Here is a 144,179-nt window from a genome sequence, read left to right on the forward strand (position 1 = left end):
TAAACCTCTCCAACGCATCATCAGTGATCTACAACCCATCCTGGACAATGATCCCTCACTTTCACAGACCTTGGGAGGCAGGCCAGTCCTCGCACACAGACAACCCGCCAACCTTAAGCATATTCTCACCAGCAACCATGCACCGCACCATAACAACTCTAACTCAGGAACCAACCCATGCAACAAACCTCGATGCCAACTCTGCCCACATATCTACACCAGCAGCACTATCACAGGACCTAATCAGATCAGCTACAACATCACCGGCTCATTCACCTGCACGTCCACCAATGTTATATATGCCATCATGTGCCAGCAATGCCCCTCTGCTATGTACATTGGCCAAACTGGACAGTCACTACGCAAGAGGATAAATGGACACAAGTCAGATATCAGGAATGGCAATATACAAAAACCTGTAGGAGAACACTTCAACCTCCCTGGCCACACAATAGCAGATGTTAAGGTAGCCATCTTACAGCAAAAAAACTTCAGGACCAGACTCCAAAGAGAAACTGCTGAGCTCCAGTTCATTTGCAAATTTGACACCATCAGATCAGGATTAAACAAAGACTGTGAATGGCTATCCAACTACAGAAGCAGTTTCTCCTCCCTTGGTGTTCACACCTCTACTGCTAGCAGAGCACCTCACCCTCCCTGATTGAACTAACCTCGTTATCTCCATACTGATTTATACCTGCCTCTGGAGATTTCATTACTTGCATCTGAAGAAGTGAGGTTCTTACCCACGAAAGCTTATGCTCCCAATACTTCTGTTAGTCTTAAAGGTGCCACAGGACCCTCTGTTGCTTCTAACTGAAGAAGACTCCCAGTTGCCTGACATGCTGTGTGATATGGATAGGAGCAACTTTAGATTGCTTTTGGCATTCACAGAACAGCTGCAGACAGTGGACCATTGCTTTTGGGCTCAGGAAACAAGCACTGAATGGTGGGAGCATATCATCATGCAGGTGTGAGATGATGAGCAGTGGCTATAGAACTTTCAGATGTGGAAAACCACCTTCCTGGAACTGTGTGCAAAGCTTGCCCCAGCACTACGGTGGAAGGACACTAGAATGAGAGCTGCCCTATCGGTAGAGAAGCACATGGCAATCGCTGTGTGGAAGCTGGTGACTCCAGATTGCTACCGGTCAATCACGAATCAATTTGGAGTCAGGAAGTTGACCATTGGGGCTGCATTAATGCAAATGTGCAGAGCAATTAATCGCATCCTGCTACGAAGTACCATGACTTTGGGAAATGTGCGTGAAATCATGGACGGCTTTGCAGAAATGGGTTTCCGTAACTGTGGAGGGGTGATAGGTGGCACACACATTCCAATTTTGGCACCAGACCACCTTGCGATGGAGTACATAAATAGGAAGGGGGTACTTCTCCATGGTGTTGCAGGTGCTTGTGGATCACTATGGGCATTTCACTGATGGGGTGGTTTGGGAAGGTGCATGACGCACACATCTTCAGGAACACCAGCCTGTATAGAAAGCTACAAGTGGGAACTTTCTTTCCAAACCAGAAGATTACAGTGGGGGATGTTGAAATGCCCATAGTGATCTTGGGAGACCTGGCATACCCCTTACAGCCATGGCTCATGAAACCTTACATGGGAAACCTGGACAGCAGCAAGAAGTGGTTCGACAACAGGCTGAGTAGGTGACGGATGACAGTGGAATGTGCCTTTGGCAGATTAAAGGCGTGCTGGTGATGCCTTTATGGCAGGCTAGACCTCAATGAGGATAATATTCCCATGGTCATAGCCACGTGTTCCATGTTGCATAATCTTTGTGAAGCTAAGGGTGAAAGGTTTGCTTTGAAAATGAGAACCAGTAATGTATATCTCTGTGGCCGGTGCTGCAATGTTACACTACATGTAGTTTTCCTAGGAAGCAATGCTGAAGTTTGGGGCCTTACATTCCAGTAAACAAATGATTAAACTGCCTGTGCATGTATTGGTAGTGCCTGCTATCTCAATTTGTAGGAAACAAATAAAGATGAGTTACCGTTCAAAAACTTTGCTTTTATTGCACAAGAAACTACACACACACACAAACAAACACACACACATGCTTGGTGGGAAAGGAGGTACCAGGGAAGGGCAGACTTTCAGAGCTGTGTGTAGGTCCAGCTATCATTTTGAAAGTTGTCCAAGGGGGTGGGGTGAAGGGGAAATCGAGAAGTTCCAGAAAGCAGAAAGGACTGCAGGCTGAATTTTTTGGCGGGGGAGAGGGGCATGGAAAAGAGTTCTGAATGTGCTACTGGGGAGAGCAGGCATGCATCTGCTCAGTCTGCAACATTATTAAGGACTTCAGCATCTGCGTTTGCTCCTCCAGGACATTAACATCTGCCCAGTAGCATCCTTAACAAACTCCTGATTTTCTTTTCTGTCCTACCTTTCAGCATCCCTCCACTCCTTGTGTTCCCTTTTCTCTGCATTGGAGAAGTGCAGTATCGCCGGGACCATGTCTTCTTTGCTCTGTCTTGGGCACTTTCTTATCTGGCAGAGACGCTCAGCTGGTGTATTTGGCGTGTTCCTCAAGGCCACATCTGCCAAAGCACAAGGAACAATACATAGAAACATGATTGTTAAATTCACGCACAGTATTGAAACATTTCAGTATGTTACCTTTGGTAACATAACAATCACTTTCTCACTGATCCTTGGCAAGCAAACATCTTGGTGAACACCCAAAACGTGGTGAGTGGTGGCTGGGAGGGGAGGGGTGCTTTACATGGAGAAAAGAGCACTCTACAAGGGTTGCAGTGCAGCCGACTAGGGAAAAAATGCTAAAATTCTCCCACACTTTTCCACAGGTGGGGTCATTGTAGCAGATATCTGAGTCACTGCTGAGGGTAAGCAGGGAAGCGAGGGTACATCTACTACACGCTTGTGGCTTCTGCCCTGGTCCCTATGCTGCTCGCCGATGTGCCGCTTTGGTCCCTGCACAAGTGATTGCTGAATGGCACAGGAAAGTTTCCTACAATGGGGGAAGGAACAAAGCAGCTCTGCCAAGGAACTTTCAGCAGAGGATTGTCGAGTACCTCCAGGAAACTTTCCTGGAGATCTCTCTAGAGGATTCCCGTGAGATCTCGGCGTGCATCAACACCCTTTGCCACCGTACTGATTAGTTGCACAGGGAAATGTCCAGCACACAGAAACACAGCCAGCCTTGTACATTTCTATACCCTGAACCCACCTCCACATGACACGAACCACAGCCACTTACCAGGCTTCTCCTCTCCTGCTTCTTGCTCGCTGGAGAGCAACTGCTGAGACTGGCTAGACACCTCCAGAGTGGTGAACAGTGCCTGGCTGCCTGCCCCACTGGGCGACCCCGCCGGGAGCTCCACATCATCGTCTAACTCCACCTCTTCATCAATGACTTCATCCTCCAGGTTAGGTCCTTTTTCCGCCATCTCCAGGCCCACCGAAGTATCCACAGGGCTCTTGCCGGTGGAGGTGGGGTCGCCAGCAAGGATAGTGTCCAGCTCCTGATAGAACTGGCAGGTCTCAGGTGCTGCACCGGAGCAGCAGTTTGCCTCCGTTGCCTTATGGTACGCCTGCCTCAGCTCCTTTATCTTCACTCTGCACTGCAGCGTGTCTCGATCATAGCCCTCATCACACAAGCCTCGAGAAATCTGCCCATAGGTATCAAAATTCCTACGGCTCAAGCACAGCTGGGACTGCACAGCCTCCTCTCCCCATATTCTGAGCAGATCCAGCAGCTCCGCAGTGGTCCAAGCGGGAGAACGTTTGCTGTGATAAGATGCCATGGTCACCTGGGAAAATGCAATGAGACCTCTCCATGGGGAGCCAACAGGAAATGGAATTTCAAACATTCCCAGGGTTTCTAAGGGAGAGGAGTGGATGGTTGTTTACCCTGACTGCAGGGCAGTGGAGCTCAAACTGCTGACCAGAGCAGTCAGGATGGGCATTGTGGGACACCTCCTGGAGGCCAATTAAAGCGATACAATCAAGCGTGGCATCTACACTGGCACTTTGTCGACAAAAATTTTGCGCAAAAAACCTTATGTCTCTCATCAGAGTGGTTTTATTTTGTCACCAAAAAAGGGCGTTTTTGCTGGCAAAAGTCACATCGCAGCATGTACGCATTCACTGTTTTGTCAACAAAAGCTGCCTTTTGTTGACAAAACACTGTAGTGTAGATAAGGCCTATGTCTAGACTACCACTTTTGTCAGTATAACTTCTGTTGCTCGGGGTGTGAAAAAAACATCCCCCCTGAGTGACATAAGTTACATGGACATAAGAACCATGGTAGATAGCGTCTCCTGTTGACATAGCTACTGCCGCTCATTGGGGGTCATTTAATTATGTGAAAGGGAGCGCTCTCTCCCATCAGCATAGAGCGGCTACCCAAGAGATCTTACAGCAGCACAACTGCATAGGTACAGCTGTGCCATTGTAAGCTCTCTAGTATATACACAGGCCTATGTCCCTTTATCATTCTACTGTCATTCCTTCTGACCATCTGTAGCAGATCAACAGTGAATAAATCAGGAAAGGACAAACATTTTCCAAGCAGTTTTCTGTGGGGATTAAATCTAATTTTGTTATTTGGATTTTAGAAGTTACATATATTTTCAGGATTAACCATAAAAATAAAGTCACTATCTAAGATGCATGTGATGTGCACCCTGTAAATCTGTACAGTTCTATGATAAATAACTATACCGGTTTTCTGAGTTTTAATTTTCTGCACATTCTGTTTTGCATGCAATTTTTCCTAAAGAAGCTTTCTGTACAAGAAGATTCCTTCCCTGTGCATGGAATTCATTGGAATATTGAAAGACTTATTGTACCAGTTATGTTTATCAAAACCCATTAGAAGTGAGAGGCTATCCTTTTGGCTGGCTCACACTTCACATATCTTCAAAAGATATCTTTTGAAGTGTCAGAAAGACATTTGGAATGATGAAATATGCAGAAGAAAGTAAAAATAAAGTATATGGCATGGGATACTGAAATCAACTAAGTGTTTGGTAGATATGACTATACAACTATGACTAGATACTATAAGCTGAGGAATGACAATGCATAAGAATGCTAATGAGGACTGTAATATCTCTAGACAAAGCCTCCAGGTCCAGCAAGCTAGCAAAGGTATAACAAGTTCCAGAAGCTGGAAGCTGAAGCTAGATACATTCAGACTGGAAATAAGGTGCAATTTTTTAACAGTGGGGTAGTTAACCTCTGTAACAACTTACCAAGTGTTGTGGTGGATTCTCCATCTCTGGCAATTTTTAAATCAAGAGTGGATGTTCTTCTAAAAGATATGCTCTAGTTCAGGGGTCGGCAACGTTCGGCACGCGGCTCGCCGGGGTAAGCACCCTAGCGGGCCGGGCCAGTTTATTTACCTGCTGACGCGGCAGGTTCGGCCGATCGTGGCCCCCACTGGCCGCGGTTCGCCATCCTGGGCCAATGGGGGCGGCGGGAAGCGGCGCGGGCCGAGGGATGTGCTGGCCGCGGCTTCCCGCCGCCCCCATTGGCCCGAGACGGCGAACCGCGGCCAGTGGGGGCCGCGATCGGCCGAACCTGCCGCGTCAGCAGGTAAATAAACTGGCCCGGCCCGCTAGGGTGCTTACCCTGGCGAGCCGCGTGCCGAACGTTGCCGACCCCTGCTCTAGTTCAACAACAATTCAGGAAAGTCCTGTGATCTACGTTATACAGGAGATCAGATGAATCCCAGTTTAGTGTTTCATAGAACAAAAGGACACTTACGAATCCAGTTGATCTGGGCGTGAAGGTTTTTTTTCTTTATGTTGAGAACACAGGAGATATCTATATTATTTTTTATGAATATTTGTACCTTAGTTTATCTGCTTGATATTATTCTGAGTATATGGAGTTAGACCAAAAGGGGCTGTTAGGAAGAGCAAGCAGGAAATGAAACAATGGTCATAGAAAGGACACATAAAAGAAAACAGTTTCAAGGGAGTAAGGGAACAATGGCTGGACTATTCAGTGGCAAGATGCTATTCCCAGGCTCCAACTCCCAGCCATTTTACCAAGGCCACATCCTATAGATCAAGTGGACTAAGAACAGTTAAAGGGACCCTCCTGGAGAAAGAAAGGGGAGGTGAATTGCCAACAGCTACTTGAGGGGTGATGCTGATAGAGAGACACAGAGAGACATAGAGAGAGGCAGAGAATGCCTTTTTTGGTGGTGCCCAGAACAGGTCCAAGCAGAGCGATCCCATCCATAGGACGGACCGGGGCAACCGCTCCGGGCCCTGCACTTTGGTGGACTACGGGCACCACGGGCCCCTATAACTTGCCTATGCAGATATCTGGCTTAAGCAGAACCTTCCTAAACTTGCAAGGAAAAGATAAAGTTTATGCAAGACCAGATGAGTATAGACTTTTATTGTGTTAACCTTTTTTTCAAAATGATACATACCTCTGGATGAACAAAAATGTGTTTTAAAGCAGCTGGTTTGATTCACTTTAATCAGCCACTGGTCACATACTTCTGGAGGGAAATTTCTTGCAGGCGTCAAACACTGTTAGGCCTGTTGATTTAGCATGATTGCTAAACAAGGGGCTGTTTAAGAGTGGTAGGATCACATGTTTCTATCCAGGGAGGGGTGAAGGTAGTGAATCTTGTCACATGAGCAGTGCAGTTGAGACAGCAAAGGGGTTTAAGGCACAGCTCACCTTGTACCTATCACACCTTGTGTCCTGTGTGCCCTCTAAGCTGCACGGTTGCGCGGCCGCTCAAGAGTCAATCAAGTGCCATGCACTCAATTAGCAGAGCCATGCACATCTGGTGACGTGTGTTCAGGTGCCCCTCTCTCTGCTGCTCTGCAGCAGTTGCTCCTGCCCTCTGCCTTGGAGCTCCTGGCCAGCTGCTTCCGGGAGCCTCCTGCTTGCTGTGCAGAGCGGGATGGGGGAAAGTGGGGGTGCTGATGTCAGGGTGTTCTTCTCCTCCCCCCATCCATGTACCCCATCTCCACAGAGCGGGGATTAGGGAACAGGGCTCAGGAGCAGGAGGGCTGCTGGCAGCTGCTGCGGTCTGAACAATTTGCTTTCTGGTGAGTGCCGCTGTGCTTAAAGAGACAGCGCACGGTCGCTCATAGACTTCCCAACAGCTAGCACACACACGCTCTGTCTCTCTCTCACAATACACACACTATCTCTGTCTCTCACACACTGTCTCTGTGTGTCTCTCTCTCACACAGTCTCTGTGTGTCTCTCTCATACACAGTCTGTCTCACACACATACACACAGTCTGTCTTGCACACTTACACACACACACTCTGTCTCTTTCACAATCACCTCCCAACACATATTTGTGTTATTGTTGTTGTTTTTGTTACTTCTGGTACTTCCTGCAATGCACATATATTCGCTGTAATTTAATTTTTTCGAAGTGCTATTTTAATTTTTTGACTGGTCTATGCATTTCATAATTTGATTTCTCTCTTATGCTTTATTTTTTGAGTAGTGAGTTCTAAAATGCCTAACCTGTCCTGGACAGAGTAATTATCCCTATGGTAACTTTTTAAAAATATTTATTATATCTAGGTTTTTTGTTTCTACTGATGGTGCACATCACCTCGATATTGGTGCACATAAAATTCACTCTGCACATGGATGGAAAAATTAGAGGGAATGTTGCTTGTATCCTCTTAAGAACATAAGAACAGCCATACTGGATCAGACCAATGGTCTATCCAGCCCAGAATCCCATCTTCCGACAGTGGCCAGTTCCAGGTGCCCCAGAGGGAATGACCAGAACAGTCAATCATTAAGTGATCCATCTGTTGTCCACTCCCAGCTTCCGGCAGTGAAGTTAGGGACACTTAGAGAAAGGTGTTGCATCCCTGACCATCCTGGCTAATAGCCAGTTGGATCCTTCATGAACTTATCTAGTTCTTTTTTGAACCCTCTTATAGTTTTGACATTCACAACATCCCCTGGCAATGAGTTCCACAGGTTTACTGTGCATTGTGTGAAGAAGTACTTCCTTTTGTTTTAAACCTGCTGCCTATTAATTTCATTGGGTGACCCCTAGTTCTTTTGTTGTGAAGGAGTAAATAACATTTCCTTATTCACTTTCTCCACACCAGTCAAGATTTTATAGACCTCTATATCTCCTTAGTCATCTCTTTTCCAAGCTGAAAAGTCTGTCTTTTTAACCTCTCCATACGGAAGCTGCTCCAGATCCCTAATCATTTTTGTTGCTCTTCTCTGTACCTTCTACAATTCTAATATATCTTTTTTGAGATAGGGCGACCAGATCTCCATGCAGTAATCAAGATATGGGTGTACCATGGATTTATACAGAGGTATTATGATATTTTCTGTCTTACTCTGTATCCCTTTTTTGACCGCTGCTGCCCATTGATGTTTTCAGAGAACTATCCACGATGACTCCAAGATCTCTTTATTGGGTGGTAACAGCTAACTTAGACCCCATCATTTTGTATGTATAGCTGGGATTATGTTTTCCAATGTACATTATTCTGCATTTATCAACATTGAATTTCATCTGCCATTTTGTTGCCCAGTCACCCAGTTTTGTGAGATTCCTTTGTAACTCTTCACAGTCTGCTTTGGACTTGACTATCTTGAGTAGTTTTGTATCATCTGCAAATTTTGCCACCTTACTGTTTACCCCTTTTTCCAGATCATTTATGAATATGTTGAACATCACTGGTCCCAGTACAGAAAACTGAGGAGACACCTCTATTTACCTCTCTCCATTCTGAAAATTGACCATTTATTCCTACCCTTTGTTTCCTATCTTTTAACCAGTTACTGATCCATGAGAGAACCTTTCTTCTTATCCCATGACAGCTTACTTTGCTTAAGAATCTTTGGTGCGGGACCTTATCAAAGGCTTTCTAAAAATCTATAAAAAGAACAGGAGTACTTGTGGCACCTTAGAGACTAACAAATTTATTTGAGCATAAGCTTTCATGGGCTAAAGCCCACTTCTTCGGATGCATAGAATGGAACATATATTGAGGAGATATATATACACATACAGAGAGCATGAAAAGGTGGGAGTTGTCTTACCAACTCTGAGAGGCCAGTTAAGTAAGAGGAAAAAAAACTTTTGAAGTGATAATAAAGAAAGCCCAGTACAGACAGTTTGATAAGAAATGAGAGAGTACTTATATGGGGAGATAGATTCAATGTTTGTAAGGCTCAGCCATTCCCAGTCTCTATTTAAGCCTAAATTGATTGTATCTAATTTGCATATCAATTCAAGCTCAGCAGTTGGTACAATATGTATATGTACAATATATCCACTGGATCACCCTTGTCCATATTTGTTAACCCCTTCAAAGAATTCTAAAAGATTGGTGAGCCGTGATTTCTTCTTCTACATATGAACAGGAGACTGAGATTAAGAAAGCTACTGGAGAATTATTATTATTTATTATTTGTATTACCATAAGATCTAGTAGTCCTAATCAAGGACCCGGATCCCATTGTGTGAAGTGTTGTACAAATACAGAACAAAAAGACAGTCCCTACCCCAAAGAGTTTATAATCTAAGTATAAAACAAGAAACAACAGATAGATGAGACACTAGAACCACTTAGTTTGGAAGCCCACCGACTGTGCAGATCAAAAGGAGCACCAGCCATGATCTGTAGTTACTAACCAGGGGGCCCAGAATCAGCATCCTAGAGGACAGCAGCAATGGGAAAAACAGATATAAGAACAGAATCCTGTTTCCATTATTGAGAACTCTGTGCTACCCAGAGATATTCTGCTCAGACAGTAAGTGTCCATACTGGGGATTTTCACTGCAGATGGCTCCAGAACAGAGACTCAAACTTTAAAGTCAGAAAGGACCATCATGATCATCTAGTCTGACCACCTGCACACTGCAGGCCACAGAACCTCACCTAATAACATGTAGCTAATCTGCAACTGCTAGCAGCAAATATCTCCAATGGCTGGTGATGGGACACTAGATGGGGAATTCTTTCCCAGGGGTCTGGCTGGCAGATCTTGCCCACATGCTCAGCATCTAATTTGTCACCATATTTGGGGTTGGAAAAGAATTTTCCCCTAGGTCAGATTGGCAAAGACTCCCCTCACCCCCCTTTTTTTTGGCCTTCCTCTACAGCATGGGGGACGGGTCACTCACACATTTAAACATGCTTAATATTAGGGAAAGCAACTAAAAATAGAAAGGTTTACTGTTTATACTAGATGATTGTTTATTGTTAAAAACATTCAATGATTTTTAAAATGTGTTTGCTTCATTCTCACATTTCCTTGCCAAAAGCTGTCTCCTTTCTGGAAATGACAAGGAGAACATGTGACACAGGGATGCAGCAAGGCACTGTGGTAAGGCTCCCGTAAAACACCACATTTTGGCCTCTCATTGCAATATTGCTAAGTTAACTAGTTCCATTTTTGGGCAGGTGGCTATTTCATCAGCATCACTGCAGCTGGGATTCATGGTAATTAATTCTGCACCTGCACATGTATCTGACAGGCCTTTCCTGTGCGGTGGCGGGCGCCTGCTCAGCGTTTCATCAGATTGACTTCTGGGCATTAGCTAACCCATGATCAGTGCCACAGTGACCAACTGCAGGGCAGAGCAGATCACTGGGCACGGGGCCGGCCACCCCCGCCTGTGAGGATTCGCGGCTTGCTGGGGGCCGCCACAACCCTGCTAGAAAGGCCAAAACTCTGCAGTGTAAACCGGCCCCGGGAGCTGCTCAAGGGGCCCCTGGCGCGCGGATGCCGCTGCAGGCCCCAGGAACAGATCGCGCCTGCGCAGCACTGGGGGGGTCCCTGCCCAGGCGAGTCCATGGGGGGTGCCGGCCGGCAGGGGGGCCCTGGAGCGACACACCCAGCGCGCGGCACCGAGTCCCGGCTCCCCGCACGCCAGGGCAGCGCGGCCGCGCTCCCGCCCAGCTTTACGCGCCCAGGAACCCCTGTCCCGCCTGCGCCTCGCACAGGCAGCGATTTTTTTGACGGCGCCTCGGGGCTGAGCGCGCGAGGCGGGGGGAGGGGCCAGGCCCGGCAGCGACCCCGCCCGACGGGCTCTTTCTCCCTCCCGCGGGGGAGGCCGGAACGTTTGTGCCGCGGCTGCTGTTTCCGCCCGGACCCTGCGCCGCGCTGTCACACCGGAAGGAAAGTCGGCGGCGCTGGACCGGTCGCGGCGGGGTGCGCGCGCGCCTCTCTCGGGGATGTCGAGGCGCCGGCGGTTCCTGGAAGGGGCGGCTCGGGCGCTGATGGGCACGTGCCCGGCTCAGGCCCGATTCCTGATGTAAGAGCCTGGCGCGCGGTCCCCCTTTCCGGGGGTGGGGGTGGGGAGAAGACCTACGGCATTCTGATTTGTGACGTAATGAGTCAAGGCCCCGCACCCTCGTGTTCAACCACCACGTGGCCCCGGTTTCTCGACGCCTCCAGGGGCCCGGGCTGTGCGGTGGCTGGGTGAGCCCCGCACGTTTGGGCCGAGCTGCTGTGGCTGCCCTGCACCAGGCTGACATCTGTCCACCCCCGCAGCCAGCTGTCCGTCTGTCCTGTTGCCCCCCTCCTGGCTTTCCACCTTCTCTCCACAACACTTCCTTGTAGGGGACAGCCTATACCTAGGGTAGGATCCCATACATGGGGTGGCTTGGTCTCGAACCAGTGCCTCCTGCTGCCCGAGTTTCAGTGACTTGTGTGCAGTGACTTGTCACTTGGTCAGTAACCCTGTTCTTTTTCCTCCCCCAGGTGGACGCTTCATTCCAAAAAAGGCAAGTTTAAACAATTCAGTGGTTTTGGTTCTTTAAATCGGAGCCAGACAGGCAAGCTCAATTCACAGCTTTTGAACTGCTCAGAACACATGATGTGACTTTTAGAACATGATCACTTCTTCTCCTCCACCCTCAAAAACAGGGTAACAGAGGGAAATTTTTTATCAGAGGGAATTAGGAAATATTTTCCCTTTGGTAGAATCTTCTGTGGCTACCACTTATGTCTGATTTAATGTTATCCGGAATGGGATGCAGTGAGGCAGATGTGGGACCATCTCTCCATATTGCATCCATTCACATCAAGCCTGAATTTGGCCTTTCATCAGCCTGTTTTGATTCTAACACTATTATATTTTTAACTAAATTTCAGTCTTGGAAGAAGCTTAGCAAGGGCAGACCACCTTTGACTTCAGTAGGGTTTTATGTTGACACAGGAGTGTGCCTCATGGAGTTTCTTGCAGGAATGTGGTTCTCAGAATGTAAGATTTTGAAGAAAGATGGAATGTATTTTTCTGGTACAATTACCCATTGGACAGTGCCTTATTATGTGTAACTGTACACACAATACTATAGGATTATTTTTTAACATTTTAGCATTTGGCTTCCTCTTGAGTTTTTGCTAAGTATGAAATGCAAAATCAAATTAATCATGTTTTTCGTGCTGACCTAGGAACACTTCTAACAGAACAGTTTGAACAAAGTACTTGTACCTGAATAATATTTTTAAAATGCTAGAAAAAAGGTTGCCGTGCCCTTATCAATGCGCAATTTACAGTATGCTGTAAATTAGTGGTTTAATAGCTGTAATATATGTTCACCTCTAAAACATACAGAGAGATGTTCATTTAGGGTTTTACTGTGTTACCTTTATTCGTCTGTAGATAACAAAACCAACAGAGAAAGGATATGCCCCTACTGTTTCCAGTTTCTGGTTCCTGATAACCACAGAGTACGTCTCAAACCCAAGATGAAACTGACTCCACGGATACAGAAACTTCTTAATCGGGAGGCAAAGAACCATAAACTCAATTTGAAACAGACAAAGCTTTTGAAAAAGTACAAGGACTCAAGAAGTGTTCTGGTAAGATTGCTATTCCAATTAACACGATAACTGGGTTTGTTCATTCTCTGGAGCATTTATTTCCCTCGAGAGAGGGAATAAAAGAAGATAGGAAGCTTTTCTGTTTAGAAATTGAGCTTGCAAGCCATAAGATTATTTCATCAGAACATAACAACTTTCTCTATGTAACTTTCCTGTTGGGGTAACTTCTATTCAGATACACACACACACACACACACACACACACACACACAAGGAATTTTAAAACAAAAAAACTGACTCTAACAACAAGGAGATGAGAAAACGGCAGGTGGAAAAATCCCCAAACCTCAAACACATGGCTGCAAAAATGTATAGAAGCCACAATCTGCATATTCTAAAATTTAAACTAAAGAACAAACCACCTGTGAAGATCACTTTTTGTTGAGAACGTTCCTGGTGTAAAGTGTACTGCTAGTCCATTTGTGCGGTTTTGCAGAAGTGTCTCCAGCTAAACTAGCAGCAGCAAAGATGCTTGTCTTTTTCCACCCTCTTCACTCAAGAGTGTTATGACCTGCAGAGCCTAATTGGGGCCAGATAAATCCTAACATCATTAAGTAGAGGTTGATTTCCTCTTTTTTTAAGAAAAGGGGGAAAACCTAAGCTGAAAAGCCTGTTAAAAGTTAAGATTCCAGCAGTTACACTAATTTGGCTGTGATGGACTTTTTTTTAAGTGTATAAGCTAAATGTTACTGTTTGTCATAAAATGTCTATGATAAAGCATACAGCATGTGTAACATAATCCCAGTTAAGGTTGCCGTTGGAACATTAACTCTTATTGCCTGACTTCTTGTTTTCTTCTTTATCCATTTGAGATATGTCTGCCCAGTGTTTTGGAGCCCATGGGAGCGAGCCTCTCAGGCCAGGTTGATAGACTTAGGTAGTGGGGCTCGTGCTAGTGCTCTGAAAATAGCTGTATAGACAGGGCTTTGAAGCTGTGGCTCAGGCGCTGAAACCCAGGGAGTGCAGGGTGTTTCATACTCTGAGTCACACTTCAAATCTCTGTCTAGACAGCTGTTTTTTGAGTACTAGTGAAAGCTCTGCTAGACCAAGTCTGTCAACCCGGGCTGGGATGCTCGCTCACGTGGGCTGCAAAATGCTGTGTAGACATACTCATGGAGGCCTGAAGATTTCAAGGACAGCTATGCCTGGAGGAAACACTTGTCACCAGTCTCCCGTTTAGAAGTCTGTTGTGAAGCTGTGTACCTAAATGAGAGTAAATTATTTCTGGAAGAGATCAAAAGTTCATACACACACACACAAAGTGCTTAGTAGCACATTAATACTGTCCTAGTTGCTTCTATTTTGAGGGCGAGGATATCCATAGTGACATGTAGTCGCACATGTCAGACAATGAGACAATTTTGTTGGTTTGGTTTGTTTCTTTGTCAGCGTTTTTCAAATTGAGTGTGAACTGCCTGAGAAGCTTCTGATGTCTCCAAGAGGAAGCTCAAACAATCTTGGGTTGGGTGGTCATTTTGTGTGAGACTTCCCTGACCAGTGTTTAATATTCAGTAATGAATAGCCAATCAATGAGTTCTTGTTTGCTGAGTAGAAAGTGGAAACGATCCAGTAAGAAGGAAAAATGAATAACTGGCTTCCCCTGTCTACTGGGTTAAAATATACATTTCTACCCCAGAGCACAGTGCTTTATCACCAATAAAAGGCACTTTACCCAGTGCTGCAAACCAGTGTGCATTAGGGGAGGTCTCAGAATGCTTTCTGGGCTCGATTTTTGCTCTCATTTACACCAATGTGTAAATCCAAAGTAACTTCATTAAAATAATGAAAATAGTCATTAAGGGGCAAGGGAAGACACTTGTTAACACAAAATATAGTAAACAATGCTAACATGTTTCACTTTACTGCATGATCGTCATTATATTCCAGAACGATTAAAATGGAGAAGTGTTCAAGTTCTGAAGCTGTCATGCAGAGAATAACTATATATACCTTTAATGTAGTGCTATAGAGACATACAAATCTATTAAAACAATTATATAGTCAGATGTCTTAATAAATGAAGACGACACTCCACTGGGCACAACATTGAGTCTTTAGAGTATGTCCTGCGGTCAGATTGGACAGCTTTCTAAGAAATGGGGAAACTACTGATTATAATTTCCTGTGCCAGAATTTGCAACAATAGAAATCTGAAGCACCAACAACAAGATTGGGTTGAGGAAGTATCATAATCATTAACTAGTATCACTTATATGTCAAAGCTATAGGCACTTCAGATAGACACAGTACAAAACTAACAAAATGAAGCAAATTCCCTCCCCTCAAAATTTTAGTTTCCATTTGAAGGGCTCACGGACCACTGTGAACTTGGAAATTTTGCTTTTATTATTCACTGGTGTGATATTACAAACATTTAGGATAGATTTGAGGAACTGTCATTTTAGACAGCTGATATTCAGTGTGTCTCTTCCTTTTCCAATAATGTGGGTGGTCTTGCCCAAACAAACTTAAGTAATGATACTAAGGAGTAGTTGGCAAGGTGTGTATGTACCGCTATGGGTACCTCTCCCCCCCCCCCCCCCCCCAAAAAAAAGAACCAAATATTGATGTACACTGTGACCTGCTGCAGAGCTGTAACAGGTTTTTAAACAAAAATATACATTTGTTTGTTAGCTGGACAGATTCTCAGAATGTAGCAGGCATCCATATAAATGTGAGTTTATAGTTTGTGGTCCATTCTAATCTCCATGCAATGTCCTTGAATTGGGATTTAAACATAGTAATAATACCATCTGCTCTGTTTCAGACAGACTGACAATCTCATTAAGATCTGTCCAAGTTAAGATCAAGATTGACTTACATACTTACTGTTATTTGGTTGCAATTTGCTACTTGGATTGTGCTTGAAATGTTTCTGGTATTGTATACTTAAAATACTATCAGGAACTGACAGCTCCCAAAATTACCATTGTAGAGCCATATAAGCTCCTACTGTAGAAAATGACACATTAGGAGCAAGGTTGACTGAGACTTAAACCAACAAGCTGACAGGCTATGTTTACAAGACCTTTCTTAGCCATTAGCGATATTTTATATCTTGGTTTAAGCATTCTGCTAACTTTGCAATTTGCATAAAATTACCTTATTCTATTTTGCAGTGTTCTAAAACTCCTAGAGGTATCATCTGTACATTTTTTTTGTAGATATGTTTCATCAGTTAATGGAAGATCAGCTGTTAACAAGATTTTTGCCTAAGTCATTGGTTCCCAAACTTTGGGTTGTGGACCACTGGTGGTCTTCTGTGGAGAGCTGGCAGATCACATTGTTTTGATTCTCCTTGTTTCTAGCTGAATCCATTAAAAAGAGCTAAAATAAATTTAAAAGCTTTCCTATTATTTTCTGTGAAAGCAGTTGGTGTACTTGTAAGAGATGTTATGTGATGGGAGCAGTGGACAATCTCTCTATTAATATATGGTTTTGCCCACTCAGCTGCTTCCCCTTTTGACCCCACGGAACTTTAGTAGATACCCTCTAGTCCCACTCTTCCTGTGTGGTTCTCCTTCTCTCCATACCAATGGGTTACCTTGTTTCTTTTTATCAGTAGTGCATTTTTTTTATTTTTGAAGATTTTGGATTTTTAATATCATTTTCTCTGAAGACTCACCAAAAAAGTGTTCCGGAGGGGTAGCCGTGTTAGTCTGTATCAGCAAAAACAACGAGGAGTCCTTGTGGCACCTTAGAGACTAACAAATTTATTTGGGCATAAGCTTTCGTGGGCTATAACCCACTTCATCGGTGCCACAAGGACGCTTCGTTTTTTGCAAAAAAGTGTTGTATATTTAAATAGAGGTGTAAATTTAAAAAATTAATTTTAAAATACATTTTGATCATTTTCCGGTTTCTTGTATGTTTGTGGTGAAACATGAATCCCACTGAGGTACGTTCAGAGTATTGTACAGTCAGAGCCACTTTTAATGTTGTCTAGTCTTTTTGTTGTGACATTGTTTTTCATGTTTCACTCCATGTGTTTGCAATTCAGTATTAAAAGTCCCCTGAAATTAGTTTCCAGGGGATTGGAGTCATTTCTAGTCAGACCCTGGGGGATTTGATGGCTTAAGTGGTTTAAAGGAGAAAGCTAGAGGTAGATTTGATGTTGCTTTTTATGTCTCTCTGCTTCACACAAGTAAGTATTTAAGCAGCTTGATTCACTCTGTAATTTTGAAGAGCAGTTTGGATCAGTCTAAAAGTGTTAGTCACCAATGCCTTCTACATTTAAAATGGGGAAAGACTGACAGAAGAGCAAACATTTCCTTTCCTCTCTTCATAGCTGGTTACTTGCAACACATGCAACAAAACAACAAGACATCATGGTAAAAGCAGAGATTTTCTGGCAACAGCAACAAGCCGTTCTGGTACTCCGAAGAGTAAACCAGACCCAAAGACTCCGATATCTGCAAACAAAATGACACCCTTAAACCACAGTAAATCTGGATCTACAAGCAAGAGTCCAGCATCAACTTCCAGGTGCCTATTTCCATTTTACCTAAAGAGGCAACAGTACTAGAAGTCAGGAAAAGGGAGTTCAGACAAGTCATTTAGTAATCTCTCTGATAATAAATATTTTATCTATCAGGGATCTGAAATGGAAGATCAGTTGTTTTTTTAAATTGCAGAAGTCCAAAGGGTCTAATAAAAAGAGTGACTAGGGGTAAAAAGTATCACTTCTGGGTGTTTTTAAAAAAAATAAACTTCAGCCTTAGTGTGAGATACCATTTAGGGTTTTATTTTCTAAGCATGTATGTAATTGTGTGCACAAACTCAGTACTTTCAAACATATTTGGGTAGTTGTGCTTCTCACAGCTCACTTTCACACACAATGCATAAGTTATGTTTGCAGTTAAGTAATTGTGCACCTGAATTTTATGTACACAACCATTTTCAAAATCAGACCATAAAATTACATTATTCCTCCAGCCTCACTTTTTAATAAGAGATTTATCTGATTTTTGTTTTGTTTTGCTTTTCAGAACATGCATGTCTGGACAGTCACCATCCAGTTCTTTCCCCAAGACTCCCAAAAACACTAAATTTCATTTTACTCAGCTAAAATGGTTGCTTAATCTTGAAGAAAAACAAAAGAGCCAGAAGAAGATGGACCTGAAAAACTTCTTGTCTTCACTTTGAAATACTGAATAATTACAATAGTCATGATAATGGTTACAGTAGAAGTGGCTAAAATTGGGCCAGTAAATGAACTAAATTAATGGCTGCTTTATTAATTGTTTTATAAACTTAAACAATTTTTGTTAATACTGGTTTAATTTCTGGCTGTGGTAAGGCCTTAAGCATGTAGGGGAGATTTAAATACATTGTTTGGAAACAGTCTCTGTACTTTTATATAGATTCCCTACCAGAGGATATTGCTGGAATAATAAGGTAATAAGCCAAGTCTTGGAAGCCTGTACTTGTTTCACAGTCTTTAATGGCTCTGGAATTAAAAGCCAAAATCTGTTCTTGGACCAGATTGGCTTGTGCTGTAGCAATCAGTGTAATGATTTTTAAAATAGGATCCTGTACCACAGTAGAACTTGCAGAGGATCTGCTTATCTCTAATTCTTTCCAGATCTGTGCTGTGAATGGTGTGGGTTTGCTTGTGAGTTTTACTCAGGACTTTCTCTGTGACTGTGCAGATCTGCACATAAACCTGATTTCCAAAGGAAATCTGTGCGCTCATCTTAATGAACTGACAAAGTAATTCTGAAACATTCCTGCTTACCGCTATTCAGCGGAAGTAAGTCTTATTCTGCAATTTCTGAAGTTGATGGCTCCAGTTTTACATTTGGAAAGAATATTAATTATTGTTTTTACATACAAATAGCTTTAAAACCAAAAAATTTGTCTCTTTCTGTAAGTTATATAAAGTTGCTTCCTTTCTGTTCCAGTCCTCATTCTTGTTTTGGCACCACTAAAGCAACAAATAAAATGATTCCACTTGTCCCTTGAAGTGCATCTGGCTTTTTTAAAAATCCAATTAAAGACCACTTTCCAACAAATACAAGTTGGTATATTTAAAAAAAACATTTCAGGGAGGGCAGAGCTTGTTGCAAATCTTAGTTTTAATCTCATAAGGGCTGATAAGTATGTAATATTCATATGAATCTTCTGGAAATGGGTAATGTGGCTGAAATACATAATAAAAGTGATTTAGAAAGCCCTTCCTTCACTTTAGATGTAACTAAAATATATGTAGGGTCAATTTTTAACAATTTTTCTGGTAACTATGCTTTGACAATGCATTGTGCTGTTTTTCCTCTCTGTAGAGCTCTGTATTTATTTACATGGGTCACTTTATGGCTTGTCCTCTGATGCCTTTACTAATTCTTCAGTTTTGTTGGGAAGAAAAATGTATATTTTAAAGCAGTATTTTAAAAGGGTCTGTGTTGTAAAATCTTTATGAATTTTTTTAAAAAATTTTTTACAGTAAGGTGTGTGCCACTTTTGGATGCTGTGACGCTGGGTGATTGAAACATATTATTGCCACTGTTAGACAGTTGCAACACATTTTATACAAAGTATGTCATGTAAGGTATCAATGGAAAAGTTACAATCTATCCAATATGATTTATCCTATTTGTATGCACGTATCATCTTTGTATCTAATGTTAAATCCCTTTATATCCTATTTATCACCCATAACAATTTTACATTCAACACAAACACTTTGTCCAAACTATGGGAATGGACATGAGTACTAGGATGACTCCCAAATACGCCAACCTCTTCATGGGCTACATTAAGGAAGCATTTCTGGACAAATACACCCTGAAACCAATGAAATACCTGAGACACATCAACGATATTTTCTCTGGACAAATGACCTAAACTTCATCATAGATTTCCACCATAATTTCAACAACCACTCCCCATTCTTTAAACTCTCTCTAGAACACTCCCACATTAGCATCAACTTCCTGAATACACTATCAGCTTCAACCATGGAACCTTACAGACAACTATATACAAAAAACCCATAGTTCATCACACCTACCTTCACAGATCCAGCAACCACCCCAAACACACCAAGAAATTTATCTACAGCCAGACACTCTGATACCACAGAATATGCTCTGAGGAGAAAGTCTGGGCTATACACTTTAACACACTTAAAACTGCCTACACCAAACAAGGACACTCCACTAGAGAAGGAGATCATGTCATGAAATGGGCCACTCAAATACCTCAAGAGAACCTGCTTCAACACAGAAATAACTCCCCCCTGTGACAATTACAACCCATACTTGATGAGGACCTCATCCTAAAGAAATCTTTCCTGAACCCCCTCTGTTGGCCTTCAAATAACCCTCCCAACCTTTCCAAGCTCATCATCAGAAGTAGCTTCACCCAGACCAGGATACACCAACTGAAAACCACCCGATCCTTCCAGAACAACAGATGCAAAACCTGCACACATCTCAACCGCTACAATGATCAATAATCCCCACAACACACCTTTCAAGATCGATGGGTCCTACACGTGCCTATCACCATATATGGTGTACCTCTTCCCGTGCACTAAATGCCCCAATAACAACTTTGTGGGTGAAATGAGACAATCAGTATGCTCCAAATGAACTCACACAGAAAAATTATGCAAGACAAAAACACCCTATCACCTGTGTGTGAACACTTTTCACAGAGTGATCACTCTATATCTGAACTCTCAATCCTCATCCTCAAAGGAAGCCTGCACAACACCTTCAAAAGACAAGCCTGGGAGTTTAAACTCAACTTTCCTAGACACTAAAAATCATTGACTGAATATGGACACTGGATTTATGGTTTATTACAACAATTTGTAACCCACTAACCCCCTCCCACCTATTTTTTCTCCCCCTCCCATCCTCTTATGACTGGAGAGGTGGTAATTGGCCACTTCACCTTGAATGGTCCTTTGAAATATCTGTTAACTACATGTGCTAAACAATCTGTTCCACCGTGTACATTTCTCAGACCTAAAGAAAAGCTCATCCTAAGCTTGATAGCTTGTATCTTAAACCAATAGAAGTTAGTCCTGGCTACGACAACACTGCATATAAGAAAACAAAATGGTAATAGTAATCAGTTTGGTACAGCAATCATGCTTAAACTTTCTTCCATTTTGAGATATTCCCAGTTTCAGCAATTATTCCCCATTTTAAGTATGGGGAATCTCTCAAACTGGTAAATCTTTCAAAATAGAAGACACTAAGTGTAATCATTGTCATGGATTTTTCTTTTTATAATGGAGTCTCCTGTCGCTTCAATTGATAACTTCTTTAGTTTTAAACAGTTTTTAGAGACACTCACCACAAAACTATATGTTTTTCCTTTAGAACAAATTCCACTCTCATTTAAAAGTGCCATTTCACGCAACTGAGAGAGTAATGTAATCATTAAAATTATTATAAACTAGCCGCAGTCAAAATGGTGGCATGGTTTTGGGTTACTCAGAACAATATATGGAGGCTATATATAGACATTTCAGAGAACATAGGTTGGGCATATAAGCATTAAATAATGTTGATTTACGATGTTTTTACAACATTTTATTCTTTTAAATATGAAAACATTATACATTGAGGTGTTATTTAGAGGACAAATTACACAAGAATTACACATTCTGTGAGCAGTGCACAATAATGAAACACATTTTTACATTTCAAACATCTTTCTTGTCAGCTTTCAACAAATGAGTAAATTTCTGTTGCAAACAAGTTACAAAGTGCTGTTATTGCATTTTTGCAAATTCCCACAAAAAAGGATCATGCTTACTAGGATACTTTTTAATGTAGTAAAGATTAAATCAGAATTTGACTTCTAAATAGTAAGATGGAGAAGTTGACCTATTAAGATAATTTAACACAGTGAGACAGGTTCAAAGACAGAATGGTCATCCATTTTAAAAAAAGATAATCAATATTCCCATTAAGATTTTTAAGTTGATTCTAGAGTGTGTTGCTGACAGCCAGATCCTAACTGCTTTATTCACACAAATAGTGGGAATATCGGCATGAGAAAAGTAAGCAAGAATTAATCCCAAGTGTTTGTATTAATAGAAAACCAGCCCATCAAAAATAGTGCCATTGCAGCTGATTCACTAATCTTTCAACAATAACTCTATAACTTTCTATTACCATATGTACTACAGGTTTAATTTTACCCCCAGGCAGAGGGCCAGAAAAAGGCCTATGCACAAGTTACATGCATTTAAGTTCTCCAGGTAGTGCATAGGCTTTTTGATGGCCCTCTATGGAAGGGTGAATTTTGGTGATCACTAGAGGACACATTTGCAGACACTGAAATTCATGGGTGTTTTGCCACTGACTTCTAGATTTTAAAGCATGTAGCTTTCATTGTGTTGGGTGGGAGGGGGAATCATGGAAGGTTGACTGGTTTAATATATGAAAGGTTGAAGCTGAATGTAAAACAGAGAAGCTAATGTTACTGAAATCTATAAATTAACTTTCTACAGAGGAGGCAATTTATCTTTTTCAACAGTTACAATTCTTTTGTAACCAAGAATCTTAAATTTGTTTGTAAGATCACAAAAATATGGAGAATAGGCATTTTTAGAGATTTTTTATAAAGTTTTACAACTATATGGCTTTATCTTCAAAGTCGTTACTTCATTAGAGTAATCCCGCTGACAGCAGCAGAATTACCTGCAAGTAGGTATTATTCATATGATTAAGGGCTGCGGGATTATGTTCATGCTTTTTCACTAAAAACTCCTGAACTATATAATATAACTGAGTAAATAAATGTGTATCTCTCACCTGAAGGATCTAATTTTTTATTATTAGAAAACGCTTCAAGGTGTAACATTTGTTGAGCTAAAAAAAATTTGCATCTAGTATCCACCTTTGGGCAGGTGATTTGGATTTCAGTGCAATTGTGTCACATTACCAAAATACAACTTTATCCAGATTAGGCGACTACACCTCATTTTATCTACCTGGGAACAATCCTGTGCACAGGTATATATGCTACATTTTGGTACCTGAGAACTTAAGGATACCTGCCAACCATATGGGGTTGCTGTTGTGTCTTACTGAATAGTATGTCTCCTCCAGTGAATCTGGGAATGGTGTTACAGTATTAAAACATCAAATTCATTGATATTGTGCTGTCACTACCATAGAAATCAGACAGTTGGAGCACCATTCATCCACTACCATGAGATACTTTTAGTGACAAACAAGGAGCATTTTATCTCCCCGAAATTGTTTGTTTTCAAACTAAATTTGAGTGGCTGTTAAAAAAACCCAAACAAAGCACACTGCAGAATTAAAAGTTCCGTGAGGTAAAAACATTAACAGTGAGATACAGCAAATTTTATCCAAAGAAAAGTATAGTTCTCAAACTTTCACTTAAAATTATATCAAAATTCATGTTCATCTCAAGGAAAAGTTTGATTTTTTTCAATATATTTTTCCTAAATCTTGTCTTTAACCACTTCTAAATATACATCTATAGATACACAACAATATTACTAAAACTTAAGAAGAGAATAAGAGTGAAGTCAGTGTCTACCTTTCTCTCTGTCCTTGAGGAGCTGAATGCCGATTTTCCTTGACTTTTACACATTGATTTCTGCCCTTTTTCTGAATAAGGCAGGTGGAGAAGGAATGGATGTTTAAACTTTTTACAACAAAATATTTTAAAAATCCAGGCTCTGATCTTACAAAGAACTCTACATCAGCAGACCTCTACACCTAGTGACTTCAATGGCGGCAGCTGTCCACCTGCTTTGGAACGGATTGAGATTACTGATTCGTTCTGTGCATTTATGATTCATGAAATAACTGATCTGATTTTTGGTTTTAATTTATAAGAAATTTTGTACTATGTTTTACAAAAGGAGAGTTCTTCTTTGCAGCAATAATGTGTGTGCATATACATTTATACAGCTACATTTTTAATGGATTAGAACACATTTAAACCATGAAAGTCTTAATCTAGGTCTAAGTTTTCAAATAGTCTTCAACTTTTGAAAAGATGACTATGGATATTTTTTACATACCTGACTCTGCTTAAGAAAACATAGCTAATTTCCTTTGTTCTAATTATTGTCCATATCCTTTCCACTCTGGTTTTCACTGTGGAATGATAAAATGAGTAGAAAGCCCACTCAAATGGCTATAAATCTGTTGAAGGCTGGTCAGCTCAGACCATCAAGCATCTTCCCACCCCTTAATCAGGTTTTTGGGTGGGAAACTCCCAATGAAAACAACTCTACATAATATCATCTCCTTGCAAATTACAGGGTAAAGTGTGCAAAAATGAATGTTGATCCTGTCAGATTTAATTCCCGGAGGTTCCTCCTTCATGCATGTAAACCTGAGAGGGACTTGGAGTGTTTTGGGACCAGGTGTGGGTTGAGAGGCCACGCCAGCAGCAGTCTAGATGGTATATTGTTAGGGAGGATAGGAAGAGTCCCAGGAAATATCATGTAGAGTCTGGCCCTCTTTGTAAATACCCAATTTCTCTGTTACCTTCAAATGTACAGAGAAATTCATGGGTGAAGGTCCAAACTCTCTGAGACCCCTCTGTTGGCCACCAAACCCTATTCTGAAGTAATGATGCTGTGCAGAAACCCTGTAATTTCACTCCATAGATTTTTCCATCTAACTACAGCCCATTTGTGGTACTTTTTGCAGAAGAGGAAAATCTGACTGTATGTGCTTGTGTCCACATATGAATATTTTTTTTAAAAAAGGCTGTTATATCCTGCTGATAGTTAACAAGTATTCCAGGGCCTGGACATACTGAAGTAAATGGCAAAACTTTCACTGACTTCAGTAGGGCCAGGATTTGACTCCAGGACTATACTGAGTCATCTCAGTCTATTTTACTTTAAAAACTGCTGTTTTTAAGTATGTAATATGGGATGGGGAGGTACAGTGTTAATTGGCTGTAAACTTTATTTATGCTTACACTGATGTAAAAAGTTTTAGTTTACATGACAAGTATGAGTAAAGGTGGATATTTGTTAATATTGCTATGAATGTTTACAATGAAAGAGCTTCTCTAGGCAAATCTCTCGCTAGAACACTTAATAAAGTCTCACACGGTAAAACAAACTCAAACACTTGGGGTCAGATGTTCAAGGGTATTTGAGGGCCTATGGATGCAGCTAGGAGCCTAGTGGGATTTTCAAAAGCACCTAGGTGCTTAACTCCTATTAATGGTGAGTAAGGCACTTTTGAAAATTCCACTAGGCATCTAGCTGCATCTTGAGGTTCCTAAATACCGTTAAACATCTGTCTCTTAGTGTTTTTAAAAGGCAAGGGGTAAACAACTTTATTTTCATAAGTTTAGTTACTCATATACAAATACCACATTTATACGGTGATAGAGTTTGTTTTTAAACACACATCCAGCAACATTTTTCTACAGTTTAATACACACAGCGGCCTAGATTTTCTGGGAGAAAGTCCCCTCCTTGTAAGAAAAGGAGACCAAGATCTAGAAGATGTTTACTGGGAGGCTTAGAGACAGGAGACCTGTGGTGCTCATTTGCCTCTTTAGACAGGTTTCTCCATGGGAGAGGATGCTTTGACCCAAAGTTTCCACAGACAACAAAATTCTACTTGTAGTATCATCATGCTGTATAAGTAAAATGGTACTTGAGTACTTTCAAATTTTAATAATGGCCATTCAAAAATAGGTATGGTCCTGAGTAACCACTGCATACTATAGTTAAAGCTGTGGAATGACTTCCCATTTCTGGGATCAGGTTTGTTAATGGAGACAGATGTGGCAGAAAGGGGTTATTGTACAAAGAAGTGGTCCTTCAATTTACAAAGCAAGTTGTCAGGAAAAAAAGCATTTCTATTGTACTAATTAATATGTGTAGTTTTTACTCAGTATTTTTAATGTTTACTTTTAAATATTAAAATTATGCACAATTTTGAGTCACTTGAGGTGTTCAATTTAACATGATTTATATTTTCCACTTTCAAAGCTGGTTAACAACATTTACTTTAAAATAAAGCAGTAGTTTTATTTGGGGATGAGTAAATTAACTTAATAAATAACCAGTAACATCACTCTCCACATAAAAATAAATTGCAGTAGTCTTCTTATAAACATAAGATTGTGATTTCCATAATGTTCCATTGCCTCACTAGCCATTGAAATGTGGCAACTTAAATGTATACTTTGATTATATAGTGAACTACACTGAGTAGAGGGTGCATAAAAAAAATAAAGTGAAAACTTATCAGTTTCATACAGGGCACCTGATCAAAATCTGTACAAAAGATAAGAATATTTTAAGATAATTACCCATTCTTTAACGTAATAATATACAGATGCCACCTTTTATAAATGTACCTATATGTTCACTTGCCAATAAAACAGTAAACAAACCAATATTTTAAACAATTCTTATAAATTATTTTGAGCTATTTTTTTTTTACCGCCACTCTCCAACAATGTACAAAAGTAATACTACAGGACTATCAATCAGTCTGACCTACCCCTCACTCCACAGAAGAGCAGAGGCTATAGAAATAGAGGTTCTTATAATCAATCATCACTGTAGATGTCTCCAGCAAATGGTAGGTGCACATGACTGCCTGTGACATTGGGAAGTCGAGACAGATCAGGAAGGTTCTGGATGCGTGACCTGAGTTCTTTTCGCACCTGGGATACTCTGGCTAACTTGCGCTTGTATTCCTGTAATGCAAAAGTAGTTGACGTTAGATTATTTTTCAGTCACTGTTGCTTTCATGGTGGGATTTTCAAAATCTCATCCATAGTGTTTAACTGACATTTTGTTGATACAGACTCCCTTAAGCAAGTGAGGTAATTAAATATGTTTTTATAGGTGAGGAGTTGGACAACCAGATATTTTCCAAGTAGTTTATCACCTGCTGGAACCAGTGTTTGATTCCCAGATAGCTCAGGAATCACAACACTGCTCAAGAGATTGATTTAGGTCACTGTACATTTTGTTTTGGGGTTTTTTTCTTTGTCCTGTGACTATACAAAAGCTAAACAAGGAGGATGCCAGTCTTAGATAATACAGTTGTAGAAATGTCTACATGTGACTAATAGCATGGGATTATTCTGAGACATGGTATTAAAGCTACTTGTGACTGATTTTCTTCTCACTTGCCCCATAACTCTACTGACATCCAGAAAGTTACTTGTCATTTACACTAGCAAGAGAGCTGCAGCCGGTCAATTCCTCTCAATTAAAGCACTAGAAATGCCAAGCGGGATTGGCCAAATGTCAAAAATGGTTAGACTGAGGTACAGGGAAGTTGAATGATTTGTCCAACATGCCACTGGGAATTAGAGCAGAGCAAGAAGTAGACCCTATCTTTCCTGCTCCCTGCTGTGCTCTAAACACTATACAGCTCTTATATTAAAACATTGGAAACTGCAGCTAATGACTGCTGCATAATCCTAGATTATCATTTTGATAACACTTTTTACAGCAGGTAGTAAAATGTTTAGAATTCAGTGTTTTGAACTATAACCAAATGTATACATTAAAAGCGTCTGTACTGCATAAATATTAAGTACATATAATTGTCCAATTACTAAAAAATGACATCCTACTTCTGTACAGATAGGCATAATGATTTATGAGACATTTCTATAATCACTATATTACAAGGATTACTTTCAAAGTAATTTGTAATACTGTAAGTGTATCTTCCATTATTATATTAAGCACATATCCACAAGATAAAGAGTTGTTAACAACAATAAAGGCCAAATGGTACTCACCTTATATATCAATAAATAATTGTGTAGGTATTTATAACAGCACCCATCACTGAGGTATCTGAATGCCTCAGAATGTCTTGAATAAAGTAATTAGATTTTGACTCTGTATCTGAATATAGGTTAACCATTTGTAATTCATACAATTATTTACTGATTTGTGAGGCCTCTTCACATGAAGCAAGATGCTATATAAGGCATATATTTAACGCTTTAAACCAGCACACAGTAATATACCATTTCTAAAATATATAGGGGGGTGGGGAACATTTGCAGATAAGCTTTAAAAGTGCCATGAGTCACTAGTGCAGAGACTGTAGTTGCAATTGCCAGCTAGGAGCCAAGTTTATATACACCATATACATGTCCACACAGGACACTGCTCATGACATTTACAAGGTATGGAAAATAAATTTAAACACATCTCTGTATTTTGAATAGTACCTAAACAGAAGATGGACGAAAAAAGAAGTCTGATCCAAAGACCATTACATTAGTCCAGTCACACGGACCTAGATTTTCGCTGCTGACCAAATCCAAGATCTCCAGATTTTAGAGAGTTTAAACCACTGGTAGTAACATGACCTTGTTAATACACAAATATGGGTGGCAAGTAAACTGGCGTCAAAGAGAAATCCCAAATTCCTAATTAGAAGTTAAACACATAGGTGCAAGGAGTTAATCTCAATATAATGAGACACGAAGATGAAATACAGGCCCTCAGCCCCAATCAACAAATCCTTTGTTTTGTTTATATTAATTGACACAGAGTCACAGACCATCCAAAATGACATCTCAGGCAATGTGAGGTTCATGTAACCCAAGAGGGTCAGAAAACAAACATAGTTCTTAATGTCATCAAAGCAAAAGTGATCATTAGCAGTTCAATCAGAGTCCCATGAGGTACTAAATGCAGTACAAATAATACGTGATCTATAGTTAGGAAACAGAGCTTCAAACATTTGCTGACTCTATACAGAACAAAGATGTAGTCACATTACTATGTTTCTATTATATGAATTATAAGAAAGCTCTATAGAATTGCATATCATTTACTGAAAGGGGGGGGGGGGGGAGAAAGATAGTGGTCATATTTGTCCAGATCACCTTCGTTGGGAAGAGGCTCTGGAGGTGGAAAATGTAATCCTGATTGGGTCCTTTGGACACTACAGCAATACAATGTACTGTTTAATATTTTATGTTACAGTAGTATCCATAGGTCCCAATTGGATTGACTTTGTACACACACAGATACAAAGACATGGTCCTTTGCCACAAAGATCTTAAAATCTAAAAGTCTGATGATAATCTTATGCTTTCATCTCCATTTGTTTCTAGTCCAGTATGCATGAACACACACTTGAGAACTCTTTGGTGATGTAGGTGGCAGAGATGTCCAATTAAAGGAAAGAATAAGGATTATGGTTCACAAAGGCAAATAATTTGGCAATATGTATAGCATTTCATTGCATTAGGTTCACTAGTTTCAGAACACAAATGGCTAGAGGTTCAACACTAAGGTACCAGATTCTAAGGAGCTGACAGACAGCTTGAAGCCAGTAGATTTGGCTTCAGTAATGATATAAAAATGATATAAAACAATGCAGGAGAGGTTCAATGGAATCCTATGCAAAACCAAACTGTCCAAAGGAGCTAAAAATTGGCAAAAAGCCTAACACCACCTAGCCTAACTATAAAATAATATTAATGGTAACCTTTCCTTAAAGAGAACTAATGGGCTTAGCATTATATAAAGCCTAATTCCAAATGGCTCCCGAAAGCAGGAAAGAATTGCTTGACACAACACTAAAATTCCCTTCCACTTGTAACACAGCATTCCCACATTAACATCCATCTCAGGAATATTTAACAAAAGCTTTTTCCATTATAAACCTCATGTAGGACTAGAATTTCCATTTCAATTTCCATAGAACAGATTTTATGAAGCAATAAATATTGTGGAATCCAATGACCTAATTTTTCATGTACTTCCCTAACACAGTCAACTAAAATTCTGAATTTGTCCAAATGTTCATAGTGATTTTGGGTGCCCAACTTGGGGTGGAGGCCAATTTTCAGAGCATACATGCTCAGCAGTTTCTAGAAAAACAACCCCCATGAAGGTGTTTCCAGTTGGTGGAATCAAAATTGAGATATTCAAAATCAATAATCACTTCTGAAAATCTTGGCCTCTGTACTTTGAATGTTTCTACACAACTGCAGTCATCTAAGCATCCCTGGAGTGCTGTAAGATTGATAATAAACATGCAAAATAAACTATTACTAAACATATATACAATGATTTGCTATTTTATCATAGTACATATTACGTAATGGTGCGTACATATCCCTGGAGTGCTATCAGAGTGATATTCATAGATTCAAAGACCAGAAGGAACCATTGTGATCATCTAGTCTGACCTCCTGTATAACACAGGCCACAGAACTTCCTCAGAATTAACTCCTAGGGCATATTAAACCTGCAGAATAAACTACTACTACTACTACTACATGTACACAATCATTTGCTATTTTATCATAGAACCTAATGTTATGTACACTTACATATACAACGTTATATTTATGTCAGGATATGCATTTATAGTGTTGTCTAATGGATAAAGCAAGACTAGGTGAGTCAGGACTTCTGGGCTTTATTCCTGACACTGTCACTGAGCTTAGAAACTCTGCACAAATCACATAACCCTGAGTGCCTCTGTTTACCCATACTTAAAAAAAATCCTTAACTTTTACCTAAAAGACACATTTAGGAAGTATTTCAACTTATACACCACTAATTACACAGTCCAAGATAGATATCCATTAGTGATGTCAATATTGAAAGGGCTTGTATCCCTTCTCGGTTTCAAAGATTCTTATGAAGGCCAACAAGGGTTGGACACTACTGTATAGCCTTCTACATTCAGAAAGGAAACAGAACATTTATTTATGGATTGCATCCCAACTGAAGCAGAACTCTTCACCCTCTCCTACTGCAATTTTATTAGAAAGGGGAGACTTAAGGGTTAGAAGAGTGAGATTACCCTAATCAGCCATTAGAAAGATCAATGTGCCTTAAATTTGACAAGACTCAAGATCAGCCTGCTTTCCAGCACTTAAAATAAATAAATTCCTGAAGTACCCTAGAATTTAGGGCATTAAACTGAGTTTTGGTATTTTTAGAAAGTTGTATACAAACAACTACAGACGAAAAAAGTACAGTAGAACCTCAGAGTAACAAACAACACCGAACGGACCAGTGAACCACACACCTCATTTGGAACCAGAAGTTCTCAATCAGGCAGCAGCAGAGACAAAAAAAAAAAAAAAGCAAATACAGTACAGTACTGTGTTAAACATAAACTACTAATAAAAAGGGAAAGCAGCATTCTTCTTCTGCATAGTAGTTTCAAAGCTGTATTAAATCAATGTTCAGTTGCAAACATTTGAAAGAACAACCATAACGTTTTGTTCACTTACAAACATTTCAGAGTTACAAACAACCTCTCTGAGGTTCTCTATTGGTAGTGTATTGCTGCTGCTGATGATTTTGATGTTCTACTGTATGTTAAAAGAATCTTATTAAGCTTGAAAAGTCCAGAACTAAAAAGTTAGGAAATGCCAGGAAAAACACAGAGAGAGACAGGGATCCAGTGGAAAAATATATGTGATCATGTAATTAATGACTATATTATAATGCACATGAACAAGTATGGGGGCAAATTAAGGTTGCATAGGCAACCTTAATTCTGACATTTCCTAACTTTTGAGTGTTTGACTTTGCAACCTTAATTAGGTTCTTTTAAAGTAGGGTTTATATGTGCAATTTCCTAGGTTTTTTAAAAAGCAAAGTGAAAGAAAAAATAAAACGTAACAAACCAACCCCAAAATACCATCCTGTGGCATCATATTTACACCCACATGGACTATAAGCAGGCTTGAACGAAACTTTAGATCCAGTACACAGACCTCTGCCACTGGAGCTAAAAGAGTAACTGATAGCAATAGTAGGTTGCCATCCACTGTGTGGAGCAGCACTAGAGGGAGATAAGACACTTTACCAGTAGGCTTCACAGATATTTGCTGACAGCAGAGGAATAGTGAGACTCAGGAACTGGGGGTTCCATTCCAGGCTTTGGAGAGGACTGTCCCTAATGGGAACAGACTCTTCTGCCCATTTCCTCCAAATGTAGCCCCTTCTGCCCTATCCCCTCCAATCCATCCTTGTCTCACTCCTGTCTCTTTCATACACTTCGTTCCTGGTCCCAGACCCATTTTCTTTACCTAGCCAGCCCAATTTTCCACACCTCATGCTTACTCATCCCAAACCCAGTCCTCTTACCCAGCAAGTCCTGGTCTCATCCCTCCAAACCCCACATTGTCCCAGTCTCCTTGTCCCGTCATTTCCACTTTCCCCTACCGCCAGCTCCTTGTCCTCAGTCTCTTTGTCCAACCAGTCCCAGTTCCCCATTTCCCATCTCCTCATCCAATTTTTCCTTTTCTCTTACCCTAGCCTCCAGTCATTCCCTTCTCCACTGTCTCCCAGTTCCAACCTCACTCCCAGGCTCCTTGTCCAATTTCAGTGGCTCCCTCCCTCAGCTCTTTGTCCCACTCTTTGCCCAACTAGACCCAGTTCTCCTCCCCTCCCAGATAACAGTTCCTTCTCAGATCTGTCTCCCCTGCCCACTGGCACAGTCATGTGACCAGTGGCACTAAAATAGGTCATAAGTAATCTCCTGGTTGTGACTGAGTTTGTCTCTTTTCCTATAGTTCTGTTATAGGTATTTTGAAGAGGTTATGCAAGTTAAGAATTTGGCCATAAATATAATCCCATACCCCAGAATGACAGGTTCCCAACAGATGCTTTTAATTTCACTAAATATTCGTCTTGATCCCCTGTCAAAACCATCAGGAAGTTCTGAAACATCATAGTTAACACAGTCATGGAAGAACAGTACTGAGTAAATGGGCTGGAACAGAGTATTAACGCCGATGCACTGTACAGTAAGAGACAGGTACAACAACCAATAAAGGTCAGCAAGCTTTGGAATTGAGAGCAATGAAAAGGAAATTGCCTGCAGCATAGAGACAGCTTCCCAAATTTGTGACCTACTGACAATGGAGCCATTTAAAGAAAATGAATTTCTGAAAGCTAAAGTGGGCCAGCTTAAAAATAGATTTGATATTAAAAATGATGAATTTGTTCTTCTCCTTTAGAAAAGCAAGTTTTCACAAACTTGTTTACGAACAGTTGTGTGAAATACAGGCACAAATATTTACTGTATCTATTAGCTGAACTCTAAAATCGCACCTGTCAGACATATATACTTCATTTCAAAAGCCGTTTCCTGCAGGTTCTCATGAAGCACTGATTTTACCCTGAGATCCATGCACATAACTCTGACTTAAGCAAAGTTATGCTTGTGTGTCCAAGTGCAAAAATTATCTCCAGGACTTAAATTGAGCATTTAGCAGAGACAACTGTAGTACATTTGAAAGTAAGAAATTATATATTGCTCAAACGACATTCACTATTGCAGGGGTCGGCAACCTACGGCACGCGTGCCAAACACAGCACGCGAGCCGATTCTGAGTGGCACGCTGCTGCCCACTGAGAGGAGGAGGAGGAGGGGCTGGAAAGCGCCACGCTGGGGGAATTAGCGGGGGAGGAGGGCCCCACTCAGCCCCCCTGCCCACCGCTCTCCCCTGCTGGGGCAGGAGGCAGAAGCTTGGTCCTGCAGCAGCCAAGCTTCCCTCCTCCCCTGCTTCTTCCCACAGCATGGTGCATTCCGGCCCCTCTGCCCCTCCTCCTCCCCCCTCTCCCTGCCCGCGATGGCCCTTGCGAGGGGGAGGGGGAACAGAGCAGAGCCGAGCAGCAGCCTGCACACAGTTCCGTAGAGTGGGCAGAGAGAGGTAGGGACGGGCCTGGGGGAAGGGGATGGAACAGGGCATATCCCTCCCAGCCCCCTGCCATGAGCCGCTCAGGGCAGGGGGCTGGGAGCACCCCCACGAGCCGAGCACCCCAGCCTTCTGCTCTGCACCTCCCCACCCCAACAGACACCCATCCCTCTGCCCTGCACCCCCACAGCCCCATTCCTCTGCCCTGCACCCCCACCTCCCCCAGCCCTCTGCCCTGACCTCCCCCAACACCCAGCCTTCTGCCCTGCACCCCCACACACCCCTAGCCCTCTGCCCTGACCTCGAGTCGCCTCCAACACCCAGCCTTCTGCCCTGCACCCCCCCCACACCCTCCAGCCTTCTGCCCTGACCTCGAGTCGCCTACAACACCCAGCCTTCTGCCCTGAACCCTCCCCACACCCAGCCTTCTGCCCTGCACCTCCACACACCCCCAGCCGTCTGCCCTGAACTCCCCCCCACACCCAGCCTTTTGCCCTGCACCTCCACACACCCCCAGCCCTCTGCCCTGACCTCCCCACAACACCCAGCCTTCTGCCCTGCACCCCCACACCCCTCTGCCCTGACCTCCCCCCAACACCCAGCCCTCTGCCCTGCACCCCCACACCCCTCCCAGCCCTCTGCCCTGTCCTCCCCCCAACACCCAGCCTTCTGCCCTGCACCTCCACACCCCCCCCAGCCCTCTGCCCTGACCTCGAGTCGCCCTGCTCAGCCCACTGCAGGCCTAGGTGAACAGAACCCCAGGCTGGAAGCGGGCTGAGAAGGCTGGCGGCGTAAGATCAGCATTTTAATTTAATTTTAAATGAAGCTTCTTAAACATTTTGAAAACCTTGTTTACTTTACATACAACAATAGTTTAGTTATATAATATAGACTTATAGAGAGAGACCTTCTAAAAAACGTTAACATGTATTACCGGCATGCAAAACCTTAAATTAAAGAGAATAAATGAAGACTTGGCACACCACTTCTGAAAGGTTGCCTACCCCTGCACTATTGTGAAGAAAGAAAAAAAAAAAAAAAAGAACTGAAGAAGCAATTAAGGTCACTAGTAAGGGAATGATCCCTTAGTACCCAAGAAGCCTGATTTATGAAGTAACAATTTATATTTTCTCCCATTTAAATTAACCTGTGGACAACAGAGGAAGAGCTGAAGCAAGGAGGTGGACTGTCTGATTCAACAATATCCTTTTGACTCAAGAGTGGGATATTTTAGGTTGAAATAAATGTAACTGATTAAACTACCTCCTAAAGGGGTATGAATTTGTCTCTAGCTCTCTGCTATGGAGATGCACAATCCTGTTTGCCTACAGGTAGCCATGCTGATGTCAATGCAGAGCTGGTTTTATCAGTTTTGGGCAGGCCTCTCAAAACAAATGTTTGCTCCCGCCCACTCCCCTTTCTCTAAATCATAAATAATTCCTATCCACCATGAACTACTGTGCACAATGACAGCCACAGGATTCTGGGAAGGTCAGTGAGAGAGTCTCTTAGGACTTCCTCCAATTAAACCAATTCATTGTATGTACAAAAGGCTGTGTGGGAAATCTTTGTGTCATCACTAACCCTTTACTCCAGGTAAAACAGAGCCAGCTGTTTGTGCTGATGTCTATGCAAAATTACCAATATATCAAAAAAAAGTTTCAAGAAAAAATTCTCAAAATAGACCAGGGCCTGGGACCCACCAGACCCTCAGCTACTAAAGGATTGTGTGTGTGCATTCTGGTAAATGTTACCACTTACAGTACTCCAGAAGACTGGAAAAGGGCAAATGTAGTGCCAATCTATAAAAAGGTAAATAAGGACAACCCAGGGAATTACAGACCGGTCAGCTTAACTTCTGTACCCAGAAAGATAATGGAGCAAATAATTAAGCAATCAATTTGCAAACATCTAGAAGAGGATAAGGTGATAAGTAATAGTCAGCATGGATTTGTCAAGAACAAATTGTGTCAAACCAACCTGATAGCTTTCTCTGACAGGGTACCAAACCTTGTGGACAGGGGGAAAGTGGTAGACATGGTATATCTTGACTTTAGTAAAGCTTTTGATACTGTCTCGCATGACCTTCTCATAAACAAACTAGGGAAATGCAACCTAGATGGAGCTACTATAAGGTGAGTGCAAAACTGGTTGGAAAACCGTTTCCAGAGAGCAGTTAACAGTGGTTCTCAGTCATGCTGGAAGGATATAATGAATGGGGTCCCACAGGGATCAGTTCTGGGTCCGGTTCTGTTCAATATCTTCATCAATGATTTAGATAATGGCATAGAGAGTACACTTATAAAGTTTGCGGACAATACCAAGCTGGGAGGGGTTGCAAGTGCTTTGGAGGACAGGATTAAAATTCAAAATGATCTGGAAAAACTGGAGAAATGGTCTGAAGTAAATAGGATGAAATTCAATAAGAAAAAATCCAAAGTACTCCATTTAAGAAGGAACAATCAGTTGCACACATACAAAATGGGAAATGACTGCCTAGGAAGGAGTACTGCAGAAAGGGATCTGGGGGTCATAGGGTACGTCTTCACTACCCGCTGGATCGGCGGGTAGTAATCGATCTATCGGGGATCGATTTATTGCGTCTCATCTAGACGCGATAAATCGATCCCCAAATGCGCTCCCCGTTGACTCTGGAACTCCACCAGAGCGAGAGGCGGAAGCGGAGTCGATGGGGGAGCCACAGCCATCGATCCCGCGCCGTGAGGACCCGAGGTAAATCGATCTAAGATACGTCGACTTCAGCTAAGCTATTCTCGTAGCTGAAGTTGCGTATCTTAGATTGATCCTCCCCCCCACCCCCCAGTGTAGACCAGCCCACAGTGGACCACAAGCTAAATATGAGTCAACAGTGTAACGCTGTTGCAAAAAAAGCGAACATCATTCTGTGATGTATTAGCAGGAGTGCTGTAAGCAAGACACGAGAAGTAATTCTTCTGCTCTACTCTATGCTGATTAGGCCTCAACTGGAGTATTGTGTCCAGTTCTGGGTGCCACATTTCAGGAAGGATGTGGACAAATTGGAGAGAGTCCAGAGAAGAGCAACAAAAATGATTAAAGGTCTAGAAAACATGACCTATGAGGGAAGATTAAACAAACCCAATTTTTTCCATCTGGAAAAGAGAAGACTGAGGGGGGAGACATGATAACAGTTTTCAAGTATGTAAAATGTTGTTACAAGGAGGAGGGAGGACAATTGTTTTTCTTAACCTCTGAGGATAGGACAAGAAGCAATGGGCTTAAATTGCAGGAAGGGAGATTTAGGTTGGACATTAGGAAAAAATTCCTAACTGTCAGGGTGGTTAAGCACTGGAATAAATTGCCAAGGGAGATTGTGGAATCCCCATCATTGGAGATTTTTAAGAGCAGGTTAGACAAACACCGGTCAGGAATGGTCTAGATAATATTTAGTCCTGCCATGAGTGCAGGAGACTCGACTAGATGACCTCTTGAGGTCCCTTCCAGTCCTATGATTCTATGATTACACACATTACCTAACAATAATGACCTCATTGATGGGTAGGTTGATATATCTCCATTTTAGCAAGGCAGAAGAGTTCATTACACCTTGGTTTTCAACTATGATGAGCATCCACAATCCCGTTTACTTCAGTGGTAGATATGGGTGCTGAACATCTCTAAAAATCAGGCTACAAATAGGGCCCTACCAAATGCACAGCCATGAAAAACGCATCCCAGACTGTGAAATCTAGTCTTTTGGGTGCTTATACCCTATGTTATACAGATTTAATGGGGGAGACCAGTGTTTCTCAAATTGGGGGTGCTGACCCAAAAGGGAGTTGCAGGGGGGTTGCAAGGTTATTTTAGGGGGGTTGCGGTATTGCCACCCTTACTTCTGTGCTGCCTTCAGAGCTGGGCGGCTGGAGGGTGGCTGCTGTTGGCTGGGTGCCTAGCTATGAAGGCAGCACCTCGCCAGCAGCAGCGCAGAAGTAAGGGTGGCAATACCATACCATGCCACCCGTACTTCTGCGCTGCTGCCTTCTGAGCTGGGCGGCCGGAACAATCAGTCAGAACTGCTGACTGAGGGCCCAGCTCTGCAGGCAGCAGCTCTGGGCTCCCGGCCAGCAGCCGCTGCTCTCCAGCTGCCCAGCTCTGAAGGCAGCACACAAGGGTAACAGTACCTCAACCCCCCACCCTACAATAATCTTGTGACACCCCTCTCCACACAACTCCTTTTTAGGTCAGGACCCCTACAATTACACCACCATGAAATTTCAGATTTAAATAGCTGAAATCATGAAATTTATTATTTTTAAAATCCTGTGACCAAGCAATTGACCAAAATGGACCGTGAATTTGGTAGGGCCCAAGCTATAAATGATTTAACTAATTAATCTATTTCTGTGTGCAAAGCAAATAGGGTTTGACCTATGTTAAATCGGATTATTGCTATCCTATTTCCCCTTTCAGGAGCACAAATAAGTGCCCTTAGGGACTCTGATGTAACTGATTCTTCAGCTTTTTAAAACTTAAATTAGAGTTTGGCTAGGGGCACTGTCCAAAGCCATATTCTGATTAGCTAGATGAACCATTTTGATGACATCTCACACATGCATCGAGGGACAAATCCAGTTGTCTAAGGGGAGGGAAGGGAGCCTTTCATCAGGCCACACAGCAGCTGCAGAGCTCTTCCAAAGAGGCTGCCCTAGCCCACTGACTGAAGTAGGCTCTGTGCTGGGAGTATGAGAGAAAGGTGGAAAGGAAGGGAGGTACTACACAACAGCGACAGATCTCCTGGCTCAACCAGACCTTGAGTCTGCTCCCTTCTCCACCCCCCCTCATCCCCTGAGCTATGCTCCATGCATGGGATACATGTCTCTCATATGTACCTCTGCAGTCACTGCACCAGTTTCACAGCTATCAAGGCAGAGGCAGGATTTGTGCCTAACTCCCAACTGTGCATTGTTCCCCTCCTTGAAAAATAAAAATACTATCCTTAATGTTAAAATCAAATATAAGAGTGCTGTAGCTGGTAAGGGTAAAGACAGGCAGCTAGAGGGAATGGGGAGGGCAGGGCACAGGAGGATCACATCACAATTTTACACTCTCCTGGCCTTGGCCCGAAGTGTCAAGCTGACCTTACAGAAGCAGTTTGCGCATATCCGGCCACTTTAAACTCACTTCCTGTTGGAAGCACTGAACTGGGAGCTGTTCAATAGACTGAATTTTGTTTTTACAGTATAAGATGGGATAAAAGTGGCTGCTGAACCATAACCTACTGATGGAAGGGCAGCTGAACCTTTAGGGATATAAAGGAGGAAAGGTCCAAACAGTATAGGGAACTTTAAAAAGAGAAAGGAAGGTAGAAAAAAAAAATGAAAATATATTCAAAATAGCAGGGAAAGTGGGTTTATAACTTTTTCCCCAACTATTTTCTCTCATTCTTGTACTATTAACTATTTTCCCCAAAACACACCTGAACGAGGCAATAATGGCCTGCTCGGGCACATCCTGTTGTGGCTTCCAGCTCTATTAAAGCGGGTACAGTGATCATTTTAAAACCAGGGCTACTTTTCATGATTGGAATGTTTAAATCTTTCATCTACAAAAATGTGGTTGGACAAAGTTTGGTGCAAGAGAGCAGAGGACTGTCACTACAGAGCGCACAACAGATACACAAACACACTGGTTATAAATATGCCAAATTCGCTGCAGATGTAAGCGGGTGCAGTTCCAATGAATTCAAAAATTGCCAGCAGTGAATATAGCCCAATGCTTGTAGAACTGTCTACATGACATGAAGGATATCTTTGGAAATGTGAGTAGTTCAATATACAATGGCTTTGCTGCTATGGAGTTCTAATTTAATGTTTCTCTATCAATAATAGATGACCAGCTACTTTTGGCTTGTTAACAGGTCTTTACAATAACTTTGACCTTCCCAGTTTATTAGAGGCTTTGGAATCTCCTGTGGTTGAACTTGGTTGTTTCTTTGTTTGTAGGTTTTGATTTACACTCATCCTTAGGGATGATCTGGCCTTTGAAGAACAGGCTATTCTGGCAATACAACAAATTAGATATTGTTCAGTGTTTTTATTGTTATGATTCTTCACAGTTGTTCATAAAAGTGTACTTCAATAGATATTTCAAAGACCAAAAAATAGGCCCACGGTAAGGGAAAATTATTTAGTCCTTTTGAAAGCCATGTATCTGAATGTTAACAAAAAAAGTGACTATATAGTAGAGGGAAACAAAATATATATATATCTGTTTGTGAAATGTAGTATTACAAAAATGTTCTTGATAAGCAGATCTCATAGATTCATAAAATAATTAAGTGATCATTCTGAAACATCATCCAGAAACAAAAAACTTGGACTCTGTCATTCTATCAGTTCCTTACCTAAGTTTCCTTATATAGGTGTTTTGTTCTTATGATATACTGAAAAATAAAATTACAGAAGACTCTGGATGGTTAAATTGATTGATAATCCATTACCAATTCCCTTCTCTGCCATGTGCTTCCTGTGTGACCTTGTGCAACTCACTTAGGGTACGTCCTCACTGAAGAGTTAGCCCAGGCTCTTACTCAGATGTTATCCTTAACTCCCCACCCATCCTCACACAAAATTCCTTACCCACATTAACTGGTGCTTTAAACCCAAGCTAACTGGGAAGGCTGGGTGGGGGTTAGAGCTTGAGTTCCACTTTCACTCAGGCTCATAACCCACCCACTATGCTGTGAGGATTCAGACTAAATCACTGGAGTGCTGACAGTCTTCCAATGCCTTCCTACAACTCCCCCAACTACCCAGAAAGACAGACAAGTTCTCCCACACTTCACTTGGAAAGAATCATAGAACAGATCAGCTTACCGCAGCTCTAAAGAACCATGGAATATGCCCCCAGAAGTCTTAGCAACATACACAGGGGTGCATAGTATTTGTGAGGACACAGCAACTTGGGCAGGGCTTTACCGTGTGGTTGCTCGCATCCAGATTAGGCCAGCCTCGATGTTGATCACCCAGGCTAACTCTCCAGTGAAGACATATCCTTAATCTCGCTGACCCTCAGTTCCCTCTCTGAAAAATGGGGATGATAGCACTCCCCTACTTCACAGGGATGTTGCAAGGATACATTAAAAAGACTGTAGGGCACTCAGATACCATGGTGATGGGGACCATGTAAATACCCAACATGGATAATACGGTAAAGAGCCATATCCATCTAAATACTTGTTTCATATTCAATCCATGATACCAGTAGCTGAAAGTTATTACCAAACAATAGCTTTAAGGTGGCCTCTATTTAAATTAAGTTGATGATCTCTGACCAGTTTCACTACTTGGAAATCTCAGGGGAGAAACCAGCAACTGAACAGGTATGGGGACTCAGTTATTCGCTGATACTTAGAGGTGAGCTCACCAGATTAGACACACATTTGTGGGGCAACCTAGGAAATTTTGAAGTTGTCTTCTTTTCCTGTTCTGTGGTGAGGTAAGGTTGGTCAATCTATAGGCTCTCAATACCACATCTTTTGTGCACATGAAAAGAATTTAAAATTGAAAAAGAAAAAAAATAATTTAGTCTCCTCCTGGTCTGTCTGTGGTGCCAGAAGCCTCTTCATCCATCTCTGTCAAAAGCAGCAAGGCAGAACCCTGTACTTGGTGTTCAAGAAAGTTCTAACCGGGAGGCCTGGCTTCTACACCAGCAGATGCTTCAAAAGGACATGTCCAGGCTCAAGGATATGACAAGAAATCCGCAACATACAGGACATACTAGGTGGGGGGGAAAGTATGCTGCTGCTTTTCAAGGGAACAATAAAATGTGCTCAGCAGTGCATCCTTCTGAGCCTACCTGAGGTAATGTACCCTGTGCCAGGGCTCTAATATTATATATGTGACTTGCCACTTTCCTTTCACCCCTCTGTGCAACTGCATCAGGGAAAGGTAAGATTTCACCTGCAATAGGGAGCATAAATATATCATGAAGCATTTGACACAAAATTAAGTAATTCTACTATGATTTATATAAAAGTCTACCTCAAGTAGAACGTGTAGTTTTATTCTTAAAAAGTGCTGTAAAAATGACCTCATAGGGTCTCTCAACATTTCCAATTTCACAAGTGCTCAGTTTACAAGTTCAAAGATTACTTTTCTAACTGGTAGCCCTGCAAACTCAAACTGGGATTTGAAAGTCAAGCCAGGTTCTTTCCTCCTCACACACAATCCTCAGTTATAAATGTTTGGCAGGCCAAATTAGGCCCTCAGTGACACCTGTGCTACCCCAGGGCTACAAAACTGTACAACTTTAGTATACTGTGAGATTGCACAGGTATAACTGACTAGCCCTGTAATTGAAACTTAGCAATTCTGTTGATGGTACACAAGAAGGAACCTCTGCCCTAATAACAGAAATCAAAAGTAAAAACTTGCTTGGTCACTAAAGTTAGCCTATATGACTGAATACCCGCACGGTGCAGATCTGCGAGTGAAAAATGGAGCTTACTTACTGTAACAGAGGATATTTGAGATGTGTGGTCCCTACTGTATTCTCACATAGGTACACATGCACGCCATGCACCCAAGTTTGGAATTCTTCAGAGCAGCATCCGTTGATCCATACATGCACAGTAGTTCCCCTCATGCTCCTCACCAAGGGCATGAAAGGCAGTGCGGGTTAACTCCTTTCCAGTTCCTTCTCTTACTGCAATCCAATAGGATATGAAGCAGAGGGGATGGAGGGCGGGTAGTTGAATACAGATAGGGCCCACACATCTTAAAGAACCTCCAATTACAGTACGTAATCTCCATTTCTTCTTCGAGTGATGGTCCCTATGTGTATTCCACACATGGGTGACTGGAGGAGGGTGCGAGGAAGGTGGAAGCAGAGTTGCTTATAGTACTGCCATTCCTACAGCTGTATCTGCAGTCACTGCTTGCAGGGATAGTCAACAGGTGGACCGCAGACCAAATCCAGACCACCAGACACTTTTGAACGAATCTCAAACTCTTTTTATTTACTTATTGCTACTATTTTTTAAAAAATATTTTCTCTGGAGTTTGAACCTTGACTATACCTTGACCAAGAAATTTGGACCTTGACAAGAAATAATTGACTTCTCCTGGACTAGAGCGTAGTGTCTCACCCATGTGGACAGAATTCCAAGTTGCTGCCCTGCAGCAGCACACCTGATAGGGATGAGGAAAGGCAGCCTGTGCTTGCGTGAAGTGAGCTGTAATACCCCCAGGAAGGGGAATTTTTTGGTATTTTGTAACATTCTAAGATCCCCCTGAAACCCACTTAGAAATCCTCTGGGAGGATATGGCTTGCCCATGCGATCTTTCTGCTATGGCAATGAAGAGGAGGAACTGGAGACGCATCGACCCACCCTGCGTTTTATGCCTTTGGTCAGGAACATGAGAGGTGTTACAACTGTGATTTTGCGGGTCAATGGACACTTCTTTGAAGAATTTCCAGACTCAGGCGCATGGTGCACACGCATACCCACATGTGGAAAATACATAGGAGCCATCACTCAAAGAAGAAGGTGCTATTTTTACATAGTTACTTTTCAGAGTAAACCGTAATTTAAATAAATATGTGTGTAGTTTTGAGGGAGCAATGGAAGACGTTGCAATGAGCAACAACAGTGGCATGGGGAATATTACAAAAACCAGACTGTTCACTGAAATATTAAAGGACAGAGAAAACATATTATTGAACTAGAAAAGCGCATTATGCAAAGATGGACAGACTACTTCAATAAACAAATAAAACATTTTGCAACAGATTATTAGGGGTAGTTTTGTCATGACAGATTTAGAGGAATACTATGAATTTGTCTTGTGGGTAAATTATTTAAAAGTTGTAGATCCAGGCCTGAGCTTCCTTTTACTGGCAATATTTTAAGGGTAACTTACATCCAACGAGTATTCAGATTGTTCCTCAGAAAAGTCCATCTCAGCTGTTGTAATTATTTTTCAGTGATGACTTGCTTTTTACCAAGGTCTAATTGAGCTTCAGTGGCTTTCTCTTACTCAGATTTAGACAGTGCTTCAAGCCCAGGTAAGGAACCTTTTGATCTAACCATTAAACCATTTAACAGTTAGCAATTTTTAAAACAACTATATTAGATTTAAATGCTACTTTTTACATTAATTTAAATTGTCAATTATCAGATTTTCTGTCCTGCCTTTGTGCTCCAGCATTTTATAATTGAAAATAATCCAGATTTGAACTAAGTAAAAGATTTTGCTAATCTCAGCATAGTCCCTAATCCATATTTGCTTATATTAATGATAGATGTTTTAATTTTTATATACTGGTACTTTTTGGCTAGTAGTGCCTGCAACACACATTTTAAAATACAATACATGATTATCCTGTCAAAAGGACAAATAAATTTGGACAATTCAGGTTTTAAATAACAGGGAATTTTTAATTTGATTCAAGGATATGACTTGTTCCATTCTATAATGTTCTATGTAACTGAAGTTCAAATAATCAAAGTTGTTCTGTAACTCAATGTGAACGATTTCTCAGGAGTTGGAGAGAGAGCTACGTCTCTGCTGGTGAATGGGGACATGTAGGTTAAAAACTCCAACAGCCGCTGAATGTGTTCAGTTACTCTGGATCCTACTCACTGACTGGAAAGAGAACCCAATCAGCGCCAGTATTTTGGCGGCAGTTTTTTTTTTCAGCATGACTTTAAAGGGTTCTGACTAGAATATGTGCCAAACCACCACCACCCTCTTTCCCCTCCCTCCAGCCCCACGAGGCAGACTCTGTCCACGAATGAAATAGCTGAGATGCTTCCTGTCATCAGAGGTGCATGGTAGAGCTTTGTGGTGCAATTTACTCCACACCTGCCTATATTCTGCTTCCAACACATTCACATACCTTCTGTGAGTGTCATTAGGAGTGATGCACATGCATCAAGAGAACATTTTCTAGCCCTCTGGCTGGAACACACTTTCCTGGAGTTTTTGGAGGACATTCCAGTTGGCCCTGAATAGTCAAGTTACAGAAGCATTCTTCCAGGACCAGCACTGTCTGAACAATGAAGATCCCACCGGATTCACAGTTCAGCTAGAGAGCTGTGACTACTAGCGTAAGGTGGCAGTGGATAGAGAGGAAGATCTCTTCTGCTCCTCACACAACATGTTCACTTCTCCTTCACTATAAGGTACAAGACACTGATCAGCCCAAGGAAGCACCAACCCTGCTTGCAGCACACCAGCATACTATGTTGCTTTCTTCTGGACAAGTTGAGAAAAGATGGCTAAAGAACTGACTGCAAAAGTTAATTGTTCTGTTTCCCTCCCCTACTGTGCTATGGTTTTCTCTCCTCTACCTGCAGCTTTGTGCGAGTTGAGCACATGCCAAAACTGTTAGTCTCACATCAAGGGCCTTATGCACTACAATAAGTCAGAAAGCCATACGGATCCTGAAGACTGCACCACACGTTAAGGTGGACACTCACACCTACATCATACAGGGTTAAGGCAAAATGCCGTACCTTGCCAGCCCATATAAATTACTTACAGGAAGTTAGCAAGAATGACAATGAGGAGAGGTTATAGTGATGGATTATCTGGACAGCCCAAAAGCAGATAGGACACAGACAGAAGCAAGAAGTTGGGGGTGACACTGCTACATTCAAACAATACACAGGGAGAAAGGAGGGCACAGGCTAGGTGGCTCCAGGGAAGTACTCTGTTAGAGGCCTGGATTCACATAAGGCAGACAAAACTGAAGTTCTGTTGAGGAAAACCCTACCCACATTGGCAGAATACTCAGGAATGACCAAGGTTTACCAGAGACAGACCCTCATATCCCCAGGAAACAGAACACTTGGGCACAGTGTCTATTTTGGGGTGATACAACCCTTATTAGTCTGCCTCTCCTCCATTCCATGGGCCCTCTGCCTTGGAGGACAGAGGGTCGATGATGATCCCATTCAGGAGATACCTGGTTTCATCCAAAAAAGAAATGTGTACCACAACTAGGGTCTTACCTACTGCTATGGTATCAGACAATGCTGGAGTCCCCACAGCAAAGGGGAAAACTCAAATAGCTGATTAGTAGGATTAGATGCAGAGAGGGAGTTATTTTCAGCCCTGGAAGCTGAGTCGAACTTTCCCCAGGTCTTGGGTTCTTCAGTGAATGCCTGGCCTTTGGGGCTCTCTCTCAGAAGTGACACCCAATGAATATTGCTTAATCTATTATCTATCCTTTGAGAGACAGAGTACAGGGACTGACCTGACTTGAAGGATGGCATGGTGAATTATCAACTGTTTGACCACACTGTCAGCCTAGACATGGTGTGTGAAGGTGGGGCCCCATATGGCAACTAACAGTGTAAACACCAACTGCACACCCTCCAGGGTGAACTTGTGTTTGTTGGAAAACCACTTTTATTTTTACAAAGTCCTGGGCTGTTCAGTCTCCTGCAGTCTAAACATTCAGTACTTTCCTAGTGGGTGATCAGGGAGACTGGTTTACTGTCAATTGCACAATACCTACATGTCTGGGTTGGGGAAGGTGGAGGCATAAGGACTCAAGGGACTAAGATGGTCTGTTGGATGTATTCCAGCAAATAAAACTAAATTGGATTTCTGATGTTTCAGGGTTTTGAACTGGTTACTATCACCAGAGAGGCTCTATGCTCCAGTATAAAGTAGGCATGAAGAAGGTGATTGATATGTGAAAGAAAGTCACTCAGTCATCTAGCAGTGTTACCAACTTTTGCCTTTAAGGCAGTGGCTTGTTCAAACTTTCTGTTAGTGTCTCACTCCAGCAATGGTTGAAGCCTATTATCTTCACCACATGCACCAGATAACTTTTCAAATAATGGACAGCGTAGTTTTCTGGCATGACTCCCCAGTATTCTAAAGGTTAACAAGGTTTCACCCTACTGCCCTGAATAGCGCTTTTACTCAGTCATGCTGCTATACTCAGGCATCAGCAATTATTTTGGAGTGACTTGATTCAGATGTTGGTGTCCACCAACTGGGTTTGGAGGAGGAGTTTCCTAAGGACATAATCTTAGCATTTTTTCTTCTCCATTATTTGCTATCTTATGTCTATTGTCCTTTCAAGAATGAACAAGGCTGTGAGCCATTCACCCCATTTTCAAATAGAAAGGTATTAGCAAATTGGTCTGAAGCAAGCAGAGCCTTAACATATGTTTGAAACATTTTAGAGGATGTGATATCTGGGAGTTATGGAGAGTTCTTCTGTGGGGTTTATTGCCCATCAGGCTACACGCCGAGCAGCAGACTGAAAGCTTCATTGTTGCAGGTCCTCACACACTCCACTACTGCAGTATCTTTTTAGTCAGAATGCATTTGTGACCCAAACCCTGGCAATAATTGTATCATCTCCATGATGGGAGAGCTGGGCTACAGTTAGTTATCCTCTACCTCATGAGGGACTTGGTGGCAAAAATACCTGGTCTGATGCAGATAGGACCCTATCAGTCCCCTCGAGGCTTAGAGAAATTAAGGCTGAGTAGAGGGTTTGTTTGTTTTATAAGTGGAGAAGGGCTGGGGAAGAGAGGCAGTTTCCTCCACATGTAGCTAGAGTTAGGTCTTTATCCACTGACCCTCTTTACAATACAAGGATAATATTTTCAGAGGTGCCTACATCCCATTTACAAAAAAGGCTTAAGACTGGATCTAAAGAGCTATTTATGCACCACTGATATTCTCAGACCCACTGCTCAGCTGCTGCCTAACCATGTAGGCACCCTAAATTTCTACCAGTAGACATATGCATTAGCCACCTAAATCCTGATGCCACCTCACAGCTGAATAGCTGCTCAGAGCCCTAGCACAAGGCAAAGCAACATCATTTTAAAACCAGGCATTCCACTGCCTCTGTCAGCAGATGTCATAGGCCTTGTCTATACTACCAAGTTTTGTTGCCAAAAACTGCCTTTTGGCAACAAAACAGCAAGAGCGTACACACTACAATGAGACTTGTCGCAAAAACCGCCCAGTTTTGACGACAAAAAACTTCCACCCCTATGAGAGATTTGTGTCTTTTACCCTCCCTTTATTCTTGACAAAGAGCCAGTGTAGACACTGCGGATTGTTCTGTCGACAGAACTGGCTTCCGCCAGCATCCCACAATGGCTGCCTTGAGTGCTCTACTCACAGTTTTGATCTCTGCTGCCATGCAGGCACATGCCCCTCCCTTTTCAAAGCTCCGGAAAAGTATCTGTGTGCTGCTCCGTTTGGGGAACAAATGGAGAGCAAATCATTGGAATGCTCCTGTTCTGCCCTGCACTAGGAACACAGCAGCAGGCAGACTGTTGCTGCAGGGGGAGGGGAACAGACTTGTGCTGCTTTGCCATTCCTCAACATGGAGAGCTCACAGAACTACTCATGATGCTGCTCTAAGCAGCTGAGGGGGCTGTGGGAGAATCCCGAGAGAATCCCAAGATGCGCAGCGATCAGCTCTTCCTTCCCACAACACTGCACTGTGGGATACATACCCACGGTGCATTGCTCACCCTGTCAATGATGGTGTCCCCAGTGTGGACAAGATCTGTGGACAGAGGGAGCAAGCGTGAACGCTCTTTGGCAATTTTTGTTTTGTCAACTTTTGGGTGTTGACATAAGTTTTGTCAACAAAACTTGGTAGTGTGGACAAACCCATAGATGCTCTTACAGTACAACTACTGGATGATACCTTGCACAAGAGGGAATGGCCCAGAATATCCAGTAGCCCAACAGTTTTGACCTTCCTTTGAACTGTGGGAGACTCAGAGTTGAATTCCCACTTTGGAGCAGGGACTTGAAGCCAGGTTTCCCACTTCCTGGATGAGTGCCCTAAGCATTGGACTATTGCAGGGGGTGGGCAAACTACGGCCCGCGGGCCACATTCGGCCTGCAGGATTGCCACCCCTGTGGCCCCATGGGCCCCATGCTGCTCCCGGAAGTGGCCAGCACCACGTCCCTGTGGCCCCTGGGGGAGGAAGGGAGAAGGGGACAGAGGGCTCTGTGTGCTGCACTCGTCTGGCCAGGAACGGGGAACCGCAGCCAATGGGTGCTTCGGGGGAAGTACCCACAGGCGAGGGCAGCATGCGGAGCCCTCTGCCCCCAGGGGCCGCAGGGATGTGGTGCCAGCCACTTCCAGGAGCGGTGCGGGGCCAGGGCAGGCAGGTAGGGAGGGAGCCTGCCCTGGCCCCGGCGCGTGTCACTGCCACCCCGGAGCCGCTCCACGTAAGCAGCACTGGGCTGGAGCCTGCACCTGGAACCCTTCCTGCACCCCAACCCTCTTCCCTGAGCCCTCTTGTACACCCCACACTCCTCCTCCACCCCAACCCCTTGCCCTGAGCCCCTTCCTGCACACCACACCCCCTCCCGCACTCCAACCCCCTGCCTACAATTTTCCCACCCAGATGTGGCCCTTGGGCCAATAAGTTTGCCCACCCCTGGGCTAGTGCATAGCCTGGGGTGGGTCTCAATCTCTCCTGTTGAAGCTGTTCTATTTTGTATAAATAATTAAATATTCATGGCTCGGAGAGACCGTCACACTGCAGCCCAGTGCTCAGTTAGGGCATTTACTTCATCTGTGACAGACTTGGGTTCAAATTGGGAATCAAACCTGGGTCTCCCACATGCCATGTGAATGCCCTAGCCACCAAGCCAGAAAAGTGCCTAAAGTAAGTCAGATCTAACTCCAAGAGAGGGTTTACAGCTGAGAGTCCCAAGCAGGAGAGACACTTAAGGCCTAGATCAATGGGAGTTAGGGACCTAAATACCTTTGAGGGTCTAGGTCATAAGCCCTGCCCTTTTCCCTACATTTTGTTCCTGGTTAACTTAGGTGGCTTCCCATTCAGCTTGCTGGCTTCTGAGGATCTCGGAGGTGTCTAATGCTTTCCAGACATCATATGGGGAGCCTGGGTCCGTAACTCAGGGCCAAGAATCCAACTAGGTGGCAGGGCCCTAGAAGTTAGCAGTTGCAACGCCTAAGATCTAGCCCTTAGGAACCAAAGTTTTACTAAAAGTCAATGGAACTTAGGTGCTCTTGAGGATTCTACCCTCTCTCCTGCACTGTATCTGCAACCTACAGCAGCTAGTGCCCCATTTAACTTCCACTACCCACACCAAGCCTTGGGGCATCAAAGCCCTCAAGCCATGGTTTAGCTATCAGCCTGGAACCAAGCAGCCCAAAATCCATGTACATTTCACTGGATAGTCACAGGAAAACAATTGTTGATGGTGTTTAGGGTGACTGAAGCTTACAATGAATTTTGTGTATTAGGCATTTAGGCCTAAATCTAATCTCGGTCTCACTGGAGTCACTTCAAATAGTTTGGGCCTTTTTCTAAATATAAAAGAGGTTTTCTGCTCTCCTAACAGCAGTTACCACCACTCCAAATTCAGCTACAGATTTAAAAGGAAAGTGGCATTTTCTCATCTCTCCACCCTCAAATTAACTTCAGCAAAGCAACAGACAAGCCCAAATGGGTGGGGACTTGCCCCCAACATTCAATTTCTCAACACAAAAATTGATGATGTTGCTGAGAGCAGTAATCTTTGATTAAGGATAGTGGCTTGGGGCCAAATGTGGCAACTATTTAGGGACAATAGGGCTTGTGAAGGTGGGCTATTCTGGTCCACAGGAAGCACCCAAGCAGTGTATCTGGCCAGGGACTGATGTTATGCTAAGTTTACCACTTAAGAAAAGCTGCAGCTTGTTTTTCTTCCCAGTCATTCATTCTCATAAAAAGAAAGAATAGCACTAGTCTGTTGCTGGGACCTAGCCTACAAATCCTTCACTTCCAGCAATTATATTTTTTTAAATTGAATATAAATCAGGAAAAATTAAGCCATTAAGATTTTCTTTGCCACATAGGCAAGCTAAAAACAGTTTAGCAAATGACCAATTTCACACACACACAGGCAGCAAATCTAAGCTAGCAAACAATGGAATTTGATATTGCTGAAGAAACTGCACAAGAGGAGCTTGTTGATCAGAAAAGGAGGACACTATTTCTGCCTGTAATAGGAACGAAACCTAGAAAGATTAACAAAAGCTCCCATTGGTGTGAAACAGCTTATGGCCTGTAACTGTGCTTCCATTTTTTCATTAGAATTAGTACTAGAAAGGAGCTGTGTGTATAAAGTATTTTATGCCTCAGACATCTCAGGTGATTACATTACAAAGGGAAAAAAGGTATAGTTACTTTTGTATTAATATCACATACCGTTAGATTCCAAATACTGTTCAACTTTTAGGAGTTTGTTTTCACAGTGAGCATTAAGAGCTCCCCTGTCACAGGGAAGATGCAAGGAGGTGGTAAAGCTGAACAAAAAACGCAAACAGCTAGGAGAGAGAAGCTCAACACGTTAAGGTCTCTGGGCTAGCAATTTTAGGGGTCTCTCCAGTAGCTACAGTTCTAGAGGTGCTACCAATGGTGGGAGTATAGCACCATGATTTCACCACCATGTTATCTAGACCATCTGTGAGCAAAATTAGATGGCACAATTGTACAAATGCCTGCAGGTATTGTACACTAACATTCCCTCTCTCCACCCTCACATTGCTAGCACCAGTGAAGAGTAAAATGGCTACTGCAAATATAGCCTTAGGGTTCAGTTATCATGCTTTGATCTTCTAGAGCAAGAGCTCTAAAGGGATCTAGATTTTAAATATTTTTTTAAATTAGGGAAAAGAGTACCAAAGATTCTTCTCAAGGGGACGGCTTAACTGGTGGATATATGTCTAATTATCTTTGATAGATACACCCCATAAAGGAATATACCAGTGGTTCTCAAACTGTGGGTCGCAACCCCCTTTGAATGGGGTTGCCAGGGCTGGCTGACTTAGACTTTCTGGGGCCCACGGCTGAAGCCTGAGCCTCACTGCACAGGGCTGAAGCCAAAGCCCGAGGGCTTCAGCCCCAGGCAGCAGGCCCCCTGCTCAGAATGGTGAGGCTTGGGCTTTGGCCCCCCGACCCATGAAGTGGGGTGTGATGCAATGAAGTTTGAGAACCCCTGGAATATACAGACAAATTCCCAAATGGAGTGTGGTTGAGGATATCCACTTAGTGCGCAAGTCCCAGTAGATTGTACACAGGCCCCCCCCCCCTTTGTGATTTTCTTTTCATGACTGAGATCCCCAAGCTCATCTGCCATAATGGTAGAGTTCCCTAGATGATGATGTGGGAAACTGTCTTCCACACAGACAACCATACAATGTAGACTAACTCAGGATTTAACTGCTATCAGAATTAGGGGAGTGCCCTATGAGGTTCTTGGCTGAACACATGCAGATGTACATACTCTGGTTCTTACTTTTGGACTGCAATTGAAGATTTTGGAGTGCGGGAGAGTGAAGATAAGACCACACTCTTGTCTTGGCTAGCACATTAACTCCTCCAGAGAGAGGCCAGTGCTATTCTTTATGGCCAAAGAACTTCTTCCATTGGTTCACCCCCAATCAGTAGGCAACTTGACTGAGTCTAAGGGAATATCACAGCATATGTGAAGGTCTTGTAAGGGATAGCCATCCTTTCTCCTCACTTGTCACTACACTAGCTCCTTACATTCTCTCTCTCTTTCCACTATTTTCTTAGGTCATGTAGATACACACAACCTGCAAGAGAATGCAGGAGGCTAAAGCACCAGGGATACAGTTCAATTAGCCATAGGAAAGAATTTCAGATGTCAAGGTGTTTTTACATCCCTCAGCCACATTTTCTTTGATTTCATCAGAATTTCCAGTCTCAACCAACAGAACTATCTGGGGGAAAGGACACAGTATTTGAAATGAACTCCATTTCTGTGGTAGATTTATATACCGAACAACAGAAAGTCTTCTGTGACTGTTTCAGCTGAGTTGATCTCACTGAGGGTCTAGATCTGTTGGGAAGTTATTTTGGAAGTCTTCTTGTTGGGAACACTTCAGTTTGGAAAGACAAGGTGCCAGCCCAACATAGGATTTTTAGAAATAGGCCTAAGCAATAATCTGACTTTTAATTGGGGGGGAGGGGCGGGGGGGGGGAGGAGAGGAAGCATAAGGTTGCTCTAAGGCAGCTGTGGCACCATCTGAAAGCTTTGGGATTTCAACTCCTTTCGATCTGGATATAGTTGTAGATCCTGAATACAGTCTGCACAGAGTCTCTTCTAGGACAATAGTCAGGTGTCCATGGTTACTGCTGGATAGGCCAACAGTCTTTTTCATATCACTGACCATGAGGTATTGATGACTCAGCTATAGATCATGGCAGCAATAGTGAAGAGTTAAACTCAAGTAGCTCATTCTCCCTTTCAAATCCTACAGTGCACCCAACTGCTAGTATTAGATAGCCGTTCATCTGCACCAAGCACACACACAGGCTTAGGATTCCATTGTTTCTAATTTGTCACTGGTCCTTTGGATGCATTTCAAGGTGTAGAGGCAATGGACCACATTGCAACCCGTTCCAATATTTAGATTGCCCATTCTTCTAAATTTGCTTTTCCTTGCAGCTAGAGGATGCCATGTGTTCTGGTGACCTAGATCTTAAGATCAGTCCTGCTAAAACAGAGTTCATAGTGGTGAGCTGGAGAGAGACATCCTTCAGCTATGACAGGTTACATCAGCTCCCTCAAGTGTGGATATAAGGTCAGTTTTTTGGGTAGGCTCCTCATGACACCAGGACATCCAGGAGAAAGGAGTTTCTATCTTCCTTACTGGTAGCTGGGAAAGGGATTATATCTTCTCGCCACTGGAGTTCTTGTGCCACTGCTCCATGAATTTGTCACTTTGATTAGATTATTGCAATGCTCTTTCTCTTATCTTTCTCTCACACAACTTCAACTAGTGCTGACAGCATCTTCCTGCTTAGTTTGTGGCATGTCCTGTGTGAAGGACATGACATGTCATGGCCTGTATTAGGTAACGGTTTGAATGTGATTCGAAGTGGTGTTTTTTTATTTACAAAATCCTGCATAGATTTGGTCCTAGTTATATTGGAGACAGCTGTCCCTGTATGCACCAGCCTGAATTGAGAACCTATGGAAGACTTCTGTGAATAATCCCAGTATTTTAACTATTTGGCAGGGACTTCCTTAGCTCCAGAATTTGCTTTTAACGATAATTCAAGGTTAAATGTGTTACTTTTTGATAATACTAATAATCACATTTCCTCTCATGATACAACTTAATTACTTCCCCCCACCTACATGGTAATGTGGGGAAAGAGGAATTGGTTTTTAAAACATGACTATAAGCAGAAAATGTAATTTGATTTTTTCACTGGATTCCAGAGATTATGTCATCACCTAAATTAAACTAGTTTTTGCATTCAGGTTAACAAATCTTAAAATTGAAATTTTAAACACATGGAGACAATGTTCACATTAATATTTATGCAGACAAATTGCACATGTAACATGCTATTAAATATTCCTTACTGTATATGCTATGCAACATACCTAACATTTATATACAGTAACTCCTCACTTAACGTTGTAGTTATGTTCCTGAAAAATGCGACTTAGAGAAACGATGTTTTTAAGCCTTTTTAAGTAGATCATTAAGTTGAGACAGCAGCTGCTGCTAGCAAGCTCCCTTCATCCTGAGTCCTGTCATGTCCTTCCCCCCCCCACTCTATGGCGATGGGGTAAGTGGGGGGCAGGAGCAGGGGGGAGGAGGACATTAGCACCCCTCCCCAGCCCCCGCACAGCAAACAGGAGGCTCCTGGGAGCAGCTCCAAGGCAGAGGGCAGGAGCAGGAGGGACAGCTGAACTGCTGGCAATTGATAGCCTTCTGGGCGGCTGCCGCACAGGGAACTTAGGGGAGTGGGGAGCTGATAGGGGGGCTGCCGGTCCACCCTGGTTCCAAGCCCCCACCAGCCAGCTGCAACAGGCTGCTCTTTCTGCAAGTGGTGGACAAAGAAGGCGGTTAAGGGAGCATTGCGCAACTTTAAACGAGCATGTTCTCTAATTGATCAGCAACGTAACAACGAAATAATATTAACCGGGACGACTAAGTGAGGAGTTACTGTATTAGCTTTTTCTTTTTCCTTATGCATGTGCATTTAAGTTGTCAATCTTAACAAGTTTGCATCCAGTCTCTTAAAAGACAAGAAAAAGTGTCTGCTGAAGCATGAGTATGACAACTGTCAAAATGACTAAATATGCATTACAAATACAACTTCCTCCAGGAACTGGTGGACACTGGAAGAGGGAATGAGAGAGGGCTGTCAAGCCTGATAGAAGGGAAAGGGCTTAGCAAGGCTTTGGTAGTCCTGCATCACTGTATAAATGTATTGGTGCAGTTAACTGATTATGCACATATCTAGCTTCTATGTGAAAATCATATTTTGTATGCCATTAACACTACAAGTGTACACTACATTTGAATGGGATGGCTGAGGCAGAGAAATGTTATCAAACCTGCCTGATATCTTTCATTGACACAAAGGCTAAAGAGGGTAAAGCAAAAGCAAAAAGTTCTAGCATCTCCTTTTCCCATCAAGTTTCAACTGACACTGGAAGGGCCAGTAGATTTATCAGGCTCTCTGCTGAGCCCTTCCAAGCATCCAGTTCACACATGACATATGCAGTGTTTTCTGGTGCAATACAATTCCTGTGTGTCCAAAATAACATTAATAGTCTAATTACATGCATGGGTCAGACTGAGCTGTCACAGATTCATTACCTTTTTGGTGGTCCTATAAAACTTCTGCATGAATCTGAGGTTCTACTTAAAGTGTTTCTAAATCGTATGGTTGCAGGAAAAACAACAACTTTTAAGTGTAATCTTTTGAGTTTCAGCCCAAGAAAAGGCAATAATTGGAGAGAGGTGTTTAAAACAGTCTCTCTCCCCACCAAAAAACATGTACTAATATTCCTATTGTAACAGAAGCATCACAAACCACTAAAGCAGCAGAAATTCCCATTTCATTCCCTTTTCACTTCTCATACGGCAACTTTCAATTCTTGGACTGAAGTTTTCCAGGTTTGATCTCTTCCCAAAAGTTTTTAGAACATTTGAAATAAAATAGTTCAATTTCTGCTCCTGTGAAATAAGCTTATCAACAAAAGTTGTGTTCTTTCCAGCTCATATAATATCATTAAGGTAGGGCAGCACATGACTACCAATAATTATATTTTGCAACTGATTCTCAAATTAAGCCATCTGTTATACCTATGAAATTCTATGGCCTTTCCAGCCACACAGGTGTAACGAAATACACAGCACAAATTTTAATTGGGAGAGAAAGTGAAGGGAAGTTGTCATTTAATGTCAGGTTGCACAAGTGACTGCAATTGGACCTTGATTAACAATTCTATTGTTGTAAGTACCAGAAAAAATTCCAGTTTACTCAACAGGAGCAGTATTATTTCTGCATAGGCAAAAAGACTTACAGAAATGTGTGGCCTCATTTTAAGGTAGTAATCACAGATGGCTCCCACTGACATCAGTCACTGCAGGTTCTCGGTACCTCTAAAACGAGGCCACTATTTCTTTTTTTATTAGTTAGCAGATATGACCAAAACAGATCAGATCTGCTGAAGCACTATTTTCAACAAAAATTAGATTCTAGATGCAGAATCTAAAGTAAGCACTCATGTGTGATGTTTTCTTTATGAATGAGCGAAATGTTTACTCAAAGTGATAGTGATCTTAACAGCATGTAACAGAATCATTTTATATAGTTAAAACTATGCTCTTTAGATTGTAATTAGAACATTAAATTGAAGTTTCCCATTGTCTCTCAACCCAGTTTATATGCTTATTGCAATGTATTTTGACTAACCAGTGCATCTGAGTAATGCCAGCAAAAAGGAAGTCCTCATATATCAACTCCCTCCAAGAAAAAAAAAAAATGCTGTCACTGAAGTTTTCAATGTGCCTCACTTCAGTTTTCAAAGTATATACAAAAATAATCCATTACATTACATACCTGAAAATGTTGTTCGTCTGAAGATGTACGAGACAGATCCACTCACTTTGGTTTAGGGATCTCAAGCTTTTGGCTTACAGCAGCCAGGAATAATCTGTTTAAAAGCCTCACCACACAGCAGTAGCAGGTCTCAGATATATGTAACAGACCACTGCCCTCACTTAGTTTCGTAGTGCTGAGGCACCTTTATATAGATTAATACAAGCATCCCAATCTAGTGCAGATAGTGGAATAATGTGAACACATTTAAAATACACTATGGGACTTTTCCTAAAGGCTATAGTCAAGCCACAATGTAAAAGTTCAGATGTGACTCTAAATTTGATCCTACCATTGTCTGTAAACAGCTAAAGAAGGTTTCTTTAAAAATGTGAACTGCAAAGAAATAAAATTGTGTGGGTGGGTGGGAGGGGGGTTACCCTATACCACTCCTTTCTGGTCATACTTTTGACTTTCAACCTAAGAATTCTAATACTTTACCAATGATAGATAATTACGGTAGAGCTGTATCCTTGTTTTAGAGAGAAGAATGAGGTGTTTATGTCATGTCTGTATTGCAATTATGGGTGTGACTACAGCTCGAATGGACATACCTGCGCTAGGTTTAATCCAGCTAATTCAGGTACTGGAGCAGTGAAGCCACAGCAGCACATGTGATGCAAATCCATCCAGAACCTGGAGCAATTACTCAGGCAGCTAGCATTGTCATGGTTTCACTGCTCCAATACCCATGCCAGCCTGTTATTAAAGCGAGCTTAAGTCTTGTCTACTCAGCTTCAAATCATGCCCCTTGACTGCAGTATAGACATACCCTCAGACAGCACAATGACTTGCCAGAGCTCTCAATGCATGACTGTATTAAAGCCAGGATTTAAACCCATGTCTCTGCATATTCAAGTCCTGTGTTTTAGGCCCCAGCCCATCCTTCCATTCTAAAGCTGGCTTCATTTTTACCACTTAAATATTAGAAATATCAGATCCTATTTTTGCTGAAGATCTAATCTAATGCGTTTTCAATTGAGGGTTTTATATACTGATGGCCCAATTATCATAGTATCTGAGGAATTCAGTCATTTTAATATGCTTATTGATTATACTTCATACCTGGGCCAAGGTTCAATTTGTAAGTTGTTTATAAAGAATAAACAAATGATTAAATAGATTTTATAAGCATATTACTGACATGAGGCGAAAGTGGTATAGATGGTTATAAGTCATGGTAAGAAACCTATTGCTGTTGGATTCTAACAACTGATTAACCCTTTATGAGCTGTAAATGGAAGCGTAATATATAACCTACTTATCCTCAACAACCCAGTGAGACAGAGAAGCACTATTATCCCCATGTTACACATGGGGAACTGAGGCAGAGAACTTAAGTTGTTTGCCCAAGGTCACACAAGAAGACTGTAGCAGAGCACAGAATTAAACCTGGGTCTCCTGTGTCCCAGGCCAATGCTCTAACCACTGGACCATCCTTCTCTAGGGTTTGGAGAACTGAAAGTCTAGTTTCAATCTAGTCCATCAAAAAAAATACTGAAGTCTTCCAAGGAAGAGGTTTAAATTAAAGACCTGATCTTGCCAGTGAAAAAGGTAGAATTAATTTAAGATAATTAAATGCAGCCATTACTGTAAAGGAGCGCAAGAAAGGGAACAATTCACTTTTAAAGAACTAAAAGACTCCCTGTAGTGGAAAAAAGGAAGGCATATATTCTCTTTTTAGCTCAGCAGATAGGTCTCTCTGCATTATAGAATTTCTTCACAAATTTCATATCCAGACGCAGGTAGAGAAGATTTCAATAGTTCAGGCTGGAGGCCCTGAACACATGAATCCCTGGCCTATTTCAAGTGTACAGATGGTCAGACAAGTGATAAAATGACTGAGCTATGTCTGTGCCCAGTGTATCTTCCAGGTCTTTTAGTTTACCAACCAAAAAAAAATTCTGTCCTATCGACAAGGAAGAGGCACTAGCCGTGTAGCTACTATTGTTGCTCACACAACAGAAATGAAATATAAGGTTTGATCCCAGAACCGCTACAGCTGATAGAAACACCGGACAAGTATTATACTGAGTTCACATTTACAAAAAAAATCTGCACTTAAGTGAGTTCTGTAGAGAAGGGAATTATTCTGTATATAGAGGCAAGTACTCCTTGCCACCTTAATAAGAATGAGAAGATTTTTAGTGTCACTTTTATTATAATCTTATTTCAAACCCACACAAATTGGATCTAGGAAAGTTCTGCACCAGAAATGGTCTGACTAGTGATATGCTAGTGCAGATTGCTTATTGATGCCTCTCTTTCAAAAGGTGGCACAATTTCATTGATTTTACAAATTCTGAAGTGCCTTTAGATGTTTTGCTGCTTCCCCATAACATCCAAATGAATGAGGCAGTGAAGAACATCCTTTTGGGAAGAGAAGTCTTGTTTACAAACAAGCTGATCTTATTTACTAAGAGCTTCTAGAAGGCATAGAAGTCAAGGAAATAAGACATACCTGTCCATGAGACAGATCAGGATTAAAAACGGGAGTGCCTGTGCAGAGGTATTTTATGAATATAATCAGGACAAATATATAAAATGAGGAATACTCAGCTGGCCCTGAACATAAAATCTTGTCTAATGCAAGAGAAGAGCAACTTGAATAGAAGCCTCAACTAGATGGAAGTGGTTAAAAATCAGGAGCCTCCCCAAAAGTCATGCTTCTCAAATAGAAGGGAAAAAAAACTTTAAATTTAGTGATTTGAGTCTTGATTTGAAATAACATCTTTAAAAACAGTAGACTATTCAAAATTCACTTTCCTACTAAAGCAGTTCAAGGATTACAGAGCTAATCACTGTCAATTAGCGAGGGAGGAACGGATGATCAAGTCATACATTACGCCTCTTCATGGGCCCCATACAACTGCCATTTTTTATAAGAAAGTTCTTTTTAAACCAAACACTAAAGAAAACTCAAAGGCTACCATAAACTAGAAGCTTGAGATCCATAAACAAGATGTGGAGAACTATTCAAAATACTTATTTTAGAGAAGGAAATGCCTATTTACACAACAGTCCCCATTGTTGGTAATTTGTTTAATCTATGATCTATAACTATTTGAGCATGAATATGTTAAAAAAGAACTACACAAAAATTGCTATTATGTATTCACTAACTACCTAGAACTTTCACATTTAATTCTCTTGATTTCTCTTTAATCCCCCAATATTTTCTACTAGGATCTCAATTTTGCCAATCTTATTTTGTAGTCTGTGGGAACAGACAAAAAAGGAAAACCTTCCCTGGCCCTGTATCACACACCTCAACTCCAGGCAACCAAGCAATACTATGCTAGCTTGTAAAGATTCATATGTGGAGGTGAGAAAAGTCATGGCATTCCTGAATCAGTAAAAACACCTGGAAAAAAAAGACCTTATAATGAAAGAAAAAGTGTCTTCTCAAACAACTGATTTGCTAGTGACATTACAGTGCAGTAGTTCAACCTTCTATGGGTCACACTTAAGGTTCAATTTGCAAATCAATCCTAACCACATGCTATAGTTTTAGATTTATCCGTTTATACACAAATTTGCCCATGTGAAAGAAAACAGTTGAGTGCAGAGGCTTACACAACTGCACACACATCTAATAGCACAACAACTCTGTCTACACTACAGGATAGGCAGTGTCTTGGAAGTAGTTTGTGACCGGTTCTTGAAAAATGTATCAGCTAATATTCAAAAACAATTGTTGAAACTAGGTTTTTCAACAAGTGTTTTCAGAAGAGTTATGCACCATTCATGCCATATGGCACAACTAAATAATCTGAAGCAGTATAAAAATTACTATGAACTGTTTCATGACTGGCAATTTTGTAGTGTACACAGGACTGTCTATATAGGGCATAATGTTCCAAGCTACTCATATGCTTAAGGGTAATCACTTTAGACATCTTCCTTACACAAGGCCCCCTGATAAAACAAATGTGCACCTCTTACAAGCCATTATTCTCATGGAGCAAGGCAATGACAGAATACTAAACTAATCTTAAGGTTAAGGTGAGTGATTTTTTTTTTTTTTTTTTTTTTTTTAAAGAGGTACAAGCTAAAAAGAGCTGCTACAGGATTTATGAAAAAGCTGGTCAAAGGCCAGTTTAACTTTTTTGTTTATTTATTCCTCAATTATTAGAAAGTGGGAACATTCTGCTAGCCTTCCCAAATTCAAGGAGGTAGCACTGATACTATAAGTTAATGAAACTGGAGCATTTAGTACGCAATGACTACTAGCAATATCAGGGTTTCTCATTAACATATTACCATACCAAACTAAAAGATATTCGGAGCAGTCCTGAAGTAAAATTGAGGAGAGAGATTTACTCCACAAACAACGGAATGCAGTGGTTTGTAAGTTTGGGCAATGAAGATTGTTATTTTTTTTTTTGTCAAGCCTTCTCATTTCTGTCATCCACAGCCTTCACCACGGATTTGTTTGCAGCAACCCCATCTGATAAACACTGTTTTACAGATTTTCTAGAAACAGACCACACTTCTAAAAAGTTATATACAACCAGAAAATATGATTCAGCTCAAGCTGCACTGACTGAGTCAGCAGATTAACCGGTATCTCATCCTGTGTTTAGTTCTTTATAGGAAGATAAAAGTTTCTTGGGGAAAAATAAATAGCAGTAGTCACTAGTTTTCTGAATGTTCTGCAAAATGACTTCTTGCAGAAGAGGAAGGGAAAGAAAGAGTGTGTGTTTGTTTTAAGGGGAATACAGAATAGGGCCTTGAAATACATGATGTCTATGCTATCAAAACACCAAGTGTAAAAGACAGATGGAGAAGACAAGGGAGAAAATTCGCTATTGTACATGTGAAGGACACATGCTGCAAGTTGTATCACATCCCATTGGGATGTAACCTAACACGCCCACCAAGTTACTGGCAGTAAAAAATAATAATGGCATTAGTTGCACAGCTTTTTTGTTAAAATTACAACTTCACTATAATTCAAACTGTTGACTTCTCTGGTTAAGGGTTCCACATTCTAAGTGTTTTTAACAAGACCAAGGGCTTTAAGACGTTGAATTTATTGAAAATGAATGCTAGCTTCGCAGCTGCTGCATATTTCATTCTAGCAAATTAAAATTTGCAGCTTCTAATCTCCAGGGAGAACAAACACTTATTTTCTGCTTCAGGTATAAAAGACAGGTTGTGGTTTGTATGGAAACAAACAATGGAAAGTATCAGTGAAAAGGCAAAGAGCACATTTTGATATAAGCAGTTACTAAAGTAATATCTTTTCAATTTTCAAAAACGAGAGACAATACAGGATTTTGATTTTGATATTTATTTTTAGCAGGATGTGTGTACTAATGGATGGTGACATCATTAGGAGATACGTCCATGTCCACCACCTGCAACAGAAGCTAGATAGATGTTAAAGAAATCATACTTAAAGCTATAAACAGCACTACTTACCTATAGTGGGGTTATGACAGTCACCTTAATAAACAACTGGGTTAGCTTTTGATACAAATACACACGACCAATATAAACTTACCAGTTGTCAAAATTCATTTATCAAGTTTTAATTTTAATGCATACTGTACCTTGATTTTAACAAGCTGTTAATTTAGAGAAATACCCATTATAAATCCCCTGTTATTTAGAAAAGGTAGATATACTCATGCAAAACAAGGCTACATTGTTCTTAAGTGAAAGAAACTTACCTGTAATTCTCTTCAAAAGATAAGAGATCCATACATTTAAACCTATCCTCCAGTTTATGGCTAGCAGGAATTCCCCAGACTTTCAAATTCTAATGCTATCAAACCACTTCAGCAGCAGATGGCATGCATCCATTGTTCCTGCTGAGAATATAGCCCCTTACTCTTTTTACATGTCCGCAAATAACCAGGTAGAAATTATATAAAACAACACCCCAAAACTCTGCAAGAAAGGTGATGTTATAAATGTACTTTCTGTAAGCAAGAGGTAAGTTTTCACTTTTGTAAAATATAATCATCATCTCCTTCTAAAGACTATAAGCTTCAGGATTTTTATCAAAAGACTGTGCAGTAGCAATAACTGGCTACAAAAAGCAAAATACAGCTGTCGAATTTCAAAGCCTCACAATGGTGACAATACAAAAAAAACTGAAGTTTGAAGAGTAAAATCCAAACAAACCCAGTTCTAGAAACATCTCAAACATACATACTTACCTGAGAATCTATAAGCTTGGAAACAAGTCCTTTTAGACAGTTATGACAAATCCAAACTCAAGACGCAAAGCTGAGTCCAAGCAACAGTGATTTATATGCACAGGCAGAAACTCTGTGCAGCTGCATTACGAAGCTCTTTGACAGGAACTGATTGGAAGCGGACTACAGATAACGTGCATATTCTAACTACACCTTGGCATTTGAGAAACAACAAGAATACAGTCAGCTAGCCATACGTACAAGTTCTCTTGAAAACATCTTGATCTATCATGTAAATGTATACTCAGGCACTTAAATATGTTGCTTGATTATTTTAAGGATTGCTTAGCATCCAGCAGCTCCACTGAAATCAACAGATGTTGGGTGTTGATGCTTTTTGAAACTCAGGCCTCTTCTTCAAGTGTTTGAATGAGGATATAGGAGTAACTTTAGACTGCTATTTAAAAAAAAAAAATCTTGGTCCATAATTTTTTCCGTAAGAAGGAGTTTATATATAGTCAGTGGCTCAAAAAAAGTCTTTAGAAACTGAACATCTTGTGAAACCAGGGATTTTTAATAGCAATTTATAGAGAAACAGATTACTATAGCAACTGAACAAAAAGTGGGCTACATTTTACGAGTGTAAAGAAAAACAGAACAGCGTATAAACTTGCAAACTCGGTCTATAATTAAAGAAGATATTTTGCATGAGACCAGGCAGAAGATCCTGGCAAACTTGTTCACACCAGACCAAATATCATTGGCATTTAAAGTTAAAGGCTCAGACAGACTCATGAGCAATTACAAGGACTTAACACAGCCACCGAAGCTTTACTTTGTCAGGAGCCATAACAGAATGAGACCTTAGATTGGGATGCAGAAATTCCCTGGTTCTGTGAGATGAAATGTGGCAATATGTACAATCTATTGAGTTTGGTCAAGACCTTTGTATGCTTCTTCCCATTCCTTTTGATAGCCAAGATATTTCCCAACAAAACAAAGATATCTATTCACAACTGTAGTCCCAATGTATTTTCTGGTGCAACAAACCACTGACTATTTAAAGCGTGTGGTGAGTCTTTCTGGGGTGTCCACACGAAAACTTCTCATGACTCTCTGGTGAATGGCTCCATCACTACAGTCTATTATATAGTAGCATGGCCTAATTGCAGTAGTGCTCTTCCACGTCAGATAAAGTAGTCACGTGGGAAATGTGTCTTAGGACCCCACCAAATCAACAGCAACATGATGGGTGTTTGTCCTCAGATTAGGATGAAGAGGGGTTTTTTGTTCACTGATCCTTCAACGTATACTGAGGTTCTCAGGTGAAAGTGTGCCATGGATACCATGAATACTATTGGCGCCATAAGAGCTGAGATTTCCAGCTTGGTTCTTGATAACTAAAGTCTTTTGTTAAATCCTTCCCATGTCATACAAGTCCAAAACACTGCAAACTAATACAAGCTGTGTCAAACAGGGTCCCTTTGCTCCCAATGGTCCCTTAAAAGCTGGGACTTGCAGCCAAATTCTTTCATTTCTTCCACGAGACATACTTCATAAGTCAATCATCCAAACAGGCGAAAATATTTACTCTCATCTTCTTGGATATATTGTTGCAATGGTTAGGTATTTTTATAAATTCATGCTGGTGTGACAGCAGCCTAGAAGACAGCAGTGAATTGGAAGCACTGTCCAGTATAAAAAAATTGGACACATACAATACTATATGCATGTCTTGCTATATGCACATAAACATTCATCAGATGCAGAGTGACCACTTCTAGCTGAGACAGAATCATTCCAAGACAGCAAGAACATCAAGTGTCTTAATATATCGGGTACAGATACCAAGGTACCAACTGCTGCTAGAGCACTGGAACTTTCAAGTAGGCTAGCCTTTGAGACAAAGTTTTAGATGGCTAGAAATTATGGGTCATACATCACTAATAAAACCAAAGTCAAATCCCAAGAGATTCATCAAGTCAAGTTGTGGACAGGACCCATGGGTCGGACTCATCCACCCCCATTTTTAAGGGACTGAGTAACAGAAGGTCTAAGTCAGTCACATACAAGTCACAGACAAGTCAAAGGCAGAAGTCTAGGACAGACACAGTTAACTTTTGGAGTTGAGTGGCCTCTCCAGATGCAGACCTTGACCTGCATTGAGAGAAAGCATGGAGCACTTTTAAGGATGTATGCAGATCCTTTATGTCAAAACCTCAACTCACTCTGGATACTAAGATGGGTACTTGGCCTCATGGGTGGTGCTGAAGAAAAACTGTATGGCCAATCTTATTGGACCTTGTGTCAAAGTAGGTAACATTGGAAGTTATGACAGCTGCGCTAGATTCTGAAGCACTTTAAGACTTGTGCATTGTAATCTTTCATGTTAACTTGCTGGACTGAATGCAAGCTTCTGGTCAGTCCAACAAAGGTAACTCTGGGACGAGAGCGCTTGCAGCAACACTTGGATGTAGATCACACAATCAGCTAACTCACAATCCATCTTAAAAACATCTTAGACAGCAGGGGCACCTCAAAGCAGTTAGACAACTCTGGACATTTTTCCCCAAAACATTATGCACTTCTGAGGGATGGGAGGAAAACATGGCTCTTTATATGAAATTATGATACATCATTAAATTATGTAATGTAGTAATTCAGTACTACAGTGATTGACACCTTAAAAATTCAAGCAATAATGAAATCTTATTTCAGAACAGAAAAATCAAGCAAGACCTTAGCTGGGTGAAGAGTTAAGCTCCCAGATCCCATGTAGCAAATTATTTTGTTTGAACAATGCAGATAAGAAAGCTCTGTTAAACTTAGATAAGCCCCCCCACAAAAAAGAAAGCTGTGAACAGAGCTTAGAAAAAGCAACCACTGAAGGCTACAACAGTAGAACCACCTGTTGACATAGCTGTGTTTACACCAGGGCTTTTGTTGGCATAGCTATGCCAGTCAACAATGTGTTTTTGTTTTGTTTTTTTAAAACACCCCAACCAAAATAACTACACCAATATAGCTTTTCAGTGAAGACCAAGCGTAAAACAATAATCAAAAGAACTTTTTCAATATCAGAGGTAAAAAAAAAGGAAGTGAGCTAGATATAGAGGGAGAACTTTCCCTCAACATACCACCTAATGTGGAAGTGGCTTAATGGTTTTAGAATTTTGAAGCTAGGAAATTCCTGCTAGTCATGTGCTAGAAGCGGGCACCTAATATTTACCTTTGAGAGAAAGTTTAAACCAACTAAACATTTATAAGATAACCATTAATTTCATGAAGAACATGGACTAACTGAACAAAATATTACGCACTTCCAACTTATGCTCTTTTTCTGCAAGGACTTCTTTTTGACATCGCAGAAAGTCTGATAACATTCGAGTTAATTGTTTTCTATCATCTATTTCAGCCGCCAACCTGCCATTGTAATCCGCCAGTACCATACAAGCATCATCTACCATCTTGGAAAGCTGTTCTCCAGATTCCTTATCTAAAAGACAAGTAAAGAAAAAAAAATAGCAATACATTACAAAATCTTGTCAGGCTCTCTCATGCTCACATTTCAGTTACTGCATCCCCATCTCTCACCTGTTATTCTGTCTAGTAAGGACACATCTTGGACCTCTACAGGCAATGAAGCTATCCTCTGATGAACTGCTGCATCCCCAGAGGCTGCATTTTCTAGTTCTTGTAATGCTCTAATGAGATCTGTAGTCTGAAAAAGCACACGGCCTTAGAACTGGTTTAGTCATCAAATCCTGATACAGAATAATGTCAGCATCATTTCACAATGAGTTTATGGGATGCGATTTGACAGTATCCATCTAAAAACTACTTTGCCAAAGTCAGCATTACCAACGTCTTCCCTCCCTGACCCAAAAGAGGTAAAATGTCAACATAACAGCTTTAATTAATTCCCCATGGAGCAGCACTGCAATGTTCCAAATGTTAAGAATGATCCTCCTGCTAAAAAAGGTATCATTTTCCTTTAAATTCTTGCAGTAGGACAACTTTTAAATATGAAGTACAAGGTTTATTGGTAATGACTACCTGGGGGTATTCTTCATTTTTACTCTGTACTTTTAAATTGTTTAAATTAAGTGCAACATATTAAATTACTTTTTTCTTAACTTTTCCTGGTAGGCACATCATACCATAAAAGCATAGCAGTAATTTCAATGGTAGCATATTCATGAAGTTGAGCTTAAATCAAAGTAGTAAAAAGAAATTATTTGCTGCAATAGGGTGTACTAAATTTTGATTATCTCCAAAGCCCTGTTCTTAACAAAAAAACCACACACACACTTTACTGTTCTGGCATCCCCAGTTATAACTATAAAAACCCTCTGGGAAGAGAAAGTGACATAACAAAAAGCCATAAGCACAACATAGTGACAAGTATGTAAATTATGAAAGTCCTTGCATATAGAGTAAAATAAACTGTGTTACATATTATATTGTTATGGATAATAATTTGATATAATTGTATAATCAATATTTTACATTTACAATAGTCCTATCTTATGTTTATTTCTTCACTATTAACTTTGAAAGCCAAACATTTTTGGTATTTTAAAAATATATGTAAAAACACTACAATTTAAAAATGTTTAAAAAGTGTCAAGTTTGCTAAAATTATAAAATGCTAAGATACTGATATAGTTTGTAGCCAAGATATAGAAGTATTGTAACTAAGAAAGATATTTCAGTACCCCTAAAAGTGAGAAGTACACAACAGATTGTTGTAATGAGTATTGTAAAATACAAATTAAAGGAATCGTAAATCTTCAATTAATCCTCCACCTCCCCCCAAAATTTAGAGATTTACTTATAACAATGCTTTAAGGGCCAGTACCTCTGCCCCAGAGAGGTTCCTTTACACCACTGGAGAACCACAAAGACCATAAACCAGTTCCAAAGAGGGCAATAAAGATTCCATCAGCATGGCGGAAGCCTCTGGAAGCATAAATCTGGTATAACCCACTTGATACCTATGAACCACTCTAATATAAGGAAGTGCCTGAAGTAGAGTTGGAGTGCACAGCAGTCCTTCCCTAGGGGAGGCCTCTGCAGCCAGCATAGTTGAGAGCAGCACTGGGGCTTCCCCGAGTTACACCAGGGGCTGTTTTGCTCATGATAATCCAAGGATTGGGGAAGAATAAAGGTTGCATAAAGCCATCTTTAATCAGCTTTCTAGCTTTGAGTGTTAATTTGGCCCCTTAAAATGGGACTCAATGCCAAGTTGGTTCTGTATTACTCAGTGACTGAAGGGTTTATTTTTAAACATATCCCAAACCTTATGAAATGATAAAAGTTTATGAACACAAGAGACTTCTACCTGTGGAGGGTCACTTGGAGAACTTTGTGCTGAACAGTTATTTTCATCAACTTTTATCTGTTCAAATGTGCGCTTCCTGGCCTTTCTGTCACCATCTAAAAGTCAAAGTAGAGACCTAAAAATCAGTTCAGGAAACAATACATTTATTTAAAGAGACTGAAACACACATACACACAGAATACTTACACAAAGCTTGCCTAAGTTGTTCCAATACATCATTTTCATAAACAGCCCTTTCTTCCCAAATAGAGAGCACTCGGCCAAGGTGCTTCTTACAACTCTCATCAGACTCACTGTGGGGGAAATAGTAAAATCACCAATAAAAATGGTAGAGGTACAACCCAGTAATAAACAATTCAGCCTGTATAATCTTGCATCCAAGGATCTGAAGTATTTTACAAATATCAAAGAATTAAAGCTCCCAACACCTCTGAGAGATAAAGATCCTCATTTGCAGAAAGGGTAAAGGAGGTTTTGACTTGTTCAAAGTCACCTCACAATACGTCACATTGAAATAAAGGCCATGTCTACTAGCCCACCAGCCTACTTCAATCACTGAATGCTTCACAGTGCCTTTAAATCTAGTGAAACATGATAGATCAGTTTCGCCCTTATTCTATTAGCATTTCATCTTTTTTTACAATGAAGTCCTATTACATAAGATGATGCGAAAGATTCATCTACAGATACGCTTTCTAGTTTAAGTGTTAAATAGCTGGATTGCATTCAGAGAAATCATATGCTAGACCTGTATCATTAAGGAATAAGGAATTATTGTAACATACAATAACTTGAATGAATGAAAAAAACATTTACCCTCAACCCAACACAAAAGACAAACACAACCGACAGTCTTCCAATGTGAAAAGATGATTATCAGGCTAATAAACTTTATTCTGATTGAGGTGCATGCATAGGCACAGGAACTATGGTGTGGGGGGTGCTGCAGCACCCCTAGGCTATATGCGGGGTCCCAGCTGCCGGCCCTCCTGCGCCCAGGCTCCAAGCCCCAGCCTCAGGCCACTTACCCCTTCCGGGTCCCTTCATCCCAGAGACACGGCCCTGCTCCCGGTCCGAGCTCGGGGGGTAGGGGAAGGGCCACAAATAGGGGTAAGGGGGCTGGCTTTCAGCACCCGCACTATTAACAGTGTTCCAGCACCACTGGGCATATGCTAAAGAAGATTGACATGTATGCAAGATCAAAGGAGCTTTTAAACTAAGAGGTGCAGGGAAGAAATTGAAAAAAAAAAATTGATTTCAGATCTAGGATAGGGTGTTTCCTTTAATCAGGATGCATGAAAGCTGCTGAGCCAGACAGAACAAATGAAGTGTTCTGGAAGGAAAATGCCTCACACAGGCTTAATAATAGTTAAGACAATAATGCCCACATTACAGTTTACTGTACCTTGAAACATGCTTAAAGGCCTCAACTATAACTGGTGCAAAGTCTTTTGTAAATTCTGGTCCTTTCCTTTTGCTGTTCTGAATGACATCGTTGGCCAGGTATAGGAATGTCAACTTCCTATTTGGTTTTGCTAATAAAAGAAAAAAAAGAGAAAAAAAAGAGAGATGCAACAATCCAAAGTAGTTAGTAGTATAAAACTAATTTTGCAGGTTAACATTCAGTTGAGTTTCTTCGTACATCTCTTATGTAGAGGATAAAAACAGATATAAATGTTATTTAAAAATACAAAGTTCACTATTTCTATTAGCACCTCATGCTATTAATACAAAATAATCAAAGCAACTTTTTATAAAAAATTTGTCTTCATAAATTTCAGCCCTTAAAACCCAGAGACAGCAAGTCATAGCAGTCCGCCATCCCCCGCTGCCATTTTAAGTACAGGCCCAGCAACAACTAATTTGAAGTTTGGACATTCACATTTTGCCAATCCACAATTTACTCTGACCTCTTTCTGCCCCCTCTCACACTACCACATTCATCTTCTACTTCAGCACACACACTGTCCCTACCCACCACACTCATCAACCCAGTCTCTCCTCCACAACGCAACACTTAGTCCCCCAAATTCTTCTTTCCACACAGACTCTTACATATTTTAATTTCAAATTTAAAAGTGCAATGTGTATTTTAAAAAAGACATTATGAATCACCAAAGCAACCTTAATATGATCTTGTAGCTATAATCTTAGGGTAACATTTTCAGAAGTGCTTCAGGGTACGTCTACGCTGCAATATAAGCCCAGGGTTAATGGGACTCCAATCAGCAGACCCTGGGTTACAGAACCCAGGGCTTGAGTGTTTACAATTGTTACCCGGACATTAAGGTTTTTCTAACCCAGGCTTGAACCTGGGGCTCTGATGTCAACACTGCAGCACATAGACCCAGGTGAAATCAGCCATATACCAGACTCTCAAACACCCTTCTGAAATGTGGCTGGTCTAGCCCTGACATTGGCATACTGTGAGAAAATCTGACTGTCTACACTGCATGTTATAGGAAGTTTAAACAGCCCGCCAACACATCCTGCCAAGCAATCATTTTGGTCCATGCACCCCCAGCTACTGGAACCAGCAACATGGAGGCAGCGCCTTTAGAAGAAGTTCTCTTGCTTGCACTTTCCCTTCTGTGTTGGGAAATGGGCAGAGCTTCTGAGAAATGATGGTGGATATTTTGGTGGCATCTTCTGACCCACCAAAGGCACCTGACAGAGCAGGAAGAGGCGGCAGCAGAGTACCCAAGCATGGCAGACTCCAACTGGCTGATGGAGCTCATGACACTCGGTACAGTCACTCATGCCCCCTACGTAGACCGGCGCTTCTGGTACAGGGCCACAAGTGCAGGCTGACGGGATCACGTTGTCATGGTGACCTAGGATGACCAGCTATGGTCCAGCACTTTCACATGAAGAAAACTACATTTCTGGAGCTTTCTAAACAGCTTGCCCCAATCCTCTAGTGTAAACACATGCACGAGGCCACTCATGCCAATCCAAAAGCAGGCTGCTATAACCGTCCGGAAGCTGGCTACCCCAGACTGCTACAGGTCCATTGCCAACCAGTTTAAGGCTGGGAAGTCGACTGTGGGTAAAGTGGTGGTGGAGGTTTCTGTGGCAATCAGGCATGTGGTTTAAAAAAATATTCATGAAGTAACTGCATTTGAGAGAATGGGATTTCCAACCTGCACTGGGGCCACTGATGGAACTCATGTGCCCCTAGTTTGCCCTCCTCAGGGAGCACGAGCACAAACCACAAAGGGCACTACACCATTGCTATACAGGCCCTCATGGACCCCAGAGGTCCATTTATGAATGTGAACATGGGCTGCACTGGGAAAGTTCATGATGCCAGGGTTTTGTGATAAGTGGGAATCTACATTCATGGACAGGCTGGAACATTATTCCCATAAAATGACATTATCAATAGAATTACTGATCCCACCATTATTTTGGGGATCCCCGCACGGCCCTTTTTGCCTTAGCTTATGAAACCATACCCTGATTTAGGAAGCCCTGGAAAAATACTGCTTAATTACACTCTCAGCAGGTGCAGAATGGTTGCTGAATGTGCTTTTGGTAGACTGAAATCCTTGTTGGAGATATCTACAGACCCATTTGGATGCGCAAGTCACCAATGCTGTTCGCATTACTGTAGCTTGCTGTGCTCTTCACAATCTTTGTGAAGCCAGAGGTGAGCCATTTCCTTCTGAATGGACCTATGACAGAGAAGAGCCACTGAACCAGTCTACTCAGGCAGAAAGTAGATAGCTTTCTACTTTCTGCCTGAGCTAGATGCACCCAGGCAACAGAAGTCAGGGAGGCTTTGTGCTCCCACATTATGGACTTTATGAATGTCATTTTGGAGGAGTGGGGACAGGGCTTATTGATTGGGGTGGGGGTCAATGCTTGGGGAGAGTAGAGACTTGATTGCCATGCAATGTACTTATGAATGACATGACCACTTATGAAATGGTGGGGCATGATTCACAGTATAGATTCATATAATAGCCTGGGAAAATTCAGCACCACTGTGCAATGCAGAATTTGCACAGAATGAATGTTCTGTGCAGAATTTCCTTTTTCCCTTGCAGAAATGGGCTGCAGAGCAGCTGGACCCAGCCAAGTCTAGCTCCCCAGTTTGCAAATGGAAGACTTGGGGCAGGGAGGAGGAGAAGAGAGGAGAGGAGAGAGAGAACTGGAGGGGTCCGGACAGCTGCAGTTCCCGGCACACCCCGAACGAAGGAGATGGCATGCAGGAAACTTCATACAAACCCGGGACCCAGCATAAGGCTGTTTCTCCCTCCCCAGAATCACTTTGCAGGCCTCTCTCTGCACCTGCCGCTGGTTCCCATCAGGCCCCATGCTGAATTCTGGGGCCAGCAGGGCACCATCCCAGCTGACTAGTTCATCATGCACCACCGCTGGCTCTGTGCTTGTCAAACGCCTCAGAAAATAGGCACAATGTTGGCGAGTTGCCAAATGTGTGTTTCTGGTCCCTGGTTTTCCTGCATAGTCTAGAGATGCTTAATTCACACCCTGTACTGGTCACCAGCCCAGTATATTTGCATACTGGTATCAGGTGTCATCTACACTTTGGGGAAGGAGAATCCAGTAACATTGTGGCACCCCATCCCCTCCGTGATAATATTAAATTTCTGCAATGTAAATAGAACGCTGTTTTAATCATGTTCCTTATACAAAATCCCTCATATGCCAGTGCATACAGTGAGAACTAACAACAGCTCTCAACATCCGAAATAGACACATTGTTGACATGAAGTTAGATTCTTGTCTAAGGGACAACAGTATGCAAAATCCTCTTACTGAAAAAGCTCAGATTGGTAATCTGGGTCAGGCACAGAGACACCGCATGATAGGTGGAAGGTGAAATCCAGAGAAAATAATGTTACTCTTTGAAAATTATCAAATATATGAGTAAATTGCTCATGCTGGTCTCTACAACAAGCTCTGAGATACTGCCCTTTTGGCGTATCACTTGAAATGGGAGCAAGCAAAACCCGAGTTTTGAGGACAAACTACGGAGCAACCAAGTAAGGTGATCTGAGATTGTAGGAGCCTATGGCTAGGTAAAACTATCCTCTGAACTGAACCCTAGTACTGATACAGTCACTAACAGGAAAAAGATATCAGTTTGATACATTGTTTCCCCAAAACAAGATATCTGGAGGCTGTAATGTGTTAACTCTGAAAAGTCACCATATTGAACCATAAATCTCTTCATGCACACATACACAGGGGACAGAACAGCCCAGACATATCCTGATAGCTGCATAGAATAAATACTTGTGAGAACCGTTTATGTCCCGCATGGCTATATAGCTATTCAGTTTTCAAAATAGTCAAGTTTGAGAAATATAGTGGATTTCTGAAACAAAAATATACTCTCAGATAGCAGTGCCAACAACACTGATGGGTTGGGATCTGCTTTCTGACACTGCACTGTTCTCCTGATAGCTGAAAGTCAGAGACAATGAAAACAAGCCACATAAAGTTGGGGTCCCTATATAAACAAGCTCAGAAACCCTAATTAAAAGGAGTGGAACACTAAAAACAAGGAGGCCATTCTGTCACAAGGGAGTCCATCCAATGGAAAGAATTGAAAGAAATCCCAGAGACAGCAAGCCGACTTCCTCACAGTGCTCATAAGGGGGGGGCCGGGACGGGACGGGGGGGGGGGGGGGGGGGAGAAAGCACCTCTTTCTAAAGAACTACCATTAACGGATGGAGGAAAAAAGTATCCCCACATCTCCATCAAAAAGCTAGTGTTTTCTCCAGCTGTCAGAGGTGAGATTTCAACAAACCATATTCATATTCACTGTACTGAGATGAGACATTACAAAGCCAGATATTTTCCTTGTCCATTTGCTGGTAAGAAACATTTACAAATTGTCTTAAGCAACATATAGGATATTGGTGTATATATAATGGTGTATGTAATGCCTTTAAAAAAAAGTCTCCCCATACAATCTAGCCCAGGGGTTCTCAACATTTTCCTTTCTGAGCCCCACCCCCCAACATGCTATAAAAACTCCACAGCCCAGCTATGCTACAACTGGTTTTCTGCATATAAAAGCCAGAGCAGGCGTTAGGAGGTAGTAAACAGGTCAACTGCCTGGTGCCCCACACCACAAGAGCACTGTGAAGCCACATTCCTCAGGGCCCAGGACTTCAGACCCATGTGATGGGGCTTCAGCTTTTTGCCCTGGGCCACAGCGAGTCTAATGCTGGCCCTGCTTGGCGTCTCCCCCCCTCAAAAAACCTGCTTGCAGCCCGAGACCCCAGTTCAGAACCACTGATCTATCCAATCTACAGATATTACAGATTTGCCTGATTTAGTTATACAAAATGCTTAATCCAAAGGATTCTTTGGCAGTTGAGGCAGAGAACCAACCAGCATTGAAGGAGCATAGGCAGAGGAATATTGTTAGAGATTTTTCTGTAGTTACTAAAATAATGCAACACTGATTAGAACCCAGGTCTCTTGGGTTCCAGTTCAGAGCCTATCTCTGGATGATGCACATTTAAACTTCTCCACCTATGTGTGTTTCTGTATCTAGACCTCAACCTTGAACTCTTGCTGATGTGCAATAGAACTATATCAAACTGGGCTAAATTGCTATCTGGAAGTACACACAATCCTGCCTTAGCGTTTGCTGCTAATGTATTCTGCTCTGTATAGATTCTAATTAAACGACACGAACAAAGGACTTAAATGTAAAATGTTCTCAGGAACAGTTGAGCGTATTGATTTCCAAAATCAACTCTGTTGGACTCAATCTAAAAACTTATCTACCCCTTATAGCATCTCTCTTCGGAGATGACTGGTCATATTCATGTCTCAAAGAGATATGGAAGTCTGGATTTCCATTAAAAAAATATATGAATGGATCAGGGAACTATACAGATTTTCCTCGGCACTTGGTAAAACACAGTATGTTAGATTCAAGTGTTAGTAGTGTTGTCTGCCACAATTTACAGGTTATTAGGGTTTTATTTAAGATCACACATGTTTTCCTGGCTCAAGGCAGGGGCTAGGTGGTGACTATTGACACTGGGAGCAGTACAAAAATAGGTAACAACCAATATCACTGCTATACTGAGCCGTTGCACCAGGTGAATACTGAGGAAGGGATTGGATGTTAGGGCTGTATCTATATTCACTCTCATTCTGAAAAGGTGCCGTTTTACCTTATGCCCACACTAATGCTCTTCTGAACTTTCAGTTGCAATGCCCTCTGGTTACCTAATTCCAGTTATTGGCACAGCTCCCAGAAGCAATGGATTCTGGAACACTTCAAAAGGCTACTGGTGCACTGTGGGAGTAGTTGACCCATCTGGACCATTTCAGTTTGAACCATCTTAATGACATTCATATTGGCACTAAACCAGTGCTAGCTGAAACAGTTCAGACCAAACCGGTAGTTAGACACACTGAAAGCAAGTCTAATCCAAAACATATATAGCAGGCATTCAGACAGTTTAATATACATTATGTGTTACATGTATGCTACGAGAAACCACGTTACTCCAGCCTGTGTACGAGCAGCTACACTGCAAGCCCTTACCCAAGTTATGGTGCGCTCCCCCATGTGCATCATCAGGACTTTCTGGAGATATGTCCCATAGTTCTTTGTGCTGCAGTAAACTGCGCAACCGATTCTTTCCCAGTGAACTGTGGGAGAATTTGTCTGTCCTCCTTGGCACACTGGAGGAAACTGAGAGAAGACAATGGAGGACTATCAGCACTCTAAATGATTTAGTCTGCATTCTCACAGCATAGGAGGAGTACTACTAGCTCAAGTGAAACCAGAACCCACGCACTACTCCCTATACCCCCTGCCATGCTAGCTGGCCTGGACTGAAAGCACGACTCAGGTGAGATGTTTGTGTGCGTGGATGGAAGGGGATGGGGGAGTTGGGACAACACACAAGAAAGAACCTGGCTTAACTCTACTCATTTAGCCCAGACTCTTACCTTGGTTTTAGCCCAAGCCTCTCTTCCATGCATAAGAAGCCTTTTATATGGATTTGTCAGGCTTGCTTACCCAGCTGGGGGTATAAGTTAGAACTCACGATTCACTGTAAGATAGGGTTGGGGGAAGGGGCTAGAACCTATCCCCCATGTGAAGGCAGCTGTAACCCAGGTGGTTGTCCTCTAACGGCTTTGTAGGGGTCATATTTTCCTGCCTCTGTACCGGCTCCCTTTCTCTGCACTGGAACTCATCTATTAGTTTATATACTACATCTGGCAAGTTTATAAACACATTACACCCAGTCTTCTGCATTTCTACACAGCTTACTTGAACAGTTAGTGTAGTAAGCACCATAATTTGAGATACACACCAAAAATCACACCTCTAAAGGAGCATCTCCAAGAGTCTGGCAGAGGAGGGGATTATATGGAGGGAAAGTCAGTGTACAGAGAATAAAAAAAACACACTACAAAAAATACCAACGACAAATCTAGAAACTTACTATCAACCTGCCACTACTACAAAGAGTTTGACTAGTTGCTCAACACTACCCAAAGCATGGAACAGCCCCCTGTTGTGCCTGATGGGGTTTTAAGAGCAAATACACTTATGGACAGAGACTGGCAGAGACAGAGGAGATCCCGGCAGTAGAAGGACTGGAAGAAATCAAACATCCCCCAGGGCCAGCAGGCCCTATGGGCAGATGGACTGGAGGACATCCTCAGACCAGAGTCCATAAACCTGCTCGGGGACAGGGAATGGAACAGAGAGAAAACAGCATCAGAGCCACAGCCACTGACAGGTAAGAGGCTGCTGCCATCTTTGTTATTCCTAGTGAGAAACTGCAACATAAGTAGTAGGATTTTGCTGGTTTATGGCCAATGCAATTATTAAGAAGAATGTGACCTTTAGGTCACTTGAGTGCAGAAGCCACACCATTTCCCCAGCCACCCTATTCCCCCCTTCCTCCCCATCACATGCAATTTAAGATGGATTCCAATCAAGGAGAAAAGTAGTAAATATGCAACTAGTCATTTATTCTACCTGAGATGTAACTGAATACTGCTAACCGATTTATTCACAACTGAGATTACAAAATGAGCGATGCCTGCAGACACAGGGATGCATGTAGCACATGCACATATGCATAGCTATGTATACACACACACTGCATTCTTCTCATACTGGCACGGTCCAAGACAGCCAGGGATTTAAGTCCTACTGTATGATCTGTGGCTATATTAAGAGAAAGCAGGGTGGATAAAAATCAATTATTTTTTTTAAAAAAAGGAGGGGGGGGGTATTTAAATTGGATTTTTTGATAAAATGCTTTTTGAGGAAAGCCTATCTAAAGATCGTTTTAATTAAGATGCATTATAGCTCAAAGATATCTCATCATGGAATAGGGATTATAAATTCTAATTCTATAGTATGAGACAATATATTCATGTAATGTTTAAGAAAAGTTTTGTAAATGAGTTCCAATAGTTCATGGACTATGGACCCAATCTTATGGGGTTCCAGGGGCTTCTGTACAGATTATTTAGTTTAAACTTTCTATCTACCCAATGGGACTCAGTGCTCAGTCTAGAAGATACCATCAGAGATGCTTAGTTTTGCAGTTCTCAAACTGTGGATTTGTGTCTCCAGAGATAACATGCTTGTTAAAATCAAAAAATATTAACAAACATACATAGATACAGAGGTGAGATAACAGATCTCAACCCCTATTGGCCCTCTGCAAATTTGTGTATACAGACTCAATGCCTTACCTCTCTCTAAAAGTGCAAAGTTTCAGAAAGTTCAATGAATAGAACAGGGGTCAGCAACCTATGGCACGCGTGCCAAAGGCGGCACGCGAGCTGATTTTCAGTGGCACTCTGCTGCCGGCCTGGGGTTCCGTCCGCCAGCCTGGGCCCCAGCCACCGGCCCCGCTCAACCCACTGCCGGCCTGGATGGACAGAACCCCGGGCCGGCAGTGGGCTGAGCGGGGCCGGCGGCCGTAACCCCAGACGAGCAGCAGACTGAGCGGCTCAGCCCACTGCCAGCCCGAGTCCTGGACGCTGGCCCCGCTCAGCCCGCTGCCAGTCTGGGGTTCCATCTGCTGGCCCCTGTAAATGTAAAATGTATTACTGGCACACAAAACCTTAAATTACAGTGAATAAATGAAGACTTAGCACACCACTTCTGAAAGGTTGCCGACCCCTGGAATAGAAAATTGCTGGGGGCAGAATAGATCTGGACAAGGAGAAGTAGTTTGGAGATAAATGTGAGAAGGGAGGGACAGGCAGTAGAAACAAAAGTGAAACTGTTTGAGCAGCATATTCCAGAAGTCTTGAGGTCTTTCTGAGCGTAGCCTTCGTTGATTTGAGATCTACCATACCATTCTCTCACTAGAAGGGAAAACCTATAATGGCAGTAGGCTGTAAAAAAGACCCAGTTGGGGAATAAGAACCATTCAAGAAATAGATGTTTCCTGATGATGTTTTAAAGGAAGTCACACCAGTGAACTGGTGGAAGTCACTTAAGCACTTCGATTCAGAGACTGTTGAAGTGATAATCTCACTTTTAACAGCAGTAGCTTTTTCTGACTGTGTAGAAAGAATATTTTCTTCCTTTGGACTAATTCATTCCAAATGGAGAAATCGTTTGGGACATGAAAAAGCAGGAAAGCTTGTTTTTCTTTTCCAGATTATGAACAAACAGGAAAATGAAGGTGAAGACGACGGAGTTAGCCGCAGAAGCCAAAACTTTAAGTTTCTCATGTTGACCTGGCTGACAGTCGATTTAATTTTTGTTTTTGTTTTAATATATTTAATTTAACTATTTTAGTTAAACAATTTTAGCAAAAACAAACCTTGAATGTTTAACTAAATTCAAAATTTCATATGCTTCTTGTGTCATAATATTATATGTTTGCTGTTGAAGAAAAAAATCCAGAATACATACCGTTGTTGTTTTAGTTAAATAAAACAATTGAAATGTCTGTCTGGTGATGTTCTCCTCCTAATACAGCATGACAAGAAAATCCTCCAAATTTTAACGATTAACCTGTTGAATTGGAGATAGTTCACCTCCCAATGACTTCATAAATATCTTCTTCAATTACCCTTTGGTAAATGAAATAACCAATCATTCATTTTCTGATATAGCTGTAAAACTAATCTGAAAAGTTTTCAAAATAAATCACTTTAAAAATGAAACCTACATCTCTGAGTTGTGAAGAATATGTATTAAGGTTATAATAACCAACAAGAATGCACTATTATGTAGAAATCCATGATTAAATCGAGTCTTCCTGATTAGTGATTTAAATCATGATTTAAATCAAATCCACCCTGAGTGAAAGTCTCTTGCGGATATACAGGGGCTGTGAAAAGGCATATTCGTGGTAAGCAAGTTCCTGCATCCTATTTCAGCATGCTTTTTGTGTTCACAGATTTTGGTCCACCCCGAGAAGAATATGCTTGTGAACTTTTCATACAGGAAATCCTCAAGACAGTCCAAGATATGCCTATGCAGGACAAACCCTCCCCACCCCACAGCTTACAAGTCCTCTCTAGTCACTCACTGATCAGTCACCAGGCAAGGAAATACCTCTTTGACATAGACAGATGGTCTTCTACCACAGGCCTGGAAAAATTCCCTCTTCCAATCCTGAATCTCTAGCAGATTAACATCTTCTAATGACACCACTACCTGAAATAGCGTTAAGACCAGCACTGGTAAAAGGTCCCTGGTTTATGGGCACCAAACCCACCCCCATACAGATTAAAAAAAATATATTTTTTATTTTATTTTAAAAAAACTCCAAGATTTTCCATTGTATTGGTGGGCTGGTGACCTGAGTTGCAGCTGCTTATCAACAGGCAAATATGGAGAAAGGAGATAAATGTGGGTATGGAGAAGATAAAAGTATCAATTTTGTGGCCTTCCTGTGACACGATGTTGAGAGATTTTTATTTCCCTAGACCAAAAAAAAAAAAAAAAAAAAGCTCTTTTATTGCCTTTGCAAGGCTGTCCACATCTGCTACACCAAGCAGCCCTCCAGCGGCTTTTGGGATGAGGGCCCTGAACTAGCAGGGGAAAAGAAAAAATGTTCCAAAGATGACCAGCTGCAGGATATGCAAAATGACTTTAGCCACAGGTCACACCAGCAGTGAGAATTCCAGAGGCAGTTGTTGGAGCAGGACAGGGAGATGAAGGAGCATGACTGGCAGCAGCAGAAGGAAATGTTCAAGCAGTTGCTTAGCCTGATGACCAGTACCTTCTCCAGTGGACTCTCCTCCATGCTAACATACCTGACAGTCAATGCACCACTTGACAATTCTGGAGTGGGGTTGGCAATGTGGCAGTCAAACTCCTAGAACAGAAGTGAGTATGGATATATGTATTCTGTTCGTCCTACCGCCGTGCAACCAGAGGAGAAGTAGTACAAGAACACTGGTGATGTGCAATTCTATCAGTGACATCACACTGATTTACTTTGTTTTCACTGTACATTTCACTCTTAATATTTTCACTCTGGACAGTAGCAGCTGGATTGGCTGCATTTGGTTTTACTAAAGTATTTGATTGAACAATCCACAGGTGAGTGTGTTTGGGAAATAAGAGGCAGAAAGCTTAAATCAAAAGCTTTTAATTCTCAGAACAGCAGCAAACATGTCAGTCTACACAGTATAACACTCCACAGCCTCACATTTTCCCCACACAAAGCAGGATGTGGGCACACAAGCCATCCCTTACTTCCCTTGTTCTCCCAGCCCCAGTGATCAAAGGCGCACTCTTATGTTCTGGTGTACAGGCAGCCAGTCTTCAACCCATTCCTGGAGAACGCTCTCCCCATTATGCTTGCATATGTTGTGGAGTGCACAGCAGTCCCAATAACACAAATGTCATTGGGCATACTGCATCCAAACAGGTTTGCAAGCAGTGCCAACTTACCATAAGTTGTCAAAATGTACATACTACCACCATCTGCAACTGCTTAGTATGCAAGTTCTTCTGAGTGCACCCTTACATCAGGGTACAACTTCACGTTCACTTTGTGGGGGGAAGGAGATGGTCACAGTTGACAAAACTGGTTAGCAACCAACCTGTAGCAGTCTGAGGTAAGAGCCTACTTCTGGACTCCCTCATCTGCATGTCCTGACACTGGAGGGTTGGGTCTGCATGACAGTGTATACCCACTCTGTACTTGTGCTCCTGATCCAACATCAGGTCAACATAAGAGAATCTACAGCTATTACAACCTGCATCAGCTGTCTCAATTCTGCTGTGTCCACACCAAGGCCTGCTGCCAAAATGCTCTCTACCAAGTCTCATGCCCTCTATCTGCCTCCAGTTGTGAAAACAGGTGTTGGATTAACAGTGACAATTGCTGGAATAGGTCATCATCCTGATCTGGATCAATGCCTTGACAGTGGACAGAACAGAGGTGAAGATGGAAATGAGGAGTGTGCAATGCCAGAAGTGTTTAAATTCTCTGTATTGGTGAGCAAAGAACTCTTCCACACAGGGACATGGGAGGGACAGATAATTTCTTCCAAAATACACCACAAAACAATTCATGGAGTGGTATTGCACTATGAACCATGGGATATGCCCTTGGAAATTCTAGCATGTAACTAGGATGCATACACCTACCAGATATGCCTCAAGTGTGGCTTAGCAGCGTGGATGCTTGCAGGAAGGTTTAACTAACCCAAGTACTCAGGTAATCTCCGTGAAGACTACAAAAGCTGCCTCAGTAGGGAAAAGATAAACAGCAGGTTGATGAGCTGGTGGCAAAATAAAAAGCAGCATGCCAAAGAAGACTACAGGTACCAATTAGTAAATGTCAGAACACCAAAGCTCCAACAAAAAAATCAAGTGTCACCAAGTGCCAAAGTACTGACAAAAGTCAAGCACTGAAGAATTGCACCAAACATCAGAAGCCAAGATATAAGAACTTCAATAAGTTCCAGACTTGATTGAAAGACAAAGTTGGTATTGAGAAAGGATACCTTAAGCAATTACTGGGATCCAAAGAGCTACAACTGCTGACGTGGTACACAGCTCCTCTGCAGTTAAGGAGGAACTGACTGGATTGTTTTCAGGGCAGCAAGTATATACAGCAGAGGGAGTCACATGAAACAACTAGTGGGGACCTGACTCACATTCTTCTTTGCTACCACAGCCCTCACAGGTTAAGAGTTTGGGGAGATTCTACCAGCTCTCCACTCAAGAGTTAAAACACAGGAGTGTCATGCACAGATCATATATTTAGAGAAAGTTAAATTTTAACCCACTATATCAGGAGCCAGACTGATCCTGTTCATGGCAGTTTGAAGAACTGGTACTTTTCTCTGATGGCTGATGTTCTGGGCTCTAGAATCTACACTTTCATTTTGTAAGTGTTTAGCCCTTATAGTTCCAAAAATATAGCTTTTCCCTATTAATATCTACCTGACCATGAAACAGCTTGGAGAACTGTGAACTGCCTCACTCATTTCAATAGGTTAACTACGGTACAGTATAATTAAAATTTTAAATGTAAGCATTGTTAGCTATTACACTGCTGATTACAACATACAAGGAAGGAGAGGGGAGATCATAATACAAATATCTACTCTGAATGATGTCTCATGGATGGAACTGGGACAGTATCAATACTTTTCTCTATCTGATTTGACCTCTTCAGATAATGCCACCCATCCCCAACCGCCTCATATAGAGAGGTGATCCAGGTGGCTAAGTCTGAAGATTATAACCAAACAGAAAGGCAACTTTTTCTTACAAAAAAGAGCCACAGTTTGGAGTCATTACAATGCATTATGACAATGTCACATCAAGAGGCTGACATACCCTGAACATGCATGAAAGAAACAGCTACAAACCTAGATGGATCAATCTCAACTGAAGTTCATGACAATGCTATTAAAATTATAGTTGGGCTCTAATCACTGTAGTGGTGTCATGCTTCAAATTGCTATAGCCTCTTTTCAATAATATAAAAATATTTTCATCAATATGCTAGCACAGACCCAGAGCATGAACTAAATGACAGTTATGACAAAAAAAAAAAATCTAAATTTAAAAATTATACGTATATGCATATTATCTCATAGGTTAGCTAAAAAACAAAGAAAATGAGTGGAACACAAGTTTAAACACATACTAAAAGCCATACTAGTCAATCTACAGGAGCATTCAGCATGTATGTTCCAACCAACCTCTTAAAGAAAGTCTCTAATGAGCAAACTCATCTGATGAATATATCATCATATGACAGATGCCAGAAGTCTACTGTCAACCCATAGTATCTGTAATTTCACAGAATGATGAATTCTAGGATATATACATTTAATGTTTTCATTAGTTACAGTCAAGAAGCATTAGTAAAAAGTCTGTTATATAATTCTGAGGAGAAAGGTCCAAAAAAAAAAAAAAAAAAAAAAATCAGAGTTTATGAACTGTAATGTATGCTTACAAAACACTCAGATGCTGTTTACGCTAAGGGACTGTAAATTCATGGACAAATCCTACTGTCCTGCTGCTGGCTACAACCAAGACAAATAAGTAAAAAAAGTCATTACATGCCATAAGACTGCAGCGAATTCAGCATCCTATTTTGAAATAATTCTAATTATTTACATATTTCCAAATGTTACAAATATAATTGCATGAAAATTTCACAGATTGCATTTTAACAGTTTTCCTTTGAATTTATGTACACACACATCTAGACAAAGTGAAATCTATAATAGCTAAAAACTAAAAATGATTACTCTTCTGCAACTGTACAAAGTTATTCTAATCAAGAATTTCAGTCCAAAGACTGTTAAGAACATGCAACTAGGGATGGGAGCTTACTTCAGTATTACTTCAATTCAGTTTGATCAGCCATTTCCCCTTATCTTAGGCCTGGTCCCCACTAAGCCCCCACTTCGGACTAAGGTACGCAAATTCAGCTACGTTAATAACGTAGCTGAATTCGAAGTACCTTAGTCCGAACTTACCGCGGGTCCAGACGCGGCAGGCAGGCTCCCCCATCGATGCCGCGTACTCCTCTCGCCGAGCTGGAGTACCGGCGTCGACGGCGAGCACTTCCGGGATCGATCCGGGATCGATTGCCTGCCGCCGGACCCTCCGGTAAGTGTAGACATACCCTTACTGTAGCCATCAGCATAGAAAAAAAAATCTTTCCAATACCATTTGTTTCTGTACTCTTAAAAGCATGATCTAAAGAGTCATTCCTTACTGAAGACTGGAGAAAGAGGGCAAGAAAAAAAGCTGCATCATGGAATTAAACAACTCCTATTACTGTAACCATCTTTACATAATTACCAAAAAGCAAGTGAGGTAAAATTTACCTAAGGTACTCTGGACAAGGAGTCTGACGGAAAGAAAAATAGGAATAAGCTAAAAATAAAACCCAAAACATTAAAGAAAAGATCTATGTTTTAATATGAAGTTTTAAGAGGACAAAAAATTACAAATATGAGAATTCTAGCTAATTGTAACCCAAAAAAGACATGTTGAGAAGTTTGTTTTCACATTCCAGAAGTTTGTATTTTGTCACTCATTTTGCTAGTTTTTAAAGCAAACTGCAAGAGTTCACTGTCAGAACCAGAATCTCATGGGATTAGGCTCCAGAAGAATAGACTTGTTACAATATGTTAACTTATCCAGACAGTAAATAGTATATGCATGTCTAAATACCACCTCCTCACCCCAATTTCAACATAGTGTCTAGTTCCCATTACACAATTTTAGAAATACAGGGGCCACTGACAAAGAGGAACAAGGGTCTGAGAGCTCCTATCTTTTTTGAAGCCATTTAAGATGAAAAACTAGGCAAATTGTTGTCCAGGACCCGCATCCATGGCCATTCCACTCATTAGTTAAGTGAAAGGCTCCAGAGAAATTAGTCTTGCATTGTACTGTGCTCTTAAGGGTGCTCCGCTTATCCCTGGTGATGGCATATTCCACTGTTAAGGGCCTTCCACAAGAATGAATTATGAGATGAAAGATGGCATTATGGTTAAAGGCATTGGTTTGGGACTCAAGAGATATGGGTTCAATTTTTAATTCTGTCACAGAATTCCTGGGTAACACTGGCAAAATCACCTACTCTCTAAAACAAAGTTATTACTAATTCTTTATCTCACAGGGCAGGAGAGTTGGGCAGATGTATTCATGTGGTTTGATAAAAAAAGGCACTGAACTAGGTCTCCTGAGACCCAGATTCTAGTCCTGGTTCTTCCAGGGACCTACTGTCTCACCTTGGGCAAGTCACTTCGCTCTGTGCTTGTTTTCCCTCCCATTCTTTGCCTATATTGTTCATTTACATTGGAAACTACTGGGGTTAGGGACTGTCTATGCTGTGTTAGCACTGCATCTATCACAATGAGGCCCTGATCTTGGCTGGGGTTTCTAGACAGTACTGAAATATAAGTAACAACTTTTGTGAGGCTTTCAAATACTGTGGTGATCACAGACAAATAGTTAAGATAGAGGTTGGGGTTTGTCAGCCACAGCATCCTCAAATGAAGCTGAAGGTTGGGATGTGGAACAAAAGGCAATTTCTATAGCTTAAAAAATGAGGACCAGGACCTTGAAATGGACAGTGCAGCATGAAGTGATCTCAGTGGTTTTTTCTTAGACAGAAGCTGGACTGCCACATGTCTAAACAGCTGTAGTTTCCAGACACTCTTAGAGGTTAGCCCCAAGTCAGAAGCATTGCACCATCTTACTTTGAGGTGGCAAAGGCACGCAACACTGTAGCGAAATCATGATTCAGGTGAAGATAAAAATAATAGTATTTCTGCTAAGGACCCCATACAGATCCCCTCCCCCAAGAGAGCACAACCTTGACAACTGGAGACAGATGCTACCAGCAAACATTGCTGTCAATTCTTCAGAGTGCTTCATCCTGCCAACCAACACTACCTCCATTTACTTAGAGAGGATGTTCTCAAAGTGTGGAATGTATTCTGGGAGGGCATGAGAAGCTTTAGGGAAAGGGGAGGGGGGGGGAAAAAAAAAGACTTACTGCGCACTTTACCCACAGCAATGAATAATTAGCAAAGCTGATTCCTCCATACACGTTCTCAGAGGACGCTGTGTATTTTGATGGATTTGTTTAAGCTTGCATAGAATTATACAAAGTCGTTGCCATCTATACGTTAATCTATTTGCTACGATGTGGTGTCCACATTTAATTGTAAGCATCAACCACAATCGCAGTTTTGCTTTTATTATAATGGATTGTTTGCTCTGTTTGAATCAATGCCTTACTGTTTTTAATATTTAGTGAGAGTTACATATTGATTTTCTTTTTAAATCGGTATACATACTTGTATGGTGTGGTGCATAAAACTACTACAGACATAAAGAAGGGGGGGCATGATCAAATAAGATTGAAACCACTGACAGACTGAGTTTCAACCATCTAATTTTCATCCATTTCCCTAGTCAGAGTCCCTAAGCTGTGAGTTGTCACAGATTCCGTGATTTTCCGTGACCTCTGCAGAGGCTAGTGCTGGGGGAGCTGCGGCAGCCAACACTTGTGGCGGGAGCAGTTTCTGCCCTGGCCCCTGCCTCCTAGGAACTGCAGGGATGCAGAGCCAGGTAGGAAGCCCCTACCAGCCCTGCCAACCCTCCCTCCCCCAGTACCAGCAGGGGTCCCAGGCCGTGGCCCAGCCCCCACATCCCAGGCCAGCCCTCCTCCCCCAGCTTTAGTTACAGCAGGTATTTTTAGTAAAAGCCATTAACAGGTCACAGCCCCATGAATTTTTGTTTATGGTATGTGACCTGTCCATGACTTTTACTAAAAATACCCGTGACTAAAACATAGCCTTAACTATACTATCTGAACTTGATAAGGAGTTAAAGAGCTGGACATGAGCAATATACTGATGGTACTACAGTGACTGCCTCATACCCTCAAACTCATATGTATGTTGATGAAGATAGAAAATAAAACCAATTAAAAAGGCTCCTACAATCAGCTGTTCTTCATAAACTTCTCCATCATTCAAAACAGTGATCTTAAATAATTTATTTGGGGTGTGTTTGGGATTTTTGTTTTTTAGACATGTAGGAGAAAACCCATGCATTTGTTTTCAAAACAAGAGAAACTGCACGGGAGACAGTGTTGTTCTAGGGAAGTTACTTTTACTTTACAAAATAACTTAGGTAAAATAGTTAAACCTACATATCTGTGTAGAAGACAATTAACTTCAGTTTGTGCATTCTGACATCCCATGGTTTCTACCCAGAACACACAAGTTTTGGGTTTGTTTTTTAATTCTACTTACTCTGTTCAGTCTAGTGATTTGAAAGTTCAAAAGAGAGCCATTTTCTGCAAGAAGTGAACTAAAATGTATTTTAAATCAAATGTATTTTTAAACGTTGCTAATACAAAACACATGAAAGCCTAATCTAAGATGTTAAAACTTACATACTGTTTCAATACAGGCTAAAATAATTATAAGATACGAATACTAAAGTTTTCCTTTTAACTTAATCCTATTTAATTTTAAACCCACATTTCTAGGATGAACCAATTCTATGTCTATGAAGTTATGTGGTCCAACCCAGAAAAAATATATATATATTTGATCCACCACTTATCAGAGGGGTAGCTCTGTTAGTCTGTATCCACAAAAACAAGGAGGAATCCGTTGGCACCCTAAAGACTAACAGATTTATTTGGGCACTGTGATCTATCAATATGGCAAGGCACATACATCAGGTCAGCCAATTTTTTCCTATCAATTTTGTTGGGCTGCTGCCTACCAGCTTCTCCTCCCTAATAAAAAACCCACCCCTAAACTCTTCCTGTTCAAATCCCTCAATCTCTCTGCTGTGTTAAAGGTAGCTATGGGGAGAGTGAAAGCAAAAGTTACCAGGAAGAGCAAGTTATCAGCTAAGGTGACTTCTAGTACTATGGCAAATAGGCCAGCTCCTGTCATTGCAGCAGAAAGTCTACAATTCATTTGCTAGGAAAAACTAAATTAAGGATGAACGCATATTACCAAGGAGACAACCTCGAAGTTTAAAAAAGTCAGTCTGAAATATAGTCAGATTCCAAAGCCAGGTAAACAAAGCTTTAGTTCTCACACTTGTCTGAGTCCTCCTGCCCATTTTTGTAGTTACACATCACATGTTTCTATTTAATGTATTTACTCCAGGCTACTGCTGTGAAAGATCCACAAACAGCAATTTGCCTACTACACTGCAAAACTGATTATACACAAAACAATGCCCAATACTGAAAGTAAACACCGAAAGGGAAAACGAGACTCTAGCCTTTGTTATACTGATCTTCAGTACCACTAAAACATCATAGGTTAAAAAAGCGTTATTTGTAAAGTTGACGGTGTCCCTTTAATTAGTCCTACCCGCTGACTGACTGTCTCTGAAAAGAGACAAACCCGCTGACGCAGTTAGAAGTCTCCACGCCAAGCAAGGCACAGCACGGAGAGAAACACTGACCCTGGCACAGCGCATCCCCGGGGACCCGCCTGCAGGACTGTTCTTCCCCAGCGCGCTAGGACAGGGACCGTTGCCGAGCCCGTAGCAGAGCCGCAGCTCCTAGCCCGGGCCCGCTCCCCACACAACGCGCTGTTTTCCCAGCAGTGGAGGCGGCGGGTCACCGGGGAAAGGCCTCGTGCCGCGAGGCGCGGGCGATGCCGCCTTCCGGGGGGTGGGGCAGCGAGGCGGAGAAGACACAGAGCGGTCGCCCCCTCAGCAGAACAGGGCCCTCGGGGCTCCTGCTTGCCCCGGCGGCCAGTGCCGGGGGAGGGGTGAGCCCCAGGCCGGGGCGAGCCAGCAGCATGGGGCGGACTCGGCCTGCCCGGTGCCGACCTCACCTTTGCGCAGCTCCCGCTCCCAGACGGTGACGATGAGCCCCGAGTGCTTGCGGTGGTGGATGAGCCAGAGGCTCAGCGTCTGCACGCTCTGCTGGGAGTTACTGAGCTCCGAGAGCTTCCGCTCCAGCGCCGCCTCCGAGAACGCCGACATCCCGCCCGCGCGCCCCTTACACGCCGCCCGGCGGGGCCCGCGCGCCTGACAAACCCACCGGCCCTGGCCCCCCGCAACCAAAATGGCGGCGGCCCAGAGCCCGATTCTCTCCGCCCTGGCTCCTTACGTCACTACCGGGGCGGGTCTTGAGCGAGGGGCGGAACCGAACTTCCCACATCCGGGTGAAAGACAAGGCCCCGCCCCTGCCCGGGGAGAGGAGGAGCCCAAGGGGCGGGGGCAGAGTCTGGGGCACGTGGGTGCTGGCGCATAATGATCCCCGCGTTCACCCCGCAGGCCTGGGCAGTAGCGGCCCTGCAACTCGCGGACTATGGGGGGAGGGGGCGCGTTTGATACGAAACGTTGAGAAGCAGGGGAGATGGATCAGGGACCACGGGGGTGTCTCTGAACATTTCACTAGTTTGGACCGGCCTCGTGGATCATTTACATTGTTCACTTCATGCCTGGCCCCCCCGGCAGTTGCCATCCCTCCAAGAGCGATTTTCTGCTGCCCTTGACACAGAACAAGCGCAGTACCTACCGCTAACCCCGAAAGTTAAAAACGTCATGTCAGAGCCCACACCCCCAACAAGATACGAATATCCCAAAAGTCATGAGGTTTTTTGAAAATAAATTAGGGTTTCGGCTTGTTTTGGGGGCTCTCTTCTGTTTTTTGAACTCCCCGCACCCACCCCAGCACAGGTCTGTGACAATTAGTGTTGCCCCCTGTTCTCCCAAATGTATTGATTTTCAGGTGATCTAGGCTCCCAATACAGGGGTGCTCCATGGCTGCCTGTTGGCGTGGTCTCCTCATACCTTAACATTCTAATTATTTAAGTCTGCATCTCAAGCCCCACAGCTGCCATCCCCTGGCCAAGAAGTTTATTACATAGCTCACATAATTCTGCACCCCAAAACCCTGATCCCCTCATTTCTACATCAATTCTGCCTCCACTGCTGTAGCTCCTGGGGGAGAGGCAATTGATTCAATAGTGCAGCACCAGGAGGTCTTCCCCATCCATTCCCAGGTTGGGGAGGAGACAGGGACAGATGAAGCAATGTCCTCTTCTCATCCATCCCAGGTTCTGATGAGGTCAACTGCAGGGACTCTATACTCACTCCTCATTTGCAGGCCTGGTGGTGTCAGGATGAAGAAGCAGAGAGCAGACTGACCCATTATTCACAGAATGGGAGAAGGCAGCCCTAACCTATGGGGTCTTTCTCCTCTTCCTTCCCCCCACCTGTCCTGTGAAGGTAGTATCAGCTGCTCCCTCTCCCCCATCACCTAAAGTCCTCTTAGTTCCTGTCAGGGAAGGGGAGCGTTGTCTGCTTCCTACAGCAACTCTGATTGACTGTTATAGACTCATAGAATGTCAGGGTTGGAAGGGACCTCAGGAGGTCATCTAGTCCAACCCCCTGCTCAAAGCAGGACTAATCCCCAGACAGATTTTTGCCCCAGAGCCCTAAATGGCCTCCTCAAGGATTGAACTCACAACCCTGGTTTTAGGAGGCCAATGCTCAAACCACTGAGCTATCCCTCCCCTCCCATTCTTCCTCACTTGCCCGCCTCCTGGAGAAGAGTCACCAATCAGAGGGGGTTCCCTGCCCCAACCCCCTCAGGACTGAAATTCATGAGAGGTTTGGAGCTTCTCAGGTCATCCAGAGACTGGCTCCAGCCATATTTTGTTACTCATAATTAAGGTTAAGTTTCTGTCTTGAGGAAGTTTTAGTAAAAGTCAGGGACAGCTCATGGGCAATAATCAAAAATTCATGGAAGCCCACAACCTGTCCTTTACTTTTACTTAAAAAAAAAAAAAAAAAGTGCGGGGGGGGGCAGGACTAATAGTTGGAGCACTGCTGGGGGCTGACCTCTGGCAGCTATTCCAGCCTCACCGCTGCTTCTGCACAGGGCTGATGCAATCCTGGCTGCTGCTCCAGCGGCGCCGGTACTGACAGCTGCTCCAGGCCTGCCACTGCAGAAGAAATCACGGAGGTCCAGGAAAGTCACAATCTGTGACCTCCGTAACAGAATCGTACTTGTACTCATGATTTCTTGTGTGAGGTGGCTGTGCTGCAGCCCCACCTTCCCTGAAAGGTGCTAGCTTGTGACTCTTGCTTGCATCAGAATAAGGAGCATTTATGAGGTATTGAGAAAAACAATTTTTGAGAACCCTACCATGTTTCCCCCCAAACATTTCTTTTTAAACTCCCACAGATTTCCCCAACATTTTCACATATTTCTATCACACCAGGGTTTGAATTATGAGTTAAAACTTTCTAAGTTGATGGAGATGCTACAGGAATCAAATTAAGTAAGTTCTAGAACAGGATCATGTTTTTCACTTGGTGCTGGGGCAAGTTCCTGAATCTTTTCCAGTAGCTGGTGTGCAGTGATTAAAAAGTAAGGAACAGGGGGAGGAGCAAACGAAATGGATCACATGGGGCTGAAACAGTCAGAATTATAATTGTATTTTAGGTTTTTAGCTCTTAACTGACCTGATATGAGGCAGAGCTCCTTGGATGAGTAGTTCTCAGCTGTTATTGTTTAAAGCAGTACTCCACATTTTGAATGTGGCAATAGCCCTGTTTTTTGCAGCACCCAGGGCTACGCTTTGATTTTTCTTGGCTGACTACAGCAGAGAGAAAATCTATATGATAGGTCTTCCTCACTTGCAGGTATTGCTCAAACTATGGGACAACATTGGGAATTCTTGGACTAGGAGAGATTTAATTAAGGCAACAAGCACAGCCAACATTTTCCCCATGTGACTTACCTAAGAGGGACAGCAGTGCTCAAATGTAATGGTTAGAACCCTTGGATAGGCAAGCAGCGCTTCATTGGATTGTAACTCTGATTCCAAGACCTCTCCCTACCTCTACTTCAGAGTATCCTTTTCAACCATAGTCTTTCTAAAGAAACTCCAGATAAGACTGTAACGGGTTCGGTCACAGAAACTGTCACTAGATGTGCTAGGATACCACTGAGAGCAAACCCTCCTGCCAGAGAAGGCTTCCCTCCACTCCCATCTTGCTGAGTTAAACGCTCCAGTCAGCTACAGCACAGATGAAGAGGTTAGGCCACGCCCCGCTGCAGTGCACAGAAACTAAGATTCACTTAGCCCAGGGTTTTCTCAGTTAACAGGGACATTCCCAGTATTCAGTCAATCTGGGAGCCTAAACCCCAAATATATAAAACTTATACAGGGTAAACTCATAAATTGTCCACCCTCTATAACACTAATAGAGAGATATGCACAGCTGTTTGCTCACCCAGGTATTAATTACTTACTCTGGGTTAATTAATAAGCAAAAGTGATTCTATTAAATATAAAAAGTAGGATTTAAGTGGTTCCAAGTAATAACAGACAGAACAAAGTAAGTTACCAAGCAAAATAAAACAAAACATGCAAGTCTAAGCCTAATACATTAAGAAACTGATTACAGATAAAATCTCACCCTCAGAGATGTTCCAATAAGCTTCTTTCACAAACTGGACTCCTTCCTAGTCTGGGCCCAATCCTTTCCCCTGGTACAGTTCTTGTTAGCTCCAGCTCAGGTGGTAAAACTAGGGAATTTCTCATGACTGGAACCTCCTTTGTTCTGTTCCACCCCCTTATATAGCTTTGGCACAAGGTGGGAATCTTTTGTCTCTCTGGGTCCCCTCCTTCTAAATGGAAAAGCACCAGCTTTAAGATGGATTCCAGTACCAGGTGACATGGTCACATGTCCTGTGAGACCCCAAGCCTTCATTCTTCCTGGCCTGACTCATAGGAAAGCTTGCAAGTAAACAGAGCTATTTACAACCAATTGTCCTAGTTGATGGGAGCCATGAAGATTCCAAACCACCATCAATGGCCCACACTTTGCATAATTACAATGGGACCTCAGAGTTATATTTCATATTTCTAATTTCAGATACAAGAATGATACATTTATACAAATCGGATGACCACACGCAGTAGATTATAAGCTTTGTAATGATGCCTTACAAGAGACCTTTTGCATGAAGCATATTCCAGTTACATTATATTCACACTCATTAGCATATTTTCATAAAATCATATGAAGTGCAACATCAGAAAGGCTTTTCCCAGTTCCAGGTATGTCATCATTATAACTTCAGGTAATGTCTCTCTCAGAAATGTATTCATTTACTATTTCCTTAGATTTATACACATATCAATTCAAAAGAAGTGCCTATTCCTTGCTCTAGGCACTCCTTGGTAATTTTAAGTACACAACCTTAAAATAGACCAGAGGTTCTCAAACTGTCTGGCTTAGACTTGCTGGGGCCAAAGCCCAAGCCCGAGGGCTTCAGCCCTGGGCGGCAGGGCCGTCCTTAGGCAGATGCAGCTTACGCAGCTGCGTAGGGCACCATGAAATTTGGGGCACCTGCATGCTGCATACACGGCAGCACCAGCCCTATTCCTCGGGTGCTCCCCCTGCAAGGGGTAGGGCCGTCTCTGGAGGGGGGGGCAGACAACTCCCTCCGCCCTGCCTTTTACCCTTCCCCCTGCTCCGCCCCCATTCCACCTCTTCCCCCAGCGACCCCACACTCACTGGCAGTGGCGGGAAGCAGAGCAACCCAGCCCCAGCCCGCTCTACTCCACCAGCTCCCAGCTGTGGCGCTCCACTTCCCGCCGCCGGTGAGTGTGGGGAAAGGATCGCCCCCGCATTCACCAGCAGCAGGAAGTGGAGCACTGCAGCTGGGAGCTGGTGGAGTAGAGCGGGATGGAGCCGGGCTGCTCCGCTTGCCGCCGCTGCTGGTGAGTGGGGGATTCCTTCCCCCAAGGCCCCTCCCCCCGAGAGACACAGCTGGGGCCGGGGCAAAGGAAGCGGAGCGGGCTGCTCCTGGCCCCTTACTAATCCCTCAGGCCACTCTGGGCCTGTGGGGCCCCCAAAAGTGGCCCCCCACAGCTCCTGCCTCCCAGACCCTGGGGAGGGGGAGGCCTGGATCCCCACATGGCCTCCCCACAGGGGGGCTGCATAGGGCATCCAAATGGCTAGGGATGGCCCTGGGGCTCATGTTACAGGCCCCCTGTCTGGGGCTGAAGCCCTTGGGCTTTGGCCCCCTGGCCTGGGGTGGTGGGGCTTTGGCTTTGTCCCCCCAGCCACACACACACCCAGGATGGCAGGGCTTGGGTAGGCTCAGGCTTCGGTCTTCCCTCCTAGGATCCTGTAGTAATTTTTGTTGTCTGAAGGGGGTTGCGGTGCAATGAAGTTTGAGAACCCCTGAAATAAACTATACCCAGAACTAGCCTTCAGTCATGAATAAGCAAACAGCAATAACCTTGCAGCAAAAAACATATTTAAGATTTTTGAAAACTCTCACAACATTTCCCCCTCCCCGTGCTAAATACCATGGATCGCTAGTGGGATGTGGGCACTTGCAAAGGGGATTGGAAGAGAACACACTCCTGGGTATCCTTCCCTGGGAAATATTTCTAAAATACCTGTTTCTTGGGACAATCTGGTCCATTCCCAAGACAAAACGTTAGCTCTTCAGAAATATTTCTGCAAACCCCAGGAATAAGTAACCTTGAGCAAGGATGAGTTAGCAGGATTCAGAAATGGGAGGGCTAGCTTCACAAAAGCCAGGGAAATCATCCCAACCCTTCTTTCATTTTGGTGGCAGAATTTAAACTTGGAGATCCAATTCATCACTGATCATTTGTATTTTGAGTCAGCATGGGTGAAATGAGGTCTGAAAACCTAACTTGTAGAATGCTGTCATTTTTATTATGTACAGCAGAGGACACTGTTGGCATAATTCAGAAGTGACTACTCAGGTGAAACAGATTGAATGGATAGATACACATGAAGTAGGAAACCGATGAAACTGATTCAGCAGTTAACTCTTAATTCATGCTGCCTATTGGGGAGTTATTCTGAAGTTACAGCTGAACCTTTGTAAACAGCTATAGAAAAAGAGATTGACAACTCACAAGACAGTTCCACTCACAAGACTGGATAGAAGAGGGAGCTGAAGTACAGTTTTGTCAATGCCTCACCTCCAAGCAGTATATAGAAAACAAGAAGGTATGTAGATGGGGGGAAATAACAGTGAGTAAATAGCTATAGTGATAATTAATAATACTTGGTATTTCTTAGCACCTTTCATCCTGGAATCTCAAAGGACTTTGTAAACAAGAATATATCTTGTGGGACAGGCATTTTCCCAATGTAGCAAATGAGGAAACTGAAGCACAGAGAGATTAATTGACTTGTTCAAAATTATACAAAGTTGGATAAGTTCTTTTGTCCATATATCTTGTACTACAAACACAAAAGGGAGTCTTTGAAAATGTAACCCAAAATTAACTCCTGACCTCAAAAGATGGTGATTCATCTAGATTAGCTATTCTGGAGAAGAATTAAGTTCCATTTACTGCTGAATACAGAGAGGCCATATCCCAGGCAAAAACTAAAAATAAAATACCGAATCAGCCTAAGGACAGACAGCAGAAGAAAGCTTAAATGGAAGGAAAAATCCATGTCGAAGCCATCTATCCAAGCTGCATACTGGAGCCAAAGACTTTTTTATATAAATTCCTGACTTCAAGCACTTTACATTTTAATTTAATGAACTAAAGATGGAAATAAATTGCTGCATTTCATATTAAGATCAACCCTTTCTGGAGCCATGCAGATTGTCACAATTGTTCAGAGCAAAAGGATAGATTGCACAATCTAGAATCTTCACTAGGGTTTCGTCCTTTCTCTGACTCTCTTGTAGCAGGACATATAAGGATGTTTGCATAAAACCTTCCTTTTTTCCTAAGAGTGAGGCGAACAGCCAGAGCCGGTAAGTACATCCTGCCCTTTCATCATTAAACTATTAACTCAAATCATATTATGTAAACATGCACTGTGATTGATATATGGATGTAATCAAGATCCAGGTGTTTTGAGTGAAGGGAGAGCTGTAACTAGGCAATAAGACACTCGGGGGTATGTATTAACTCAGGTGTGTTGAGAGGCATGAAGCTTTAGATTAATTTTAACATTCTGAGTAGTGTATTAATGGGCCATTAATATATGCCCTGGAGTGTGTACAGCTTTTATCCATAGCATAAAAGTAATGGAGCACATTCCTAGTAATAAATAATGTTAGTATTTTAAAGAAGTAAACACCCTTTAAAGCATCAAGGCACCATAAGGAAATCCTATTGAGAACTTTTGGAAAATGCAAGTTTAAGCTTGAATTTAACAACAGCAAATGGGTTGATTCACCTCCCTGCTCCAGCAGGGGCCACTGTCTCTCAAGAAAGATTCACCTCTAGGAAGGACAGGCAGTGTTTTCATTACCTATTCACCCCCATGGCTTCCATGGGGTAGTGCAACTTTAAGGAGCCAGAGAAATCCTGCTGAGAGAGGGATCCAGGATGACCCACCAGTTCCATCCACTTGAAAGGCTACACTAACAGGAGCCTGTGCTAGAGCTGTGATTTAACTGGGCACTTTGATGTCGCCAGCAGCACTGTGGTTTACACTCTCAGCCAGTAAAACCCATTGCTGAATCTAGCTCAAGTGTCAATAAACAATGCTTACGTATTTTATAAACACATTAAACAGAACATTGCCAAAAACCTCAGAGTTGTTAAAAATGTAATACTGTAGCTGCCTACCTTTTTGATGAAAACTAGGTGTCACTAGTGGTTTAGATGTGGCTGCAGTAGTTTCATTCCCATCTCTTTTCTTTTGCTGCAGGATTACTCATTTCTGGTAGTGTACAAAGTAAATGCGACAAATTTTTTGTTTAAAACAAAAAAGTCATTAAAAAATTATTTACTGAACAGCTTGGGCCAAATTTTGCTCTCCGTTACAATGATGAACATCCAGAGTAACTGCACTGATTAAAACTAGTATAACTGACAGCAGAATTTGGCTCCTTATTTATTGCCGGAGGGTGCGAATGTGGTATATTTCCATTGTACTTTTCAATACAAACAGTATGGTTATATACATAATTACACAATTACACATGTGATCATGTAATTAAAGACTATATTATAATGCATACACACAACAGAACTGAATTAAGGCTGCACTGGCAACCATAATTCTAGCGTTTCCTAGCTTGTGATTGCTTGACTTTGCAATCTTATTAATGTTCTTTTAATGTGGGTTCTTGTGTGTAATTTCCTATGTTTAAAAAAACAACAAATTCCATCATGTGGAATCATATTAACACCTGCATGGTTCATCAGCAGGGTTCGGACCTTTCAATCCACTGTACTCAGCTTTGCCATTTGAGCCAATGGTGTAACTGATAGCAGTAGTAGATTGTCATCCTCTATGTGGACCAACACTAGAAGGAGATGGAACACTTTGCCAGTAGGTTTCACAGCTATTTGCTGACAGCAGAGAAATGGTGAGAGTCTGTAATAATGGGTTCCATTCCAACATGACCCCATCCCCTCCAGACCTATCTCTTCCCCACCCCTGATTCTTCATCCCAGTCCTATTCTCCTCACCTAGTCAGTCATAGATTCATGGATTCTAGGACTGGAAGGGACCTCGAGAGGTCATCGAGTCCAGTCCCCTGCCCTCATGGCAGGACCAAATACTGTCTAGACCATCCCTGATAGACATTTATCCAACCTACTTTTAAATATCTCCAGAGATGGAGATTCCACAACCTCCCTAGGCAGTTTATTCCAGTGTTTAACCACCCTGACAGTTAGGAACTTTTTCCTAATGTCCAACCTAAACCTCCCTTGCTGCAGTTTAAGCCCATTGCTTCTTGTTCTATCCTTAGAGGCTAAGGTGAACAAGTTTTCTCCCTCCTCCTTATGACACCCTTTTAGATATTTGAAAACTGCTATCATGTCTCCTCTCAGTCTTCTCTTTTCCAAACTAAACAAACCCAATTCTTTCAGCCTTCCTTCACAGGTCATGTTCTCAAGACCTTTAATCATTCTTGTTGCTCTTCTCTGGATCCTCTCCAATTTCTCCACGTCTTTCTTGAAATGCGGTGCCCAGAACTGGACACAATACTCCAGTTGAGGCCTAACCAGTGCAGAGTAGAGCGGAAGAATGACTTCTCGTGTCTTGCTCACAACACACCTGTTAATTGTCAATCCTTAGGCCTCTCATCCCAGATCTAGTCCCCTTGCCCAGCCTGTTCTAGTCTCCTGTTTTGGGCTCCCCATCCCAGTCTCCCCCAGTGTCAGTCTCCTTGCCCACTCTCCGTCCCAGTTTCCCTCTTCACCCCTCCCACACAGCCTCCAGTCCTCTCACACAGGCTTCTTATCCCAGTCTACTCACCCTGTCCCCCTAGGTCTGGCTCTTGTCCCCTCTGTTCATATGAGGCCTCTTCCTCCTCCTCCTCCTCCTCCTCCTCACTCCCTGGGCATGAGCAGGGAGGTCATTGAGAGCACAGAAGAGAATAGTTTCTCTACTCTGACTTACAGTACCTGACTCCCTAGGCACCAACTCTGTGGGTGCTCTGGGACTGGAGCACCCATGGAGAAAAATAGTGGGTGCTCAGCACCCAACAGCCACTGGCTGATCAGCTGTTTGGCAAGCCCTACCGATCAACTGTTTGGCAGCGGGCGGGAGACACTGAGGGGAGGGGATGAAGTGGGGGCGGGAAGAGCTGGGGTGTGGCCTGGGGGGGGCTTTGGGGAGGAGCAGGGGTGGAGCAGCCACCTGGAAAGAAGAAAGTTGGCGCCTGTGCCTGGCCCCAGCCCCAATCCTCAGCAATCAAGAGCTGCTATTCCAGGAATAGTCCTGCTCAGCCCACTGCAGCCCCAAGCTAGAGCATACTCTGTACTGGTGGAATCTTTGGGAAATTTAACTGTGAAGCTCTAACAAGTCTATACTGAGAATGTGCAAGCTGTGATTTTTCAAAGGCTTATAGTTTGGCCACATTTGGGCAGATTTTCATGGGATCAGCAAAATGCACATCCCTGACTCAAAGGCTGCCCTTTGCCACATTTCAAGTCCCTGCTGCAAAGCATGGGACCACTAAAGCTTCTGAAAAACAAAGGTCAACAGAATTTTTTAACATGGACAAGACAATGTATTTTTCCCTAGCCTCATTCTTAGAAACAGCCAAACTGTTTTGACTGAAATTAAAATAAATAAATATCAGCCTGAGGCAAACATCCAGCATGGAAAATTTCAGCCCAAACAGTTAAAGTTTGGCAATGATATAAGCAACTAAAAACAGGATCTTTTAATGGGACTAGTAAGGCAATCTTAGGGCTGGTCTACACTGAAAACTTACATCAGCATAGCTACAAAATCCACACCCCTGAGACATGTGGCTATGCCAAGCCAACCTTTGGTGTAGACAACACTAGGTCAACAGAAGAATTCTTCCATTGACCTAGCTACTGCCTCTTGTGTAGGTGAATTAACTACAGTGACAGGAGAATCCTTCCCATCGCTATAATGAGTGTCTACACTGATGTGCCACAGCAATGCAGATGTAGCATTTTAAGTGTAGATATAGCCTTAATAATAAGTTGTACTACCAGCATCACCTATAATAAAAGTATAGAGGCTAAAGATAGGAATGCTTGGTGTGCTTATTTGCATATCCTTCCCCTTTTTGGGTTACTTTTTAGGTGATGAGATTTGCCTTTGGATTAAGGGGTAAATTTCTACAACTTAAAAGTGGAAACATACTTTTCTTCATGGAAGTTCTTAGCCTAGCATCAAGTGGAGATCTGTGCATCAATCAATAGGATACTCTTAGACGGATTCTGATCTAAGTTACAATGGAGTAAAATTCAAATCAATTCTATTAACTGAAATAAGAATCTGTTTTATATCCTATTATTTTAAGCGTGGAGAAGTACATTCTCCAGATAGTGCACACTCACCATTATCATCGGATCAAATTCTGTAGTCAGATAATGTGCATAATGCTCAAGGAAGTCAGTGGGAATGGCATGCTCTTACAGAAAACATAATTTAGACACATCAGTGGATCATTTTGAATAGTGGTTTGTATGTCCATGGATCTTTTAATGGGACAAGTAAGGCAATCTTAGGGCTAGTCTACACTGAAAACTTACATCAGCATAGCTACAAAATCCACACCCCTGATTTTTAAGGTCAGAAAATCTTTATGCTAATCTAGTCTGACCACCAGAGCAACATAGACTATGGAATTTTACCAAATAATTCTTGCATCAAGTCCAATTTCTTGTGGTTGAATAAGAGCATATATTTTAGACATCCTATTTTAATTTAAAGATTTCAATTGATGAAGAATCTACAACATTCCTTGGTAAACTATTGCAGTGACTAATTACTGTCACAGTTAAAAAATGTGTCTGATTTCCAGTTTAAAACGTTCAGTTTCCAGCCATTGGATCCTGTTATGATTTTGTTTGCTAAATCAAAGTGCTTTCCTCCAAGTGTAGAACCTTATAGACTGAGTTTAAGTCATACTTTAATCTTCTTATCAATAAATTGAATAGACTGAGCTCCTCAAATTTAACACTATAAGGGCATGTCTTCCAGACTTGTATCTTTCTTATAACTCTTTTCTAAAACCTTTCAAATTTTTTAACATCTTTTTTAAAGCCTGGACACTAAAGCTGGATCCAGTACACCAGTAATGATCTCAGTAATGCCAGGATAGCATCACACCCTGCTCTACTCAATGATCAATTGTTTATCAACCCAACAATCACACTGGCACTGGGAGTTCATGTTCAGTTTGTTATCTCCCATGACCCTAAAGTCTTTTCAGAGTCCCTACTCTCCAGGAAACAGTCCCCCAACCTAGAAGCCAGTAGCTGAGTTCAGCTGTCCTGCATTTGTTTGTACTACGTCAAAGAAATGCTGCAGTGTGTAGATGGCAGTCCTAGTATGCTTTTTAGTTAAAGATTATAGAACTATTTTCTTATGTAGCCAATTTTTATCATTGCCACCACCCAACTAGCAACATTTTAAGTACAGATGGTTGAAATTCTCCAAATGTCAATTTTTTCCAACGTAAGTGGCAGCTCAAGTAGATCTACCTCAGTTTGGAGTAACTTTGAAACATTCTGTCTGTCTTGTGTTGGTGGCTGCTATTGTTCAAAAATCATAATTCAGTTCCAAAAAAATCATGAACTTGCCTTCTAAATTGTGCAATTTCTAAAAAATGTAGCCTTTCTTTAAAGTTTGATTTCTGGGGGTTGTATCTAAATACACAACACAATGTGGCTGGTCCTGCAGTATTCCATGAGCTGCAAAACAGAGAGTGAATCAGAGATGCCTGCCCTGCTGTCTGCCATGGAAACAAATAATTCAAGATTGCTGCTGGCATTCATGGAACAGCTGCACACAGTGGACCATTGTTACTGGGCTAGCAAAACAAGTGCTGAGTGGTGAGATTGCATCATGATGCAGGTATGGAGTGATGAGCAGTGGTGGCAGAACTTTCGGATGTGAAAATCCACCTTCCTAGAACTGTGTGAGGATCGTACCCCAGCATTGCGGTGCAAGAACACCAGAATGAGAGCTGCCCTCACTGAGGAAAAGTGAGTGGTGATCACTGTGTGGAAGCTGGCAACTCCAGACTGCTACCAGTCAGTAGCAAATCACTTTGGAGTTGGAAAGTCCACCATGAGGGTTGCGGTGATGCAAATGTGCAGGGCCATTAATCGCCTCCTGTTATGAAGGACTGTGACTTTCAGTAATGTTACTCCTGGGGGAATTCTGCACCACTGCGCATGCGCAGAATTCATGCGCCCTGCAGAATTTTATTTTTTTCCCCGCAGAAAATACATTCTGCCCAAGAAGTGCTGTAGTTCTGCCTTTCGCCCACCAGAGGCTGCTGTGTCACCAGAACAGCCAACAGCATGAACGCAGCCGGCTGTTCTGTTGACACAGCAGCCTCTGGTAGGCAAAAGGTGGAACTGCAGCACTTCTGGGACAGAATGTATTTTCTTTGGGGAAAAAAATTCTGTGCATGCACAATGACACAGAATTCCCCCAGGAGTAGAAGCTCATCACAGCACTCTGCCTGAGGAGCCAGGTTAGGACAGACAGAGTGGGGCACACAGGACTGCTGGGGGGTCACAGACTGGGCTTCAGAATGTCTATTGTGGGGGTGACAGACTGGGGCACAAGCTCAGGAGCTAGTGGGGTGACAGTGTTGAGCCAAGGGCTGAATGGGAATGGGGGTGCAAGGCCTTATGGAGATGGGGAAGAGGGTTGCAGGGACACATGAGGCTGGGGAAGGAGGCTGCAGAGAACTAGGAGAATGGGGGGTGCGGGGAGAGGGGCAGATGTGCCTGACTGAATGGGAGAGGCTTGGGGTCAGCAAGGAGGCTTCTGAACTCCCTAACTATCCTGCCCTCCCAAAAAACCTGTTGCATACTTCTCCCACCCACACCCAACAACCTTCCAGGTTCCTCAACTTCTCTGTTACCCCTGACTCCCCCAAGCCTTTGCACTGCTTCTGACAGGTGCAGGAAATACAGTTCGGTATTGTATTTTAAATTAATTATTCAAAGTTCTGTACTAATATGCCTAGTAAGGAATCTATTTGTCAAAAAAAAAAAAAAAAATTACCAGACTCTATTTTTGGTCTGTATTATTACAGACAAACTTGCTGACAAATATTTTGAAATAAATTATCAGAATAATTGAAACTGGCATGATTACATTTTGTTATTTTGACAAATAAAATATGCAGAATTTTAAAATATTGTGTGCAGAATTTTTAATTTTTTTGGTGCATAATTTTTAATTTTTTTGCGCAGAATTCCCCCAGGAGTATAATGTGCAGGAAATAATTGATGGCTTTGAGGCAATGGGATTCCCTAACTGTGTTGGAGCAATAGATGGAATGCTTATCCCAATTTTGGCCCCAAACCATCTTGTGACGGAGTATATCAACTGAAAGGGCTACTTCTCCATGGTCTTGCAGGCACTGGTGGATCACTGTGGCCGTTTTACTGACACAAATGCAGGGTGGTCAGGGAAGGTGCATGATGCACGCATCTTTCGGAAAACTGGGCTGTATAGAAAGCTGCATGCTGGGACTTTCTTTCCAGATCAGAATCTATGTCAGTGGGAGAAACTCTTCTGCCGACATATCACTGTCCACACTGGCGCTTATGTTGACTTAGGGGGATGGATTTATTCATTCCCCTGAGTAACATAAATTACGCCGACATAAGCTGTAGTGTAGACATAGCCTTAGAGTTAAGGGCATTCAGGATCTCCCAAGTTTGGGCCCTTGATCATGAAATCAAAGAGCCTTTGAGGTCAATAAAGTTTTGAATGAGTAAGAACTAAGTGATTTGCATTTTACTGCTGAAAGTTAATGGAAATACTAACAGGTCAGCTAACAAATCTGCTTTGTGTCTATAGATTTTACTATATGTCTCTGTGACTGACGAATGTCATAATATGTTATAATTTTACAGACATATATCAGACAAAATCATTCAGAAGTCAGAACATTATACAAAATTACAAAGCGCTACACAGTACTTTAGTTATGCAACTTCCTTCTGTCACTGTTTGGCACTGTGTACTGAAATCTCTTGCAGTATTTTCAAAATGTTGGGATAAATTCACATTCTTAATACGTACTAAATACAGTATACATGGCATTTTTTAAACATTGCACATATGTGATTTACTGACCCACATGAAGCAGATGGCAGTTATGTTGTTTTCTAGAAACCTCTTTAATGTTGACCAAGAAATGAGAATGTATTAAAGATTCAAACTGATAAAACACCTACGTCTAGGTTTTTCTCTGTGTGGGGAATCTCCACGGGCGTAAAACTGATGGAGGAAGTTGAATGCCTCCTTCACCAGCTCTGCTGCTGCCTGCTCCAGTCACCCTGGCTCCTTCCCCAGCATAGGAAGGGGGAAGGGAGTGTGTCGGAGGGGTGTGTATCCCTGAGCAACCTTACATCAATGGTATAAACTAAAGCTGCTCCCTGCACTTTTAGTTTATTTCATTATTATTTTATTATTACTTCACTCACATTAATCCTCCAATCATTATTTAGGGCCTGCAACACTGAGATTTGGCTGAGAATCAAGGAGCTGTGACTGCCTCCCTGTCAGCCTTCTTTTACTGAGCAGTCCTCAGGCGCAGTGGAGTATAAAACCCATTAAAAATATTCAGATAAAAGCAGGTGGGGATACAGAGTGTTTACTTACAGATTGCTAATCTGAATCAAGACTGGTCAGTTGTGATTCAAAGTCACTCCCCATCTGATAAACATTGAATGGTGACATACAGTTAATCTGACTTTTCTCACTTTCGCTATTTCTACATCATTCAGCATTTTATAAAAGATTGATCAGCACTGTATTTGCGCATAATCCTCCAATATTCTAGCATTATTTATGGATAAAACAGATTGCCAGCAGAAAAGACCTGGATACATATTTGAATAAAATGAAACAATGCTTTTAAGCTATGGGGTTCTCAAAATGCAGCCACCATATATAGTATCCAATTTTGCCCTGTTAGGGCAAGCCTTAAGTTGCTCACAGTCAACAACTGTGATTTCAGCAACCCTTCCTGTCATGGATACGCCAGATAGCATGTCAAAGTCATTTGGGCTTTATGAATATGAAATGGCGTCAGAAGAACCTGGCAGGATAGTGAGGTATCGCTTGCCAGAACTGCTTGTTTTGTTTGTTTAACAAATGATGGGCTCCAGCAGCCTTGGGCTCCATCAGTTCCACTGGGCTCATAGGTACTAGGTTCATGCCAGCAGCTTTCATTTGATATCATCAAGAAATTTGGCTGACCCCAAGCAATCAATGTTTTCTCTCAGTTGCTGCATGACTTGCACTGAAAATGACCTGAAGGTTTTTCCCAATGGCTGCTATCATTGTTTTTGAAACCTGAAGCTGGCTGTGTATATCAGGGACAACCACACACCAGGGATAATTTTCCTAAGTTTAGATCTCGTGTGTCATTATGTTAAGTGGCTCATTTTAACCCATAACAGCCCTCAGAATCCAGTGTATGGTCACCAAATGTCCTCATACTGATGAGTCTGTCCTCGTTATCTGCTATCATGGTCTAAGTACTTAGCACTCTCCACCTGACTGTCTGCTCTTAACTGGCACTGCTGCAAGAAAGGAGTTTGGGATTGAGAGAAAGTTTGCTTCAAGGCTATCTCCCATTCAGCATGAGGAGAGGCTGAGGGAACTGGGCTTATTTAATCTGCAGAACAGAAGAGTGAGGGGGGATTTCATAGCAGCCTTCAACTACCTGAAGGGGGATTCCAAAGAGGATGGAGCTCGGCTGTTCTCAGTGGTGGCAGATGACAGAACAAGGAGCAATGATCTCAAGTTGCAGTGGGGGAGGTTTAGGTTGGATATTAGGAAAAACTATTTTACTAGGAGGGTGGCGAAGCACTGCAATGGGTTACCTAGGGAGGTGGTGAAATCTCTATCCTTAGAGGTTTTTAAGGCCCGGCTTGACAAAGCCTTGGCTGGGATGATTTAGTTGGGGTTGGTCCTGCTTTGAGCAGGGGGTTGGCTAGATGACCTCCTGAGGTCTCTTCCAACCCTAATATATTATGATTCTATGAAAAACACCAGATATTCTGCTGAAAGCAGACAGCACTGTGACGTTCCCCTCTAGTGTTGTCTGGACCAGTGATCTGCTAGGCCACTCCAATCCTTGACTCTGGGAGCCGGCCTTATCCTGCTCTGCTGTAAGAACCCCACTCCTGGGCTGTTCACGCACAGCCTCTGGCATGTAAGCTGCTCCTAACTACTTGCAACTGAATGACACTAGCCAATATCTCCGGTCCCAGAAAGAACCCTAGGAACCTCTGTCTTGCAGTGTCCAGTTATGCCTGCTGGACGCTGCAAGCTTATATGAGTTCATCAATTTAACAAAGAAATTTATATGTACCAGGCTTGTTATCCCAAGGGGAGCCTCTGACACACTTCAAACCAAACACACTGCTTCAGGTAAAATAAACAAATTTATTAGCTATAAAGATAGATCTTAAGTATTATAAGTCAAAGCATAACAAGTCAGATTTGGTCAAATGAAATAAAAGCAAAACGCATTCTAAGCTGATCTTAACACTTTCAATGTCCTTGCAAACTTAGATGCTTCTCACCACAGGCTGGCTGGTTATGTTTCAGTCAGGCTCTCTCCTTTGATCAGCACTTCAGTTGCTTGGTGGTGGTGGTGGTGTCTGTAGATGTAGGTGGAAGAGAGAGAGCATGGCAAAATGTCTCTCCCTTTTATCATGTCCTTTCTTTCCTCTTGGCTTTTCCCCCCACCCCTCCCTTCAGAGTCAGGTGAGCATTACCTCATCACAGTTCCAAACTGACCAAAGGAAGGGGGTGACTCCTTCGAGGGTCTAACAGACTCTTTTGTTCCTGCCTAAACCAGTGTGGATTGTTCCTGTGAGGCTGGGCTGGGTTTGTCCCATCCATGCCCTGACGAGGTGTGAACTGCCTCTCTGTTCTTGGAGAGTTCTTGCATGGGCTTGCTTTAGGCCATGAGGATACATTTTCAGCCTCTTAACAATATACATGAAATTACAACCTATAACCTTACTATAACATTACTATAATAGTTACTATAACATCACTATAACAACCGTGCTCAGTGCATCATAAGCTTTCCGAAGACACCTAACATGACAAACTTTGCATTGGATACCACACAATCATTTTGTAAAGATGAACATGGGGGTGTAGGGTATTCCCCCGAGGTACAGAGCATCACAAGCACCCTCCTAACCCCACCCCAAACTTTGATGTCTTCCTTTGTAATTGAAAATATATCAACCCTGTCCTAGTTGGATGTACAGAGTGGGAATCACTATTTTCACTTCTACTTTCACCCTGACCCTAGGGATTAAGTTAACAATGGCCAAATTCTGAAAGTTTTGCAGGTCCCTACTAAGTTCAGACACATATCCAAAGATTATCCAACACTTTTAGTTCTAGTACATTTTTGGGGTTGTTAAACCACTGAAAATAATATTTGGTATTAAGAAACCACAACCCCTATGCAGGAGTGGGGAAAGGGTGGCTTGTAGGTGAAACTCTAATCCATCTTTATGCAAGATAAGGCCTGATGAGGTCTGGTTTCGCTCTCATTTTCTCCAGGTTTCTCTCCCCCCACCCCCCATTCCCTCCAGTCCCTAGCAAGCAAATGCATGATTTAACTTAATAGTCCTGAGGTTCTGCAGTTCTGATTCCTTTGGAAATAATCATTAGAGGTTTCAAAGTGTGAAAGAGGTGTTACAGCATGAACAGTTGGGCAGAATGAAAGCCACAGTCTCCCAGTTTATTAAACACAATGGACTAGATTTTCCTCTTACTTACACTGGTGTAAATAAGGTTAGCTCCACTGATGTCTGTGGAGTTATACCACTCTAAAACTGGTCCAAGGGTATGTCTACACTATGAAATTAGGTCGATTTTATAGAAGTCGATTTTTTAGAATTCGATTTTATACAGTCTATTGCATATGTCCACACTAAGCGCATTAAGTCAGTGGAGTGCGTCCTCGCTACCGCGGCTAGCATCAATTTACAGAGCGGTGCACTGTGGGTAGCTATCCCACAGTTCCCGCAGTCTCTGCTGCCCATTGGAATTCTGGGTTAAGCTCCCAATGCCTGATGGGGCAAAAACTTTGTCGCAGGTGGTTTGGGGTATATGTCGTCAGGCCCCCCTCCCTCCTTCCTTCCGTGAAAGCAATGGCAGACAATTGTTTCGTGCCTTTTTTCTGGGGTCCCGTCTGCCTGACCCGCTCAGCCCGCTGCCTGCCTGCATGATTGGAACCCCAGGCAGGCAGTGGGCTGAGCGGGGCCGACAGACGGAGCCCCAGACCGGCAGCGGGCTGAGCCGCTCAGCCCGCTGCCGGTCTGAGGCTCCGTCCACCGGCTCCTGCCAGCCGGGGTCCCGCTCAGCCCCACTCTGCTGGCAGACCTCGGTGAGGTCGATCAGGGGTGCCTGGACAGACATGGCTATCCTCCTCTTAGAGCACCGAATGGGAGTGACTCCAGGTCATTCTCTTCTTTAAGTTTCATCTCATGGAGATCCAGTCCTGCCTGGAATATCATGCAAGCTGGAGGCTTCTGCCTCAGGCTGCTCTCCCAGCTGACTTTACCGCGCAGTCGCACCTACCCCAGGCTGCCCCTTGGTCCCATGGCTCATGAAGCCTGGACAGTAGTAAGGAGCAGTTCAACTTGTGGAATGACAAATCCAGAACGAAGGATTGCACTCTATGGGCCACATTAAGATTATTTCAGAGTCCTAGATAGCATTTAGTCCCTATAAAAGGCTTCATGAAAATTTTCCCCTGCCCCTAACAAAAATGTTAATTTATCAGAGCAGCTGAAAGGGTAAGGAACCCGGGACTATAACTTAGAGAGAGCTTCTATATTATTTAACTCATAATTGATATAATTCAAAGTCAAATTTCACAGCGCGGTCTGTTCTAAGACTAAAAATGCAGGAGGGGAATCAGAAAAAGGAACAGTGACCTGTTTCCACCCGGTTTTGAACTGGGGTCGTTTCGCGTGTGAGGTGAACATTTACACCACTACACAAAGGGGCTTTTGTGTGTTAGGTGAACATGATAACCGCTACACTACGGGGCTTCTCTTTTTTTGCCAAAGACTTTGCCTAATGCACAGGAATGTTTTCTCTAGCTACAGAAGCTAACTAATGCAATGTCTATATCTATGGCCTTCCTGCTCACAAAGCGGTCATGCCCCCACCCAAGGCTGACACAGCGCGGAGTGCATGTGACACAGCGACCTGGCTTGGGCAGGATCGCTAGCAAGGCATGATACTTTTGCCGTTAAGCAAACACAGCAATTCTTTCCTGGTCTCTGCCACTGAATGCCTCCATGCATTACGCTGTGCCCTATCAGTGCGAGAGGACTGCATGAGCTCGGAAAACATGTCATCGCGAGTGTGGTTTTTTTCGCCTTCTAATCTGCGATAACCTCAGGGACGGAGATGATAGGGGGAGCGTAGAAACATTCTGGGGGGACTGCATGGTCACCTGTGCTGCTACATGCTGCTGAGTTTGCCACGCTGGCCAAACAGGAAATGAAATTCAAAAGTTCCCAGTGCTTTTCCTGTGTACCTGGCTAGTGCATCTGAGTTCAAAGGTGCTGTCAAGAGCGGTCACAATGGAGCACTTTGGGATAGCTCCCGGAGGCCAATACCATCGAATTGCGTACACACTACCCCAAATTCGACCCAGCGAGGTCAATTTTAGCGCTAAACCCCTCGCCGGGGAGGAATACAGAAATTGATTTTAAGAGCCCTTTAAGTCGACAAAAATGGCTTCGTCGTGTGGTCGGGTGCAGGGTTAAATTGATCTAACGCTGCTAAATTCGACCTAAACACGTAGTGTAGACCAGGGCTAAGAGAGAGGAGACTCTGACTCACTATATTCAGTGATTGTTACTTGCTGATTAAGAATACATTCAGTCATATAGCAGTCAGTAGAATACCATCTGGGTTCCGCAGGAACAGGGTGTTGAACATACAACCCAGGGCATGCTCACTGACATCATTGGGCGTTCTGTTGGAGATCAAGGGTAGGTGTGCGGTCCTAAGTTTATACCCACATCTACTGACCATAATTAAAAATAGAATTCAGCCCTCTTCATTCATTGAGTTTGACACCCCTACACTACTGGTTTTTATACTGAGCTGGATTTGGGCCTTACATATGTGCATGTGAACTGTGCAGTTAAACACACCCTGATGAGCATTATTGTCCTGCTTTTGCTCCTCTTGAAGTCAACAGGATACTGTCATTAACTTCACAGGGAGCAGGAGCAAGCCTTTCAAATGTGCCCTTCTAGGCTTCGGTGAACTGTTTCTCGTTTGCACGATCCAAACAATGTTTTCAAATGGGTGAATTTATTAATCCAGAACCAACATTTTTCAATCCTATCAGAGGCACTGTGTCTCAGGGAGGGCTAAACCTCTGCAAAGTTTGAACTTCAAAAATGTGGTTATTTGAGTTATATGTGTGAAAAAATGGTAATGAGAAAAGCATATCGGATAATATTATCAATTAAGTGTACAGTGATCATTTTAAATCATCTTTTCCCCCCCAAAGACCAACAATGGAAAACGTCAAGCCTAAAGGAGACTATTTTGGAAAATTGTGAACAAATAAGTATAAAGGCAGTCAGTCCTTCCACTCAGGGAAGTTACATTTTAAGTTTGCTATGTTTTCTACAATGTTACATGGTGATTTTAAATATTTAACTTTTGCACAGGTGCCATGTGTCCCACAGCTCATGTGGCACTCAAACATTTGAAAGACCTGCTACTCCTGTCTTCCTCCACATAGACTGAGTCCCCCATTTTGACTTAGATGAGGATGATGCACTGGGCTGGGAGTCAGGAGACCATGGACTATAGTCTGACCTCTCCCCTGACTGAAATTAATATTTCTGAGCAGTTCACATCCCTTATTATTGACCAAGGCTGCACACACCTCTACTGTAGGAGATACACAACTATGATCCTCCTCTTTTTATCGCAGTTTCTGAGATATCGTACAAGGTCTCTTCATGCAAAACTAGGAATAGACCCTGTCTCTCTATCATGACAGAGCCAAGTTTCATCCACTTTGACACAATGCCTTTCAGAATGAATGTGCCAAATATATGTGCTTGACTATCATGTCTGTAACCACTTGAACACACTGTTCTACCAGAGCCATGGATAAAATCCTGGAGTTCTGGTACCAAACATTCCACTGCTGTCTCACAAATAGTTCATAGATTCCAAGACCAGAAGGGACCATTGTGACCGTCTAGTCTGACTTCCTGTGAAACACAGACCATAAAACTTCCCTGAAATAATTCCTAGAGCATTCCTACAGTTGTATAACCCACCTTCAAAGTGTATATTATGTTGTCATTTAGGGACTAAGCCACATAACAGCCTCCTTCTGTTATCAGTTACTCCTTTAACTCAAGTAGAAGAGGCCAGGATATTTAGAAGTCCTGGGTTTTACCCCTGCTGATGACGCAAGAGGGAAAAATATGGTATGTAATCATGAAATCAGAGACTAACCAGAGGGCTAGTTGTGGCCACTGGCACAGATTTGCTGTTGCTGGGGTCACTGCTCCAGGTCTACATCAACAGTAGCTGGTACAGACTATGGATAGTTTTATCCTTTCATGTTATAGTGTGTTGTGTAGATCATATATCCCACGAGAGGATTAAAAGGGTTTTTAAAAAAGAGTAAGAAAACATAATTTTGTAATGTAAGGTAAGGAGAGGTACAGAGAGGTTAGGGGTGAAATTCATCCTTTGCAAAGGCCTTAAATAGTGAGGAATAGACTTTGTGCTGCCCCTCTGCATGGAGATGAATTTCACCCTAAGGCTCTGATCTTGTAAACACTTAAGCTTGTGAGCAGTCTCACTGAAGCTTGTGTCCCATTGAAGTCAAAAAGACTACTAAGGTGCTCAAAATTAAACATATGCATAAGTATTTGCAGGATCAGCATCTATGGCCTTAAGAGAATTGTGGTGTTGCAGAAGACTTTCTGCACTGGTGTGAATTTCACCCACAGTCTTGATTACTAACTAAAATACAGTGTCAGCCCACAATCCAATTGTAATACTACAATATATATATTACATCATCACAATATTGATGTCAGCTACTTACTGCTCCTAATATTTTGGGGTGTGGCAGGAGGGAAGAGTCCAGTTGGCTCCATTTTCTCCACATGATCGGAATCAAATGATACAGTACCATGCTGACCTATCTGCCCAGTAGCCAACATCTTAGTTTTACTAATGCCATGGGATGGACTCAGCCATAAACTACAGTGCTTATTAAAGGATTTTCTTTGGTAAAAACAAAGTTTAAAAAGAGAGAGAGAGAGAGAGAGGAAGCTGAATTATAATAAAGGCTGAGATCATCTTTAAAAAAAGTTTCCAGCTAGGACAAAAAACTTTCATGACTTCAAAATTACATTTTGCAAATACTTCCCAGCTGGGAAAATTGAAAACTGCTTTGCCAATTATGCTTTTTATCATTAGAAGGACCTTGGAATAAAAGATAAAGCCAGTTGCTTCTGCTCACCCTCACACCAGAGAACCCCAAATCAATCTCAAACAGTACTTTCCCTAACTGGTAAATTCCAGCCCTTACCACTCCCCTCAAACCCCCCCCCCCCAAAGCCTGGGTAAAGAGATGGGTCTTGAAGCATGCCTGCAAATTAAACAGTTTCAGGCTATTTCTGTCTAAGTGGTGAGTGAGTTCTAGTGTTGAGTTTCCTTCATAGAAAGTGGCCAGCAACTCCCTGTTTCTCTATTGAAACAGCTCTGTCTTGAGCTCCTTTGATGACAGTAGCTGTGACAACCTGGCTAGGGGAGAGTCAGTTTCTCAAATAGGCAGATCCCAGGACCTGTCTTTGTGTGTTGTGCACTACAATACAAAACCATAGTCTAAAAAAGAGAAAGAAGTCACTGTAGTGAAAAAAAACTTCTGGTTTCAGGAGGAAAAAGCAGAAATTAGATCCCAAAAGCAATCTAAGAACAAGAAAAGCCCAGAAGTAAATCGAGAATCACCAAGCAAACCAGCTCTGAAGAAACCAGAACTGAAAAGATATTTTGCTTTGCTTCCCACCTGGATCTATAAGAGCTGAGGCTATTCCATGTAGTTTCCATCTTAACACCTGTTCAATGAAAAACATAATTTTAAAATATACCATTGATTGAATACTGTATGTTTAAAAATATTTTCAAAATATTTTGCTGTTTTATATGTACGACTAAACAGCACAGTGAAAAGGACAGCCACCTGTAATGATTGCCTGGTGCTTCTAGGTCATATAGCCTTCAGTTTGGGTGCAGCTGGAAGGGTGCACACAAAGGTAACTCTTAGCCATCCGTACGCCTCCCCCAATCCTGGGCTGGCTGGGCGAGAAAACTGCCCCCAGCATAGAGCAGTGTCAGGGCTGCTCTTACTTGCTCTAGCTGGAACGATACTCCAGGGATTGTTCCACTGGCCAGGGATCCATGGAGTGCCTCATTCTCTGGGCCACATTTCACTTCAACCCACTCCAGATGCACCAGCCTCAATGTGATCCCTGTGCTGGAAGCAGGGGAGGGACTTCACAGGGAGGGTTAGTGCAAAGCCCATGATTCCCGCATGCCAGAGTAATCCACATCAGTCCCTTTAGGGCTTGTTTAAGAGCCCCTTGTGCCACTGTGGGAGCATACAGTGCAAGCGAGGGTGTGATTGTAGCCTGGGTAGGCATGCCTGCACTAGCTTTAATGTACATAGCATGGCTAACAATAGTAGTAAAATTGCTATGGCATGGATTTTAGCATGGGCTAGCAAGCAGAGTACAAGCCCGCTGGGGACCCTGGGTACATACTATTATTGCTAGCTCATGCTACAGTCCATACTGCTGTGTCTTCATTACTTCTGCAACCCATAGAGCTAGATTAAAGCTATCGTGTATACCTATCTGTGCTACAATCAGCCCCTCACTTGCAATGTAGACATAGGCAGGAGAGCCACCAGCTTTTCTGCCGCCCTAGGCGGCGGAAGGTCCCACCCCGAAATGCCGCCCCCCACAGAGGCAGTGGAAGGTCCTGCCGCCGAAATACCACCGCAGTCGCCGCCCCCCAAATTGTAGCGCCCTAGGCGACCACCTAGGTCGCCTAATGGGTTGCGCCGGCCCTGGACATAGGCATGGGTCAAGGAACGGACCATTGTTCCACAATGCCCCTCCTCCCCCGCCCAGCCATTTCACACACTGCTTCAGAGGAAGAACACACCTTTTCTGTGTCCTGACACAGCACACAGGCAGTGGCCCATTCCTAATTAAACTAAAGCGCTTTAATTAAACTGCTGTTGCATGTCCACACTATGCTCCTTGTGTCAGCAGAATGCATCCACACTAGCAGCTCTTGCGTCGACACAGAGAGCAGTGCACTGTGGTAGCTATCCTTCTGTGCAACTGGCTGCAGGGTGCTTTGGGGATGGGAAGGTTTGCAACGCCTCATGGGGCAGGCACATCATCACATGATGCAGGTTTCTCAATCCCATCCTTCCAGGGGCATCCTAGTAGCTTGTCAGCCACTTTTTCAACTGAAGTTGTGGGGGGAGGAGAGGAAAGTAGTGTGCCTTGGGATGAGAAGGAGTCAATCTAACGCCTCCTGGCATATCTTCTGTTGTATGCTGCATTACCCAGTCAATGGCAATGTTGAGGAGGATTGCAGACATGACACACCCCGACGTACTCCTGTTTTGACTTAAAAAATGAGCTCACTGTGATCTACACTGTATGTAAAGTTGAAATAAAAGCTTTTGATGATGTTGATTATATGGAGAGGGATTCCATATGCCCACAGAATGCGCCATAGGCTGGTCCTGTGAATGCTATCAAAAGCCTTCTCAAAGTCTATGAAGTTTATGTAGAGCTGCTGTTGCCATTCTAAGCATTGTTCTATTATGTTTCGTAGAGTGAAGATCTGGTCTGTGCATCCACGCCCTTTCCAAAAACCAGCTTGCTCTTTTCTGAGAAACTATCAACTGCCTCTGATATACGCTGGACTATGATCTTACACAATACTTTGCTTGGCACTGATAAAAGTGTGATACCACGCCAGTTATTACAATCACTGAGAGTTCCTTTCTTTGGTATCTTCACTATAACCCCATTGGTCCACTCATTGGCATTTTTCCCTTTCCCAGACTGATGTAAATAGAAGGGCCAGGATAGATGCTGCTAACTCAGGATTTACCTTGAGCAATTCTGCATTCAAGTTATCCTTGCCAGGAGCTTTCCCATTTTTTAAGGATTTGATGGCTTGAATGATCTCTTCCTTAGTTGGGGTGTCTGTGTTCACAATCTTCTTCTGCCTCCTGGATGTTTGCTTCCTCTTTAGATGGCTCTCTGTTCAGCAATTCTTTGAAATGCTCTGTCCAGCGTATTTCTTGTTCTTTTTCTGTTGTTAGTAGGTGGCTTTCTTTGTCTATGATGAGAGTGTTTGTTGGTGTCTGTCGTTTACCACTGATAATCCGTGTAATTTTGAAGACAGTTCCTTGTTCACCATGACCAGTTGCATCCTCTGCTTGTGTTGCCAGATTATCAATATAATATCGTTTGTCCGCTCTCACAAGGTGTTTGATCTCCCGGTGTGCCTTGCTATACTGCTCGCAGTATTTGTCCTTTAGCTTCTGGGCTTTTGTGTCTAAAACTTTTTTCTTCAGGGCTCATCTGGTTTCTATGGTGTTCCATGTGCTGGGTATAATCCACTCCTTCCTTCTCTTCTGCCTGTAGCCTAGACAGGCTTCACTGCTCTGTTTATAAATTGCTGTTACTTTGTCCCACTTCTTGTTGATCTCCTCATCTGCATTCTCTGCCTGTTCATCAAGGTCTACAAGTACCTGAAACCTGTTCTTTAACTGCAGAACGGAAGCTCTCTGTATTTCAGGAGACTTTAGCTTGTCAATGTCATGACGTCTATGTCCCTTGTTTGGTGGTCCCACACTTCTCAGTTTTAGCTTGATGGAGGCTGTCACAAGGTGGTGTCGCTGCCAACATCTGCACCCCTTCTAACTTCCACATCTGTCAGTGAGCGTCGCCATTTGCCATTGATCATCATATGGTCAATCTGGTTCTTATCTCTGCCATTTGGAGAACACCGTGTCAGCTTGTGGATTTCATGATGTTCCGCTGATGACTAGGTCATTCATATTACAGAAATCAACAAGCCTCTCTCTATTTTCATTCATGGTGCCACACCCATGTCTTCCCATTGCTCTGTCATTGTTTGTGTTGTCCTTACTGACCTTGACATTCAGGTCTCTGATGATGTTAGGTCGTGGTGTGGTACTCTCTCTAACTCTGCCTGTAGTGTAAGGTAGAATTTGTCCTTTACTTATTCATCACTGTCATTTGTCGGAGAATAGCACTGAATGAGGGTGATATTATTGTATTTCCCTTTCAGTCTGGCTTTCATAAGTCTGCTGCTGATGGACTTCGACTCAAGTAGGGAATGCTCCACTCCCTCTTCAAAAGGATGTTGTTCATCATCCCGTCCAGAATACAGCAAAGTTCTCCTGACACTAGTATTAATCTTCCTGATCCCATCCATCCGCTCTCGCTGACACCCAGGATGTTTAAGCTGTAGCGTCTCATCTCTGCTGTGACCTTAGCTAACTTCCCTGTTTTGTACATTGTCCGTACGTTCCAAAAACCAAGTTTGTTTTTTGTCTTGGTGTTGAGCACTTCAGTCTTCATGCCAGTGGCTTCCTTTCGGCTTTTACCACTGGTAGTCATTGACTCCTGAAAGCCATCCCACACAGTAATGGTCGATTTCTCCATCACTGTTTCCATAACATATTTTGTTTTTTACAGGACAGGGTTTTTAGTCCTGTGCCTAACCCCCAACCTAGAGGACCAGCGTATCTGTTTTGTCTGGCCCCTCCCCCACAGACCAATCTGGCATGGTTGAACCTACCAGGAGCAAAAAGCCCCCGCCGACACAGACTCTGGGGATCATTAGAGCACACAAGCTGTCCCGCCACAACAAGGCAAGGAACAGGAGCATTCCACATTAATGATTTTTTCTTTGTTCCCCAAACAGAGCAGAATGCTCAGCTGTCAGATTCTTCCAGGAGCTTTGAAAGGGGAGGGGTGCATGCCAGCAGGGCAGCAGAGATCAAAACAGTGAGCAGAGCGGTAACGGCAGGCATTGTGGGATACTGGTGGAAGCTAGTTATGTTGACAAAACAAAGAGCAGTGTCTACACTGACGCTTTGTTGCTTTTACTTTGCCGCAAAAAGCTTTATGCCTCTCGTTGAGGTGGTTCTATTTTGTCAGCAAAACAGCAGAGTTTTGCCGCCAAAAGTGGCTTTGTAGTGTGTACGCCCCCCCCTTTTGTTGGCAAAAGGCAGCTTTTGCCGACAAAACTTTGTAATGTAGACAAGGCCTCAGAGTCATGTTACGGCCCACTTCACTTTGGCTCAAACCATCAAAGTTTTATTAGGAATTTTACAGAAATTGATTTTTTTAAACGGTAATAAACACATGCACAAACAAACAAACACTGCACAAAAGTACTAGTTTTTCTTTCGTATATTGTTGTAGGAAAAGACTCTTAGGGTACGTCTACATTACGAAATTACTCCGATTTTACAGGAGTCGATTTTTGGGAACAGATTGTATAAAGTCGAGTGCACGCGTCCACACTAAGCACATTAATTCGGCGGTGTGCGTCCATAGAACCGTGGCAAGCATCACCTTTCGGAGCGGGGCACTGTGGTAGCTATCCCACAGTTCCCGCAGTCCCCGCTGCCCATTGGAATTCTGGGTTGAGCTCCCAATGTCTGATGGGGCCAAAAATTTGTCGTGGGTGGTTATGGGTAAATGTCGTCAGTCAACCCCCCCTCCATGAAAGCAACGGCAGACAATCATTTCGCGCCCTTTTCCCTGGATTGCCCGAGCAGACGCCATAGCACGGCAAGCATGGAGCCTGTTCAGCCTTTTTTCACTGTCACCGTATGTCTACTGGATGCTGCTGACAGACGCGGTACCTCAGCGATACACAGCAGCAGCTGCAGCTCCTTGCCTTTGCAAGTTAGCAAAGACGGTTACCAGTCATATTGTACCGTCTGCTGCTTTGCAAGTTGGCAAAGACGGTTACCAGTCATACTGTACCATCTGCTGCTGTCATGGGTGCTCCTGGCCAGCCTCCGTGAGGTCAGTCGGGGGCGCCGAGACAAAAATGGGAATGACTCCCCAGGTCATTCTCTTCTTTAAGTTTTGTCTAATGGAGCTTCAGTGCTGCCTAGAATATCAGGCAAGCCTACTAAAGAACCACAGATGCAAACAGCTGCTCCAGGTCAGAGCCCCAGACATCCCGCAGAAATGATGAGCTGCATGCCATTCTAGGGGGTGCCCATACAACACCCTACCCATTGCTTCCCTCCTCCCCCATCCCTCCCGGGCTACCTTGGCAGTTATCCCCCATTTGTGTGATGAAGTAATAAAGAATGCATGAATTTGAAACAACAATGACTTTATTGCCTCTGCAAGCTGAGATCAAAAGGGGGAGGGGAGGGCGGTTGGCTTACAGGGAAGTAGAGTGAACCACCATTCTGCATTTGCTCAGCCTATAGTCTGTCCATCATGGCCTTGGAGACTTTTTCAAATGTTTTGGCATTCCGTCTTTTGGAACAGTTAGCACTGATAGCGATCAGATCCAGTACCTCCCATACGGTCCATACTGGAGCTCTTTTTCGATTCTGGGACTGCATGGTCACCTGTGCTGATGAGCTCTGCATGGTTACCTGTGCTGATCAGCTCTCCACGCTGGGCAAACAGGAAATGAAATTCAAAAGTTCGCAGGGCTTTTCCTGTCTACCTGGCCAGTGCATCTGAGTTCAGATTGCTGTCCAGAGCGGTCACAATGGTACACTGTGGGATAACTCCCGGAGGCCAATACTGTCGAATTGCGTCCACACTAACCCTAATTCGAACCAGCAATGTCGATTTCAGTGCTCCTCCCCTCTTCGGGGAGGAGTACAGAAATAGATTTTAAGAGCTCTTTATGTCGACAAAAATGGCTTCGTTGTGTGGGCGGGTGCAGGGTTAATTCTATTTAATGCTGCTAAATTCGACCTAAATTCATAGTGTAGACGAGGCCTTAGTGTCCTCTTTTTGGCTGTCAAGGACCTGTTTTTCTCAGTGTTCCTCCTCCCGCAACCACTCTTATTGTTATTAATTATTTGGATTTTGATAGCATCTACCGGCCTCAGCTGAGATCGGGCCCCACTGCTAGGCGCTATACAAACACATAGTAAGAGATTCTTTCAGCGTGTCTTTTGATGATCCCTCGTCTTCCCTTTATATTTCTCTATCAGTGTCCCACAGGGCTATGTCTCTGTCCCCTCCTCTCTTCTCACTTCACTTTGTCTCGGATCTAACAAAACACTTAGGCACTTGCATATCTTTAATTAAGTGGCTTCATTGGGATCATTCACATGCTTAAAGTTATGCATGTGCATATGTGCTTTGCTGGACCAGGGCCTTTATCCCTGAGTGACTTCATCCTTCTACACTGGCTACACACTTGGATCCCATGTACTTTTATAAGTTACACAAATCCTTTATCTTATGACCCTAAAGAAAATATGCATAACTTTATTACAAAGGATGTTATATGACTACCAGTTAAATCAATGATACTCAGACTGAGGATCGCAAGTCACAAGAAGCTCTTAATGGGTCTCCTGCGGCTCATCATATTAAAACACTGTGTGATTTAATTATGAACCAATCTAAGTTATTAACCAATCAGGATGGTTTTACTATGTTATTAACCAATTAAGTTATCAACTTGCACTAAGTTATTAACTTATTTGCTGTGAGAATAATATATATATATATATAATAAACTAAATAAACTAAATATTTCCCATCATACTGTTTAACTATGAATAGTACTATAGTAAATGAAACAATGAATTCACACTACTGTGGCTCTTTTGGATAATGTTGATTGCTAATTTGGCTCCTGAACCACTGAGGACTGAGTATCACTGACTTAAATGCTTATCTCAGTGTCAGTTTACTGCACAGAATTCTGTGTCAACATCAGGAATTAATAACACAGAACTTGCTTATTTCACTATCCACTTTAATACAGAAAGCTGTCAGATGCACAGCAGTTAGCATAGACAAAGTGGTTAGTCAATTTCATTACCCCTTCTTCATTTTATAGTGTTTTGCTGTAATGAATATAAATGATCAAAAACATTTACTTTGCATTTTACTTATCAAACTGCTGATACTAATTATATAATATTTTCCCTTTTTGATGTGGAAAAGTTATTTGCTACAGCAGGAGAGGTCCTACTAAAGTCCTTACTGAGCTTTATTTTTAAAAATACTAAAAAGTCAATAAGAAATCTTTCTTTCTTTTTGATATCCTTAAAGTGATACCATCCTTTTTTAAATTTGGTTCCCTGCCCCCCACTTTCCACTGTTTGTAAAAACTTCAGATATGAATTGGCCTGAAACCTCAGATCCACACTGCAATAGAATTTGGACATATCTGGGGACCAATGCTGTCTTCCACAACAGCCCCTTTCCATCATTCCAGCAGTGTGTGGAGGTCAGAATTGTGTTGCAAGTGGATAGGGAGGAATTCCTCTGCCACAAGCACAACACCTCTGTGCTGCCACCCTGGTAACCCCAGTGCAGAAGGCATGCTTGGGGTGAGAATGGGGAATTTTCAGATTTACATTCCCCTCCCCTCTATGTATCTCTTTTCCTTTCTGCCATGAAATGAATAATGTCCGGGAGCCTCTTTTCCTTTTTCCATTCTACCTTTTCAAAACATTTCCAAATTTGGAAAAGTTACAGAGTTTCATTTTTCCTTTTGTCATTCAGTAACTTTTCCAAAGTTGAAGACATTTTGAAAAGTTAGAATGGAAAACAGGGAGTGGAGGAAAACATTAAATATATATATATATATATGTGCTTTCTATTGCATTTGATGACTAAAAAAGAAATTAGAAAAGGAGAAAAAACAAACACCTGAAATTAAAAAAAAATTGATTTTCAAACATTGAAATGAAATAAAAATTTTAATTGAAAATTTAAAATGAAAAAATTAATATAAAAATCAAACAAAATTAGAAAATATTTCCCTGTGAAAAGAGTAATGTTTGATTAAACCCCCTTTTTTAGTGTAGAAATATTTCAGTTCCAAAATTTTGACCAGCTCTTAACTACATTCAACAATACATCCATACAATTATATTTACATCATTTATTGTATATTAAACTATATATAAAAGTACAACAGTGCAAAAAGGAAACATGGAAAAATGATAGAAATAGGGAGTTAAGCTTAAACCAAAAGATTAATTTCAAGTTTGTAAACCCCATTAGGTCCAAAATACTGCTGGGAACATCCATCTGTCTTTTACATAATCATTTGGCACAGCAGTTTTCCTCATAGGCTGTCACTCTAAAGTCAAATTAGAATAAATAATTTACAAAACAAATAAAACACCCCCTGAGCCTAATTCCAATCTCAGTCAGCTAGAGAAAAATCAACAGTAATTTCATTGATTTTAATAATTAATAGTGTTGTCAAGCAATTAAAAAAATTAATCATGATTAATCACATGATTAAAAATTAATCACGATTAATTGTGCAATTAATCCCATTGTTAATAGAATACCATTTGTTTAAATATTTTTGGATGTTTTCTACATTTTCAAAAATATTGATTTCAATTACAACAGAATACAAAGTGTACATTGCTCACTTTATATTTATTTTTATTACAAATATTTGCACTGTAAAAATTATAAACAAAAAAAATAATATTTTTCAATTCACCTAATACAAGTACTGTAGTGAAATCTCTTTATCATGAAAGTTGAACTTAGAAATATAGAATTATGTACAAAAAATACCCGACATTCAAAAATAAAACAATGTAAAACTTTAGAGACTACAAGTCCAATCCATCCTACTTCTTGTTCAGCCAATCGCTCAGACAAACAAGATTGCTTACATTTGCAGAAGATAATGCTGCCTGCTTCTTGTTTACAATGTCATCTGAAAGTGAGAGCAGGCGTTTGCATGGCACTGTTGTAGCCAGCGTCGCAAGATATTTACATGCCAGATGCACTAAAGATTCATATGTGCCTTGATGCTTCAACCATCATTCCACAGGACATGCGTCCATGCTGATGTCGATATCTGCTCGATAACGCTCCAAAGCAATGCAGACTGACGCATGTTCATTTTCATCATCTGAGTCAGATGCCACCAGCAGAAGGTTGATTTTCTTTTTGGGTGGTTTGGGTTCTGTAATTTCCGCCTCGGAGTGCTGCTCCTTTAAGACTTCTGAAGGCATGCTCCACACCTCATCCCTCTCAGATTTTGGAAGGCACTTCAGATTCTTAAATCTTGGGTCAATTACTGTAGCTATCTTTAGAAATTTCACATTGGTATCTTCTTTGCATTTTGTCAAATTTGCAGAGAAAGTGTTCTTAAAATGAACAACATGTGCTGGGTCATCATCCGAGACGCCTATAAAATGAAATATATGGTAGAATGTGGGTAAAACAGAGCAGGAGGCATACAATTCTCACCCAAAGAGTTCAGTCACAAATTTAATTAACACTTTTTTTTTAACAAGCATCATCATTTGAAGGACAATGTGCTGTGGCTGGCAGTTGGAAGCTGTGAGCTTCAAAGGAAGGTCTGAAAGCCAGAAGCCTCTGGTAAGTGGCTGAGCCTTAATCAGTGGGCAGGGCATTCATACAGGCCAGGGCTTTATAAAGCAGTGCACAAGCGACCAGGGAGCTTTTGCAACCAGGGGCTGCTAACAGGGAATTTCAAAGGGGAGCGGGAAGGGGGCGAGGGTCCCTTGCCGGTTCTATCTGTTTTCCCTTTATTCCCCTTAAAACCTATAAACCAACTACATTCAAAACTTCTTGCTTAAACAACCCTTTCAGCAGACAGGGGGCTGCAGACAGGGGAGTTTGAGAGGGAGTTTGACAGAGGGAGGCTTACGATGGTTAGGAAGACCCGCAACACCTGTGCCAGCACTGCTTCTGTCTCCTCCACCTGCGCCTGTAGCCAGACAGAGCGCCTGAGCATGGATGCTTCTACCCAGATCCTGGTGTGGTTTTGTAGAGACTGTAACTTGCAATTTCCACTTACTGATATCCAGGCTGGGGGGGGCCATCCAATGTGAAAGGTGCCTGCTGGTGGAATCTCTCAGGCAGCAGGTGGGAGAGCTACAGGAGGAGGTGGCTAGGTTGAGGAGCATCCGAATCCACGAGCAATTCCTGGACAGTGTCCATGTGGAGACAGCTGAGGTAGCTGTCCCAGTACACAGGACTGCTGATACACCACTGGTGGAGGAGGAGATGGCTCAGGGTGGACACTGGCAGCTGGTTACTTCTGGAAGCAGGCAGTGCTCCACCCCTGCTCCGAACCCTCCCGCCGTGGTAATAGGTAACCGTTATGCTCTTCTTGATACAGGAGAGAAGGAATCACCCCCTACAGTAAAGGAGGAGAAGCCTCATACCCCTAAGGTTGGGAGGTCTGCTGCCACCACTGCGAATAGGAAACGTAGGGTAGTGGTGGTCGGAGACTCTCTGCTGAGGGGGACGGAGGTGCCCATCTGTCGCCCTGACATTTCATCTCGGGAGGTATGCTGCCTGCCGGGAGCCCGTATCCGAAATGTTACAGAGGCATTGTCGAGGATTATCCAGCCCTCTGACTACTACCCCATGCTACTCATCCATGTGGGCACAAATGATACTGCGAGGTGTGACACTGAGCAGATCAAGAGTGACTACAGGGCTCTGGGAGTACGGGTGAAGGAGTTTGGAGCGCAGGTGGTATTCTCTTCGATTCTTCCTGTCAAAGGTAGGGGCCCGGGCAGAGACAGATGCATCATGGAGGTGAATGCCTGGCTGGGAAGATGGTGTCGCCAGGAGGGCTTTGGCTTCCTCGACCACGGGATGCTATTCAAGGAAGGACTGCTAGGCAGAGATGGCGTTCACCTTTCAAGGAGGGGAAAGACCCTATTTGGACACAGACTGGCTAACCTAGTGAGGAGGGCTTTAAACTAGGTTCGATGGGGACAGGTGAGCAAAGCCCACAGGTAAGCGGGGAACATGGAGACCTGGGAGATGGGTCGGAAACGAGAGGGAGTGTGGGCTATATTGGCAGAGAGAAAGGAGGGTCAGGACAAAACTGGGAGGCAAGATCAAACCAGTATCTTAGATGCCTATATACAAATGCGAGAAGTATGGGTAATAAGCAGGAAGAACTGGAAGTGCTAATAAATAAATACAACTGTGACATTGTTGGCATCACTGAAACTTGGTGGGATAATACACATGATTGGAATGTTGGTGTGGATGGGTACAGCTTGCTCAGGAAGGATAGACAGGGGAAAAAGGGAGGAGGTGTTGCCTTATATATTAAAAATGTACACACTTGGACTGAGGTGGAGATGGACATAGGAGACGGAAGTGTTGAGAGTCTCTGGGTTAGGCTAAAAGGGGTAAAAAACAAGGGTGATGTCATGCTAGGAGTCTACTACAGGCCACCTAACCAGGTGGAAGAAGTGGATGAGGCTTTTTTTAAACAATTAACAAAATCATCCAAAGCCCAAGATTTGGTGGGGATGGGGGACTTCAACTATCCAAATATATGTTGGGAAAATAACACAGCGGGGCACAGACTATCCAACAAATTCTTGGACTGCATTGCAGACAACTTTTTATTTCAGAAGGTTGAAAAAGCTACTGGGGGAAAGCTGTTCTAGACTTGATTTTAACAAATAGGGAGGAACTCGTTGAGAATTTGAAAGTAGAAGGCAGCTTGGATGAAAGTGATCATGAAATCATAGAGTTTGCAATTCTAAGGAAGGGTAGAAGGGAGAACAGCAAAATAGAGACAATGGATTTCAGGAAGGCGGATTTTGGTAAGCTCAGAGAGCTGATAGGTAAGGTCCCATGGGAATCAAGACTGAGGGGAAAAACAACTGAGGAGAGTTGGCAGTTTTTCAAAGGGACACTATTAAGGGCCCAAACGCAAGCTATTCCGCTGGTTAGGAAAGATAGAAAATGTGGCAAAAGGCCACCTTGGCTTAACCATGAGATCTTGCATGATCTAAAAAATAAAAAGGAGTCATATAAAAAATGGAAACTAGGACAGATTACAAAGGATGAATATAGGCAAACAACACAGGAATGCAGGGGCAAGATTAGAAAGGCAAAGGCACAAAATGAGCTCAAACTAGCTACAGGAATAAAGGGAAACAAGAAGACTTTTTATTAATACATTAGAAGCAAGAAGAAGACCAAAGACAGGGTAGGCCCACTGCTCAGTGAAGAGGGAGAAACAGTAATAGGAAACTTGGAAATGGCAGAGATGCTTAATGACTTCTTTGTTTCGGTCTTCACCGAGAAGTCTGAAGGAATGCCTAACATAGTGAATGCGAATGGGAAGGGGGTAGGTTTAGCAGATAAAATAAAAAAAGAACAAGTTAAAATCACTTAGAAAAGTTAGATGCCTGCAAGTCACCAGGGCCTGATGAAATGCATCCTTGAATACTCAAGGAGCTAATAGAGGAGGTATCTGAGCCTCTAGCTATTATCTTTGGAAAATCATGGGAGACGGGAGAGATTCCAGAAGACTGGAAAAGGGCAAATATAGTGCCCATCTATAAAAAGGGAAATAAAAACAACCCAGGAAACTACAGTCCAGTTAGTTTAACTTCTGTGCCAGGGAAGATAATGGAGCAAGTAATTAAGGAAATCATCTGCAAACACTTGGAAGGTGGTAAGGTGATAGGGAATAGCCAGCATGGATTTGTAAAGAACAAATCGTGTCAAACCAATCTGATAGCTTTCTTTGATAGGATAACGAGTCTTGTGGATAAGGGAGAAGCTGTGGATGTGGTCTACCTAGACTTTAGTAAGGCATTTGATACGGTCTCGCATGATATTCTTATCGATAAACTAGGCAAATACAGTTTAGATGGGGCTACTATAAGGTGGGTGCATAACTGGCTGGATAACCGTACTCAGAGAGTTGTTATTAATGGTTCCCAATCCTGCTGGAAAGGCATAACAAGTGGGGTTCCGCAGGGGTCTGTTTTGGGACCGGCTCTGTTCAATATCTTCATTAACGACTTAGATATTGGCATAGAAAGTACGCTTATTAAGTTTGCGGATGATATCAAACTGGGAGGGATTGCAACTGCTTTGGAGAACAGGGTCATAATTCAAAATGATCTGGACAAATTGGAGAAATGGTCTGAGTTAAACAGGATGAAGTTTAACAAAGACAAATGCAAAGTGCTCCACTTAGGAAGGAAAAATCAGTTTCACACATACAGAATGGGAAGAGACTGTCTAGGAAGGAGTATGGCAGAAAGGGATTTAGGGGTTATAGTGGACCACAAGCTAAATATGAGTCAACAGTGTGATGCTGTTGCAAAAAAAGCAAACATGATTCTGGGATGTATTAACAGGTGTGTTGTGAGCAAGACACGAGAAGTCATGCTTCCACTCTACTCTGCTCTGGTTAGGCCTCAGCTGGAGTATTGTGTCCAGTTCTGGGCACCGCATTTCAAGAAAGATGTGGAGAAATTGGAGAGGGTCCAGAGAAGAGCAACAAGAATGATTAAAGGTCTAGAGAACATGACCTACGAAGGAAGGCTGAAAGAATGGGGTTTGTTTAGTTTGGAAAAGAGAAGACTGAGAGGGGACATGATAGCAGTTTTCAGGTATCTAAAAGGGTGTCATCAGGAGGAGGGAGAAAACTTGTTCATCTTTGCCTCTAAGGATAGAACAAGAAGCAATGGGCTTAAACTGCAGCAAGGGAGGTCTAGGTTGGACATTAGGAAAAAGTTCCTAACTGTCAGGGTGATTAAACACTGGAATAAATTGCCTAGGGAGGTTGTGGAATCTCCATTCTGGAGATATTTAAGAGTAGGTTAGATAACTGTCTATCAGGGATGGTCAGTATTTGGTCCTGCCATGCGGGCAGGGGACTGGACTCGATGACCTCTCGAGGTCCCTTCCAGTCCTAGAATCTGTGACGCTATGAATCAGCATGGAAGCATGTCCTCTGGAATGATGGCTGAAGCATGAAGAGGCATATGAATCTTTAGCTCATCTGGCACGTAAATATCTTGCGATGCCAGCTACAACAGTGCCATGTGAATGCCTGCTCTCACTTTCAGGTGACATTATAATTAAGAAGTGGGCAGCATTATCTCCCATAAATGTAAACAAACTTGTTTCTTTTAGCGATTGGCTGAACAAGAAATAGGACTGAGTGGACTTGTAGGCTCTAAAGTTTTACACTGTTTTGTTTTTGAGTACAGTTATGTAACAAAAAAAATTCTATGTTTTGTAAATTGCACTTTCACGATTAAGAGATTGCACTACAGTACTTGTATGAGATGAATTGAAAAATACTATTTGTTTATAATTTTTACAGTGCAAATATTTGTAATAAAAATTAATATAAAGTGAGCACTGTACATTTTGTATTCTGTGCTGTAATTGAAATCGATATATTTGAAAATGTAGAAAAACATCCAAAAATATTTAATACATTTCAATTAGTATTCTATTGTTTAACAGTGCGATTAATCGCGACTGATTTTTTCAAGTTAATCGCGTGAGTTAACTGTGATTAATTGACAGCCTGTCATAACTATAAAGGGAAGGGTGACAGCTCTCCTGTGTACAGTGCTATGGAATCCCTCCTAGCCAGAGACTCCAAATCCTTTTACCTGTAAAGGGTTAAGAAGCTCGGGTAACCTGGCTGACACCTGACCCCAAGGACCAATAAGGGGACAAGATACTTTCAAATCTTGGGGGGGGAAAGGCTTTTGTGTGTGTCCTTTGTTTAAGGGGTTGTTTGCTCTTGGGACTGAGAGGGACCAGACATCAATCCAGGTTCTCCCCATCTTTCTAAACAAGTCTCTCTTATTTCAAAATTGTAAGTAAAAGCCAGGCAAGGCGTCTTAAATTTACTTTGTTTTTCTCAACTTGTAAATGTACCTTTTACTAAAGTGTTTATCTTTGTTTGCTATATTTTGAACCTAAGACAGAGGGGGTTCCTCTAAGCTCTTTAAGTTTGATTACTCTGTAAAGTTATTTTCCATACTGATTTTACAGAGATAATTTTTACCTTTTTCTTTAATTAAAAGCCTTCTTTTTAAGAACCTGATTGATTTCTCCTTGTTTTAAGACCCAAAAGGGGTTTGGATCTGTATTCACCAGGAGTTGGTAAAAGGAAGGAGGGGGGAAGGGTCAATTTCTCCTTGTTTAAGATCCAAGGAGTTTGGATCTGTATTCACCAGGGAATTGGTAAAAGGTCTCTCAAGGCTACCCAGAAAAGGGAATTAGCTTTGGGATGGTGGCAGCGAACCAAAACTAAGCTGGTAGTTAAGCTTAAAAGTCTTCATGCAGGCCCCTACATTTGTACCCTAAAGTTCAAAGTAGGGATACAGCCTTGACACAGCCCTAATAATTACATGACATTTGCAATGATGTGTCACTCATCACAAAATGGCACATACTGTACCAGTGATATCTAGGACTCAGAGCCAACCCCAGATAGATGGGATTAAAGCTAAAAGAAGACTGTATAGATGATGTCTTCCAGCATTGTTCATTCTACACAAATAGCTATTGGATAGTATCTCATTTTAAATAGACCTCTTTGTTGTTATGCTGCTGCTGCTAGTGCTCTATGCTGGAATGGAGCACACTACAAAACTTATGATCTGTTTTAAATCTGAAGGGACATAATGTACTTTAATAACATTAATTCAACTCCAGCCCAATAAAATTGAAAGAGATACTTTGTCCCAGGTCCTAGGACTGTACATACCTGAATCACTAAAAGATGTGTCACTAGGAAGTGTTGATTGCCTGATTATCATCACTAGGAAACCATTTCACTGTTGGTATACACATTCTGGAAAGGCTGCTTCTAAATTTGTATAATCTGGGAACCAAGTGTTCAGGGAATACTGGCCAAGCACCTATATTGGATTGTTCTCTACAGAAGCCACAGTGAGAAATTAGAGGCAAGTAAACTATGAGAAAACAAAACTTTTATATATTTTAAAATCCTAATTTAGGGACTATTCTGTCTATTTTAAACTAAACACTGAGTTTGCACTAGGAAAATATATGTTAAATTCAACCTTTCTTTTTCTCTCAGTCATTCACAGGGCAATACCCTCCTCTGATATGTACAGTAGCAGTCAAATTTCACTCTCACCTGCTCAGGTGCAACCACCATGGACCTCAGAAAGATTGCATGAAGATAATAGGAAGCAGCATTTGGCCCTAGTTTTCTCATTTCTTGGCAGTTTTCTATTGCATATTCTCCATTCATTTAGCACATGGAAACTCTATTGATGTCAGTAGGAAGGTTATATACAGAGGAAGAATAATGCAAATCCACACTGTGGATAACAAAGAATAAATGTTGCCCACATGTGGAACTCCTAGCTATGTATAAGGCTTGAGGGCCAAATCCTGTTCACTTTACTTAAGTGAGTTGTTTAATTTATTTCACTGAGTCTAGTCATGCAAGGCGAGCAGGATTTAGCCTGCTATGTTTTTTTCATGCACAAGGAGCAAAACATATTTTCCCCTATCCTATATGAGTTTTATTTCAGTTCATAGAAAGACAAGGAAGAGAGAGAACACAACAGCTCTCGGTAACATTCTGCATCTGCACACACAATGGCAGCTGCTTCTTAGCTGTACTCTGCAGCAAATTATTCCTTTACATTTAAAAGGATAGAATAACATCGTCTCCTTTCATTTCCGTAGCTACCTGCACCACACGGCTCCTAATAATTATCTGTGCATAAGGATTAAGGAAGGTTTGGCTGCTTTTTATTTCCACTTGCCTGGAATAAAATTTCAGTGTGGATTTAGCCACAGTTCAGGGTAATGCCAGGTTATATTCCTGATTTCATTTATATTAACACAAACAGTGGTTTTCACCTGCTGCAACAATATGGGATATCTGTGAAAGTTGCAGGAAATTTCTCTCTCCGGTTCATAGAGTTCATTCACAGATGGTTAGTACAGTATTCAGTATACAAAACAATAGCAGGCAGAGTGGATGAAAGACAGCAAGGAGGTTGTATCAAAACACTTTCCTCCAAATTTCTGAACTCCTTGAGTATCGTATTTCAGCGAGACATATCACAGGGCTACATATTGTATAAAAAAAATATAGGTACATTTGTTTAGCCAGGCACTAGTACTGTATTACACCTAGTGCATGCATAGATTCATAGACTTTAAGGTCAGAAGGGACCATTTTGATCATCTAGTCTGACCTCCTGCACAACGCAGGCCACAGAATCTCACCCACCCACTCCTGTAACAAACCCCTAACCTATGTCTGAGCTATTGAAGTCCTCAAATCATGGTTTAAAGACCTCAAGGTGCAGAGAATCCTCCAGCAAGTGACCCGTGCCCCATGCTGCAGAGGAAGGCGAAAAACCTCCAGGCCCTCTGCCAATCTACCCTGGAGGAAAATTACTTCCCGACCCCAAATATGGCGATCAGTTAAACCCTGAGCATGTGGGCAAGACTCACCAGCCAGCACCCAGGAAAGAATTCTCTGTAGTAACTCAGATCCCACCCCGTCTAACATCCCATCATAGACCATTGGGCCTATTTACCTGCTAATAATCAAAGATCAATAAATTGCCAAAATTAGGCTATCCCATCATACCATCCCCTCCATAAATTTATCAAGCTTAGTCTTGAAGCCAGATATGTCTTTTGCCCCCACTACTCCCCTTGGAAGGCTGTTCCAGAACTTCACTCCTCTAATGGTTAGGAACCTTCGTCTAATTTCAAGCCTAAACTTCCTAATGTCCAGTTTATATCCATTTGTTCTTGTGTCCACATTGGTACTAAGCTTAAATAATTCCTCTCCCTGCCTGATATTTATCCCTCTGATATATTTATAAAGAGCAGTCATACTTAAATGTCAAAGAAAATGGACATTGAATGCACTGCTTTGTGATTTGCAAAGATTCTTCAGCACCCTGCTTTGGTGGATATTCTGCTATTAATCTTGAAGGGTCAGTTCCTCTGGTGTTAATGGGGAGAGCTCAGTTGAAGTTAATGGAGTTCTGCCCATTTGCCACAGCTGAGATCTATCCCTAGCCAATAAATGGCAGTTATTAGTGGTGTTCAATATGTGCTCATTGGATTTGTGGTATATGAAGTTATGATTTTGTTTTCTGTGCGTTGCATCTTTAAATATAAGGGGTGAAATTCTGGCCCCCTTGAAGTCAGTGGCAAAACTTCCATTGACTTCAGTGGAGCCAGGATTTCACCCAAGATGTCTGCCAGGCTGTGAAGGAATTCAAGATAGAGGATATTATTGAGTGAGAGAGAGACTCTGCTTTTTCTCTCATGGTGATGCTATATTTCCTCTTTCACTCTTTGTTACTTTCCTTAATACATGTAATTTAGACTGAAACTATACATTTGGCTCTTTGTGGCCTTGATTCAGTGAGGAACAATAATCATGTGTCTAAATTTAAGGACATGAGTAGTTCTGTTGACTCTTAGAGATAAGTACCTGCTTTCATCCCTTGCTGAAACATGTGGGAGATGTAACAGTCACTCATGGCTAAATCTGCAAAGGTTCGGTGTTGCAACACCTAACAGTTATATACCCTGCTGCCCAGTGGTATTCAGAGCCCCAAGTTTGGCACCCAAGCTCCCTATACAATGCATGGGAGAATTAGGCACCTAAGGGTAGGATTCTCAGAAGCCAGCAAGCGGAGCAGGGAGCCACTGAAGCTAGACAGGAAGAACGGTCAAAGAGCGGGGCCTAAGCCCAGCTCCTCAGAGGGAGACAGGCTCCTAACCTCAGGCTGGAGGGAGGTGCCTATTGCTGATCAGGATTCATACCCGTGAAGCCTCTCCTGTCCTAAGTCAGGTCAGCCCTTTCTCACAAAAAAGCAGAAGAGGAGGAGAGAGAGAAAGAGACCCACTCCATTCGAGCCAGTAGCCCCAGGTTAGAGCACTGACCTGGGATGCCTGTTTAGGAGTATGGAGTTCAGCTTGGGTTTCCCACATCCCAGGAGAGTGGGATTAGCCTGGGCTAATTGGGTATTTTGGGACTCAGACATGTGCCAATCAGCCAACCCCCAAACTTCCCTCTGTGGTTGCTTCTGGCTATCTTCTGTATAGGTTAGTCATGCTATGAGCATGCTTATCAGACTGCGTACCTCAGGCAAGCCAGGAGGGGAAACATCTAGTTCAAAAATCCTGCCAGGGCTTAGGCATGAGCTAGGGGACCCAGCAGCAGAGTGGCATCAGGAATTAGGTGGTTTGTGCATGCCCAGTGGCAGAAATTTAAGTATTTTGGGGACTTTACCAGCAGAAATATAGGAAATTTAGGTGCCTACAGAGTTAGGTGGCAGAGAGAGGGGGTCTTTAGGATCTCAGTGGTGCCTAAAGTGGTAATGAGGTGCCTAAGTCTCTTTGTGGAGTTAGTCCTCTGATAGTACACTGACGGAGGCTAGCTAGACAGACTAGATTGTACCCAGATACTTTGCAAAAGAAATAACCCAAAATATAAACCAGGAATATACAAAGGAACTAATTAGATGCTTGCGATATACTATAATGTTTTTGTACAGTATATTGCTTAAAATTAAAACATGCTTCCAGCTTATCTGCCTTCAAATAGCACCTAAATATTATAATTTATTTTGAATGATTTATTATAGGAATCTTGCCCATAAATCCAAAGTAGGACATTTTAAATCACATCTTTTCCTTTTAAAGGAATTAAATAATTGTCCTGCCTTGGCATGCTTTAGCATTTGAAGACTGAGCCAGATATTTCCAGTATTTGGTCAAGTTGATGATCTGACAGAATATTATCATGTCTTGTTGAAATCATGCATAGCTTGCTGTTACAGCTGTATATCCACAGGAATCTGTAAGTTACAGGTGTTGGAAATAAACCCATCACAAAAAAAATGGTTGCAGATGGTGTTACTTGCACCAAAAGCCTGACACCTCTTTGTTTGACTTTAAAAATCTTCTTGCAGAGATTCAGAATAGCCTGTTTGTTAGATATTGAAATGAAACATGTTTTGCTGGGAATTCCAAACAGGAATAGCAATAAATAACTGAATACATATTTATAATAATAATTTAGTTCTACACAATAGCTTTTCAGTTATTTCCTATAGACTATTGCCTGGTGAAATGTTAAAGCTCCAGAATTGTTTTGGCAACCAAAATGCATGATTTGAGGCATTCCTACTGCTCTGTAAGCATAGAACTATGAAATGTAGTTTCGTGGTGTTCATTCATCTAAAGTTGCCTATGTGTAACAGATGCCGCCCATATACATTTTCTTTGTACTCTTATGACAGTTTCAGGGTAACTGCACCTCCAGTCCCCAAATGGGCTGCTAAACTATGCTCCCTTAGGTCTCAGACCTCTAGAGCTGTCACCTATCTATGGGCAGAGACCTGTATCCCTCTGCCTCCAGAATGGAGATTTAGGCTTGCAGTGCCCCTGCAATACACTAAGATGTCAGGGCCGGGGTGTGGGCAGCCTGGCCTAGGGGTTAGCATCAGGCACAGGCTGAGGGCCCAGGGACAAGAAGCCAGTTACTAGAAATCAGGCCAGACTGGGAAGCCAGGAGATCAGAGTCGAGAGACAAACCGGAGGGAAGGGATCAAGAGTCAGTTACCAAGAGTCAGGTCAAGTCAGTATACCCGGAGGTCAGGCTCAGAAGGCAGGAACAGGCCGACACCAGGGAAGCAGTGGTAGGGTGAAGCCCAGTTGTACAGACAACTTCTTTCTCAGGCTGCAGCCCCTAATTAAGCCAAATTAGGAGCCTTGGATCTCTGCCAGTCAGAGCATAGGGGCCAGGCTTGTGCCCCAGTTGGTTTCATGGACACCAGTCCCAGTTGCTGTTTGTGAGCTGCCAGGTGGAGTGTCATGACCCCCAGGCCCAGGTTTGAGACCTGCAGGGACTGATGTATGATTATCCCAGCAGATTTGATCTTAGCTCAGCACTTGAAGTTTCACTCTGTCCCAAGGGCTATGACAGGATTGCCAAATATCCACCAGCTTTTGCAGTGTACATTTACTTTTAGGACAAAAGCATCACAGAGAAAACATATTATAAAATAAACCGTCTATACACTTGCTAGCTTCCCAGGTGTCACCCATCTTCCACATAGAGACCTTGACTGGTTCCAATACTCCACACCCTTTCAGCAGGGTTTACCAACTTGGTTATAAATTCATGTCAATTTGTTGGATCAAAATGAGGGTTATTCAGCCTATACAGGCTGGCCCTTTATACCACAAGTTCTTTCTTCGTCTCTTGAACCCAATCTGAACCAGTATTGGTAATTTATCAGTCCCAGGGCCTGCAGTAATTACCCCTTAATGATTTTATTTCCTGGAGGGAGTTCATGCAGCCAGCATACAATCCCTGGCACACAGAGCTACAGATAAGATTTATACATTGATAAAATAGTCTCAAAGATATTGCATGTGTCCACACCATCTGTCACAACAATATTCATAGGGCTTTCCATGCGCTACCCATTTCTCAGAAGTGTGGAACAAGTCACGGAGTCATGTATATATATATGTTTGCATTTAGTTTTTAATATGATGTGTATGGCTGATTCCAGACATGTTTCCTAGGGTAAAAACTCTCATTGAGTTGAATGGGACCAGGATTTCAACCCTCGTTTTTATCATCCTGAGCCATATAATTCAGACCTGGATCTGAATATTAAACACTTCAACATTTAGGGAAACTTGGATCAGGGTTTTGGTTCAGGTCCATCTCTAAGTTTTTACATAAGAAACAGCATCAGTATTTTGAGATTAAACTCATTTTGCTGGTTTTTTCATCTGATTAGGCAGATGCAACTATTTCTCTTGGATATGGACTGTGAAGCTGTCAACTATGCTTTTGTGAATTTCAGATTAGGGTTATTGTAATGTATCCTCCATGGCGCTACCCTTAAATACCATTGAAAAACAACAGAGAACATAGTATATGAGTTCTCTGACAAATGCCCTGGCTTCCAATTCCCTTCTAGGTACATTTTAAGGTGTAAATCCTTAGATACTTTAGGCCTGGCTATGCACCATTGCAATAGATGACATCAGCCAAAGCACTCAAACTGAGAGTTCCAGATTTAAAACTCTGCGGTAAAGCAGGTTGGAAAAAGTGAAAAATAGTTTTGTAAAATATTTTGAAGTTGTTTCCATTTTGCAGACTTGGCTTCAAAATTGAGACTTTTTTTTCCAAATTGCTCATGATATCATAGCATTACATAAATGTAGGGCTGAAAGGGACCTCAAGAGGTCATCTAGTCCAGCCCCCTGCACTGAGGCAGGACTAAGTAAACCTAGACCATCCCTGAATGATGTTTGTGTAACCTGTTCTTAAAAACCTCAGAAGGCTTTTTTTTAAAAATCAATTTTTTGTATTTTCCCCTTTTTCCACTGACTGCAATAAAATGAATAAAGTCCATGGTGTGTTTGTTTGTGTTCATGTTTCCTATTGCTATTCTGCAACTTTTCAAAACTTCTCCAACTTTGGAACAGCTACTGACACTTGGTAACTTTTCCAAACGCGAGGAAGTTTGAAAAGTTACAGAATGAAGGGGGGGAAAGTGGAATTCCCTCGTCATAAATCAGAAATCTGAAAATTCAAAATTTTAAAATGTTTGGTTTAGACAAAACCCCAGAAGCTTTAAGAAAACAAAAAATAATTTGTGAAAGATTTTGGTTCGGAAAAAAAGTTTCGAATTAAAAAGTTCAACCAGCTCTGAGCTGCAGTGTGATGGCAGGCCATTCTCATTAGAGGGCTCTCAACATTGAAATTCACTTCCCTGAGATTCTCTTCTCCAACAGAGTGCAAAGGCACAATCCTCAGCTCAGCCAAGCTCATATTAGGTACAAGTGAGGGAGGGAAAAGCGAAGGCCTCTTTATGTCTCTCCTAACCAGCCCCTAACACAAGTTAGAGTAGCCACAGTCAAAGTCAAGTCAAAGTTCCCCCAAGCCAATAGCTCATCAGCCCAACACAATTAAGGCACATCAGTTTCATAGCCAACAGTACCCGACTGAGTGGTGTGGTCTAATTTGTGTCGGCAGGACCAGTCCCTAGTCTGCTAGTTGAGAAGTGGTAGAATGTATTGTACTCCCCACTCCTGCCCCTGGAATGCCCCCTCACTCCAACTGACCCGGGACGCACACACTCTGTGCCCTTGTATAGCAGCTGTAAGGGAACTTGGCACTACTCTGGAAGCACAAAGTGACCTCAGTGGTACTGAGAATCTGGCCCTTAGTTTGTTGAACCTTAGAGCATTGTGCTAGGCCAGGGATCGGCAACCTTTGGCACGCGGCTCGCCAGGGTAAGCCCCCTGGCGGGCCGGGCCGTTTTGTTTACCTGCCGCGTCCACAGGTTCGGCTGATCGCGGCTCCCACTAGTCGAGGTTCGCTGCTCCAGGCCAATGGGGGCAGCAGGAGGGGGTGACCAGCACATCCCTCGGCCCGCGCCACTTCCCGCAGCCCCCATTGGCCTGGGACGGCGAACCACGGCCAGTGGGAGCCGCGATCAGCTGAACCTGCAGACGCAGCAGATAAACAAACCAGCCCGGCCCGCCAGGGTGCTTACCCTGGCGAGCCCTGTGACAAAGGGTGCCAATCCCTGTGCTAGGCTCATGATTTCTCTCAGGCATTCAAGGGGCTGGTATTTAGTTTTTGAGGAAAGTCTATAGTATTAAATATTGTAAAATTTGGCACCGAAGGCAAGTTATGGGGTCCCAAAATGACTGTCCCCCCAGTCAGGATTTCCAGGGTGCATCATGAGCTAACCACACCTACACCCCCTTCACCACACTCCCACAAGTCTGCTCCAGAATACCTCTTACTCTGTGGTGGGGGGAACTAGCATAGACTAGCAGAAGACCGCTACACCAGTCCTCCACCGGTTCAGTGATCCTTTACACTATGACAATCCTCAGCTGTTGCCTTAAGGCAGCTTTAAGTCCCCTTTGAGTCGTGAGATTGGGTATCAGGCAATCTAGAATCTATTCTTCATTCTGCTACTGGCTTGCTGGGTGACCTTGAGCACATAAGCTTTCTGTATCTGTTTCCATATCCGTAAATTGGTCAGAGTAATGCTTCTTTGCTTTCATAAAGTTATTTGGAATCAGAGCAAAAGCTGTACATGTGCAAAATATTCCATTACTATTATTTTAAGGATATATTTTGCAGTTAATATTAATCATTCTTAATGCGTAATTGCTTACATATCCAATGCAGTTGATAGTTTTATTTGCAGTAGAAGGGGAAGGCAATTCAATATTTATATTAATAATTTCTCCACACCTCCCTCTATTGTCTCTTTCCAGGCGTGGCTTGCTGTTATTTTTTTCTATCACTTACAGAAACACCTGAATAATGAGAAAGTTCAGTTTCTCAGTCCTGCTTCAACAGATCACAGGGGGAACAATTTCATTTATCCTTTGGACAATGGAGAACAGCAGCCAGGTAAAGGGGACTGAGGTCTGGGATTCACTCTGTAGTACTGAAGTTAGTGGGGGGCATGGATCAGCAGACACCCCTTTTCTACTGCCCTGTTGGAACCTCCCTTTACCACATAACAGGAGAATGCACTATGCGGACCCTACACATCCTACAGTGGTGTTTGTATCTGCATTGGAAGTGAAAACATTTCCCTTCATTAAATGCAAAGCACACATTGGCTTTCATATCTGGATTTTGAAGCTGAGGTTTTGGCACTGGCAACCCACTGTCTGTAAATGCCAGCTGGGCGGGGTGATACGGAGTTATCCACGCCAGCCAGAGTTCCTGGTCTATTTTACCCCAGGGTAAATCAGACTTTTCTGCGATCCTCTGCCTAAATTCTCTGTCATATCTTAACCATGCTACCCAGATATAGCATAAGCCCTCATACTTGAACAAGGAAGTACACTCCTTGGGGCTCCTTACACATATTATACTCACATCAATGTTTGAGGCATCTTAGGTCTGCAGGGTTTGTCCTCCTTGTTTTTGTGTTTTCTTCACCCTTCCTCTGTCAGCTCTTCCCTGAAGAGCAGGGAAATAAATCCGCAAATTCCCCTTTCCAAATCTTTCCTGTAACCCCTTTAGACAGACGATTCCCAAGTGGGCAATCGGATCCCGCATAAACTGCTGTGTCTCCTGCCTATGTTTCTTTAGGAATTATGCCACCTGGAGACGGGGGGAGGTCCCCTCCCTAATTGCTCCTTGTTCCCTTGTGGGATATCAGTCACACCCCAAACCTGGGACGGTGCTATCCCCGCATCTGAGAGGGGCTCACTCTTATCAGGCAGGCTGCCCAACCTATGGGCCACCAATGCCAATGATTTTGCCAGGTCACCCCATATGCATTGAGGGGGGCATGTCAGAGGGAGGAAAGACCTGGGCTGCCACCCAGTTTATGGAACTCACTTTCATCAAAGGTAACAATGACCACAGGCCTCACTGTATTCAGAACTTTCTCTCAATAAGGTCTTCACACACACATACATAATGTACCCTTTTCACAGAGTGAAGCAATCGCTGATCTCCCACTGTGCTCTCAGAGCTTCAGGAGGGATTGTGCTTGAGTTAGTGAATATGCCTTCATCAAGAGCTTTCTTTGCATCAGTGCAACTCCTCATTACCTCAATATTGAGCTGTGCATTAAGGGCACAAAATAAGCCCTATAGTATAGGAACAATATTATTTGACCATCTTTCTTTAGCTTCCCATAATGTTGTCTCCAGCCCAGAAAAATGCCTGGAACGCATCTGTAAAACATCTTCAAGGTATGTTGTATCCACAGAACTTAATAAAAAGATAAACCTTAGAGCCAGCATTTCTCAACTCTTCTTCTCTTGGACTAATGACTTATGATGCACACCTCTGTAAAGAACTGCATTTCTGTGCCAAAAACAAACACTTCACTAACAGTATCTGGCCTCCATATGCAAAAACAGTATCTCGCTCTTGATCCACTGGATATTTCTGTACTAGGGAAAAAACAAGATAAAAATGTAAATTTGCTAAGCAGAGTGTACAGTGATCATCATATGTACTTCTGTGGCTTATTTATACCCACAGTGAAAATGAATTGTACTAAATACTATCATTCATTTCACTTTTGTATTGTGATATACAGTTTCCTCTCTGCAGCACATGCACAACAGAACTCTGTCTTTCTCTACATAATAGCATAAGCCAAATAAATGTTAACAGACTTGCACATTGATGCTGTTTCATTACTAACTTGGCTCTGCCTCGTTTTACGGCTACGGTGTTGAACTCGATTCTTTTGTCATCTCTCTTTGTTTACTTCTACCTCCGTGATAATATATTGCCAGAAAGGACATATGCTTGACAGATGCAGAACCCAGATATTGTTGTGAACTTTATGTTTCCAGCAGTGATATCTGGGTTTATCATTTGTTCATTTTCTTGCTGCTGGATAGACCTTCAATGCCCTTTTTGGCTTTGCAATGTTGATTTCATTTATGGTGCCAGCTCTTGGGGTCAGCTAAAAAGGACATGTATTTTGTGACTCGGGTCCATTCCATTAAATATGTATGAAACAATTCTCCATTCTAAATCTTTTAAAAGCAGCCATCTTAAGGCCTGATCTTGCTCTCATTGTGGTCAATGAGAATTGTGCTCCTGACTTTTAGGGGAGCAGGGTCATGCGCATATAGTATAATTTACCAAATGAATTAAGGAATGGCCAGGATTTTCAAAAATTACTAGGGAGTTTGGGTGCCTAACCTGAGATGCTTAAAGGGGCCTGATTTTCAGAGGGCAGGTGCTCAATGCAGAGACACTTGGCCAAATCAATGGCAAAGTCAGGATCAGAACTCAGGAATCCTCTGAACTGAATGGACTTCAGGAATTCTCAACAGGCTCTTAATGAATCGGAGTAAGATTTAAAGCTCTCTGCCATACAGCTTTTGTGTTTGTAGTCAAAAGTTGTTGGTAGCATTTGCCTGTACTGCAAAATAAGACTTACTGAGCCCTATTCCTCCCTGATGAAGCCAGTGGGGTTACAAGAGAAATGAACTGGGCCCACTTAACCAAGGATATATTTGTGCTGTGACAGCACGCTTATTATTCACTGATGTATTTCATGCTTTGTGGCTGGTAATGTTATTTCAGGCTGATATTTTGGTATTATATCTTCACAGTCCCTGCTTCTCTTTGAATTCTGGTGAAATTAGAATAAACATAAGTATGGCATTCAAGTGTCAGAGTTTATTAGGGGACAAATTCTGCAAGGTGCTAAGGACCCTGAACTCCCACTGACTTCAACAGGACTATTCGTGCTTAGAGTGAGGCACGTGCTTAAGCACTTTGCTAAGTTGGGGCCTTAAACTGCTATATTCAATTACTTTCTTTTATTCTTGTATAAACAAATGGTGTCATGAAGGTGCTATGTCAGTGTGCAAGCAGAAACAGAGCCATCTGGGACAGTTTTAATTACAAATGCCTCAAAAGGCAATTCAGTAGCTAGAATATTGCACAGTTAGCCTTGTGTTAATACTTTTATCTAGCTGGCATGACAACTTGCACATTACTCAGTACTAACTTCAATCTTCTTAGCAACTGAATTACAGGTGATCATGGGGCACGTAAACTTTGCATGCTGGGTGGTGGCTCCCAGTTAGGCATTTTGTGCCCATCTGGCATCAGTCTTCTGTGGAGTGTGAAAACCCCACCACTTTATCAGAATGACAAAGGAAATCTTCTTCTTAGCATATGTGCAACGTGCCTCAGGCAGCATGTGACCAGGATTCATCACCGAATTTGGTCTGCTGGTTGGACCATTAGCTTCCCTGGCTTGGGCCGGGTTCTGATGGGGAGTCAATGTGAACGCTGATCCATGCCCCCCACAAAGGAAATGAACCAAGACTTAGAAGTGTGGGAAAGATTCTTGGAAGAGTTTAATGGAGTTTCAATATGGTGTTCAGACTAGTACTCAAAAACATGAGCTGCAGGTACAACCTGACGCCTCGGGAGGCATAGGTTTTGGGGTTTACTTTCAAGGAGATTGGTGTGCACAGAGGTGGTCAGAAATCTGGGTGGCTCAGGGGACATCAGTTTCCTTGAGGTTTTTTTTTCCTGTACTGGTGGCAGTCACTATTTGGGAAGAAAACTTTCAGAACAAAAAGTCTGTTTCTGGTGTGACAACCAATCTGTGATCCATATTGTTGATAGTTGCTAAGGCTGCCCAGGGAATGAGGTTGGTGAGGGCCTTTGGTTTACATTGCCTGTGGTTTAACAGCCTTTTTCATGCAGTGCATGTCCTAGGAGTGGATACTGGTGTTGCTGATGCTCTATCTTGATTTCACAGCAAAGCCTATAATAATCATGTCAGGGTCTGCAGCTGTGGGAAGGGGCCATTTTATTTAAGGTGGCATTTGTTGTTGCTTTCTATAAGTGCAGTGTGGTTTACAGGAGTGGTGGTTTAAGGTAAAACTGGTAAATTGGGGTACATGGCTTCTTTGGGGGCAGAGGCTCTGTAGTTGTTATGGGCAACCCCAGTGTCAGGGGCTGGATGTCACAGGGGAACAATTCAAAGAGACTCAAAGCCTGGGTTACTTGTTAATCTGCAAGGCGAAGTTAGGGCTGTCATAGTTTGAATGGCTGAGAGATTGGAGGTGTTAGGGAGCTGACACCCAGCCACCACGAGAAAGACTCCCTCTTGCTGGAAGCAGGGGGTAATAGGGTGACTTACAGTCCTGGGTACACCAAATATAGTCACAATGGTCACGAAGGAAAAGTCAATCTCTGAACTCCCTGGCCGATCCAGCAGAGGCCTTTGAGTATAAGGACAGAGCTCTTAAACTGGGTGTTATTCACTGGGGACCCTGTGCACAGGGGAGCACTAGGGTAACTCAAGGCAACCTGTGCTACGAAACGGATAGGCTACTGTGTATCATGTTAGCTGGACCTTTTCCAGAGCATTAGTTTCATTCCTGAATATAACAGGTTGCAGTAATCAAGCCTGGAGTGCATGAGTAGGTGAATCACTGTGACCAGGTCTGAATCTATAATAAGGGGCACAATCATCTAGCTTGCTGCAAATGGAATGAGGTTTTTTTTTCTCACCATAGATATCTGGGCATCTACTAGCCTGAGGAGTCCAACAGGACTGGAAGTCTGTGAACCAACTTAATAAGCTGAGTGTAGATGCCTGGCATCTGGGATATTATATAGGAGACAAATTCCTTGAAGTACTTCTCTCTTCTTCCAAGCATCACCTCAGTCATGCCTGGATTCATGCAGGTGCCGATTTTGACAAGACACTAAGAAAGCTGGAAGGTGGTGATGCTTATGTCTGAAGTCAAGAAGGTGTAACGCTGTAAATCTGTGTAGAGTGGGCACTTCAGTCTGGATTGTCTCACCAGCTGCACCAGCACTTTCCTGTAAATGTTGAGTACTTTGCGGGAGAGGGCTGAGCCTTGTGAGACTGCAGGTTACAGCCCTGGAAGAAGTGAAACAGTTGCCCAATAACGACCCTCTCAGCATTTCAGGATGTTTCCATTCACCCCTATAACTTCATCTAACAGGAGTACAGTTGGTCAAATTTTTTCCATTGTACCTGTTTGGGTTGTTTTAAAAACAGAAAATGCCCTTTTGACAAACATTAAACATTTTGTAAAAAAAAATTATCTTGGTCAAAAAGTTTAATTTGTCAACGATGCATTTCACATTTTTTTGGAAATTTTTCTAAAAATTTCATTTTGGTGGAGGGGTAAAAGGCACTCTCTGACCTTGTTATTCTCTCCTCCATACTTTTGCAGTGGAAAGGAGTAAAAAAGGAAGATAAAAAAAATTTCTCACCAAAATGAAACAAAAATTTTCACTGAAAAAACCAAAAATTTCACAGGAGTTTTTGAATGGAATGAAAAATTTTCATTTCCCTCAAAAATTGTTGTAGAATATACTTACCTTTTATTCCAGCTAGCCCTACAAAGGAGTGTTTCTTGATAAACAGTATCAAGTACCAAAGTGTGGTCCAGCAGGAGGAATATGGTTGAACTTCCCTTGGCTATGGCCAAAAGGCGGTCATCCACCAGAGCAACAAGTTCTGCCGCTGTTCTAAGTGCAGGCCTAAAGCCTGATTTAGAGGGACCCGAGACACTCGTAAGAGGTCATGAGGCCATTTTTTGCTAGCCTCTGACTAACTGGCTGAGAAAAGGGAAGTTAGATAATGGGCAGAGGGAGGAGGGGAGGTAGTTGGCAAGGTCACTTGTGGTGAGCATTGGCTTGTTTGTTGTATGTTTTAGAGTTAAAAGTAAAGTCTCTCATCAAAGGAGGAGTGTAAAATCTGTTACTATGAGTCCCACATGCTTTCTACTCTCTTTTACCATTTAGGAGGACCAGAGTCACAAGTGGTGGCCCTAATTGGGATTGGTGCTTCCATGACTACTACTTGTGTGAATGTGCTAAATTCTTGGCAGGAGGGTGTTGTATTTCTGCTCATTTGCTTATCCTGGCTTTTCTTGGTAGCCCCTGAGTCCATTCTGGATGCAAGTGAAATAAGAAACTTCCTTGCAGAAAGAAGTGCTGGGTTCTGGGGTTGAATGGAGGCAGTCTGGGTTTTTTAAGCAATTTACCATCCAGAAAAGTTCTGCAGTACATAACTTTGCTTCCTCTCTGGCAGAGAAAAAGTAGGAGCTCTTTGCCTCCTGCATAGCGCTGGCATAGGTTTGCCATTGCATGTGTGCATGTGTTATTGCCCTCTGCTTGCTGGCCTACAGAAAAGATAGGTCCACAGGTGTTGGAGCTCTCCTTTAGCACAGGAAGCAGAGGCCTGGCTTTCTGGAGCTAAAAATGAGGATCCTATTCCCACCTTCTTGTGGGTGTGTGACATACATAGTAATTGTTACAAGTCTGCTATAATACAGCACATAACACAGCCATTTACCACTTTAATTTAAAAGTTCAGATCCTGAGGGTAGAGTCCAGTAAAACAAATTTTTCATATGGGATGTGTAACTTATGTATAATTGTTCTTATACAGGCATTCCTTGTGAGAAGGGTGGCAAACTTTTCTTTATTATACTTGTCAGAAATGTAACTTTTGGTAACTTCTGTCAAATAACCTGTTTGGTTCTGGCCTTTATCAATTGCCAAAATACTTTGCATCTGTGACGGAAAATGCAATAAAATGAAATTTTAAACAAAAGGATACCTTCTGACCCACAGTTTAAAATACAAAGGCTTTTTTCCCCCTTACACCCATCATAAAAAAGGGTTACTTACCTGTATTGTAACTGTTGTTCATCGAGATGTGTTCATGAGTGCACTGTAGCCAAAAAGCTTTCCCTAGTGATACCCATCAGGGTGGTACATGTGCTGTGCATCTCCTTGTGCATTCAATCGAGGGCATAAAAGGAAAAGGCGCCACCTCAGTTCCTTCTCATGACGTTGGCTGGTAGTTGGAGCTTTCAATTGGCTATTGCTCATGGTACCCTGTTTTCCTATGAGGAATTTTTTTTTCTTATTGTAAATAATTAGTAGTTAGTTTGGTACCAGCGTTTTTTCCCACCCAGCAACTTATTGGTTTATTTTATACATTTTTTTCTTGTTTTGATTTAGGTTTGTTTTGCCTGGTACTGGAGAGGCTTAGTTATGCCTAAGTATCCTGGCTTTAAGCACTGTCTGATATGCAGGGTGTCTCTGCCTAT

The 144,179-nt window shown here is 42.4% G+C and overlaps 2 protein-coding genes across 5 annotated transcripts; one reads left to right on the forward strand and one right to left on the reverse strand.

The window, feature by feature from the left end:
- The first annotated feature begins 11,186 nt into the window (after window positions 1-11,186).
- On the forward strand, window positions 11,187-18,820 carry C2H18orf21 (chromosome 2 C18orf21 homolog). Its single transcript, XM_065399221.1, has 5 exons — window positions 11,187-11,281; window positions 11,731-11,753; window positions 12,635-12,834; window positions 17,144-17,340; window positions 17,844-18,820. The coding sequence occupies exons 1-5, from the start codon at window positions 11,202-11,204 to the stop codon at window positions 17,998-18,000; spliced, it is 657 nt and encodes a 218-aa protein (XP_065255293.1). The 5' UTR covers window positions 11,187-11,201; the 3' UTR covers window positions 18,001-18,820.
- Window positions 18,821-26,286: 7,466 nt separating this feature from the next.
- On the reverse strand, window positions 26,287-88,951 carry RPRD1A (regulation of nuclear pre-mRNA domain containing 1A). 4 transcript variants are annotated; one of them, XM_065398027.1, is made up of 7 exons: window positions 75,469-75,670; window positions 69,327-69,456; window positions 68,108-68,214; window positions 67,922-68,016; window positions 66,172-66,298; window positions 65,898-66,073; window positions 26,287-26,538 (listed from the first exon to the last, which is right to left on the reverse strand). In XM_065398027.1, exons 1-7 carry the CDS (start codon window positions 75,668-75,670, stop codon window positions 26,389-26,391), a joined length of 987 nt encoding a protein of 328 aa, XP_065254099.1. In that variant the 3' UTR covers window positions 26,287-26,388. The 4 variants fall into 4 exon arrangements, with proteins under 4 accessions (XP_065254099.1, XP_065254100.1, XP_065254101.1 ...); XM_065398028.1 differs by lacking the exon at window positions 75,469-75,670 and adding an exon at window positions 88,737-88,951 and having other exon boundaries at window positions 26,288-26,538; XM_065398029.1 differs by lacking the exons at window positions 26,287-26,538; window positions 75,469-75,670 and adding exons at window positions 61,243-61,803; window positions 88,737-88,951.
- Window positions 88,952-144,179: the final 55,228 nt, after the last annotated feature.

This window comes from Emys orbicularis, chromosome 2 (assembly GCF_028017835.1).
Source record: "Emys orbicularis isolate rEmyOrb1 chromosome 2, rEmyOrb1.hap1, whole genome shotgun sequence".
NCBI lineage: Eukaryota > Metazoa > Chordata > Testudines > Emydidae > Emys > Emys orbicularis.

Coding starts and splice junctions, on each gene's coding strand:
- C2H18orf21 (XM_065399221.1), top strand. CDS start 11,202: ATGTCGAGGCGCCGGCGGTTCCTGGAAGGGGCGGCTCGGGCGCTGATG. Junction 12,835..17,143: donor AGGACTCAAGAAGTGTTCTG/GTAAGATTGCTA, acceptor CTCTCTTCATAG/CTGGTTACTTGCAACACATG. Junction 17,341..17,843: donor AGTCCAGCATCAACTTCCAG/GTGCCTATTTCC, acceptor TTTGCTTTTCAG/AACATGCATGTCTGGACAGT.
- RPRD1A (XM_065398027.1), bottom strand. CDS start 75,670: ATGCAGACTAAATCATTTAGAGTGCTGATAGTCCTCCATTGTCTTCTC. Junction 69,457..75,468: donor GGGAGCGCACCATAACTTGG/GTAAGGGCTTGC, acceptor TTCTTTTATTAG/CAAAACCAAATAGGAAGTTG. Junction 66,074..66,171: donor CTTACTAGACAGAATAACAG/GTGAGAGATGGG, acceptor CTTGTCTTTTAG/ATAAGGAATCTGGAGAACAG.